At 48.3% G+C, this 111,114-nt stretch overlaps 4 long non-coding RNA genes across 4 annotated transcripts; 3 read left to right on the top strand and 1 right to left on the bottom strand.

The window, feature by feature from the left end:
• Positions 1 to 14,766: 14,766 nt before the first annotated feature.
• LOC144367546 (uncharacterized) lies at positions 14,767 to 24,774 on the top strand. Its single transcript, XR_013427038.1, has 3 exons — positions 14,767 to 15,893; positions 20,172 to 20,290; positions 21,399 to 24,774. It is a non-coding gene; the product is annotated as an uncharacterized LOC144367546 (long non-coding RNA).
• A 21,794-nt stretch (positions 24,775 to 46,568) lies between these two features.
• Positions 46,569 to 51,578, top strand: LOC144367545 (uncharacterized). The gene is made up of 4 exons (XR_013427037.1): positions 46,569 to 46,737; positions 50,312 to 50,374; positions 50,768 to 50,938; positions 51,314 to 51,578. It is a non-coding gene; the product is annotated as an uncharacterized LOC144367545 (long non-coding RNA).
• Positions 51,579 to 52,414: 836 nt separating this feature from the next.
• Positions 52,415 to 60,456, top strand: LOC120887479 (uncharacterized). Its single transcript, XR_005730744.2, has 3 exons — positions 52,415 to 54,283; positions 54,389 to 58,619; positions 59,138 to 60,456. It is a non-coding gene; the product is annotated as an uncharacterized LOC120887479 (long non-coding RNA).
• Positions 60,457 to 99,675: 39,219 nt separating this feature from the next.
• On the bottom strand, positions 99,676 to 102,962 carry LOC120887364 (uncharacterized). The gene is made up of 2 exons (XR_005730587.2): positions 102,272 to 102,962; positions 99,676 to 100,594 (listed from the first exon to the last, which is right to left on the bottom strand). It is a non-coding gene; the product is annotated as an uncharacterized LOC120887364 (long non-coding RNA).
• Positions 102,963 to 111,114: the final 8,152 nt, after the last annotated feature.

Here is a 111,114-nt window from a genome sequence, read left to right as displayed (position 1 = left end):
CATGGTCACCAACCAATTGATGCATGACCCTGTTTTATGTGTGTTTCTATTTTAAATCACCTTATATATATATATATATTTAATATATTTCATAGATACTAAAATATATTAAAATAGATGGATTAATACATACTAAAATATATTAGAATATAAAATATGTTTAATATGTAAGATATGTTAAAATATATTTAATATATACAAATAAGATGTTCAGATACTTAACTGTTAATGTGTTAGCGCATTAAATAAAGGTTGTACGTATGAATGTGTTATATATATGAGTTTGTGAGTGTGTGTGAATTTGATTCATGGGCACTGAACGCGGCACCGTGACACGGGCCTTTGTGAACGTACCCTGCAGGGTTGTCTCTCTGGGAGGCACATCTCGGCCTCTCTGTGCTTAGAAGCTCTAGTCAGCACTTTGGTCCCAGGGCACATTTTAGACAGTTAAATCACCATCAGAAAGCTCACAATGCAAAAAAAAGGGAAAAAAGTGTCACTCGATAGACTGAGAAGGTCTTAGGTGTCTACCTGGACTTATGGTGTGGGAAGTGAAACAAGAAGACACAGACACCCCCTTGTTTGACCTCAGCCTGCAACACACACATTGGGAGGCTCATTTTTTTGTGTGTGACTCTGTGTGTGCGCATGTCTGTCAAGGACTGTGAAACAACAGTGTTGACTTCAGGTTACAAATAAATTTGAGGTGGTAGGTGAATTTACAACTAGAGCATCCACAAATAACAAGGACCGGTCACGGTCCATGTTGCTTTTTCACAGTTGTGTGGTACTCCACAGTGTAGCCATTCCATACTTTATTCAGCTGGTCTATTGATGGACATTTGGGCTTTTTTTATTCTTTTACTGATACAGATGTTGCCACCATAAGTAGCCTTGTGCATGTGTGCATTCATATTTTTCACAACTTGTTGGAATAGAGTCCTTTAAGTAGGATTGCTGAGTAGGATAGATGCCTACATCTGCAGTTTGCAGTCCCACCAGAATGAATGAATCTGTTCACAGCCTCACCAACAGGGCATGTGCTCCATTTATGGCTATTGGCCAATCTAATAGATGCCGGTGTCATCCTTAACTGGCACCCTCTTGCTCTCCCTGGGCCCCACTGCTGCATATTGTCCTCCTTTTCTGTGAATGTTCCGTGTGCCAACCTTGTGAGGGGCAAGGGGCACTTTTTTTTTGATACTGGAGATTGAGCACCCCTGGGGGTGCTTAACCCCTGAGCCCCATCCCCAGCCCTTTTGATTTTTTATTTAGAGACAGGGTCTCACTAAGTTGCTTGGGGCCTCACCCAGTTGCTGAGGCTGGCTTTAAACTTGTGATCCTCCTGCCTCAGCCTCCTGAGCGCTGGGATTCCTGGTGTGGGCCACTGCACCCAGTGAGAGAGGCACTTCCCAACTGGCAGACAAGATAATGGGGAGGTAAAACACTGTCCGCGTGGGCTTTTCTGATAACTGGGCGGAGGAAGGCAGGACCTCCGTGGTGTTGGGGTGCCCAGGGCTGAGCAGGGGGCCCTCTCCAGGAGAGATCCTCCTCACACCCCGGGGCTGATTTCCTGTTGCAGGCAGGAGCGGCCGCAGGGCAGACAAAGACCCAGACCAGGGGCTCCCAGACAAGACCTAGAGCTCCGAGCTGATCTGCCGTCCTTGGGGTGCAGAGGCCAACCCGTGCCTTCCCCAGGGCTGCCTGGGTGGGGCGGGAGAGGCCGGGAGGAGAGGCCGGGAGGAGAGGCCGGGCTTGCTCTAATCAGACCGCGGCTGGTCCACGTGCCCCCAGGAGGAGCTCTGGGTGGATCAGCCTCCCCTGGTTCCGTCCACGGTTCTGGCGGTCACGATGTTCTTCCCCCACTTGCCTGAACTACAAGGGAAGCCACATAAGCAAAGTCCGAGTTGGTCCACGCTCAGATCCGTGGGCTCCTCTCCCAGATAGGTGCGTGACCTGAGCAGGGTCAGTGCCCAGTGAACGTCTTCTTGCTGAGACTTGGCGGGAGGGGGGGGGTGCATATTCTGTCACAGGGAATCAAGTTCTAAGGACACACCAGCTGAGCTTTGAACATGATGGAAGAAATTTTAAAAAGAAAGAAAGAAATTAAGCTAATGTGGTGATTTGCCTGTCAATCTAAAGGCAGGGGAATGAGATTTTGTTAACCTTAGCCCCCTGAGCAAGCCATGCCTGCAGTCCTTGAAGTTTTTAGTGTGGCGAATGGATAAATTCCCCTTGTGCTCCAGTTGTGTGGAAAGGGTCTCGTGTTACCCCGGGTGAATGTTGGTGGTCGGAATGGCCCAGGGCTGCCAGTCCACCTGACTTCTTATTTTCAAGCTCAGAGCCCCTCCCCTATGCCAGCCCACTGCCTGTCTCCAGAAAATCAGAGCATCTTCCAGGTTCCACGGGAATAGACCTTCAATCTCCCCAGACACCAGCAGGGCTGGGAAACAAGCCCAGGACGACTCTCGTGTAGTAGATTTTTATCCAATCAGTTCTGCTCCGAGAGGCAGCCGGGACAGCGTCTCATCACTCTGAGACCCTGTCCCCGTCCTCTGGCCCGGCTCTTGCCCACAGGCACGTGCGCGGCCTGTTGAGAGACAATTGTTAAAACAGAGTTTGTAGAGATTACCTTCAGGCCAACAAGAGGCTTCCCTAGTTATTTATTCACAGGGTCTAGTGTGGGACATCAATTTAGCCAGTTTGAAGAGCCCGCTCCCTGATCTTGTTAGAGAGCCAAAGGCTACTGTCCCTCCGTCACAGGGGCCAGCGCTCCTGCCGAGCGTCGCAGGGCCCATTGCAGGAGGATCCGGTCAGAATGCAGAGGGCCCTCCCGCTCCCTAAGCTGAGGGAGCCCGGGGACCTCGGGCAGCCAAGTGTCCCCCCAGAGCTTACAGCTCCCGGGGGACAATCAAAAGGAATGTCCACTTGGTCAGTCCCCGGGAAGAGATCCTCCCACCCCGCTCCCAGGGAATCTCTGGCCAGTTGCACATGGCAGACCCAGAACCGGAAGTCCACCTGCTGCGGAAGGTCCTGGGAGCTATCCAGAATCGGCCTCCAAGGGTGCATTCAAAACAGTGAGACCAAGAACCCTTTTAAGCCAGGATTTTAGCCCAAGCTACCATCCCGCGCAGGGCCCCGTGGGAATGTGTCGTTGCTGAGCGTGCGGCAGTTTCTGGATGGCAGAGCTGGGTTTTCATCATCCCAGCAACCCCAGCGCTTCTAAGCCATTTTATTTTATTCTTCTTTAAGATTTTATTTTGTTTTTTCCAGTGCAAGTCTTTGTGGGGGCATGTGATTTTATTTCTTTTTTACTGGTTCGTTATACTTGTCCCTGATGGGATTGGTTGTCGCGGTGTGGCGTGGGCTGAAATGGAACAATATAATTTGACCAGGTCGCTCCTCCATGCCCTCCCCCGGCCCCGGTTCCGTTCCTCTCCTCTCTAGCTTCTACAGGGGAGACAAAAAGACATATGATCCTTAACTTTCTGAATCTGGGTGATTTTGCTTTATAGGATGGTCTCTGGTTCCATCCATTTTCCTGCCAATGACATAGCTTCGTTCTTCTTCCTGGCTGAATAATACTCCACTGGGTGCACACCACAGTTTCTTCATCCATCCACCCACTGGTGGGCACCTGGGCTGGTTCCTCAGGGTGGCTGCTGTGAATCGTGCTGCTGTGACATGGTGTGCATGTGTCCCTGCCGGGCGCTGACTCTCATTCTTCAGGACACTTATCCGAGGAGTGGTGGAGCTGGGTCGCAGGGTGGTTCCAACCTAGTCTTCTGAGGCGCCTTTTACGGATTTCCGTGTTTGTGTTCTTGATGGCCGCCGTCCCAACCCGAGTGAGATGACATCTCAGGGTGGTTTTGATTTGCATTTCCCTAACTGCGAATGATGCTGAATTATTTTTTATATCTTAGTTGGTCATTCGTATTTCTTCTTTAGTGTCTATTTAGTTCACTTTCCCACTTATTAATTGCTAACCCATTTTCAAAATTATAGCTTAGGCTGGAGGTAATGGATAGCTTTTGTGTTCATTTTTATTTTAAAAACCAGGGAACATTAAAACGTATAAAGCAAAAATGATCATACCCCCGACAGAGAGTCAGTACTTACTTTGATTCTGTTTTCTTCCGGACAGATCCGCACACGGTCCTGTACTGGTGTATGTGACTTTTCTTGCTTACCAGAAAACGATGGGGAAGAAGGAGAGAAACCTAACTGTCCAACGGTAGGGGATTTAGGGAAAAGTGTATATGCAGTGTATTCTCATGATGGATAAAAAGGTTCTCAAGGATGTCTTGAAGTGACATCTCTGGGTCAGGGGCACGAGAGTTTGTAAGACATCTAATATGTGGTGCCAAGGGGGCCTTTAGGAACCCTTGCACTATTTCACACTCACAAACAGTAAATGAATAACAGTCTCCGTTTATACACATTCCTACCCAAGCTACAGACGGATGGATAGAGACACAGATAAACGCAGGCAGAGTTTTATGTGTTCATGCACACCTGTAGCTGTGCACGAAATCCTACATACATGATCTATCTATATAAACATATGTAAGTCATATATGTGGGTGTGTATATATATATATATATATATATTTCTTTCTCTTCTCCTCCACTCACTAGGCTTCCTTGAGTGCCTGGTTTTCATGTGCTGCTGTTCCTGGGAGCTACATGACTCACTCCTCTTTTATCCTTGGTAGAAGGACACTGTCATTGACATTGCTCTAAGATAATAGGACCTGGAGTTGTGACTTCTGAGATCAGCAGTGTTTGGCTTGTCCCCTGCTTCACAGTGGCACACTCATCCATTTATCTACCCCAGTGGCTTAAGACAATAGCCATTGTGTCCGTCCTGTGGTGCCCGGGTCCCTGGGCTCAGCCGGGCCGTCCTGTTGCACGGGTGTTGACTGAGGCGGCAGTAACCTGAGGGCTTGACTGGGCAGGAGGCACCCAGGTGCCCCTCGGGGTTTGGCAGTGGGTGTTGGCTACCAGCCAGGGGCTCGGCTGTGGCTGTGGACAAGGACATCTCAGGTCCCCGCTTGGTCTCTCCACGCCCCTTGGGTTTCTCCCAACAAGGCGTGTGAGTTCCACGAGGCAGGAACGAGAAGCCACCGGTTATTTTAAGGCTTGAGTTTAAAAGCCCAGAATGTCACTTCAGCTACATTCTCTTGGTCGAAGTTAGTCATGCAGCTCACCACGATTAAAAGGTTGGGGAAATATGTCCCCCCTCATCATGTGAAGAGTAAAATGTACGTGTGTGTGTGTGTGTGTGTGTGTGTGTGTGTGTATTGGAGGGGGATTATCAGGAGCCATTGTTGGATACTAGTTGAAAAGGCAGCTGGAAGAGAGAGAAGGAAAGAGATGGGCATATGCCTTGGCTGTGTGACTATGGGCATGTTAATTAACTTCTCTGAGTCTTAGTTTCCAAATCAAAGAAAGGAGATAATATCTATTGGAATCACAAATATGTATATGTGTGTGTATGCATGTCAGTCAATCTGTCTGTCTATCTATCTAAAATCTGTGTACAGCAGGCGCAGAGGTAGCAGAGTCAGTTCTCGGACTTGTCATTTTCCAGTTTCGGGTCCGGAGAAGTCATTTAGCCTCTACAGCTTTGTGAAATGGGGAGGAATACGACCTCGTAAACTCGCCACCTGATTCCTGAGCAGGCAGAGAGTCCTGGACAACTTCTGTCCCTCCAGGAACGCGACCCCGGGCACGAGCGTCTCAATGGGACTCTTTCAGGGGGCGTGTTCCGTGTCTCCTGGTGTCGTCCACAGGCAGAGCCCCCGAAGACCCCCGTTAAACACCGCAGACCGCACACATCCACCTACCTCCTCCTTCCCCAGAGGCGCCATGTGGACGGCCCTGGTGGGATCGAGTGGCACTGACAGAACGGGAAAGAGCGAGCGCCGTCGCTGGGAGGAGAGGGAGGCCATGACGGGTGCAGGCGTCCACTAGACTCCCGAGCCCCAGGACGCGGATCAGTGGGGGGAACTGGAGTCCCCGAGCCAAGGGACGCCCACGGGTCTGTCCGGGGAGAGCGAAGCAGTCATCAGGGGGACGTGGGTCCCAGGAGCTCAGAGCGTCTGCTCTGGGGGTTGGACAGGATGATCCAAGTGTTCTCCTAGGGGCTGGACGGACAGACGCCCGGCTTCCTCCTGTGAAGCCCAGTGGGGGGTGGCAGGTGGGTACTTAGAAAGACGGGACCAGAGTGGCTCTTTAGTCAGAAAGATCAAGCACAGCATGCCGTGGGCACACGAGGCACCAGAGAAGGAGTCAAGGCGAGCCGTGCCTCTGACGGGGGGACCACCCTTCCTCCTCCTGGGGCTCCCGGGATGCTGGGAGCCGGGCTGTGTCCTAGAGGGAGGAGCATCCGACGGATCCTCCTGAAAGAAGCAGAAAGCACCAGGAGAAACATAAACAGACCCACAGGCTCTGACACCGGGTGATTTCAGCAGGATGGCGGGTCCTCGAGGAGCTTGAGCCTCTGCTGGGGGTGAATGGCGTGTGACTCAGTCACTAACCCGCAGGAGAGTGTGCTCGGACCCGTGTTGGATCACGCTGTCCACACTGGTGAGGAAATGCACCCCAAAAGTGCACCTTGTAGAAATGGGTGCAGGAAGCCGAAGAAAACTTCCAACGCACCGTAATGACGTCCCCGGCGAGATCAGAGCTTTAATTTGGGTGTCAGGAGAGAGGTGCTCTGAGACGTGAACAGGAGGGAATAGAAATGACGCTGGGAAATTAAAAACGGGAAAGACAGCGTTCAAAGGCATCCTTGAAAGAGAAATTTCCGGGCATTTGCGAGAAGGTGGAAATAAAAGTCAGAGACATGCAAAATAGAGAAGATGGAGGAAAAGTAGGAGAAGGATTCTCAAGTTGCATTGGATCAACGACCAAAAATTAGAGAGAGAAGGAAGAGGAGGGTGAGGAGGTGGCGGTCAAGGAAGGCACGCCACGAGTCACCCAGAAGCGAAGGATGGGGAGACCATCGGGGCTCAGGACCAAGAAAATTAAATTTAAAAACTCCTAATATGGTGGATTATTCTTCAACCACTGAAGAAGCCGGGGACGCAGGGAAAAAATCCTTAAAGCTCCAGGGGACTAACAGGTCCCATAAAAAGGATTAAGAAGGAGAATTAACACGGGGTTTCTTCACAGAAATATCAGGAGCCAGAAGACAATTGATCCGTGCTTCTAAGACTAGAATCCAGAATCCTGCAGTCGAAGCGGTCATCCAGGGGGACGGGGTCATGAAAACTGTCTCCAGATGTGGAAGGACTCGAAATTGCACCCCCAAAGCATGAGGAGAAGGTGCCTCTTGAAAACCGAGGGAAGAAAATGTGGAATGAGGGAAATGGGGTTCAGTAGGGGTTAGAGGGGGTCCCACTGGGGTGGAAGGTGGTCAGGGGAGGTGGCAGGGGACCAGGCAGCAGGACGGGAGTGCTGGCCTCGGGGGAGCCTCTCCGGGAAGGGCTGGCAGCAGGCTCGTGTTCCATCACGGTTGGGGGCTGGAGTTCTGGTGAGGGTTCCTGGGAGGAGTTCATGTCAGGTGCACAGACAATAAGTCAAAGGTGCAGAAACTGCAGGACAACCCACGTCTGCATGAAGAGGACCCTTCAGCACTCTAGGTGGATCAGCCCCGTCGTGAGGCACGCACGGATCATTGACTTCCTAAAAACAAGAGTGTCATCGTCAAATGCAGGCAATGTGGGTGTACAAGGAGAGAGGGGCACCCCTTCAGTACCACTAACAGAAGGTCAAAATCGGTAAGAAACCACGGTAAGAAACCACAGTAAGAGAGGGTTATTCAGAAATGTGCAGGAAGCTACCAGAAGGAGTGGCTCAGGTTGGAAAGCTCAGAGGGACACGTTCATAGAAGGGGGGGGGCTGATAAAGGGACTGGACCATGAAGCACTTGATGCTTTACAAGCAACAGAACATTTAAAAGGGGTCTCTCAGAATTGTTTCTGGGGCTGTAATTTGAAGGGCACGTGTTTAATGTAATTTTTTTTATTTATCTATGACAGCAGAATGCATTACCATTCTTATAACTTACATGGAGCACATTTTTTCATCTCTCTGGTTGTATACAGAGTATATTCACACCAATTCGTCGTGTCCTCATACCTGTATTCTGGATAATAATGTTCATCATTAATCACCCCCTGCCCCTCCCTTCCCCTCCCACCCCTGTCTAGAGTCCGTCTGTTCCTCCCAGGCTCCCCCTCCCTACCCTACTATGAATCAGTCTCCTTATGTTAAAGAAAACATTCAGCATTTGGTTTTCTTGGGATTGGCCAACTTCACTTAGCATTATCTTCTCTAACTCCATCCATTGACCTGCAAATGCCCTGACTTTATTCTCTTTTATTGCTGAGTAATATTCCATTGTGTATAAGCCACATTTTTAATCCATTCATCTACTGAAGGGCATCTGGGTTGGTTCCTCCTCCTTCCCCACTTTTGCATTCATCACCACTGAGAATCCCGTGCCAGTTCACCTTCCTATCCACCCTGTGAAGTAGGCACTGTTGTCCCCGAGGCTCTGGGAAGTGAAGTCACCCTGTGAGCAAAGCTCTGCAGGACTCACACACCTTCGTGGGACCCCGAGGTCCGGCTCTTCCCATCAGCCCCTGCTCCCTTTTGTAGCCGTGTCTGTTTATGCTCAAAACTTGCCAGAGGACAGCAGTTCAGGCCTAGAAGGGGCTCCCACACGTCGTCCAGTTGAACACTTCCCATTTTGCACCTGGGAATCAGGGTCCCTTCGGTGGCTGAAGATGCGCAGTTATCAGCAGCTGCCCTGGCTCAGACCCACACCCCCTTTGCCCGTCACTGCTAGGCGTGCTGGGGAACCAAGAAACGAGGACTCGTCCAGGGAACAGGACCACGGTATTTATCCACCCCGGGAGTAACTGCCCCTGGCTGTCTCAAGAAGAGAGATAAGTGACATTCCAACCATGGACAGTCCCTGGGCCAGCTGTGGTCTAAATACAGTCTGTGAACAGTATTCAGTCCCCACCTACCATCCTAGAGACGTCCTGGTCATCTTTGCCACGTGACATGTGTGCTGACTCCCTGGGGACGAGGCTTTCAAGGGACAGTCACCTGCTGTTCCCATGAAGGTTTCCCCACCTGGATCAAAACATGAACTGCATCCTGTGACCCGAAGGCCCGGGCCACGCAGTGTTCGTCTGTGGAAACCTAATTTCCAATGCAACAGTCGTGAGAGGTGGCGTCTTAGGGAGCAGATCAGGAGACGGGGTGGGACATCTATGAGTCAGATGAATGTCCCCATCAAGCAGCTCCGAGGGACCATGTTCCCCCTCCTGCACTGCGGGGACACGGCGAGAAGTCTCTGTCTTTGAAGCAGCGATGGTGCCCTCCCCAGACCCCAAATGTACAGGTACTTTGACATCAGACTCCTCAGCCTCCAGAACTGTGCTTGTTTGCAAATCACCCAGTCTGTGGTCTTTTGTTATAGCCACTTCCACGGACGACGCGGTCAGGCATACCATACCACAGTGTCCTGGTGCAGGAAAGGCCCAAACTGAAGCCAGTTTTAAAGGTCTCTAACCTTTATTAAACACCTACTCCACGCCAGGAGTTGTGCTAGGGACTTTAGGATCATTGTTTCATGTTCGATTTGGACCAACTTTAACAGAAGTGTGGTTATAACTCCCACTGGGCAGATGAGAAAACTGAGGATCACTGAGATCGAACTTTAAAGGAAGATCAGGACCTGGGGGAAGCGGATTGTCTGACCAGGCGCGTACTCTTGCTGTGCCGTGTAGCCTGTTTCTTTTCCCGTCTGCCGCTCCACGTACCTCAGACAAAGGGACCGATGGGAAGCACACACCGGAGCCAGGTGACCTACACGGGCAGCGGGACTGTGCCATGCCGTGCCTCTTCCTGGAGCATCTCCCACCCTGGACACCCGACTTCCCGTGAGCCACTTGCTCCCTCGGGTGATTATTTTCTATGAAGCCCTTTGCCAATCACTGCAGATGACCTCTTCGCCAGAAGCCCCCTCCAACCCGCTGGCCTGGTTGGAGACACCACCTCTTGTCCCTGACTGTCATGATCCATCATCAATCCAGCACTATTTCCCACCAAATGAAAATCCCTCCCTGGGCCAGAGCAAAGCTTGCGGCATCTTTATAGCCCGGACGAGCTGAGCACGGTCTCCCTCCCCAGTGAGGTTTCACTGTGGCAGCTGACAGACGCTGGCTCCAGCACCTTCACCTTGAGTAGACCCAATCGAGTCACTCTGCGACCCGGGAAAACGCGTCTGCTCTCCCCGGGACTCGGTTCTCCCCCCTGTAGGAAGGCCAAAGGTCGTCCAGTCTCCTTCCTGCAGGGAAGCTCATGAAGACAGATGTTGCTGTGTAGCCAGAGTGCTCCTTGGAAGACCCGGCGCTAGGAGAAGACTGGGTAGCATTAATAATAAATATTTAAGAAATAAATCCGTGTTTTCAGAAACAAAACAAGGTGCCCAGAGTCACCTGCCACTTAGGGCGGGCTCTGCTCTGCCTGGACCTAAAACAGTCAGTGCTTTTAATAGCTTCACTTACTAATATTCGGTGACTTAAGAGATGCAGCACACAGCTTTTGGATTAAATATTAAAATATTAAATATTAAATTGGACAGCAGAAATCCATCACGTACTTGAACCCTCCTGGTTTGCTCAGGGCCTCCTAGGTACTCTAAGAAATGCAAGTACTGTTGTTGTTCATCGAGGTCATTTCTCTTTCTTTCTCTCTGTCTTTGGATGCCAGACACACAGGCACCATATTCATCTTTTTATTGATCAACCTGGAAGACTTGAATGAAATGGAGAACATCCTTGCATCTGTACCCGAAATAGCTCTAGCTTGATGAATCCAGAGGTTACAGTTAACGGACGTGGCTAATTATTCCAGATGAGGCAGGCTTGGTCTCCTTGGTCCAAGCCTAGCTCACCCTGATGCCTTATGGCAGCTGCTTTATGCAGCCCGGGTTGCAAACCTGGGACTAATATTTGTGTAAACATTGACTACAGCAGTGGGCTGATAATTGGGTGGATGTTATCATCATGCCAGCTCTGATACTCACATGAGACCCCGTGAAGTTCATTATTGGATGAATGAAATCGGGGGCTTCTCTACCCAAGGAAAATGTCTTTGAATTTTATCTTCACTCCATCTGCCTTCCCTGTCGGGGTCAAACCCTTGCTCAGAGACTCAAAGACTTCTGTCTTCCTAAACCCATTCTTGGGAAATGAGTGGGATGCTAGCCATTTAGAATTCGTGTTTTGGTAAGTCACATGATTTCATGAAAAAAACAGAAAGACTTCACTCCGCCGTTCAGCTGTGTGACCTGGAGCAAATGATTTCACTGTTTGGGATAATTTCCTCATCGGTTAGTGATAATGAGATGAACAAATGTGCTAATGATCACTCTGGTGGGATGTTACCGTGCCTGTTTGGAGGTAGGAATTCATTTACATTCCTTTTAGTGACCAGATTAACATCACCCTGTGCCCTAGTGGTGGCCCGGCAACAGCTCCTCAGAGTGTGTGTTGGAGGTATGGAGTGGGAAGGAGGAGAGAGAATGTGTATCTCTAATGTGATGCTCCAGGCTGTATCCTAGGCCTGAATTCTCAATTCCAGGTCTCCAACTTATATGCACAGCCAGGAACCCAAAAGGCAATGACAGTGTCCGAGTCCCCTGAAGTTCCCGGGCTTAGCCACAATCTGTGTGCAGAATCAGCTCCTGGAGCTGTTGAGGGGCTGGCAGTGGATCAGAGTAGCTGGTCCGGTTCCGTCCACTCCATGGTAAGTCACGGGAGGCCTTGAGGGTCTCTTCCTGTCCACCAGTCACCCAAGACCACGTTTGTCATCACGAAGTTCTGTCATCATTGAAAATGTAAGATGACGAGGGGTCAATTCTTCTGGTGGGAATTTTCCTAGGTCCTATTCAACGACTACTGAGTTCCATGTCCCAGGAAATCATAGAATGAGGCACCTCGTCCCTGATATCATGCATGAAACTGTAGCAGGTATCTGACTCCTTCCACTCTTCCCCTGGAGTGCGGAGAACTACCCTCTTCATTTATCCATTCCTCCAAAGTCTCCCTATGCTTCCAAGCCCAGAGAAGTGCCTCCTTGTCTGAAACACTTTTCCTGGCTCCTTCAGGCGATAGTTGTGTGTTTCCTCCAAATTCTTTTATTAGCCTACTCATCCATCCAATCTCTCCGAACACCTATCGTTGTATCTCTTTATTTTGTCTCATCCTGCTGGAGCTATGCATGCAGAAACAGTAACCGTGAATAAAAACAGCGATTTTTACCCGTTAGACTTTGAACGAAACCCTTTACATATGGCATTCAATCAGATAGTCATTGAGCGAATATACGGGCATCTGGCGCTGTCCTAGGTGCTGAATACGCAATTCTAAGACTTCCCTGGGTCCTGCATTCTTGGAGCATGTGGTCTTGATCAGCCATGGAAAATGATTGCCTGAGGCCTGCTTCTCTATGGCCCATGAGCCAGTGGTGTTGATTTTATTTTGATATTTTGTTTTTTTGTATCAGGGATTGAACTCAGGGGCTCTCGACCACTGAGCCACATCCCCCTATTTTGTATTTTATTTAGAGACTGGGTCTCAGTGAGTTGCTTAGCACCTTGCCGTTGCTGAGGCTGGTTTTGAACTTGAGATCCTCCTTCCTCAGCCTCCTGAGCTGCTGGAATTACAGGCATGTGCCACTGCACCCATCTGTTTTTGTTGTTTTTTTGTTTGTTTTTGCATTTTAAAAGTTTTTTTTTAAGAAAAAGAAAAAGGAGAGAATATGCAATGGGGAACTCATGTGTCCTGCAAGGCCTAAAGTATTTATTTACCTGGCCCCATATAGAAAAAGTCTACTGACTTCTTTTGATCTCACTTATCTCCCAACTGCCCTTCAGGACAGATTTTTCTTTACGTATATTTTACTGATGAGGATATTGAGGTCTCTAGAGGTGAATTGTCTCATTCAAAATGATTCAACTAATATTTTCTGAGGTGGAGATTTAGAGTGGAATATGGTTGGTCTGGGGCTGCTACAGGTGAGGTCATTCTTGACCTGGAGGGAGGAGATAGGTGTTCTAGTTAGTTCTGGCCCAAACTAACTCTGGAAACCACTTGTCCTCTGCCACCTTGTCGAAATACTGCTAATCTGCCATTTGGGAGCAGGGATATAGTACTTCCAAAAAGTCAGCTTGGGGTAGGATAGAAAGAGGGATAGTCTGAGGATTAGGAATCTCAGCTTCGGGTGTCAGATTCCACATACAGAAAATGTAGAAGTTGGATTGCTGAACTTAACAGCAACTTCCAGTGTGAAATTTGTCTCAGTGATTATTTTCTATACTTCAGTGAAGTCATGCACATTTTTTCCCCTTATTTTTACCGTGGCCATATCATAACCAGTAGCTGACTGAATAATAATTTCACATTTAATTGAAGTGCTCTGCATTGAAAAATTGTAAAATCCTATCCATACCTCTAAATGTCTGGCCTGTTCTGTTTGAAGGGCTGTTGGCATCATTTTGTGGTGTTCTGGTCAGCAGCGTGTGATGAGGAGGGCAAAGAGTTCCACACAACCAGGTAGGACAGATGCTTCTAATGGTGATCAATGAACCATCCCCCAGGACCTCCAAGCTGACAGCAGCTCAGCCTGCAGCCTTTATCCTGACCCCTGAACAAATTAACATTGGCTTCATGAATTTGCAGCGGATGACGTGCTCACCGAGGCATCTGACTTGTGTAGATGTGACTCAAATAACTTACCCAGAGATGTTTATCCATCCATATTTTGCAGCCCCTTCTCCAAACCTGGTCCTCATTATCATGCCTGTGTTCTGCTTGTCTATACCAGGTGGTTAGAGACCTATTTTTGGAAATGAGTGTTTGCTATTTAATGACAGCAGATGATTTGCCCTCTCAAACACACCGAGGACAGTAGCTCTGTGTGTTTGTATATTAGAATCATTTGAAGAGCTTCAAAAAATACCACGGCCTGGGTCTCACACTTTGAGATTCTAATTTAATTGAACTGGGTGGAAAAACATTTTCAAATCTCTGCTGGGCATTCTAATGCACGTATGAGTGAAGAACTACTGTTCTAGGAAAGGGGACATATAAATCAAATGGCCCGGTGGGTAAAGTATCTAATTCTGGATTAACAAATTTAAGATAGAATCACATTTCTCCACAAACCCCTATGCATTTTTATAAAAAAATAATATGCATATGAAGTTTCAGACTTTTGATAGTTTACATGTAAATATTAAAATTTGCAAATTTACCCAAAGAAAGCGCTACCGTGTGAAGCATGCTTAATTATTTTTATTAGTTCATTTTTAAGTACCCAGGCAAAATCCCGAGTAGGTGAACGTGAGCCAGCCTGCAGTGTTTGTTCTAATCATTCCCTGAGCTAACCCAGCTCCAGGCCTGTTCAGGCCTTTTGAAACCATACTTTAGCATAAACCCTCTGTTATTATTTTAAGATGTGGATTTTTGTTCTACATTAACCCTCTCGATTTTATTTTCTGAGTTTAAATTTCATTTTCTTTTTATCCAATTGCCTAAGGGTCAATTTGGTCAACTGCACAGCTACAGGAAAAAACAATCCCGTGCTTTTTCCATAAATGACGGCTTCACCATAAGAACCGTCTCACTTGTCACCAGCTTGGATGGGGGGTGAGGAAGTGTGGGGGGGCAGAACAAGGTCACTGTGTGGGGAAATGGATTCTGTCCTGAGGAGGAGGACACCCACACCACCTGTGACACTATTTGCATAATCAGTTTGGTGACATCACCCTTGCAATGAGAAGAAAACAGAGAAAGGAGGGGCCAGCCCATCTCATTGTAGGATTCCATTGGTCTAAAGAGGTGGGTCAAGGGCTGGTTCAATAACGAAATATGGCGGTCCCCCCACCCCCCGCACGAGTTTGCATTCTGAAGCCCCCACAGGGGCAGGCTGGTTCTGCAGAGGCAGCGATGTAATTAAGGGAATGGGCTTATTTTTAGAAAAGCCCCCAAAGTGGCTTGTGATTGGTGCAACCTGGAAACGCACTGCTCTAAGCCGATTGTGGAGTCCTGGTCTCCTGTGGTAAGAAGGGCTCGGAGCAAATCGATATGGACATGATTTTATTCTGCACATGACATTGTTCTTCATTTGATGCAACAAACATTTATTAGGCATTTACTCTGCCCTTAGCGCTGAGTTAGGAAGGGATCCAGGGACAAAAGCACAGACCTTGACTTCAGCTGGCTCACAGCCGGGTAAGGAAGACGCCCCAGAGGATAAATCCCAACTCCATGGGCTCAGGGGGCTCCCAGGGGGAGCTGAGGGGGGCCTCTGTTTTGGTGAGAAGGTGTGGTTGGTCAGGAGAGTCTGGTGCATGGGCCACGGACATACACCCAGACAGACAAATGAAAGAAAGGCTTCTCTCAGGACCCAGAGGGAAGCTGTGGAAATAAACGTAAGAGACAGGGGACCTTGAACTCCAGAGCGCCCACACCACGTCCCCGACTGCATCCTTACCTCCCTCCTCAGTCAGCTTCTCTGTCCCTCACCTGCTGATACGTAGGTCTCTAGAACTTTCCAGCTCAGCTTCTGTCTTCACGTGGTTCCTTTTCTCTAGCAGAGAGAGAAGGTGATCCACCCACTAGATTTGCATGTCCTCAGGGGTCCCCTTAGCTGAGGCCAGCCACCAGGGTGCTGAGGAAAGTACTTTGGACTTTAAAAGCAGATTGCTTTTAGAAAAGAGGAATAGGGGAGTGGTCACTAACTAGGTCTCGGTGACACTGGTTTCTAGCTCCAAATTGGCTCCTAAGCCATGAAGTATCCAGGTAAGATGTTTTGTTTTGGTTTTTTTTTCCTCCACCTCCATGTAAACATATACATTTAGAAATGACGAACGGTTCAGCAGCCTGGAGCGACTCCATTCTGGAGAGTCCAGGACCAAAGAACTCCCCCTGCACCAAAAAAAGAAAAAAAGTGGGGGGGCTGGTTCTCCAGTCGCATGAGAGAGATTAGACTCCGTCTGTCGCTCCCTCTTTTCACAGCCGGGTATATCATAGATTGCACGGGGCTACGTTGCTACCCTGAGCTGTTAGTTGAGCATCTCTTAGGCTCAAAATACTTTGAGAGACTGCAAGGTAAAATCACACGGAGATGATTATATTCTCTAAGAAGCTGTTATGAGCCTCCACTTGAACAGAGTCCAGTGATTGTTCAGGAAGCTCTGAGGAAGGACAGGGCAGGGGAGAAGGAGAGAGAGTGGTGAAGTGGAGGACTCTTTGGGAAGTTGGAGGCAGGGCGAAACCCGGTTGCTAGATTGTATGGGAAATCGAACTTTGGTGATAAGAAAGAAATTTTAGCTTGTCAACACTGGGGTGCAATATAGAATCTCATCTGTGCCATAAAACATCCAGTAAATTTTACATGATTCCCTGATGCACTTATGAGGATAAAAAGTCTTTGTAGGGGTCCTTTAAGAGGGCAGCTCATTGCTGAACTGGCCAAGTATTGAAAAAGGCACAGCCATCCTCAAGGCTCAATGTCTAGGTGAACCTCACCAGCCTGCGACTGGGGCTTTGGATTTTCCAATTATCTTTGGATCTTATCAGTTAACTAAGGAGCCAGCACAGGGGTGGAGGGCCCTGAGAGCAGCCTCAGCACACAAGAGCACTGACTGTGTACAATTTGACCTGTACACTGTTTTGGTGTTGAGGGACCCCGAGCCCCTGCTCCCTGGGGACTCACCAACAGACATTTATGCATGTAAAAAAAATACAGGGGCACAAAATGAATCCACTCCTTAAGCACAATTGAAATTTGGCAAAGAAAGACTCTTCCCCACACATCGACACATTCCAAGGGCAGCAGAAATTCTGAACCAATCCGAGAGCCCCTGATGTGCCGGATGGCTGGACATTTCTGACAGCCTCACTATTAGCTGTATTGATAACACTCGGGAAAGGTCAAGTTTTGCAAAGACTTTCTGCCCACCAAGAATAGCAAGGAATCGATTGATTCGAAGCAGATGAACAATGTCAGGACCCAGATGGAAGTGCAGTTCCTATTACAGGAAAGTCCTCCTGGCCTCAAATAAATGCCCTGGGAAGTCACACGCAATGCCCCATAGTTAGACTGTTGCATTCTTTGCATACGCTGAACCTCCAGGTTTTCAATGACCAGTTATTTTGTACCTTCAGCCTGAGCTGAGATGCTAATCATTGAGGAAGCTTCCACTGACCATTCATTTAAGGTGGCACCCTTCCCCCGTTATCATATTAATAGCACTCCAGCAGCCTCCTCTTTGCCCTGAGCATAATCTGAAGTCATCTTGAATATCTTTAGGTTGCTTGTCTGCCTTCTGGCCTCCTCCTCCTTTGAACTCAGGGGCACTCGACCACAGAGCCCCATCCCCAGCCCTATTTTGTATTTTATTTAGCAACAGGATCTCACTGAGTTGCTTAGTGCCTTGCTTTTGCTGAGGCTGGCTTTGAATTCGAGATCCTCCTGCCTCAGCCTCCCGAGCCACTGGGATGACAGGTGTGCACGGCCCCCACTCCTCCTTTGCTTCTAGAATAAAACCTTCACGAATGTGTGACTCATGACTGTCTCATACTCCGGGTGGAGGGGCTCGCCTAAACCACATCTGTGTGCCCCTTTGTGCAAGTTAAAGAAAATCGCTCCATCCAGACAGACGGTTTGGAAGAGGCCCAAACCGTCAGGGTGGGCACTGCTTTGGGGTTTGCAGTCAGGTGGGAAGATTTCAGTGCCCTCTCTTCCTGCTGCATCCAGTCCAAGAACCTCACAGACACCACGCAGGGCTGTCTTGCTGTTTGGGATGGCCAGGCCACATAGAGGAGTTCAGCGAGTATTTGGTGAGTGAATATTGCACCCAAGACCTACCAAACGCTCCATGTTATCCTGTGACATTATCCTAGCGGGAACACGCCGGCCCTCCAGCAGCACAGCGCCCAGCTGAGGAGGCTCTGACGACCTTTGCTATTTTATAAACGCACCAACCTCAGGGGCTCACTGTCAGCCTTGTCCTTGCCGCTGACTCTCCAGCCCCCGCCTGTGGCCCAGCTGGCCGGCTGAAGCCTTCCAACAGCATCCCTTGCTGGAGGTCCTGCGAGCACTGACAGAGCCCACGTCCAGCCTGGGAGGAATCGCAGAATCCATCAACCCTTGCTGGTGACTTTGGCAGGTGCATGGAGCCCTGCCAAGCCTCTGCCTGGGATGTAGAGGCAGAGGATCTTTTTGCAAAGGAAAGAAAAACCCACGTTGTTTCCCTAAATCAGAACTTCAAATAAGAACGGGGCTTTGGCGAGTCCTGCCCTGCAGAATCTACCTTTGTTTCTGGGCAGGCTGCTTCTAAGAATATGCATCCCGCCTAACAGGGAGTGGAGGGGGAGATGGGGGTCACTGTGCTCACCACCCAGGAGGCCTCCAGGCAGAAGTCCTGAGATGAAAAAGCAATTACCATAGACACAGATCTGAGCCCACCCCCCAAGCTCAGATGTACCTCCATGTCTAGAACTTTCTAGAACTTCCTCCTGGCAGGGAAAACACGTTCTGGGGCCCAGAAAGGGAATCTCAGAGCCTCTAATCCAGAATCTATTTTTCTTTGGGAGTCAATTTGGGACCGCTTCCCGGAAGCCTTCCTAGATTTAAAAAAGTGCTCTTGTTTGGAGTCTCCATAAATCTCATGAAATTTCTTATTATGGAATTCGACACATTGCATTATAGTCATTCACTCATTGTCAAGGACAGGGGTTGTTTTATTTGACTTTTAAAAAATCTTTGAAGTCCATCACCGAGCACATTGCCTGGAGATAAATGACATCTCAGTGAGTCCTTAATGAAATAGTCAATGGACCATCCCATCAGCAGTTGCTAATTGAACTCATGCTATCTCTATTGCTTGGCCCTCACCCTAAGACAGTGCCCAAGAAGCTAACGCATGGCGGTGACAGTGGGCTGCAGCAGTCAAGTGTCTGTTAGGCGCCAGGCACGCGGCTCCTTGCTCTGCAAGCGGTTTCCTCATTAATACCTGCAGGCAGCACGGGATGTGGAGAGATGAGCTCATGACCCCCAGAGTCACCCAGCAAGCCACAGAAGACCCAGGCTTTAAATCAGTCTCGGTTAAGTCAGTCTCCGACTCCATTCCCGGATGGGCTTCTCGGAGCTCAAGGGACGTGGTGGCATCCTGGGGGTGCAGTGGGCAGGATCAAGGGTACCTGCCTCTGAAGCCCTGGAAAGCTCTCCAAGGTCACGCTGTAGGGTGGTGGCTTCGTGGAAGAGCAGATATCCACGAAGCAGAGCTCCCTGGGGACAGACTAAGCAGGGAAAGACTTGTAGGGGGGGCAGGGCTCGGACCTGCCATCAGACTTGGAATTGAAATCAGCGGAGGAGGGGTGGTGGGGCGGGGAAATGTCTGTCCAAAGCGTAGAGCCGAGTGGTACTGGTAAAGCGCTTTAGGTCCAGAACCAGAGAGAACCCCGGACTGGGTTCCAGGTCTTCTACTTAACAGCTGTTAAGAAGTTTTGGAATCTTCCCAACCTTCTTCCCCAGCCCCATCTATGAAGCACAGACCAAGACCCTGGTATCAGTTAGGGATGCTTCTTATGCAAATAGCAGAAATATCTATGAAAAATGGCATCAAACCTAAAGACACACGTGAGTCTCAAGGTTTGCTCAGCAATTAGCTGTTACTTTCAAGAAGTCAAGCTCTGAAGGGCGTGGTGACAGTGACCCAGCATCGTGGGAGGGTGAGGCAGAAAGATGGCAAGTTCAAATGTAGCCTCAGCCATTTTGCTAGGCCCTAGGCAACTTAGTGATACCTTGTCTCATAATAAAAATATAAAAAGATAAAAAGGGCTGGGGATGAGGCTCAGTGGTTGAGACCCCTGGGTTGAATCTTCAGTACCAAAAAAATGAAAAGGACCCAAGCTCTTTTTGTGTACGTATTCTACCATGCCAGCGTCCCATCCTTACATGTGAAAGAAGGCTGCTGCAGCACCAGTCATCACATCCACATTTAAGAAGGGAGGAAGGAGAGGGCTAACTTCACTTGTCAGGCAAATCAAGCCTTCGTAAACACTCCTTTCTAGGAGGAGCGCTCTTCTCTCCCATCTCAGGAGCCAAAACAGAGAGTCACACTCTGCGCCAAAATACATGGAGAATGGGGAAGCCGCTGTCTGATTTCTTTTCATCTTCTCGATGGTGGGAGGTAAGTAGAGGGGAAAAAGGTTGCAAGTGGCTTTTGGGACAGCCAAACAAGAGCGCTGCCCACACCTGTTTTGGGGGTAGTTGAAGGATCAGGGGAAGGAACGCAAGTGAGAGTGTGGCAAAGCTCTCAGAGGCAGCTGTGAGGCTGCGGAAAGATATTATATTGGGGGGGGAGGGGGAGGAGGAGAGGGAAGGGGAGGGAGAGGGGGAAGGGAGGGGGGAAGAGGGGGAGGAGGAGGGGGAAGAGGGAGAAGGGGAGGGAGAGGGGGGAGAGGGGGAGGGGAGGGGGGAAGAGGGAGAGGGGGAGGCAGAGGGGGGAGAAGGGGAGGGGGAGCGGGGAAGAGGGAGAAAGGGAGGGAGAGGGGGGAGAGGGGGAGGGGGAAGAGGGAGAGGGGGAGGGGGAGGGGGGAGAGGGGGAGGGGGAGGGAGGGGGAAGAGGGGGAGGGGAGGGGGAAAAGGAGAGGCTGAAAGGAAGAGAGAGGGGGAGGGGAAGGGGGGTGAGGGGGAGGGGGAGGGGGAGAGGGAGAAGGGGGGGAGAGAGAAGGGGAGAGGGGGAGGGGGAGGGGGGAGAGGGAGAGGGGGAGAGGGGGAGGGGGAGGGGGGAGAGGGAGAGGGGGAGGGAGAGGGGGGAGAGGGGGAGAGGGAGAAGGGGGGAGAGGGAAGGGGAGAGGCAGAGGGAGTCTTGCATACTTTGCTTGCTCCCTGGGTGGAAGGCCAGGTAGAAGAACTTGGCCTTGCTGCCACACGATGTCAACAGAGCCCTGCAGGGCTGTGTGCCGGGCACTGTGCTGAGCTCCCCTCCACTGTCACTCCTGGGCACCGGGATCATCACTCCATCTCAGGACTTCCTCAGAGGAGGAAGCCGCTGTGAGGGCCTTGGGACATGCAGGTGGGGACAGCAGCTGAGCTGGCCTTGAGCCCAGGAGACCGACCAGGCCCTGCCAGGTCTCCCCCTGGAGCCGGGGCGTGGGACCCTGGGTGGGCTGTCCCTTCAGGCGCCCGGGGACGTGGACACGCAGAGGGGGGGAGGGAGGACCCGGAGCCCCCCACCTCCCGTCCTGCCCGAGAGCTCGTTCTGGGTGGCGGAAGTCCATCTTCCTTCTCCCCAGCGGTGGCTTGAAGGCCATCCGCCACCGAGCTGACGGAGGACACAGCGGCCCCTTCAGAAGGAAGACAGAAGACAGCGTCCACGGGGTGCTGAGGTTGGGTGTCGGGGCCAGCGGCAGGAAGCCGAGCGGACGCCGCATGTGGGAGAATGGGACACCTGTGGCAGCCCCTCGCCCGTCGGACTTGATGACCCTTTGTGGGGACCAGGGCTGTAGCTGGATTTCTGTCTTCCACATCCCCTGCCTGTCTCCCCACCCTTTTCTATTTTATAAGGAAATTTAAAAATAGAAACCTATGAGGACAGGGGTGGCAACTTAAATAAGAGGATCCTGGTGTGCACCAATGTGGTCAGCCACAGAGGTCTTCAGGGATTGAGTCTGGATGACCGTAGTGAGCCCAACTTGTTCCCAGCCTGTGGGCTGCACTCGGGACCCTGTCCCTGCTCTCCTATCTGCTTTTACGATGCCAAGCGAGAGGCGAGATGTGGAGTTGCTTCACATCAGTGTGCCCCAGCAAATTCCCCCCACTCTGTACAGCCAGGGGGGATTCTGTGTCTCAGGACCCTTGCACGTGCTCCTCACCTTCCTTGGGATGTCCTTCCCTCATATACATCATGCCTCACCTGTCATCCGGCATCTTCTTGGCCAAATCATTCCCTATTTTTCCAAATTATGTGCTCCCATAGAAATATTTTCTTTCTCCTTTGGAATCCTATAATTTTCCATAAAATTCTTATGACTTATAATCAAATATGTCAATCAAACTATTTTTAAAAATAGGTTGCTTTTTTTTTTTTGTACCTTCGCCCCCAACTAAAATGTAAACCACACGGAGACAGGACCATGCTGCCCCATGTGGCACTTGAACCCAGGATCTGGTGCACAGTGGGACCTCAATAAATATTTGTGGATGATTAGACAACCACATGGACAGGGGAGAAAATGAGTGGATGACCGAAGGGGTGATAAGGATCCTCCTCAAAGATGCGCTGGGCCAGCAGATAAAAAAGAGAAGACGTCGGTGCCGCTCTGCGACGTGAACTAGAGAAGACGTGGCTGGAAGCTGGGCTTCGCAAGAAGGAACCGTCTAAGCACAGAGCTGCCTTCGATTGAAGAATAAACTAGAATAATCTCTCCCGAGGTGCGCGAGCCCAGCCGGAAGGAGATCTTGCTCAACTGTCGAGGGACGTCCATGCTTCATGCACAGATTGAATGAGAGGCCACAGGCCACCCCTTAAAGTGCAACCTGTGGTTTGACGTCGGTGACCTCACGGGAGAACACATGGCGCTACGGAGACTGGTTCAAATCCCGGGGCTGCTTCCTCCCAGCCGGTGAGCTCCGCCAGTGATTTCATCCTGAGAACCTGGAGGGGTCTGCACTGTGGGAGGGAGAGAATGGTGCTCATTTTGTGGAGTTGACAGGAATCTGGATCCGTGTTATCATGGGGAACAGCAAGAGCCAACCACCTGCTTGGAGAGTCTCATACGCCTAGGCAAATGTCACCCGGAGGAGGTTTGGACGATCATTGCACTCGCCACACTACCTACTGCCACCACCATAAAGACAGTACAGTCAGTAGCATGCGCCCAAGAATGTCTAGGCAGCACCCGCCGTCTCAGGAGCTATCAGTTTTGTAACCATCACTAGTCTAAAGCCGCGTTCCCCCTGGGTGGATGACCGTGCTGAGAGCTGAGTTCTTTTTCTGATGGTCCTTCCCCAGCCCGGGAGCTGAGCAGCTTCTCCAGTTTCTGAACTTCTCCAAGTCTCAGTTCCTGCCTCTGGGAAATGGAGAAGTACCCCTCTTCACACGTGCACCTAGGGTAATGACCTCCATCTCATCCCACCTTCATTCCTGCCCTGTGCCACCTCCCTCCTCATTCTCCCCTCTGCCCAATCACAGTTCCTCCATTTTCCCATGCCCGCCGCCCCATTATGGATCAGCATCCACTTATCAGAGAACATTCAGCCTTTGGGTTTGGGGGATTGGCTTAATTTGCTTAGCAAGATATTCTCCAGCTCCATCCATTTACCTGCAAATACCATAATTTTATTCTCTTTTAATGCTCAGTAATATGCCGTTGTGTATATATACCACATTTTCTTTATCCATTCATCTATTGAAGGGCATCTAGATTGGTTCCACAGTTGAGCTATTGTGAGTTGAGCTGCTATAAACATTGATGTGGCTGTGTCCCTGTAATATGCTGCTTTTAAGTCCTTTGGGTATAAACTGGGGAGTGGGATAGCTGGGTCGAATGGTGGTTCCATTCCAAGTTTTCTAAAGAATCTCATACTGCTTTCCAGATTGGTTGCACCAATTTGCAGTCCCACCAGCCATGTATGAGTGTGCCTTTCCCTCACATCCTCGCCAACACTTATTGTTGTTTGTATTCTTGATAACTGCCATTCTGACTGGTGTGAGATGAAATCTTAGAGTAGTTTGATTTGCACTATGATTTGCAATCTCTAATTACTGGAGATGTTGAAGTTGTTTTCATATATTTTTTGATCGATTGTATATCTTCTTCTGAGAAGTGTCTGTTTAGCTCCTTAGCCCATTTATTGATTGGGTTGTTTGTTTTTTTGGTGTTAAGTTTTGGGTGTACTGCAGAAATTAACAGTTTTGCTGCTGTTGTGTACAATGAATCAAAATGCACTCTGCTGTCATATACCTAAGTAGAATAAATATATTAATTTAAAAAAAGAAGTACCCTTCTTATCAGTTTCCGTGAGGATTGAAGGCACTCGCCTGGGAGGAAGGCTAATGGAACTGTCTCACCCTCCAAAACACAGAGGTGACACCCGCCTGCCCGTTTCCAGGTGGGTAAGCCAGGCTTCAGGAGTTTTCTCAGTTAGGAGTCCCCCAAGTAGCACGACTGGGGTTCACACCTGCTGGTCTGTTGAAGTTGTGGGCCAGCTCCCAAGCTGTGACCCCTCTGACCGTTGGCACGGTGACACACTCTGCTCAGGGCACCGAGTGTCACTCCCGCGGGCCGGGCTGTCAGAGCAGCGCCTGGGAAGTCCCAGGTGGAGACCTTCGCTGGCACAGGCCCCTCCCAGCCAAGAGCAGAAGCCTGAACTGGAATCAGCCAGGCTCTAACTCCCCGCAGCTGCAGGTGGGTGTGGGCAGGGGAGGGCCAAGGGATCAATCAACGGCACTCGTGTCATTAGGCACCCTGCACGGGCCTGCCCCGCGGTGCCCCATGCACATTATTTCTAGCAAAATGGCGCTTAGTTCCCTAATGGGACCCGCCTTCCGTTCCTATCAGTAGCCTGTTAACAATTCCTCAACAACAATGATTAGAAGGAGGCGCCCGGGCAGGAGAGACGACTGGTGTTTTAATGTGTATTTTAATAAATAAACTAATGTTATCTGGCTCCAGCACACAGTGTCTCAACAGTGTTCGGGAAACCTATCAATCAGCTTTCTGTCGGCAGCTCCAGATCTTCAGAGGCCCCCCTGCAGGCCCGGGGTTGCCATAGCAACCCAAACCAGGAGTGGTAGCTGTAAACTTAAAAAATACGACTTTTTCCCAGCCGGCCTTGCTTCTCTATCAATACTGAAACCTTTGCCTGAATTCCAAGCAAGCAGAGGATTTTCACTCTCTCTCTCTCTCTCTCTCTCTCTCTCTCTCTCTCTCTCTCTCACTCTCTCTCTCTCTCTCTTTCTCTCTTTCTCTCCCCAGTCATAAGTCTGACTTGGAATCTATAGCAACCAAAATTAGACTATAAATCATCTTAATGGTGCTTTTCAGAGAATTCTTTACTGGATCAATTCAGATCATACAAGGTGGCAAGCCTCTGAGTCCAGTCACTAATAATGGTCGTGTCAGAGATGTATGGCAGGGAGGAAAGGGATGGGGGCAGGCGCTGTTGGAGTTAATCTCTTTGATGATCGGCCACCAAATTTCAGCTCTGTCTCTCTGGCGAGGCTCTGTCTGCCTTCTGGTTGCTGCTCTCTGGAAGGAAGGCCTCCAGCTCCCCAGAAACAGCAGACTCCCACAGTCTCAGGGATGTTGTGACCGCACAGCCTAGGAGTCAGGAATCCCACTGCAGTGCCCAGCTGTAGGTCCAGATCTAACACCGGATATCGAGGTACCTCCTTTAAGCCTCGGTTTCCCCATCGGTGAAACGAGGAGAATCCTAGTGCTTCTCTTCTGTGCTCCTTGTCAGGATGGATGAAATGATATTTGCCATGTACTTAGAAGGTGCATAGAGTGCATATTTGGGTACATAGTAAATGCCCCAAGAATGTTTGCTATAGTTTAAAATACAGATGGCAAACATTACCCTTGTCGGGGTCTGTTTTACTAGCCTTTTGACTTTTCTGCATGTTTGGAAATTTTTATAATAAAAATTGGATGGGAAGAAATATTGGGTCAAAATATCCATGGAGATTTTTTATACATTGTCAAGTGAAAATTGCATACATTTATAATTTATGATTTTTTTTTGGTACTGGGAATTGATCCCAGGGGCACTTTACCACTGAGCAGCATCCCTAGTCCTTTTTTTAAAAAAATTAATTTTGAAACAGGGTCTTGCTAAGTTGCTGAGGAACATGGATTCGATATATGTAACCACTGAAAAATGAATGGCTACAGCAAGGTCATTAGCATATGCATCATCTGACACAGGTCAAGCTCATTAGCATATGCATCATCTGACACAGGACAAGCTCATTAGCATATGCATCACCTGATACACATCAAGCGTATTAGCATATGCATCACGTGATACACATCAAGCTCATTAGCATGTGCATCACCTGACACAGGACAAGCTCATTAGCATATGCATCACCTGATACACATCAAGCGCATTAGCATGTGCATCACCTGACACGTTACCTGATACCCTCAGGTGTGGTGAGAACACTTGGTGGGCTCTTGGCGGTTCTCACGGCCTTGCTGTGACTGTAGTGCTCTGTTAGACAGTGGGTCTCCTGAACTCTTCCATCCTTTCTAACTGAAGTTCTATCCTTCGTCTGATGTCCCCGTCCCCACTCATCACCATTTGACTCCACACCTAAGAGCCATCGCCTGGCATTTGCCTCTCTCTGCCTGGCTTATTTCACTTAACGTAACGTCCTCTGGGTTCATCCGCGTGGGGGCAGATGACAGGCTTCCATTCTCGCCACATTTCCTGTATCTGCTTGTCCACTGATGGACCCTGCGGTTGGTTCTGCCTGGCGTGGGAGCGGCGTCAGTGGCCGAGGGCGCGTGGGTCTCTCTTCCACATGCGAATCCCGAATCCATGGCGTACATTCCCTGTGGAGCGTTGCTGAACTACTGTATCGACGTTTCCAGGGCCAAGGGCTCCGTTAGATGCTGAAATCACAGAGGGTCCCAGGCAGGCGAGATCCCTGCCCCGGTGAGGCCAGCAGCCGTCCACTGGGGGAGCAGAGAGGTCAATTTCAGGACCTGGCATCCCATGGGAGAGCCAGGCCCAGCGCCCCAGCGCAGGTACCCTACAGGCTCAGATGAGAGGTCACTGACTTGGCCTGGGGCCAGCTCTGTCCAACCTGAGCTTTGAGGACAGGATGTGCGTGGGCTGGGTGCCGTGGTGCGGAAGCTAGCTAAAATGGGGGCAGACGGAGGAGTGCGGCCGGTCTCCCGCATCAGGGTGGAGGAGGCCACCTGTGACCCATCTTCAATTTAATTCAGTTCTTCTTGATAAATAGTGACTCTCTGCTCCCTGGCAGGCTCTGTGCTGGGCAGAGGGGATTCAGAGCTGGATGGAGGGTGGGTCATATCTGGCCCGATGGATGTGGTTTGCTGACCCCAGCTTTAGAGGCTCTGCCGTACCTCTGGGGTGTCCCTGCAGAGGGCAGGAGGGTTGGCTTCTCGTCCCTCTGTATCCACCTGTCATTGGCTGGGGGCTGCTTCCGGGCAGGCGAGGGAGGGAGGATCATCTTGTGCGGGGTAGTCTGTCCCAGCTCTGGTACTTGTTGGCATCAGGAGGGCAGCTGTAGGCCACAGGCACCAGGAACAGTGATGGACAAGACCCACAAGTCCCTTGACCCCGTGGCCCGTTTACTCCTGGGTCTGTTGAGCCACCACGTCAGAGGGGAGTACGTGCAACCATGTGGCCCCTGAGTCCCCGATCTTTGCTCTCCAGCTGCCAAGTCCTGCCAGGAGCCCTCCTCCCTGGGAGAACCATGGAGACAGACTTGCCCGGGCTGCAGACTGGCTCGGTCTCTCTCCTGCCCTGCTCTGCTGTCTCCCTCCCGCAGAGGAGCTTCCCGACAATTTCCCCCTCAATCACCCCCTTCCCCACACCCTGCCTCAGCTCAGCTTCCAGGGAACCCGCCCTAAGAGGCAGCTGTGACTAACATGCAGGGAATGCACCTCCTCCTGTCCTGCCTGATGCAGAAGCAAAAGGGCAGGAGATGGAGGAGAGGCGAGGCAGGGCGTCGGGAAGGGTGGAGAAGGACCGGGAGCCTGGGGGGGAGGCCAGGAGGCCTTCACCCCCACACCCAGACCCAGCCGCAGCTGACACGCAAGATTACTGTCCTGACAAAGGACCCCAGAGACATCCCTGCCCCTTCCGTTATGTGAGGATATATCAAGAAAATGGCCTTCTCCGAGCCAGGAATCAGAACCCAATGTGGACTCTGTCAGCACTTTGATCTTGGATTTCCCAGCATCCAGAACCGTGAGAGATACATTTCTGTGGTTGATAAGACACCCAGCCTCTGGTAGTTTGTTATAGCAACCCACGTGAGCTCAGGCAGACCATCCTCAATGGAACGAGCCACTTGGCCACGTTTCATGTTTGCCTTAAAAACAGGGAGCCTCTATGTTGGTCTGTGTTGATGTCTGCAGGGAGGCAGGGCAGGACTTTTCCATTCACTTCCCCAAAGGAACCCCAAAGTTCTGATACCCACTTCAGAGCCTTCCCTGACCTCTCACACTACCCACCATTTGGAGACCTTCTAAAACACACCACAGCCCCTGGTCTTTCCTCAGTGCCTGCCCCTCCCCTGGGTGTGGTAATCACCTGACCCTCTACCACCTGGGTCTCTATCTCCACCTCCCCAGGGGAGGCAGGTAACTATCTCACCTCCATGTTACAGAGGGAGGCACTGACTGAGACTCAGGGAGATCGAGGACAAGCCCAAGTTCACACACTGGGGTTGAAATCCCAGCCTCCGCCCACTAGAGGGCGCCCTCACAATCCTGACCACCGTAATGGCTCCACGCCCTGCCGTCCCTGGGTCGGGATCACCTGGGGTTGAGAACCAGGGGTCAGACTGTGGGGCCCTGGGAGCATCCTTGCCCTGTCTCCCTCCTAGAGACCAGGTTTCTCATGTTCTGGGATTCTGCACCCCCTTCCTGGCCACGTCCCCTCTCCCAGGCAGGGTGACCCACGTGTGTTAGTGTTGATTTTTCCACACTGGAGAGACTGTCCCCGCTGCTCGGTCCTGCCTCTTGCCCGAGTGCCTGATGGCTCTTCTTTCTCAGGGATTCCCTCGCCCTGGACCGAGGCCTCCCTGGCTAACCTCACTCTCACCCCTGAGCCCACTCCGTTTTCCAACTCTCCCTCCTGTTCCCCCTGCAGTCTAGCTCAAGGCTGGATCATTGAGCTAGCCATGAAGTTTCAGCACGGTGACATCACATCCGGTCATCCCTCCACCTAGGACCCTCCAGCTGCCCTCCCTGTGCTCAGAATAAACCCCAAACTCCTGCTTGCTATGTGCAAGGCCCTGCTGGCCGAGCCCTGTCCCCCTCTCAGACCCAACTCCTCCCAGCCTGGCCTCGCTCCCTGCCTTGGGGTCTCGGGCACCTCTTGGTGTTCAGGAGACACACAGTCCTGTCCCCACTGCAGGGCTCTGCATTGGAGGGACCCTCCCAAGATCCTCCTCCCTCCCGATTCTCCTGCATTGGTCACTCTAGTTCAATGTCACCTGTGCGGTCAGGTCTCACCCCATCCCCAGGACAAAGGAGCCCCTTGGAGGTCTCTGCTGTGACACCTGCTGGCTTTCCCCTGGGAACCTGTCGGAGGCCCTGGTCCCCCACTGTCTGCTTGCGTATGTGTCCCCCTTACCCTGATGCTCAGCCTTGGCCGGGGAGGGCGCTCACCTGGCTGCTCACCCTTCCCTGGCCCAGCGCCTCCGGCTCAGCCGCATCCCACGGCTGGGAACTGTCCATTTAGCGCAGGTTTCATTAGGCCGAGGGACCTGAGAATCCCACCTGTTATGGGTAAATAAGGCCCAGAAGTGCAGTCTGGCTCTCCCTGTCTGGTGTCTTTCCAACTCATAAGAAGCAGCATGAATAATATATTCTGAGTTTTTTTGATTGAACTGTCAGCATGATTTATTTCACAGCATCTTCTTCCTTGTCCCCTCTGTAAATAATGGTGCGTCTGCAGAGATTTTTGCTAACATTTGTCTTACTAATTTGCCTGAGGGGGTGGGAGGACGGTGGCATTATTACTTTTTTAAACCCCTTTCTAATGGGTTTGGAGAAAAAAAAATTCTGCATGGCATTGGGACTTTTAAAAAAAAATCAAGGTTACACAGTGTGTTGACTCCTTGTTGCTTTACAAACTGGCTCCAACTCATTTCACAACTTACGAATAATTCAAATTGGAAACCACCTCCTTTAAAGCCATCAAATTAATGGAATTCCCATTACGCTCCGCGCCTGACCATGGGAACATGGAGCCCGGGTGGCGCTGCTACAGTTCTGCGTCTGAGTAAATGACGTCCTAACAAGACGGCAGGTCTGGCCCTGCCGAGGGATTGGAGGGGCCAGTCCTGGTTCACGGCCTGTCCCTCGGGATGCTGCAGGGCACTGGACCCCTGAGTGTTGAAGGGGGTGACTGTCACATTGCCCTCTGCTTTCCTGATGATCGTCCTGGGGAAGGGGGGACGTCAGTCATGGTGATGGGCTTGTTAGAATCCCTGGCAATAATATTGTGTGTGTGTGCACGTGCGTGTGTACACAAGCGCAAAGATTAAGGGATGGAGCCCTCATTCCCTCACACCCTTCTTCCCCTTCGTTCTCAGCTCCCACATTTCACCAATCATAATGCTGATTTTGGTTCTTCAGATGTTGTTGATTTAAATCTGCACACCCCCCCCACACCCAGTGTCCTTGTCCTCACCCCGAGTTCCCCACGGCTCTCCCTGCCTCTAAACCAACAGCCTGCTTCCTGGCCATGCGTCCTGTCTGCTGGCTCTCTGGCACACTCCAGTGCCCGCTGCCCCTCCAGAGCATCTGGGTCAGTGGGTCTGGGGGAGATCCTGCCACTGAAGCTTTTAAACGCTCCCTGGTGAGTCTAGTAGATCCAGGTTTGAGACCACCGCTTTGGCTCTGCCTGACTTTACTCCAGGAGCAGAAAAGTCTATGAGAAAGCCTGTCCAATGCTGTCGTTCGTCCCCTGCTTAGAACCCAAGGCTGCTTCCTGGTGCCTTCAGAGTGGAGCACAAGGTCTCCCCTGAGTGGCCTGGCACTGCCTGCCACTGGGTCTTCCTCTTCTCCTCCCTCTGACAGGCACAGTGCACCCAGCAGAACCCTGTCACCCTTCCACTTGTCTTTCTCAGGACAGCACGCCTGTTCACACCACAGTGCCTTTGCACATGCAGTTTTTGCATCTGAGATGCTTTAGATTTTTGCTTCAGGAAGTCCTTCTTGGGCTTCTACCTCTCCTCTGCCTTCTTGTATTTTTGTTGCATATTTGGACCCTGAGGGTCTTGAGGGTAAGGGCCACATCTTACGCAGCCCCAAGATGCCGACACTAGACACTATCCTGGGGCATACAGTACATGCTCATTAAGTGCACATGACTATGTTCCAAATGGCAGTCCTTGGGGATGTTCCACTCTGTCCTCAAGTAGAATCTCCTTTAGATGTTCTAAAATGCAGAGCCATATGGAGACACTAAGGACCTCCTAGCCTGTGCCACCCTGGGACCCCTCTTCCAGATGCCGTCCTTCACCTGTCTTTAAATGACACTCTTCCTGCTAGAATTGAAAAAAAATAAATGTCCTTGCAGCCACCCAGGACGCTGAATGCAACTCTGCGCAGCTCAGCTGGTCGCTGCATTTCCGAGGGGGGCACTGATGCGCTCCCGCTGACCCTGAGTCGCGCCACCTTATCAGAATTCTTTGTGACATCCTGCCAGGTTCGGGGAGGAGAAAAAGAGAAAGTGACAGCTCAGATTGAGACTCTCACCGCAGCCCACGAGGGGCCAAGACTCGGGGCAGAGACAGGGGGGACTTTCCTAGGGGCAGAGCCCGCGGGTCCTCAGAGCGGCAGCCGCGTCCGAAGGGTTGGAGGGGAGCCCAGAGGATGGGGATGGGCCCAGAACCCGATGCCAAGGGGGACTCTGGAGATGGGACAAAGGCACTGGTTGTCACCATTCAGCAGCCATCAGTCTTGCTGGAGCAATTCCACTGCAGTGTGGGAACAAAGTCCCGATTGAAGGATGGGGACAGGAGAGAGGGAACCAGAGATGGCGGGCGATGGTGGCTTTCAGGAAACAGGGACGCGGGCATGTGGGCTGGGAGAGGAAGCGAGGGCTTAATTAAATTGTTGATGGAGTGCCTTTCCTTTCCTCTCTCTTTGGCCTCACTTGTTTGGTTGTTAGTTACTTCCTGTCCGTGAGTTGGATTGCTACTGAGGGAACGGGAATGGGTTCTGTCATTGGCTATTTTAAGTGGCAATTTAGGAAGGTCGATCTACTGGAGAAAACCCAGATGTATCTCAGGTCCACCAGGGATTATTTTGAAGTCGCTCACTGTTTTGGATGATGCAGGCCACTGCTCTCAACCATTAGCACAGATAATTAAACGCTGGCGACCGAAGATCAGAATCCCCTTCTTCTGTGATTCATTGTTGCATCCTGGGTGCAGGCAGAGACTGTGACGGCTGACGGAGCCACATCCCACCCCTGCGACCTTGGCCAGGTCACCTAGCCTTCTCTGTGCCTCAGTGTACTCACCTGTTACCAGGGAGGGTAATAACAGAACCTGGATGCATTCACATGTATCAAAGGACTAGAAGATGCCTGGCATATAGTAGGTGCTCAATGAAAAGTCATTTTGCAACTGGTTCTTGAATGCCTAGTAGGTACCATGCAGAATGCAAGCGTGGACCAGGTAGATGTGACCCCTGCCTTCGTGGTGCTTAGAGATCTGTGACGTCACGGAGGAGTAAGCAATGAACTCTAATGTACTGTGGCATGTGCTAAGCCAGGGACAGCATGCGTGTCCCGTGTGGGGCACCATAATGCAGAGAAGACTTCATCAAGGGGGCAGCGTCCAAGGTGTGTGATGGCTTGAGAGCTGCTACTTTGAGCCAAGGAAGAGAGAAGGTGCTATGTTCATTTTCGTCCCTCGCCTGGGCTATTTCCAGCACCGGCCAAGGGATCATTTAAAAACAGCACGGGACCTGCTGGTAGTGCTGGAGTGGCTTCCTGTTGGTCTTGGGACAAAGGGGAACCATCCTGAACGTGGTCCTTAGGATCCTGCACCTGGCTTCTGTGTTCTCCTTGCAGCTGCTGCTCTGGGAAGTTCTGACCATTTTGATGGCCGGGAAGATTCATCTTCTCCCGTCCTTGGCTCAGGGAGTCTCTCTCATCCTCCGTAATCCAGAGCCCTGGTCCCCGTAGTGGTCCCTGCAGACGGGGAAGGTGCCTCTGTCACAGCTTCCGTGGGCTGCTCTGACCTGGTGTAGAGTTTATGTCCTTCCATGTCATCCTTCTGATGGCCAATGTCACCCCCGGTGGGTGTGATCTGCAGAGAGACACAGATCTGGGTCCCCTTGAACTCCAGGGCTTAGAACTCGCACCCAGCACAGGAAGGAGGCGGCTCCTTGAAGGCGAGTGTCATCCAGACCTGCAGGCGAATTGAGCCAAAGGCCCACCGAAGTCCCTGCTGCGTGAGCACGGAGCACGGGGGTCTGCCTGCGTTGTGCGCGTGGTCTGCCAGGAAGCCACCGCATGGCCATCCACTACGGCCTGGCCAGAGGCTGGCGAGTCTCTGGAAGGCCAAGTCCCAAGGCTTCAGTAAGGGCCCTGGGTGACATGCAGGATGGACCGGAGATGTCCTGGGCCGTTAAGTGCCCAATTTGAACAGCCAGGCCCTGGACATGGGCACTCCGCTGCAGGAACCTTGGCGAGAGGAACTGAGATGTCCAAAGGTTGCCATCTTCGCACCAGGAGAGCTTCAGGAATTCACTAGAACAGTCCAAACGACAGGTGAGCCTAGTAGGGGAGAGGACACCTACTAGGTCCATGTAGCTGGATATTGTTTGTTCAGAGTCAGACTTGGCAAGTTCCGTAGCTCCCTCTGTGGGCCTAGGTCATGCACGTGAAATATGCATGTCGTGACATTGGCTCACAAGGATGTCACCACGATTAGACATCCCGTGTCTACGGCAGGTGGCCAGGGGCAGGCACAAGAGCTGGTAGCAGGGATCCCTTCTTTCCATATCATTCATTTCCCTGGCTCCAGGAACTTGCCGGTATAAAAATGACATCTTGAAAAATACAAGTTGATAAAAATTATTGCAGAAACACGAAGTTGATAAAGAAAAATTATTCCACATCTATTTACATGATGGGCGCTATGCTAGGACCTTGGGGATTATAATGGTGAATAAGAAGGAAGGACTCTAGCCTCGTGGAGCTCAGAGTCGGCGATGTGGCGATGTTTCACTTATTTTTAAAGGATTTTTTTCCCCAGTTAAAAATAGCAGATGGAGAAAATTATCTATAGAAAATTTAAAAAGAAGAATTACTAGTGGATTCACTTCTTAAAACTGTCACTATAAAGATATCAGTGTATTTTATTGGTCCTTGGGTCTATGCTCATTATTTTCACTTAAATCCATGACAGGAGTATATCTTGTCTTGTTGATTGTGCTTTGTGAAAGCCATTTTTCATGGCTGTGTAATGTTCCATCCAATGAATGGATTTGCTGAACCAACCACCTATTATCATACATTTGCCCATAAAGATCCCTAACCTGTACTTCAGAATGTCTCACCTCAGAATGAGATGAAATTTCAGAATGGAACTGTCTGGATAAAGCTACCGGGAATCTTTGGAGGCTCTTAAAACATCCCACTCAACTGCTCTTAGCTGCATCTGAGCAAAATCCACTTATGTTATAGAAAATATTTCTCATGCTATTCCTTTAAAAGGAGACAGAAGATTGAAAATTCTACAAAGAAGATACAAAGTTAAAGCCAAATTAATCATCCCGGGTTTAGCTTGGAATGCTAAATATTAATGGTCCTCTTTAGCATGGGTGGCACATGATGTACAATTCATCTGAATATAAAGAGTCCGGATTGTGACATTGCATTATTCATGATGAATCAACTGTCCATGCTCTGTGTCGCACGCCACTCAAAAGTGCAGCCTTCTCTTTAATTAATGAGCAGGTAGAAAATAGCTTGTGCTCCTCAGGAAGGGGGCTGAGAGGGCATGATGTTTATTGAGCATTTACTATGTGCTGGGCATTTTATGTAAATTGCCTCACTTAATGAACAGCCCTTGAGGTTATAACTAATGTGCTGCAGACTCTCCTTCAACAGACTGCAAAATTCCTCTCTCCTCAACCTCTCTGCTCTCCTGGCTGGCTTCTTTGAGTGTGATACACTTAGCATCAAAGACCCCTTAGACTACACTGGAGAAGGACATATGAATTCTGCCTGGCCCACTTAATCCTGCTAAAACATTGAATTGAACCTACCTGGGGCTTTGACTATGTGGCAATCTTAGGTCACGAACACCAGCACCTGTTATCCTTAGTAAGGCATTTGGTAGTTTATAGATAATTAGCCCTCAGTCCTATGTGAACATGGGAAATTCTGTGAAATGCTCTGCCAAATTAAAAGAGAAGCTTTCTTGTATTTTTTAAACTATATATAAGGTTGCTGTTATTTTTTTTAGTCCAATGCATTTGGGGGAACTCTCAAATTAGGTTAGAGGACTTGGGTGTGGCAGCCTGCGATGCCCGGGAGGGTGGGAGGGACCCGGTCCCCTTTGTCATTGGTAACACTTGTCTGCAGTTCATCCACCCTCTCAGGGGACAATATTTTGGGCCTCATCCTGACATCCTGCCACCCACCCTTCAGTTATAAGAAGAGGCTGAAGAAGGGCTGAGTGTCTCCAAACCCCTTTGGGAACCTCATCTGCACACCTTGCATAAGGAGGGGCCAAACAGATGTCAGAAATAGGCGACAATAAAAAATCTGATCTCAGGACTTGGCTAAGAGCAGCAGCCTCAGGTCCTCCTTGCTGAGTGGCCTCCGCAGTCAGCCTCCGGGATGCGTTAGGAAGTCTGCGCATTTAGCTGATCCAGGTGAAATCTCCATGGTGTGGGTCACAGAGAGGAGCTGACAAAATGGCAGCAGAGCCCAGGTGGACTCTGGTTTCCAGAATCTTCCAGGAGAGGGAGCAGCTCAGCTTGGGAAGATGCTCATCCGCTGTGGGCAGGGGTGGGAGGCTGAATCACTGACCGGCAGGCGCAGAGCATCTTGCTCAGTAAAAGCTGTGACGTTTCAATCCAATGGTCTTGGGATTGCTGGCACTATTCCAGGAGAGGTAGGGAGGGGTCAAACGCCACCATCGAGTCAAACCTTTTTCCTTCTATTTTGTCATCAGCTAATGAAATAATGATGCCCACTGGGCCTGTCGAGGTGAGGTGTGGAAAAGTCAAACAGGGAGAGGGAGAGGTGTCAAAAGTCTTCCCCAGCCACATACTTGTGTGTAACCGGGGAGAGATTGTCACCACGTGCTTGATCATCTGGGTAAGAAACCGCTGCCACAGGTAATATGGAAACGAGAAATGTGTGCGCTGTAACCCCAAACCCTCATTCCTGACCCATGAATTTCTGTAAGAGAAACCAGTCACGAGCCAGTTGCAGCCCAAAACCAACCAAAGGACTGGCCGGTCATTTCAGGGTCGTCAAGTCCTGAATCAATATTCTGTGAGGTCGCCATGGAATTCTCCCACTTGTTTGTGGTAGACCTGGGGTGTCCCTTACTCACCGTCTCATGGGACACAAGCTTTTGGCTTATTGACAACCCGCCAATCTCCCTTCAGTTACCAGGCATAAGAGGAGGGGAAATCCAGGATGAGCACCCAGACCCATTTGGAACCCCACCTGCACATTCAGGAAAGTTTCAACTGAGGGTATATGTGGCCTTTAGAGAACATTCCAGGAGGTTTGTCCACAGGAAGGATGCTTTTTTGATCTGTTTTTTTTTTAATACACCAAGGGCACTATCCACCATTAACTAACATTTCTTGAATAAGGACAAGGCAGGTTCCCACCAAGTTGTGTGGAAAAAAAAAATGTCCAGACGTGTCTGTCTGAAAGCCAGTGCTGCGGAACGCCAGATGCTTCCCTTTGCTGCAGCTTCCAGGGGACAACGAACACAACCCTCAGCTGGGGCGATCCATTGGTGCCTGCTGATGGCTGATGTGCTTTTTTTGAAATATGTAAATAAAGTTTTATTGAAACACAGCCGTGCTCACTCTCATCATGTCCAGGGTTGAGTTTGCAATAAAATAAAGGCTACAACTGAAGGATGGCTGGCATTGGGCTTGTGGGCTACACGGGATGCCCTTTTCCATCGACCTCTGACTGATCTTGGTTCAGTTTGGTCTGTTCTGCACTGTGTTTGGGGGACCCCAGGAAATAACCAGCCTGCAGGAGCCCAGGCAGGCAATGCTTTAAAGAGGTCGAGGTGTTTCAGTTGATTATTAATTTATATCTAACTTCAAAAAGGCCCTTGGACTTGATGACTGTGCTCAACAGGGTCTAGAACAGTCATTTTCCCTCCCTCTAGAATTAAAGATTCTGGAATAAAAAGAACCTTCAAGATCATCTTCCCGAGCTCCTCCTTCACTGCATGTTGAAACTGTGCTGACTTCACACAGCACACACCGTGTTTGACACTGGCTTTGCCATAGAAAAGATGCATGATTTTAAGCACTTTAAGCAGTCTGTCGCTTTGTTTGCCCACCCGTAGGGCAGGGAGACCAACTCGTGAACCGTAAGCGGGTTACAAGGCCGACATTAACTCGTGACATCAGTCAGCGTGGTCATTAGCACTCAGGAGCAGCACAGAGCACGGAGTTGCCCTGTGTCTAGGTGAAGGAATGGCTAAGGCCACGGGCAAGTTTAGTAAGGACTCGGTGAGAGGATGCTGAACGAGCTTTTGGATTAAAATGTAAATATCTTCCGTGTCACTTACATCCACCTATCCCCAAATCATAACGAGTTCACGTGAGATTACGTTTCAGTCGTCTGATGGGACGGGATGCAGGGAACATCACGAGCTTCCAGAAGGCAGCGTGTGGGAATAGTGGGCCCTTTAAGTGGGGGCACACATTTGGGGAAACACCTAAAGGGGAAGACAGGGGAATATTGGTAATAAATTTCATCTGCCATATTTATTTGATTCAATGCTATATTTTCCAATACTTTATGATAATTTTCAGCAGACAGAAAGGTTGAATTTTAGAGTGGAACCGCATATGTCTACTGTACTTGCCTTATTGCATATTCAACCATCTGTCTGTTCATCCATCCATCCATCCGTCCATCCACCCACCCCTCCATCTGCTCATCCACTCACCCATCCATTCATCCACACACACACCCATCTGCTCACCTAGCTCTCCACCCACTGGTCCATCCATCTACCCACTATCCACTCACCCATCCGTCTGTCCACCCACTCACCCCCCATTCATCCATCCATTTATCCACCCATTCTTCCACCCACTCATCCACTTCTCCATCCATCCACCCATCTGTCCTTTACTCTCATCTATCCTGTTAGCTTATTTTATGATGCATTTCAAAGTTGTAGGCATCACTTTACACACACACACACACACACACTTTAGAGTTTAATATACAATGGATAGTTCTTGTTGTTGTAGATGAACACAAAACCTTCATTTTATTTGGTTTTATTTGTATGTGGGACTGAATCCAGTGCCTCACACATGCTAGGCAAGCGCTCTACCAATGAGCCACAACCCTGGCCCCAATAGCTCTTACACATGGCGCCTCATAAGTTTTCAAGATGGTGACATCTGCATCTCCTGAGCTCCTATGAAGTTACAGGGCTTGAAGGTCAAGTTTCAACTAAACCTTTCCCTGTCAGCCCCTGGCCCCAAACCTCCAGAGGCAGAGCTGATGGTTTTCCACCACAGATTATTTTTCCTGCTTGAGTTTAATATTAATGGAGTTGTAATATACTCTGTGATTCACATCTTTCACTTAGCATCATACGAAATTCATCTATATCATTGATGTCAGCAGTTTGGTTTTTATCCATTGAGAGAAGACACCAGATCTTATTCATTGAGTCCCCTGCCTCATAACTCTGCCAGGTTTTTGCTGTTATGAATAGAGTTGCCACAACATTATGCTATAAATCTTTTGTGGAGATATACTTTCATTTTTCTTGGATAATTACTAATGAAGAGACTGCTGGGTCCTGGCATAGTTGTGAATTTAGTTTTATAATAAATTATCAGAACTTTTTGGCCAACAATATCCATTGTGCCATTGTTTGAGGTGTATTTTAAATTTTAGCCGTACTATTGGGTGCATAGTGACATCTTGTATTTTAGAGATATATTTTTTCATATTTAATATTATTTAGGATGCATCTTACAATGTATATCAAAATTTTAAGTTGGTTTGCTACTTTTCATTCTTCTCCCTCTTCCTGGAAAGAAGAGAGTATTAAGTAAAATCTAGTCCTTACGACAGAGAACATCCTAGAATTGAGGAAGTATCACACCCAAATTCTGTTGTGACGAGACCCAACATCGAGAAGCATCTCTGGCTTTCGCTGCTGTGTGCCAAGGGTCTAGGGCAAGGCCCTGCCCAGAATAGCTCATGAACGATTGTGCCCTGCACAGGGCCACTCTGGGTCATCTGGGCTTTTGATGAGGCCTGAAGGTTGGTGCGTGGTCTCTGGTTTACCTGCCAGAACCCTCCTTTCTAATTACCACCTGCACCCAGACATACAAAGGAACCCGAGTGGTGAAGCCCAAGTCAAGCCCGTGGGAGGGTCAGAAGGCCCCGACTTGATGGGAAATGGAGCAAACTCGATGGAGACGTGGAAAGCCACGTCCAGGTCTTTGGGAGCCAGTCAGTCGGTTCTTGGAAATGCTCAAAAGACTAGGAAACTAATCACTTGGCTTTGATCCATTAGCTTGGTTGTAATGTGGCGGAGCTAATGTAGTCAGAGGCAGCTTCTCGGGCAGGAAAAAATAGAGAGCGCCTTTCATTTTTTGCAATGAAAATTAAATGTGGAAATAATCCCTTGCTCCTTTTCGGAATATTACTGTGCTATTAACTAGGCTAAGATCATTAAAAAGTAATGACGAGAGGCTGCATGCATCATTATTTTAAGAGAGATTGAATGAAAATATACTGTCGATCTTTTCTGCTTCCTGCCTGCTCCCTCGCTTAATAGGCATTGAGAAGGACCACTCTGAACATATATTTTAATATTAACATTATAGCTTTGGCCTTGAAGAAGGAAACCGACATCATTAGGAAATGGACTGACAGCCCTCACAGCTTCCTGATTTTTTTTATCAAGTTTTTATTCGTACAAAATTAAGAGTGACTCGGAAAATTGAGATGCTCAGCTCATGGTATAAAGTTGAGCACAGGTTTTGAGAGAAATAATTATGCTTTCCTTGTTGCTATTTCCAGAGGGGAAAAGTGTGTAGAGTAAATTAGTTGAATCTTGGTAGAAGCACCAGGGTCCCTTTATTCTTCTTTGACATTATGGTTCCTAGGGTCCCGGGGACATGTACATGGGGACAGTCTGTGCCATGAAACTTAGGAAATTTGGCTGGCCACATGGCATACTCTGTATCCAGAATGCTGGGTGGGAGGTAGGGAGGGGGCTTTGACTCTGAAGAATGTGTTTGTGAAGAAAGTGTGAGTGTTTCTGATTCTGTCATCCCAAAGGAAAGGAGCAGGGGACAGGGATCTTGCATCGTCTAATGACTTGAGGGTGCAGGAACAGAACTGGAGGACTCTACAAGTTCTTTCAAGTTCCTTGTCGATCTACAGAATTCCACTTCCATATACGTTTTAAGATTATAACCTAATGCATCACAGTGACTGAAACGTTTATTTCCATCTAAGATAAAGGCAAATGTGTTCACCCAGGAAAATCTGGGGGAAATCGACAACGTGTAAAATAAGAAAAATTTGCAGTCTCTGTTGGTTGGCCACCGTCGTTAGCATTACTGTTCATGTCCCCGGCCTCCCCAGTTTTAGATAATTTAAATAATGACAGACACTATGTATAGTTTCACATCATATGGTCTTTCTTCCTTAACGTCCTTGCTTAAGAATGCCGTTAGTTTGTCAGGAAATGTAAATGGTCTTTTGAAAGTTATGCTCTAATTAGGGAGTTTTGCATGTGATTGTCTTCACATGTGCAATTAAACATGGAGTCATTTGCTTAGGGTTTCAACTGCAGTTTTATGGGTGGTTCTTAGCACTCCCCCTATCACCATCCTGGCGTCCTTGATCATACATAAGAGAGTCCCCCCTTCGCTTGTCCCCAGAGATTGCCCCGTTGAAATCTCTGCTAGACCCTCAGGAGTTTCTTACCCAGACCAAACTAGACTCTCAAGTCAAGGAACAAGTTTGGACCAGGGGAGACGGAGCTCCTCTGGACCCACAGGCTGGCTCATCAGGACCCTGAGCAGAAGGTGGTGGCCTAGGGTGAGGACTGTCAATCCTGTGGCCTGGCACAAACAGAATCAGAGTCTCTGAGGAAGGGCTCTGCAGGACCGTTAGCAACTCTCTGGGCAACTGGTAGGAAAATCAGCGGGGTCTTTGAAACGACTGCTTCCATATCATGAGAACACGTCTGCCTTGGAGTCGGAGGGTGTGACCTCTGGAAGCTGTGTGTCTCTGGGCAAGTTGCTTATCATTGCTGAGATATTTTTTCTCATCAATAAAACAGGAAAGATAACTATACTTGCTTTGATGATTGTTGCAAGAATTAAATGAGATAATGCATGAAGACTCCTCCTATCCATCAATAAGTGGTGTCCGTTACTGTTGTTTAAAATTAGGATGATCATTATTTTTCTCAAATTCAAACAGGAATGGGCTGAGTGTCCAGGGTGAGCTGGTTAAACAAAAAAGCTTTGGAATCAGACTTGGGTTCAAATCTCGTTCCTGCAGGAGCTAACAGGTGCCCATGTGGGCTTGTTTCTTATCCTCTGGAACTCAGTTCACCTGTATCCAAAGTGTACATAACTCTGGGTGCCGTGGTGCATGCCTGTCACCCCAAAGGCTCAGGAGGCTGAGGCAGGAGGATCGCGAGTTCAAAGCCAGCCTCAGCAAAAGTGAGGCGCTAAGCAACTCAGTGAGACCCTGTCTCTAAATAAAATACAAAATAGGGCTGGGGATGTGGCTCAGGGGTCGAGTGCCCCTGAGTTCAATCCCGGGTACCCACCCCCCAAAGAAGGTGCATGTCATGACGAGTGTCTTGCTGTGAATTTGTGAGGATGGAGTGAGGTTATATTCTGAAGTAGAAGGAAGAGCCATGTTTAATTTAGGGTAACGCTCTGAAGGCACAGGGGTGGTCTCTGTGCCCAGGAAGGACACAGAAGCCAGTGGATCCAGCACATGGCCCTGGGCACTGGACAGCGTTTCCAGGGCTGGCAGCCTGCCGTGCCTGCCTCTGTGCATGTGTACAAATGTGCGGTTCTGAGGAGCTGCGGGCCTCCTGGAATCTGCACGTGACCTTCCACCCAGAGGGTGGGCGTATTTGGGGGGAGCATGTTCCTTACTCACAATTAGCACATGCTCGTGGGGGTCGGACAGGGGCAGGATTCGATACTGTAGACTTGGAGCTGGGCTCTTAGGTGTTCTGATTGGGATCTGAAATGTCACCCAGAAGCTCGTGTGTTGAGGACTGTGTCCCCCGTGCAGCAGCGTTCAGAGGTGGGGGTCTCAGGCAGGTGATTGGATCATGAGGGCTCTGACCTCATCTGTGGATTAATCCATCAATGGAGTCACAGCTGAATGGGCACTGGGGGGGCGGGGGGAACCTTAGAAAGGGGCATCTAGTTGAGGGAAGTCCATAACTGGGGACGTGAACTTGAGGACTACACTTTGTCTCCATCCCCTTTACCTTCCTCTTTCTCCCTCTCTCTGTGCTTCTGGCCTCCATATGGATGTGGGCAGCTTTGCTCCACCATGTGCCTCCCCCACAATGTTCAGCCTCACCTCGGGCCCAGAGTGATGAGGCCAAGTCACTATAGACTGAAGCCAGGAGCCAAAATAAACCTCTCCTGCTTTAACTTGATCTGTCTCGGGTGTTTTGTCATAGCAACAGAAAGCTGACTGACACATTAGAACTAGGTAGACTTTGTGGAGCAAGCAGTACCAATGCTAAAGAGAACCGACATTCCTCCCCATGGAGCTGTTCCCATCTCTGAGTGGTCATGGGGCCACCATCACTAATAAAACTCGAGTTTTCCTAGAGAGGGAGTAAATGTTAATTTGGCTTTCAGACTATTCTTTTCCAGAACTATATATCATCTCTGGACAAGAATCACTCTCTCAAGAACAAGATGAGGAAGAGAGAAGACTTGTCTAAAACCGGGGCTTAGCTGAAGAGCAATGGATGAATAATAAGATGGAATAAATATTCCAAATGAAATATTCATGGGCGCAGGAAATGGGGACTGTGCTTAATAATAAAACGAGAGTGCAGATTTCAGCCCCACCACCCCCGCCTCTCTGCAGATTATGCCCCATCCCCTCTCCCACATGAGCATTAAAATATATAATTAATACTCACTGTTAATAATACATTTCTAATTTCCAGTTGCAAAAATATAGCTTTTCCGTCTCTTGGAAGAACACCTATATTTGGCGTTAACATTAAGAGTCGAGAATGATTTACGTGGACAATAAATCGACAGGCAGGCTGCTGCTCTGGGCTTGGGCCTAACTCTGTGGGGAAGGGCTTCATTTGTCACCTGGGACTTCACAGAATCCCTCTGCCGGTTGATGTGCAAAGGCAGGAGAGGGCGAGAGAGTTGGCTGGTTCGGTCCAGGGAAGAGTCTTGGGGCCCCCGAGGATTAGTAATAACCACTCGGAGACCCTCTGTCAGAGTCAGGGCAGGGCAGCTGAGAGAGGGACGCTGTTTCTCACCATCAGTCCGGTTCCTGAGCACATCTGGCCCAGAAGGTCAGCTCCCCGTCACACGTCCCCATCCGGATACCTCCCCAGCCCAGGACAGGCAGCCCAGCCTCCCCTGAACGCTGTCTCCTCTAATGCAGTTTTCTTCCAGAATGTTCTCTTTCATCTGCCTCATTTCTCAAGCCAGAGACCTGGGTGTACCAGTGACCCACCCGTGGCCTTGCTGCTATGCCTACACAATCCCAATTGCTCTCACAGTTCCCCCTCTTCTGTCAGCTCCATAGTTTCCTGCTGAAGCCTTCAGACACAGGTGGGGAGGGATTTTTTTAACCTCCTTTTACAATATATTTTTACTTTACACATAATCCATGTATTTGTTTATAAATTACAACACGATGTTCTGATTCTGGGATACTCTGGATAACGATCAAATGCAGTACACAGACCCACAATGGAATACTATGCTGCCATTAAAGAGGATGCAATCCTGACATGGCTGGACCTGGTGGTGAAACAGGCCAGGCACAGAAAGACAAAGGCCACCTGAGCTCTTTCAAATGTGGAATCTAAAATCACTTAACTCATAGACACTGAGATTAAAACAGTGGCTCTCTCCCTTTGTGGATCTGGAATTGAGGACACCCATCCATAACCACCTTGGGTGTGGGAGTCAGGGGTGTTCCACCAATGGCCAGGCGTCCTTCTCAGGGCCCTGCCTTGGATCAGGAGCCTACCTCCTCCTTGACCCCTCAGGCCTGCTCCGCCTTCCGTGCTGTGGGGTTGTTCTTTGCCCCTGTCCCTGCCCCTCTGCCCTGCCCTGGGGGAAACACTGGGGCAGCATCCACTTACCTGGTTTCCATCCACCTCTGTATCCTGTGTCCTGTTCTCTAAGGATCTTTTTTGAATTGCCTAATGTGGTGACTTAATGAAGCCAGGGTGACAGTGACTTTGTGAACTATCACATCCTGCGTAACATTTTCATGAGGACTTCTGTTCACGCCTCAAACCTGGTGACACCAGGTGTCGAGGTGTCACCCTGCTCTGGGAGGAAGATGATCTTGAGAGCGTGGCCAGTGCAGAGCTGGGTTAGAGAATTAGAGTGACACCTCCCGCCTGTCAGGAGTGCCAGCCTCTTTCACTTTGACCTTCAGAGAGAAACGCCAAGAATCGACATTTCAGAAGTAATCAGGTCCCTTTGTGAAAACTGTCTACTCGGCCCAGGGGAGAATGGAGGTCAAACAATGACCTCAGGATGTTTCACTGGTGGGCCACATTCTTGAGCAATAAATATGATTTCATTTTGAGATTCACAGAAATAAGTTTTGTTGGACCTATTTTATGAATCAGATTCCAATCTGATTCAGAGACGTTAAGAAACTTGCTAAAGACACACAGCAAGTCCATGGCAGGGGATAGGGCAGAACCCAGTTCTTTACATGATAGTGAGTGACGCCAGGGATCAAAGGCTGAAGGACGTGGTGGTCATGTGTGGGTGGAGCTGGGCGGCGGCTCCTCCTTCTCCTCTCTCCTCTCTCCAGGCCTCACGCATGGTCATCTGTCCTGTCTCCATCCTGGGTGGGGAACGTGGTCCATCCAGGAACAAGAATGAAATGCACGACCAGTTCCCTTCAGCCTTGTCCCCCCTTTAGACTCATGTCCCAGGCTCAGAGTTTTTCTGCAGAGAACATGGACTCTCAGACCTGATGGAACTTCTCCCGGGGGCCTGAGGCCAGGCCTTGAGAGGACGGATGATGAGCTCCCAGGGACCAAGTCACCCCCTGGGCTGGCCTGGCTCTTGATTGCCTGAATGACCCCCGCCTCCCAGCCAGGCTCGGCCCCACAGTTCGGAGCTCCTGTTCCCTACGTGGACACAAATGGCCCCGAGTCCTCCTTCCCTGGAGGCCGATGAGCCGAGGGGGTCCAGGCCCAGCTGCCTGATGGAGTGATTAGAAACCAGAATGTCCAAGGGTCACCTTGGGGTGCAGTGTCCATCAGAATAATCTCTAGGAACGGCTCCCTGCGCTCCGGAGCCCGAGCCTCCCGACTCTGAGATGGTCTGACTCAGGACTTGTGGGTCTGAATTTGGGGGGCCCCTGAGCTCTGTGCTGAAATTCTGTCTCCAGAGGCAGAAGTTCCTTAGGTTGGGTGGAGGGGCCCCGTTTCCTGAGGACAGTGGCTTCTTCCAGAGTTGGCTGGAGGAGACTGTAGGAAGGAAACATGTTCCGTCTCCCTCCGTCCCTGAGCCCAAGCTCCTGCGTGCGGGTCCCTTCCTCTCTGCAGGCTCCGCGGAGCAGCTTCTATTTGGGGCTGTGCTATAAGCGGCCTGCGGCTCTGCTGTGTGGGCCCCCTCGGCTGCGTCTCTGCTGATGTCTGCTCTTTTCGGATTTATGCTGAAATTAACATGTTTGGGCTCAATCACGGCTGTTATTTCCAACTCAATTCCTGCGGAGGAAACAGGCCCTTGGATGTGTTCTACCAAATCCAAAGACCCGACTCCCTCCAGGCTGATGAAATGAGGAGTACAGCCAGGTGGGCCGGGTGGGGCCTGAGCATAGCAGGACTTCTCTGTTGACACTGGGGGGTCCTTGGGGATGAGCCCACATGGGAATTTGTCATGAAGATTCTCAAGGAAAGCAGGCTGCCTTTTTGCCCATGGTATTTATTAGATCTTTTTCTCTTTGCTAACGAGGGCCCCTAACATAAGCAGATATATAGGTCAAGGTCTGCTCTTTGTGCCCCCTAAAAATCTGAGCTTCTTAGAAACTTGTTGGGGGTGTTCCCGGGGCAGGGGAGGGGGTGCAGTGGGGGCTGCAGCTTGAATGCTAGATCGTCTCCCTTCTTCATCCTGAGAGACTATTTTGAAAATCTGTGTTAAATATGGAGCCTGCGTCGCTTATTTTGGAAGAATCTTAAGTGTTGAGCCACAGAAACAGACTAGCTTAGATGGGAGGAAAAGTGGGGGGTTAGGAAGGAGAAGAGGGAGGGCACAGAGCAGCCCAGGAGGCTGGGCACGCAGACTTCCGGACTCCAGGATCCGGGGAGAAGCAGAGTCATGGGCAGCTCCTCAGGTGGGGTCCCTGTGCGGGGTCTATGCAGCAATTCGTGTTTAAATCCCAGGGTGTGCGAGTCTGATGGGCTGGCCAGCGTGACCGGGTGGGGTAAGTAGCTCAAAGTGGCTTGTCTTTCTGTGGAGCTCACACATGGGCGTAGGGAAGAGACCGCCCTGCGAGCTGTGAAATAGGGCACCGCCCCTGCCCCCCGCAGGTGTCAGAGTCCAGCTAGGCCTCTCCGTGGTCGGGCAGTACCCACCTTTTGCCCAGGGAGGGGTGGAAATGGCGTGACTGGACACCCACCCAGTGTGGGAGGGGTCCTTGAAGCCTGAGTCCACATGGCCCAGGAGGCCATCGTGGGTGTCTAGTGAATGCTTCCAATGCGTGTCCTAAGGACCTGACGGGACAAGTCGGAGAAGAAAGTCTCTTTTGGCTCACAGTTTCAGGCTCAGTCCACAGTTGACCACTGCATTGTTCTGGGCCCAAAGTGAGGCCAAACATCATGGCGGGAGGGTGTGGGGGAGAAAGCAGCTCGAGTCGTGGCCACCAGGAAGCACAGAGAGAGCTCTGCCCCCCAGGGACAAACACAAACCCCAAAGGCTCACCCCAGTGACCTCCTTCCCACCTGCCTGTGGTCTCCACCCAGCTCGTCCCCGCCAGTGGGTCACGCCACAGATCAGGTGACACGCTCAGCTCATCCTCTGAGCACTCTCGCCCTGTCTCATACTTGAGCTTTTGGGACACCTCACATCTGAAGCGTAACAGTGGATGTCAGGTGCGGACACCCTCCTGTGCGATTAGGATGTCGTGTGTGCAGGAGGGTGTCCTCATGCGTAAGGCCACGGGTCCACGTGCTCAAGCTAGACACTCCAGGGCCTAGACGAGGGGCTCCTGAATGATGGCTCTTCTTTGATCGGTTCTTTTGAGTCTGACACGACAGTGGGGTCCACTGTGATGCAGTGACACAGACGTGGACCATGTCTTCCTCTAGGGAGGATCCCATACTCACGGAGGCCCACGGAGGTGGGATGCACTGTGTTCATTTATGTCCAGGAGAAATCACGTCAGGTCCATCCCACTGTCTTTCCTTTCAGGATCCTCCTCCCTCCCCTCTGTCCCCATTGTCCAATCTACTGAATATCGTTTCTTCCCTTCGCCACCCCACCGTGTGGTGAGGGCGCTTCCACATGTCAGAGAAGACATTGGACCTTGGGCTTTGGGGAACTGGCTTATTTCACTTGGCGTGATCACCTTCGGAGGGTCCGTGTGCTGGCGGATGTCATGAAGTCGTTATGTGATTATCAATAGTCAGTAAATGGGATGGCACCAAACTGAAAAGCGTCTTCACGGCAAAGGAAACCACCAGGAGAGAGCCTAGAGAACGGGAGGTCCTTTCCATCTGCACCTCAGATAGGGCGTTACAAAGACCTCAACACCACACACACACACACACACACACACACACACACACACACCCCGATCCATAAATGGGCAAGGATCTGAAGGATGCTCTTGACCAACCCCATCACCACCTGGGAACTCTTCAGAAATGCCAGCACTTGTGCCCAGCCCAGACCTTTTGAATCGGGAACTCGGGAAGTGGGCCCTGGCAATGCACTGTCCCTATGTGACTCTGATACACCCCAGTGTTTGAGAACCGTTGATCTAGTCCCTCTAAGGACCTCCTTTGTTCCTCCACCTCCAAACCTCTTCCCCTTGGCCACACCCCCTGGGAACCCCTGGAAACAGAGCTCCCCACCCCTCACACACGCTGATGGCACAAGCTCACTGCAAACTCACCCCGCGGGTCCCAGAAGTGTCCCATTACCTGGGACAAAGGGAAGAATAGCATATCCCCGTTTCCAACTGCCCGCTGGGGGACCACCTAGTGACCATCTCGGCCATCAGGTCCACTGCAGAGGACTGCTGTGCTCACGTCGGACAAGCCTTGTTTTAGTTAATGATGGCCCCGCGGTTAAGCTCCAGAGCTGTGTTGCTGGCCACTGGAATACGCCGAGGACACACCTGGGACCAGAGGTCGTGTGCACAGGAGATCATGGGTGCACACTCTGGATCTGCCTGTGGTTCCAGCACTCAGTGGGGGGCTTGAAGTGCAGCCTTGTGGGCACAGGGGGCTACTTACCTCCAGGCGACTGGGCTGAATGACTCGGGGATGCTGTGCTCTCCTTTGGGCCACACGTCTAAGGACCTTTAATACACTGGAGAGACCTGAGAGTCTCCGGGAAGGGATCATGGCCTGCAGTGCCCTCTAGACGGACCACGGACTTGGACTGAGCCCTAGACAGGAGCTGGGACCCTCCCTACACTTATTTCCTGTGTTGAAGGCACTGGGAAGTATTCTGAGGAGCTTAGGTTCTGAAACATTTAACAGTGTCCATGAAATTTGACAAAAGGGTACAAATTAACTTGCTTATCACCAATATTTAATTCTTCTTCTTCTTCTTCTTCTTAAATTGGAGATTTAACCCTCAGGTGCTTTCCCACTAAGCCACATCCCCAGCTCTTTTTATTCCTATTATTTTTTATTTTGAGACAGGTTTCGCTAAGTTGCTGAGGTTGGCCTCAAACTTGCGACCCTCCTGCCTCAGCCTCCCAGCCACACTCAGCTCAATGTTTGGTTCTTATCTTTCAATTAATGAATGAGTTCACTGGGCCGAGAATTGGGAAATCTGGGCTCAAGTTCCCGAGTTGTGCCTCGGCTTCAGCAGTCTGGTGTATCTGGAGATGAGGATGCTGGAGAACACCTCAAGGGCTCCGCACACTTCAAACCTGCCATGAACGTTAAAATCCCAGAAGAAGCTATCCTATTTTATGACATTTCAATTGCAGCAGTTTCTCCTTAATGTTTAGCTTCCCTTTTTACGACCGTTCATATTTGACATTTGGAATGCTTTAGAACCTTCCAACACCGTCTTAGCACCTTTTTACTTCAAAAGTAAATTCCACTGGACGTCTCTAATTACCTGTGTCTACTCAGAGCAAAGTAAAGTCAGGTTTAGACCAAAACCTCTCTGACCTTAAGAAGTGAGATCACCCAATCCTTTTCCCAATAATAAACTTCAGTGGCTCGCATCTTGCACCCTGGATGCCAGCTGGGAATCTGGTGGAGGTGCTATTGGAGCAAACACCTGGCCTAAGTGAGGTCCACGTTGGAAAGGACCTCACCCATAGGGACCGGCCACTTAGGTGCATCGGTGACGCCCCCTTGGAGTCCTCAGGGGTGACCCATGGCCATTTGCTTTAGGATACACCCTGGTGCTTCCTCGGGAGCTTGGGGCTTACAGAGTACCCTTGCGTAGGAGTCACAGCGGCACAGTTTGGTGCCTAATTACTGAGCGTTGACCACGCAGAGCTAAGAGTGTTTCAGTTCAAACTTTAGGGCCAGGCGTCCCTGGTTCAAATCCTGTCTCTGCCATTTAAAAGTGGAGGCTTTCTGATGATGTTAACATAGCTTTGTAAGTTTCACGGGGAGGAATCGAGTCATTTGGATCCTAGGACACCTAGGGTGGCTTTTTCTCCCCAGGGAAACCTAAGAGCTAATTCTGCTTCCATAACCGCAGGACCTCTCCTAAGGTCAGGGCCTTGCTGATACTGGACTTGGGTTTGAGAACAAGGAGAACCCATTGGGGCTTTTATTATTTTTAATTTTTTTTTTCTTAAGTGCAAAATTTGTTGGTGGAAGTCATTTCTTACATCCCTGGAAGGTGTGAAATCGAGGATGATGGTAAGTGTGTTCCTTTGCAAATCCAAGCTCTACCTCTGGATCTGCCTTATGTTCATTTAGAGTTAAATCAGTGCTCAGGGACGTCGCACAGGTGACATGCACACAGCGTGTCCACGTGTGTACGGCGTCACTCAGTCACTGGTCAGACGTTTTCAGTCGTGTGTGGAGGTCGGGCCGCACTAAGGCGCAAAGGCCGGGGGGAGAGGTCACGGGGCAGAGAGGGGACGAGGGGAGGGAGGAGGGGGGCGGAGGATGGTGCCGTGGTCCCGAGTTTTAGGCCCAGGTGTCACCTGGTCCCCGGGGGCTGCTTGAAGGTAGGGACCTTCAGGAGGTTGGCAGAAGGTGCCCTGGAGGGTGTGGGACCCGTTCCCCGCCCCTCCTTTTGGCTTCCAGGACGAGGACAGACCCGAGGCCACTCCACGCAGGCGCTGGGGCCTCCGCCACGGCGGGCCTCAACTCACCTTTCTTCACAAGCGGCTCTTTCTGGGGATGGTCACGGCCACGGAGAGGACACAGCCCGGTGCTCGAGCTCCGCAGTCCAGGGCAGAGACCCGGAGCCGCGGGGTAAGCTCCAGCGTGGGGCCCCCCAGGAGCCCAAGGTCTGGAAGTCACCAGGCTCGGGCGGAGCCCAGTCAGGAGCCCCGCGTCCTGCGGGGAGGCCCTTCCTCCCCAGGCCTCGGTGGGTTGGCTCACGCCCCCGATGGAGGGCGGGAGGGCGGTGTACGCACGTGGTCCACCGGGTTCAGTCTGAGTCCTCTCCACCCTGTGGCCTGGCCTCACCGAGAAGGGCTCTGACAAGCCGCCACAGCCGGGTCCCGCTGACGCAGGAGGTCAACACACGTGCAGTAAAGACTTCCTGAGTCACACCCAAATCCTTCCGGCTCACAGGCAGGGAGTGTGTGGCCCAGCATCACATCATAGCTCTTCCCCTTGTTGCAGTGACAGTCCCTGCAAGACCACTGAGAATGGAAGGTGATCCACGTGCTGAGCAGAGGGTGGGCCTCCAAGGAAAGCGGGAGTGCTGAGCCATCTCGCCGAGCTTTTCTGAGATTCACTGTGTGCACGGGCACAAAACTAAAACAAAAGCACAGTTGTTGGACCTCCAGGCCGCGCCCCTTCCGGCCGCGCCCCTTCCGGCCGCGCCCCTTCCGGCCGCGCCCCTTCCGGCCGCGCCCCTTCCGGCCGCGCCCCTTCCGGCCGCGCCCCTTCCGGCCGCGCCCCTTCCGGCCGCGCCCCTTCCGGCCGCGCCCCTTCCGGCCGCGCCCCTTCCGGCCGCGCCCCTTCCGGCCGCGCCCCTTCCCTTGTGAATGCCATCTCATCCTAGCTATGGTAGCCATTCCCGGGATGCACAGGAGGTAAGACCAAGCCTTTGCCCTGGGAGAACCTTTTCTCTGGTTAACAGGCAAATAAAACTATGTCACAATTGCTCATGAGAGACAGAGTCCCAGAGCACAGAGGATGGAGTGGTCAAATTCTACTCACGACAACAGAGACCTTGACCTGGGTTGTAAGGATGCCCTTGTGCTCACCACAGCAAGCTAAGAGAAGGAAAAACAGCAGATTTTTTTTTTTCCAATTGCGTGCTAGGCATTTCTGGGTTTCATATTCAGGCATGAATTTTCTTCATTTATGAATTTTTTTTCAATTATTTCTAACCAGAGTCACTAAGGGAAGAAGGTATTAGGATTCCCCCCCCCCCTTTTAAAGTTGGAGACATGAAGGCTCAGAGAGGTTTAGTGACCTACCTAAGTTTACACAGCAGGGAGGAGGTAAGGGGAGATTGGATCTAAGGTTTCTTTTGTTGTTATTATTCTGGGGAAGGACTGCCAGGCACAGAGATGTGAAAAATCTGGGACGTGCTCTGAGCAGGTTCTATGAGCGTGTGCCCATAGGCCACCCTGAGGCTTTGTGTTGTCTTTGGGGGTGTGACCCCTGAAGGTAGGATAGAGAAAGGAATCAGGAAGTTGTGCAATGGGGGGCAGAGATGAGGAGGGGGAGACTGTGGGGTGTGCCAAGGGGGCCCTAGGGCTGCGGGTCAGGCCTGTCATGATGTGCCATTAGCAGGAGGCGCTCAGGTGCACCTCTGTCATGACAGAGTAGGTACTTGGGCAAGTGACCGGATCTCTGAGCCTCAGTTTACCCAGCTGTAAAACGTGGATAATATCAGCATACGGCTCAGAGCAGGGCTGAGAGGAGAAATGAACCAATGTGAGGAAATTGCTCAGCAACGTGCCCAACAGACATTTTGTCAATACATGCAATTGTCATTGTCAACGCTGCTCATCTCCTTGGCAGTGCGTAGGCCCCTCTTCCTCGGGTGCCTAATTTGGGGAACTCCAGGGACAGTCCTGTCTGGCCCCCACATGGGCTTCCTCCATGCCTGTGTCGGGTGGCCACTTGCTGTAGATGCAGCTGTAGCTCTCAACTGCCCCGGGTGACGTATGCCAGGCCACTGGTCTCAGGGCTATTTGTGTTTGTCCCCAGGGAATGTCCTGCCTCTGCTGTGTGACCGCCACTGGGGCCGCTCTGCAGGCCGAGGACAGCAAACCTCTGTGCACCTCTGTGTCTGGAAGGCAGGGGGAGGTGGTGCCGTCCTTGTGATGTCACCCCGAGTTTGGTCTCAGGTGCTTGGCCGACATGGGTGGTGATGCGGTGTCGATCCCCTGGGGTGCGTCTTGTTAGGGTGCATTGCTTTCTACCCAGTTTTGGGCTCAGCTCCCTTCTGACATCAACCAGAGCAGCCGACCAAGGCTTTGCCGTTTTGGGGACAGGCCACTGACTTGGTCATGAGTTCTGCCAGCGCTGATCCCAGGATGTCAGTCAACAGAAAAACGAAACCTAAGCCTCGTGTCCAGTGGGCTGTGGCTGGCTCCTGGACTTGTGCTCACGTGCTTTGTGACAGTAGGCGACTGATCCTATCCCTCAGTCCTTGGCTTCCTCTGATGATGCTCAGGCGCTTCCTTTAAATTCTCTGAGTTCATTTTCCTCGCCTGTAAAGTAAGGATGCCACCAGGGAAGTTGAAACGCTATCTGAAATACCTGGAATCTCTTAGGGTTCCCATGGCGGGGGTTCCTACACTCACCCATCCACTAGACGGATGTTGAGTACTAAGGACAATGGTCTTGGTTATCACCGTGTCCAGCACTGACCGCCTCACAGGTAGTTGGCGTGCGTGTGAGTGTGTGTTTGTGTGTGTTGAATCAACTAGATAAAGCAGAAATTTATTTTTTTATCTTATAAACAAGAAAATGTTAATTCAAAGAGGTGACATGAATTGTCCAGTGTACAGGGCTGTCCAGTGGGGAGAGCTCTAGTGGACTCCAAAGGCAAGTCCTTTTTTTCTGAGTTCTGAGTGTTGGCGCTACTACATTCTGGTGAAAATCAGAGTTTAGTGCCCTGATCTCCTTTAAAAAAATCTCTGATTTCTCCAGGGGATGTTAATAAGATCCACATTTCCTAGATATTGAAATACTATTTAACTTGCAGAATCAGTCTTTGGAACAAGTGTCCATGTTCTTGGGCATCATTAGAGGAAGCCGAGGACTGAGGGGTGGGACCAGTTGCCTAATGTCACTAAGCAAGTGAGCACAAGTCCAGGAGCCCAGCCCCAGCCTGCTGTTCGTCAAGTGTATTTCCGTATCTTCCTTGTTCTCTTTGGCCAGCGTCCTGGGTTTAGCAAACTCCCGGGGATGAAGGGTTGCAGCAGACCTGCCACCAGACTCAGGCACCAAATCCTAGGAAGTCAGACGTGGAGTCGGAACCTCCCTCCCTGCAGGCTCAGCACGGGGAGGGTCTCCTTAAGATGGGACAGCGTCTTGGCCTCTGAGCCTCGAGGATTTGACTCATCTCCGTTTACCTGCTGGGTGATGGATCTGTCTTAGAGCCAAGTTATCTATTTAAACCATCAGGTACATAAATAAGATTCCAGTTACCAATAAAAATGCATTATCCCTCTGTTTCTGTAGAGAAATCAATGAGTGGAAATCTTGATTAACAATTCATGCATATTTCAGGTCTTCTCTGCCATTGTTTGGAAATGCAGGACGAGAAATCAGGGACGTTCCTTGATGGAAGAAACCTTTGGAGGTTGCGCCCAGGCACAGGAGTGGCTTGGAGAGAGCGTTAGTTCAGGGCACTCCACCCGCTTTGCGTGGAGAGTTCAGGAGGACGCGTGCCCGATACGGATTCACCTTCTTCCTCATTAAAAGAACTCAGCTTTGTTCTGGGTAGAATGTAGCCAACTATCGCTCCTGCTTTCCCAGATTCCCTGGAGGCCAGGTGCAGTCAGATGACATCAGATGGCCAAGCAGGTGACCGTTTTGCTGGGGGAAGCTTTGGCATGAGGGTCAGCTCTCTCCGTAGCAGGGGACAGATACACATGACCCAGCCCCTCCAGCCCGTCACTCCTGAGGACATCACACAGACAAGCCAGGTGTACCCGTGAGTTTCCCTGCTTTATGTTTCCTAGAGGGACGTCTGGGAAGTGGAGCCCACCTGGGGAAGAGCCAGATTGCGGAGATGGTGCCCGAGTCCGCCCTCGGGTTGGGAAGGGAGGGTTGGTTTGCAGCTGGCTCTTCTGTTACTTGCAGCCGAGAGCAGCCCAGATTGCATGAGCGACTTGCTGGGGCACTGTCTTACCGGGCTGCCACTCAAAGAGCATGTTCCAGATAGGTCACTAGGATGTGCCCCATAGCAGCCCATGGACGCACCAGCCTGGCCCCGGCCCCTGAGCTGGCCTGAGAGTTCTGTGTTTAGGGTCTTTTGATGAATCTCAAGAGAGACCCGGGACCCCTTCTTCCTGGCACTGGGTACGAGGGAGCTATGAGGTCAGGAGAACGTAGGCTGGGACCATGGAGAAGAAATCTGATGACGTCTCACTGGGGACAGAAACTTAGAGATGTTGGTGACGCTCTTAGGAGAGGGGGTTTCCCCAGGGAAAGGCAGCTGCTTTTTCTTTGAGCTACAAGGACAACGAGTCTGGGAGCCGGCAGTATGGCGAAGGCAGGCCTAGGGTGGGTCATCTTGGGGTGGATCCGACACCAGGACCCAGGAAGTCAGCTGGCTTCTAAGGCGGTGACCCTGGGCTCACAATCCTTTCTTAGTGTTGAAGTGGGGGTCTAGATGAGAACCACATGGTAATCAGAGAATTGCTTTAAAGAGCTAGGAACCGTGAAGTGTGCCTGGCTCTGCTATTGACTCTTCAGTAGATCCGGCACATCTGCACAGAGAGCCTCAGACCATGCAGAAGCCCTTTCAGGGTTGCCAAATATAGTTGTCTAGGTTGTACACTGCACAAAGCCAGGGGCCACCAACTGCATAAAATCACCATATATAATAGCCCCAGGAAAGGTGCCTGGCACCTGATGCTCATCCCAGGCTCCAGTGACAGGTACCCTTATTGACCTTGCTTTGTTTTCTTCCTGGTGCATCTGTTATTAGTTAATTCATCTTCTAATTAAAAATAGTATTTATTGAGCCCTCCTGTGTTCCAGGCACTTGGCCAGGGATTGGGAAAACGCTGGGGAAAAACAAGGGGCTGGTCCACTCTTATAAAGCTTATGGCCAATGGGGAACACAAATGGTAAGTTTAAAAAAAAAAACCCACAGGAATAAATGTCCATTTGTGACTGTGATTGGCCTGGGAAGGAGACAGCATTGGTGATAGGAAAACTGAAAATGTGGGGTTTTCAACTGGGCTGAAAAGTTCCACAAGGTTTGAGTTGGAGTCTAAAGGCCGAGTGGAAGTTCCTGGGCACAGAGAAGGAAGAACCCTTCATGATGAGGGACCGGCACGTTCAAAGTCCCACCATACGAGGAGACGTGGGTCTCCTAAGACCAAGCCTAGCCTCGAACTTGCCATCCTCCTGCCTCAGCCTCCCTGATCACTGGGATTACAGGTGGGACCTTGGCAGCTGTCCCTAGTTCTGAGTGCCTCTTGGGACCCAGCTCTTTGCCCCACACTGTTAAGCTGCCTCCTTTGTCCCACTGTCCTCTGAGACTCCTCACGTACCTCCACTGAGCCGCACCAGAGGGCAGGGCCCACCTGTCACCTGTCCTGAGACTCACAGGATGGGGATCTTGGCTGTAGCCCCACATCGCCCGCCCCACAGCAGCAGCAGAACCCCGGGCTCTACCCACAACGCTCTTCCACGGGCTGGGACCAGATGGGCTGTCCAAACTGTCCCCATCGCCACCTTGAGCAAAATACCAAGATGCTACCAAAGCAAGCCTGGCTTTCCACAGCTGCTGTCCTGTCAGCACATGGACGACGGCGGTTCCAGGCCAAGCCCTTCAGAAAAGGAACCATCTAGAAGCCCGGTGCAAAGGGAGGAGGGTCGGAGAAGCCATTCCACAGGCTCCGTCTCCCGCAGGCTCCGCAGGTGATCTGTGTGGTTCTGGCCGAGTGATGCCCGGGGCAGGTTGGTTTCTGCAGCTCTCGGGAAAGTGAGGCGATGCTGACGTTCAGGTCTCGTTTGAGGATCCAGTTGGACACAGAATCGGCGGCCGGGCAGCCTCCACCCACGGACACGAGAACAGGGCAGATGTTGGCTTGTCACGGAGGAACGTTGTTTTTTTGTTTTGCTTTGTTTTGTTTTTTAAAGTTGCTGGATCTGATGTCAGATGACAAAATAATCTTTTAAGACTGGAGTCCCCAGACGTCAGATTTGGGGCGGCAGGTCGCCCAGGCCCCGGGGTGCTCGGCTCCCCTAGTGATGGCCTTCAGGGCCAGCTGGGAGGGCCACTGCAGCACCTTCAGGGGCACAGGTCCTCCCGGTGACACTGCCATCCTACAGCTCGCTGTGCTCTGTGCCTTGGAGGTCGCTTGGTCTCACTCTTAAACCCAGAGGTTCCCAGGACGTGAGTCCTTGCAGTGATGGAAGCTCCCTGGGTTTCATGAGATGGAGGTCGTGGGAACCTTGTCTCCTGTTGATCTGAGCCAGCCCTCCCGTCCACCCCGCCCTCATCGTGTCACTGTGGGCAGCGTGAGCGCTCTGGGTAGACAGGTCTGAATGTGCATCCTTAGCTAGCTGTGTGGCCTTGACTAAGTTGCTTGCATCTCTGAGCCACAGTCTGTGGATCAAGAAATCCTATACCTGAGCTGTGTGGCTTGGGGAGTCAGCAATAATGTCTTCACAGCACCGAGCACAGTGCTAGGCACTGACTTGGGACACAGGGACTGGAAAATGGTCACAATTAGCTCAATAACATTAGAAGTTATTATTGTTGTTGTTGTTATTATTATTAGCATTTATTCAATCTATGCTTTTTAAGACTCTAAAGAGTTGTTCTGTTCGAAACAGGCTCATAGAAAGAGAAGGTCGTGCAGTCAGTTGGGGAGAGACCCCAGAGCGAGGAGAACACTTGATCTGTGGACGTTTGGGGCTGAGGATTTATATACTTATATATGTGTGATTGGCAGTCCTAAAGAGAGGTTCCAGGAGTGGCTGTCAGGGGAGACACTGATCACAAAGCCGAGTGTAAGCAAGAATCAGGCTTCCTTCTCTGCTACAGGAACACGCACCCTCTGGGGCCTGGTTTTCATTTGTAATCTTAGTAACTCGGCCGCTGCAGACAGCGAACCTTGTATTGATCTGGAGCCCTGCAGGGGAGCTCAGCCTCGGGAAGCTGGGGACTGTGATTTCGCCTATTAGTTAGTACTCTCCAGAGCACGTGTGTGCGTGTGCATCTGTGTGTGTGTGTGTGCGCGCGCATCTGCATCACCAAGCGAGGTTGATTCTGGGTCTTGCAGGGCCTGGTGGGGGTCCTCCACAGGGGGAAGGCTGTAGTTCTTCAGTGTCTGATGACTGAGAGGGTCAAGAGAGGCTCCTCCCATTTCCTTCCTTCCTCCCAGATCACAAGCTACTCCAGGCCATGGTTCCAGTGCATGCTGTTAAGACTGGGCGGGAAATGCGTATAACCATCCCTGCCCAGCGAAGTTGTCCTGTGCATTGATCTGAGCAGCCATCACACATGAATCAAAATGCTTTTCAAAAATGTTTAAGGAGATGGGAATGTTAGCTAGCCTGGTCTGGTCATTGCAACTGTATACATGGATTAAATCATCACACCATGCTCCATGCAACGTACCTCTGAAATAACAATTTTTGAAGGTTAGGGAGTTAATGACTCACCTTGAGGAGCAGCATTTCTGACCACCCTCTGCCTCCCGAGAAGCCCCAGGAACTCCAGGAATCTCCTAAAACTCTTGGAACTCTCAGGCCACAGATCCTTTCTTTCGGGCAGGTGAGGACTGTCTGAGGTGGTTCCCAGGGGCACGGTGCAGGAATCAGCATTACTGAGCCTTTAGATATACGCCAGGTGTTCAGCAAGGGCCTCCGTGTCCTTCACCTCAAGTGGGTCTTCCAAGAGAACCTGTGCCCATAGAGTCAGGGGGAAGCAGAGTCTCTTATCCTTTCTTAAACTGCACTGGAAAGGTAGAGCAAAAGAAGGGGGGCCGAGGGAAGGAAGAAGTACAAAGGCAGAAGGGTCAGTAGCATTGCAGAGAGACAGCTCCACCTGAACAGGTGAAGGTATAGGTATGTGGGGGGGGTACTGAGTCAGACCTGGACGTCGTCCACACAGCTGCTGGCTCTCCAGTTCCCCCTCAGCTGACAGCCAAACAACACCCTCTCCTCCACACAGAGGGACACAAGGGCCCATTTGGGACAGCAGAGAGCAGGAAAAGAAGTGGGTGAACTTTTGAGATTTCCAGTTCTCCCCTCTTCTCACTCAAATGCTTAAATATTTTTTTTTTAATCCAGAGAAACTGACAGTTCTGTAAGAAAAGAAAAACATCAAGATACTGAGACATGGTGGTTCCCAAATGAATAGGCTGATTCACTCCATCATCAGCCTAGAAGGAATCCTGTCGGTCTATACCCTGTCCTCATGTGCATGGGATTCACAAATGGCCTCTCAGAGCCACGCTGTGCAGGGTAGCTTCAGTGCAAGAGAGACAGACCCAGACCATCTGCTGCATTTAAATCTGTGGAATATTATAAAAATTGACTAACAGAGGTGAGAGTAGCTGCCTTGGGAACAGAACAGGGATGATAAAGGCTGAAACCACTAGTTTTCATTAAAAGATTTCAGCACTCTTTTTTTAAGATAGGTACCACGTGCATGTTTTACTTCATCCAATACAGAATTTACTTTTAAAACAATTTTCTTAGAACAAAAGGATGCTTCCCATTGAACCAGTGCATTAACTAAGGCTGAGAAAGGTTGGATGAGCTGCCCAACACCACACGGCAAGGACGTGGAAGAGCCAAGTTTAACTCCACAACTGTCTGTCTGAAAACCTCAGGATGGTGCCCTTCCCTGCTTGCTGAGTAAAATCCGTTCAAGAAAACCAGCCTCTGACAAAACACTCCTGCTGTTAAGAGACTCTTCAAGGCTCTTGTTAAGGCACTGGGGCCCTGAGGTGTGTCTGGCTGTTCATGAGTGATTCTAGGCAGGTGCTCGTCACTGTGACCAAGACTAGGAGTGCTGAAATTCAATATGGCGGCCCCCAAGGATTGCCAGGAGACAGCAAGAAATGAAAAACGTGCAGCCTTAAAATGCGTCATTGATGTCTGACTGCATGGGGAATTGGGGAGTTGGGAGGAATTCTTTTAGTGATTTTTTTGTGTGTGTGTGTCTAAAAAATCACCTTTGCTTGAAATAAATAAATAAATAAAATGAGCTCCATTCCGGAAGCCTCTGATGTCTTTGTAAATGCTGTTGTTTCAAGTGTTAGCAGGATTTTCCTAAATGCAGCTCCAAGAAATGCCCGCCTCTTTTCTGTGCCACCATTATAGGCAGCGGACAGGGCTGCTCTGGAGTTCTCCTGGATGCAGACAAACAGAGACTGATAGTTAGGGATGGCATCAAGCAAGAGACAGAAAAAATATTGAGGAAGACACAGAGTGTCCCACTTTGGAGCTAACAAATTAAATGCTTTGGGGGCTGAGATTGTCTCTTTTTGGTGGAAAACATCCTATGGGGCCCCATTTGGATCGGTACTCCTGTTCAGGGAAGGCTACTTCCTCTTGGGAAGTTCCTCTGACTGCCCACCTTCCCCGTCATGGAGTAGGTTAGGTGTCTGGGTTGGGGGTCCTGTGGAGTCCCCATGTATGTCCTGCACGTACTACACTTCGATGGAATATTTGTTTGTTTTCTCACATGTTCTGCTTGACTGTAAAGACTACAAGGTTAGGAACTGTGTGCCTGTTGCATAGTATGACATCTCATCCCTTGAGAAAGTACCTGGCACATAACAGCCCTAGTCAGTATTTCTCAACAGGTCAAAAGAACATAATGTCATGTTTCAACAGTGCAATCTCCTAGGAAGATGTTTCTTTGTTTTTCTGAATGTTGTGGTCCACCTTATAATCTACTTAGAGTATCTGAATATGTGACCTTTGTAATTACCTTTGTATGGAATCCTAGACAAGTTTGGATTGCACGTAAAATAGAGAGATGATGTATATGTTATGGCAACCAAGATGGCTTCACCCTGGAGAACAGTCAGTGTCCCACCACTGCTGCCGAAACCTTTTCCTTCAAGGACTTTGTATAGATATCACCATTTTAGCTTTTTTTTTTTCTTTTCCAAATCTTGGATTCCATCAGGAAATTTTTCTGAAACACTGAGGCAATTCCTTGTTACAACAGGATGTACCAGGATCTCCCTGTTGATGTCCCTTACCATTCCCCTTTTTGGGAAAGGACACACCGGATGGAGGGAAATGTCATACCTTTTATTGGCTGCCATCTTGTTTCTTATTGGATTCAAATTAAATTTAGCATTCTCCCATCTACACATCCACAAACCCAAGGGGATCCCTGAAAAAATGTAAGACTAGTCATAGAAGATAAAGAAGATTGACTTCACATCTCACTGGGGTATGAGAACGCTTACATGACAGTTACCTGGTTACCATTTTTAAGAGCAATTAATAAGCTTTCTATGTGATTTAATTTTGTCTGGTATTAAAGTTGAGTCAGGTATTTATTCAAAGGCATAACTTTTTGGTGAGGCTTACTGGTGGCCCATAGAGACCCACAGGTGTTGAGAAAACAAATCAGGAAAAAAAGACTCATTGATTTAATATTTTTCTGTGAAAGATTCAATCTGTCCCTCCCATGAATAGGAGATTATGAACAATTCAGTGACATTTTCTCTTCTTAGCACTGGAGGCTTGTGTGGAAGGACAATTCCTTGACCTCTCCTTCCTCCTACAATAACAAATACCTTCATTCTTTGCAGGCTCTGACCGTTAGAGCCAAAACACTGTTCTTTAGCGAGAGGAGAGCTTAAGATGATCTTATCCAATCTCCTCATCTCACAAGTAGGAATACCAAGGTTCTGTCAGACAAGGCGTTTTGCCCCTGTCCACAAAGAAAGTTGGTGACAGAAGCAAGGCTGGAACGCATGTGACTCAATCCTGACTCTCTCTGCTCATCTGTAATACATCTCCCAAGGTCACACCCAGAAGGAGAGCCATCTGGTCTACCTGATCCAAGTATTGGCCCGGGTGGAGACTTGGTGGTTTCTGGGTCTGATGACCTCTGAGACCCAGCTCCACACACTCTTTCCTTGAGCCATGGCACATCCACAACTTTATAACCCTGGAAGAAGAAGCAGTGTGGCCACCCAGGACTTGCAGAATTCGAAGAAAACACTGACAGGTGGATAGCAGGATTCGCAGTGTTCTCCGTCTTCTCCAACAGAATCCACAGGATGCCAAGAAGACAAATGCATTTTTCCCCTCCAAATTATTCCTCCCACAAATGCTAAGTGTCTCCATCTGGGAGACATTTCACATTTCAAGCAGCTATTGCTGATCTGTAGGAGGACTCGCCAAGTATCAACTGTCTCCCCAAAATAACTCCCCTTACTGCTGCAGAAGCCGCCAAGACCCAGCCCAGGCAGGAAGAGAAAAATAGTGTTTTGGTAGGAGCCCAAAAGCTAGAGGAGACCATGGCAGCCAGCCCCTGGTCTGGGTTCACCTACTGTCCCCCTTCAGGGATACATTGATGAGGACATTGATGAGAGAAGGCCACCGGGGTCCTCTCTGGGAAGGAAGTATTTCCAGAAAATGTTTCCTCAAAGATGTCTCCTCAGGTGACAGCCTCATGTTTCTTCTGACACTTGAAGTTCACTCGGATTCTTGGAGTAAACCACACACATTTCCTGCTAGGCCACGTTAGCAAAGGTCCCATAGAAGGTGGCAGTGCTGGGAGAGGTGGCTCTGAAGGAGAGCCCAGAGTCTGTCTCTACCACGTCCCCTTATGTTCAAATGTGCCAAATTAACCATGTGGCCATGGACACGGAGCCGCATCTCCAAGCCAGCAAGGCTGCCCATACCCATTGACTTGCCATTGATTGATTTGTTGTCTGTAGGGTGGGGGTCCCTGGGAGGAGAGCCGGGATGGAGAAGACACAGTCTTGGAAGGGGTGTACGAAACAGGACCACAGGCGCACTAAGTCTCATTAGGGTAGAGAGGTGTGGGGAGCCCTGGTGTAGGACTTCCAGGAACTGGAAGATGGAGAAGTCATTGCCAGCTGAGGGCCAGGGGGAGTTTGCATGAGGACATAGTGTTTGTCCTAGACCTGGAAGGAGGGGTTAGAATTCCAGGGGAGGACAGGCATCTCCGGTGTATGAACAGCAGGAGCTAAGGCAGTCTGAGGTGGTCAGGGTGTCCAGAGGGGAGTTTCATCCATTCATTGTTTCTTTTCTCCATTCATTGAAAGGGACAGCTGCGTACTGAGCACCAGGTATGTGCAGTTGCCCAGAACTAGGGCTGGGCATAGGACACACATAAACACGACCCTACAGAGCTTTTCTCTGGTGGATGAACAAGAAGTCGTGGGAGGAAAGTAGAATCCAGAGTGACAAGACACATGACCCAAGGTCCATGGGAGACTGTGGGCTATGGACATGGTGTGACCGAGTAGGGGATCCTGTGGGGGCAGAAAGCAGAATCAAAAGCCAAAGGTGTGGGATAAAGGCACTGGGGGGCTCAGCAGGTGTGCAGGCTCTGTGGTCACCCTGGAGGGCAGCGTGCCTGGTGGGAAGGTGCAGCTCTGAGCACCTGCAAAGCTACCGACTGCCACTGTCAAGGGCTTCCCATCCCGTCCTGTGCTGTTGGTTTTGTGTTCCCAATGTGTGGCTTAGGTCGCCAGGGACTTCAAGGTCAGGGACAAAGCCTTGGAGCAGTGAGCACAGGCCAACCCACATGGTAGATGCTCTGAGTGTATTTGGTGACTGGTGTGTGTGTGTGTGTGTTAGAAAGGGAGAGAGAGATTCCATGGAGCAAAGGTATGTCTTCATTTTTATATTTGAGAGATTAAAATATTTCTCCAGTGTCTATCATCATTGTTGATTCTTTGTGTGTTCCAGCCACTGATCTCCTCCCATATAATGACAGTTTATTGGCCAGGAAGGTAATATGTTAAAGGAAGATATTTCTGTGGAATTCATATGTTCATATATGGTCAGCAAAAATCAAGAAATATGTTTTAAGAATTTTTGAAATTGAGATTTTTGACACATCCCTGTGTATCCCATTTAAAGGATAAAAAACCTTCATTGATATTCTATGTTTAAAATCCTTACTGAGTATTAAAAACAAATTTCTTAAAAAATGTAAGAATCTAATATCACTGTTATTATGTGGACCAGTATCTTCCTATTTATCCATGTAAATGTATGCAGGCATGTGTATTTTTAAAAATGAGGGTGTGTGATTAAATGCTGATTTACATGATGCACTCAAAACAGTATTGTCATGTAGGCATTAAATTATTTTACATAAACATAATTTTTCCATGTGCATCATGTGCTTTGAGAACTTTTGCCCTGAGGGGACAACTGGCATTAATACAGTCCTGTTCAAATGCTGGAGTTTCTGCTCCTCTAAGTGCCATTGGGGAGACGCTGCAGTTAGAGGGACATGAAGCAGGGGTTGGCCTGGGAGTCAGGAAGAACTTCCACAAGGAGGGTCTGGTGGATCCGAGGTCTAGATAATCACTACAAATTGTAGCTGGGCAAGGGAGCATCCAAGGCAGGTGGGCAGGGCCTTCCAGGGAGACCACAGTGTGGCCATGCACCTGAACAGGTAGCACAGGGGGAACGTACCCCTGTGGCCCCTGGTTCTTTGTTACTTCTCATTTATCATTTGGCTCTTTTGCATTTTCTAGGTTTACATCCATATTGTTCTCAGGAAAGCCCGGCTCCCTCCCCAGTGCCTCCCAGCTGGTCAGCAAGTGAACCCTGGCTTTGTTCTGGTCTTCCTCAGTAACATCCACATGGGGGGAAAGCAGGGGCCCTTGCTTTGTCCAGGATTCTAAAGGGTTTCTGGTGTTTGGCACTTGGGTAGGGTGTTGGATGTCACTGTGTGGGCGCTAGTCTTTATCGTGTTAGCAGAGTGTTCCTCTGCACAATGAGTTCTGCATTAAAAAACAATAAGAGTTCAGAGATGGGTATTGAATTCTGTCAAAACCCTTTTGGTTTCTGGTGATGGTCCTTCTCCTCTGATCCTCTGATGTGATAAATTATGTTAATAGATTTCTGAATATTAAATGATTCTTAATATTCAATCTACCTTGACTTCCTGGAAGAAAATCCATTTGGTCATGGCAATTTATTTCTCTGAAGCAAAGCTGAATTAGGTTTTCTGGGATTTTATTCAGCGTGTTTATGTCTATATCGATAAATAATATTGGATTGCAACTTTCTCAGTCTTTAGCTATTGTTATGAGACCTTAGCAATAGACTCATGCTGATCTCACTAAGAAATCAGGATGCATGTTTTTCTTCTTTTTAAATTTCTTCCTCAATAGTTACATAGCAGGAGAGTTGCCTATTTTTTTTTTCAGAATGTTGAAATCACTCACATTTTATTTAGAATAATTGAGGCTTAGTTCTTTCTTCATATTATTTTATGCAGCTTATTCAATGTTTCCCAAAGGTATTAACATACTTGGATTCCCTTTGGGTCCATTTTTATAATTCATATTTGTCTAGACAGTCACTGATATCATGGATGTTTTAAAATTTCTTTAACTGTGATTATGCATTTATTATTCCATTGTCTTTTATTGGGGAGGGAGATGCTTAACCTCTGAGCCACTTCCTCAGCCCTTGTTTTATACTTTATTTAGAGACAGGGCCTCCCTAAGTGGCTGAGGCTGTGTTGAACCTGTGATCCTCCTGCCTCAGCCTCCAGAGCCACTGGGATGACAAGGCTGCACCACACCCAGCTATTGGTCTGTGACTTTTCACCTTCTCATCTGTTTCACATGGAGAAGCTGCAGGAAGCACGGGTTAGGGCTTGGGCTGGGAACTGGGACCGCCATACTGCCCTCCCACCTCTGCCACTTGCCACGCCGATGACCTTGGGCCACCAGTTCTGTTCCTTCTCCGTTTCTTCCTTTGCACGGTGGGGATGATAGTGACAACACATCCCTGTAGCATTGTCAATAACGTACCTATGGGTCAGATGCACGCTGAGTCCTCCACAGATGCTAGTCATATTCTAATCTCTTATTTTTAAATATTTATGTTTACAAAGAAACTAGCATTCAGATTTATATATGAGCTATAGAGGTTACTCGTGTGCTGTTTTCAATTATTGTTCTTTTTAAAAACCCGCCTTTCCTCTCTTCTTTAAGATTGTCTTAGTTTTTGTTTGCTGCCTTTGTAAACCTAACGGATTGATTGTTCCTTAATTTCCTTTTGCTCCTTCTTTTTACTCAAATTTAAGGCTCAAATCTTGGATCATCACATTTTTATCTGTTGGGTTTTCTCAGATCATTAACTTCTAAATAACCTATAGCCAATAATTTAGTTTTCTCTTTGATCAACGTCATATTTAGGAGAGAGATTTTCAGTGTGTAATGTCTTGGTGGGTTGTTTTTTAGTTTGCTTTTTTTTTCCTATTTGGAGTTTTTAATTTTGTTTACTTAGATTTTGAAGAGCAATTTTTTATTATATGAGCCCAGAGAATAATATTTTATTTATATTTTCTATATACTCTTCTAAATGAATATGTTTCTATATATTCCCAGAAAATGGTGACCTGTTTTACCACTTTTTTATTTGGACTTCATTGTTTTGAGTCTATGTAATATGAAGTTTGGAAACTATATTAATTAAACTCTTAAAAGAAGTCCGATTATATTCTTGATATAATGTTTTATAAGCTAATCCATTAAATTGATTATGTTATGCAGATCCCTATGTCTTTATCTTTGTTTACTTAATTTGTCTGAACCCCTGAGTGGTCCTCTCTCAGGCCAACCCTGTGTCCCTGTCACTGCTGACCTGCATTGCCGGGCACTTTAGTTTAGCTCTAGTGTTTAATGGTTTCATCGCGTGAACATTTATGGCTGTTTATTTGCCTCGTGAATTGCATACTAATGAGCATAAAATAACCCTGTCGTTCTATTTTAAGGTATTTTACTTGAAATGTATGGTGTTTGAGATTGAGTCACCACTTCAGGCTTGAGTTTTGCTTATAGCAGGCTGGCACCTGTGCCCACCCCTCTGCGAGTACCCAACCAGTGCAACAGCAGAAGACTGTGTTTTAATTTTTTCACCCAATCTCAGAGTCCCTCACCTTTAATTGGGGACTTAAAAGCTTAAAAGACTGCTGGGCTTGGTGGCGCACTCCTGTCATCCCAGTGGCTGGGGAGGCTGAGGCAGGAGGATCGCGAGTTCAAAGCCAGCCTCAGCAAAAGCAAGGCACTGAGCAGCTCAGTGAGACCCTGTCTCTGAATAAAATACAAAATCGAGCAGGAAATGTGGCTCAGTGGTCAAGTGCCCCTGAGTTCAATCCCTGGTACCCTAACACAAAAGGCTTAAAAAGCTTACATTCACTGTCACAAAATGTTTGTTGGGTTCACTTCCAGCACTTTGTTTTCCGGCTTCCTCAGTTTTATTGCCCACACCTCCAGGTCTCCTCTGGGTGGCACAGAAGGGACATAGCTAACAGTAAACCTGGTCCGCCTCTCATTCTCTCAGTAACTAACTGGGATGTTGGGCCCAGTAATCAGGGGGACATGTTAAGGTAGGCTGGGGTGTATCGAGTGTGGCCTTGGTGAAAGTTGCAGCATATTTTTGAGGATGAAAATTAAATGTAAAAACTAGAAAATTGGACAGGGGCAGGGGAGTCAAAGAGCTGTTTTCCGTACAGAACACACAGAAAAGGAGAAAAAGAGGAAGAGATGAGAGTGAAATTTTTAGAACTTTTGGACCAGAACTTTGAACAATATGTCAGTCTTAGGAATTCTAAACTTAGGGGAGAGGGGATCCAAAATTGGACTCCATTCCTCAAGACAGTTGTAAGTTCATAATCTGTAATAACGTCCAAAGGAAAAAAACAAAACAAAACTCGACAGCTACAGACCTTCCTGGGGCTGATTTATATCTTGAGTTGAGGCTTTAGCTTATAGATACCCCAAAACTTTCAGAATGATGGGGCCCGCGCTTAACTTGAAGAGTGGAGACATTGGCAAGATCCAGGTTTTTTCTAAATTTGTCTTCTTTTCAACTTCTTGTATGGGAATTCTGACCTAAGTTCTGCTGAAGAACTTTCAAACAAAAAATTCCACACCAAGCATCCCATCTGATGTGTGGTGTGTGTGTAGGGTACATAGAAATACCCAGACAGGTCCTCGTTCCCAGCTGAATGGCAGGATCAGCTGAAGCTTTGAGAAACTACCAATGGGAAAAGAGCTGGGGAGATTCAAGATGGCGGAGTGGAGCAAGGCTATGTCCCTAGCTGCTCTGTGGCTCGGGATTTCAGCAGAGGGACTGCTGCATCTCGGTGAGGTGGATGTAAGAGGGATTTTACTAAAATTCTGTTGAGAGCCACAGCCAAAGGGGCCCCAGCAAACTTCCAGCTGCCAGCAAGCTTCAGACTGCCAGCTGATGATTGGCTCACAGTGGCCCCAGCAACATCTAGCTGATTGGCTCCTCTGCAGTGATGTTCATTGGGCTGTTTCCCTGCCCTTCAGACTGCCAGCTGATGATTGGCTCACAGCTGCCCCAGCAACATCTAGCTGATTGGCTCCTCCACGGAGCTGCTCATTGGGGGACTTCTTTGGCTCCGCCCACGCGACCCAGCAAATCGGCCTCAAGAGCAGGAGGATTGTGGGAGGTTGAGAGGTTGGTGTGAGGAGAGGCTTGTGGAAGCCGGAGGTGGCAGTTGGGCTCTGAGGGTTTTTTCCCTGAGGAGCTGTTTTGTTTGGCGTTTGTAGTTCTAAAAATAAAGTTAGTTTCTTTTTGACAAGTGGCTCCTGAATTGTGCCCAGGCAGACTGCGGCATTTGGTGGCTCGCACGGGGAGCAACTGAGGGTAAGTAAACTGCTCGCCCCTGAGGGCAGGGCGAGAGGATGGGTAGCCATTTTAAGTTTCCTCTTTTGTTTTGCTTCATTTTTGTTTTAACTTTCCTGTCCCTGGAGATGAGTAAGAGGGAAGAAAAACCACTCACATCTGAGGAAAAACTATTTGCGTCTGAGGAACAGATAGGGAGAAAGGACAGATGCATATGTCAGGAGGATAGAAAGGCTGTTATAATGATTTTGTGTGGTTCCATTTTTATTGGATTCTGTCTCGGTTTGGTTTGGTGTTATCTTGTTGGGTTGTATTATAATAGAAATTCGGGATCAGCAATTAGTAAAAAACAAACCGAAAGACTGTTAAGTAAATTGTTAGAGGAAGGAGGCATCTCAGTAAAATCAAGAACAGTCAGGGCATACGTTGATACAATACAAAAATGTAGCCCATGGCTTCTTAAGGAGGAGTTGTTAAATATATCACAGTGGGACCATCATGGTGAAGATTTAAAAAGAATAGAAAAGAACAACCCAGGGACTCTGCCAGTTGGCACATTGACATTGTGGGCGTTGGTATCTGGTTTGCTTAGTCCAAAGCCTTCAGTTCAGACAAAGGTAGAGGAAGAAGAAGACATATTGATTCAAGTAGAAGAGGAAGTCTCTCAAGTTAGTCAGAAAGAGGAAAAGATTCAAGTAAAAGAGAAGGTCTTTCGAGATAGTGAGACAGAGGAAGGAAGTTTAGAGCAGAAAAATCTATCAGGGGAAAAGTTAAAACAGGAGACTGCTAATAAGACCTTTCTATCAGAGAGCATAAGTGTCCAACCAACAGCACCACCTCTACAGGAGACTGCTACTAACAGCATTCTATCACCAGAGGGCATAAGTGTTCAACCAACTGCGCCACCTCTACAGGAGACTGCTACTAACAGCACTCTATCACCAGAGGGCGTAAGTGTTCAACCAACAGCGCCACCTCTACAGGAGACTGCTACTAACAGCACTCTATCACCAGAGGGCATAAGTGTCCAATCAACAGCACCACCTCCATATGCTAGGAGACTCCCAACCCCCGCAGTTGATAGTTGGGATCCTGAGACAGGATCTCAAGTATGCCCTGTATTTGAGGTAGGAGGGCAGCGAACTTACCAGGGTTTAAATTTCAAATCAGTGAAGGAGCTAAAAGAGGCTGTAACAACCTATGGTCCTCAAGCACCCTTCACTGTAAGCTTGGTCGAATCCATTACCAACTTAAGCATGACGCCAGCAGATTGGGCTAGTATGTGTAAAGCTGTGCTAAATGGAGGACAATACCTGTTATGGAAGGTTGCCAATGAGGAATTTTGCAAGGAGACGGCTAGTCGAAATGCAGCAGCTGGTTATCCTCAGAGAAATCTAGATATGTTGTTAGGAAAGGGACCTTATGAGGATCGGCAGCAACAAAATGCATATGATCCTGGTGTATATTCACAAATTGCTGTAGATGCAGTTAAGGCATGGAAGACTTTACAAGGACATGGAGGTTTACAAGGTCAATTATCTAAGATAATACAAGGAGCTAATGAACCTTACGCTGAATTTGTAGATAGGCTTATTCAAACAGCTACCAGAGTTTTTGGGAATACAGAACAAGCAATGCCATTAATAAAACAACTGGCTTATGACCAAGCGAATCGTTGGTGTAGAGATATCATTAGACCATGGAAACAGGAAGATTTAAACACATATATTAAATTATGTAGAGACATTAATGAACAAGGGCAAATTGTGGCAGCTACAGTAAAACAGGCTTTAGATGCCAGAGACATTAATGAACAAGGGCAAATTGTGGCAGCTGCAGTAAAACAGGCTTTAGATGCCAGGCCAAGAACATGCTACAATTGTCAACAAACAGGACATTTTAAAAGGAATTGCCCCATAGGAGGAGGGTTTAACAAAACTAGGTATCAAACAAGTAGAATACCGGGTATTTGCCCACGATGCCGTAGAGGGAGACATTGGGCTAATGAATGCCGTTCTCAAACCACCATAGAGGGTACTCCATTACATTGGGCTAATGAATGCCGTTCTCAAACCACCATAGAGGGTACTCCATTATCAAAAAATGAACAAGGACAAGGTGTTTATCCACAATATCGTGGACAAAGGCATCGGGCTCCGTTGCCAAAAAATGGACAGGGGGCCCCAATGCTCCGGGGCCCCAAACCACAAATATACGGAGCACTGGAGGAACCCAGCAACCCCAGCAACCCCATCAGGGTAGTGCCCAGCACATCAGATCCCTCATCAGACAAACCAGAGGGAGCGCAGGGTTGGACATCTGCGCCTCCACCAAATCAGTACTAACTCCAGAGATGGGAGTTCAAATCATTCCCACAGGGGTAAAAGGACCTCTTCCCAAAGGAACAGTAGGCTTATTATTGGGACGCAGCTCTTCTACTCTAAAAGGACTTTTGATAAGTCCTGGGGTAATTGATTCCGATTATGAAGGTGAAATAAAAATTATAGCCAGTTCTCCAAAGGGTATATCAGTAATTTCACCAGGAGATAGAATAGCACAGTTACTAATAATACCAAGCCTACATGATAAATTTTCCAGTCATGCTGTAGAAAGAGGTTCCAAGGGATTAGGCTCCACAGGTGTAGATTGGGCTATGCTTTCTTTAAATTTAGATTCTCGCCCCATGCTAAAACTAAATATTCAAGGACATGAATTTAATGGGCTACTGGATACAGGTGCAGACCTTAGCATCATCTCTCGTCAAGAATGGCCAAAACATTGGCCATTACAACAAGCCACTCAATCGCTTCGAGGCCTAGGAGTGGCGACTAATCCTGATAGAAGTGCAATGGTATTAGATTGGAAGGATCCTGAAGGATGTGAAGGAACTATACAGCCATATGTATTGGATCATCTTCCCGTAAATTTATGGGGACGAGATGTCTTAGATCAATTAGGTTTGACATTAACAAATAATATCAATCAAAATGCACCCACTATTATGGCTAGACAAGGTTTTAGGAAAGGAAAAAGATTAGAAAAACAAGAACAATGTATAGCAGCACCAATACAAATAGATCAAGGAACAGACAGACATGGGTTGGATTTTCACAAAGGGCCACTGAGACAATAAAAATTACATGGAAATCAGAAAGACCAGTATGGGTTCCTCAGTGGCCCTTGACTAAAGAAAAGACACAAGTAGCCCATGATCTGGTCAAACAACAATTAGCGGAAGGACATATACAACCTTCTGTATCTCCCCATAATACTCCCATTTTTGTCATCAAAAAGAAATCTGGTAAATGGAGATTACTGCAAGATTTAAGAGCCATTAACAATGAAATGGTCATTATGGGACCTGCTCAATTGGGGATTCCTCAATTGTCTGCTTTGCCAAAAACTTGGTATGTTTTAGTTATAGATATTAAAGATTGTTTTTTTTTCAATTCCAATTCATCCTGAGGATAGTCCACGTTTTGCATTTACTATCCCTGCACTAAATCATGAAGGTCCTGATCAGAGATATGAATGGAAAGTACTCCCTCAAGGGATGGCTAACAGCCCAACTATGTGTCAAATTTATGTTAACAAAGTAATCCAGCCACTTAGAAATCAAAATCCTGAACTACAAATATTTCATTATATGGATGATGTATTATTAGCACACAAAGCTAAAAACACATTGCTAGAATGTTATGCCACACTTACAAACTTATTAAAAATTATAATCTAGAGATAGCAATAGATAAAGTACAATTAAATTTTCCAATTAATTATTTAGGAGTTCTATTATCCTCAACCATGGTCCGTCCACCAAAAATTCAAATATGAGTAGATCAACTCAAATCACTTAATGACTTTCAAAAGTTATTAGGAAATATAAATTGGATAAGGCCTTATCTAGGTATTCCAACAGGAGAATTGGGACCTTTATTTGATATCCTAAAAGGTCCATCAGATCCAAATTCACCCCGAATGTTAACGCCTGAAGCAAGAAAGGCATTAAAAATCATTGAAACATATATGGAAAATATGCATTTGGATAGAATTGATATAAGTTTGCCTTTATTATTTATTGTACTACCAACAAAAAATATTCCTACAGGAGTATTTTGGCAAGAAGGTCCATTATTATGGATACATTTATCTTATTCTCCTAACACTATTCTTACTAGGTATCCTGAGGCTGTAGGACAATTAATACTCAAAGGAATAAAAACAGCAAAGGCATTGTTTGGAATTTCTCCCCATAAAATTATTACTCCATATACTATGAATCAAATTGATGAATTAGCTAATGAGTTAAATACTTGGACAATAATAATGTGCAAATCTAATGTTTCATTTGATAACCACTTACCATCTAATCCTTTATTGTCTTTTTGGTCATTGCATCCTGTAATTTTTCCAAAAATGACAAGAAAAACACCTATCATTAATGCTCCAAATATATTCACTGATGGGTCAAATAATGGTACAGCAGCAATAGTTACACCTGATCAAACTTTTACATTTTTAGTACCCAAATAATCAGCTCAAAAGGTAGAGCTTAATGCAGTATTACAAACTTTTGTGATGTTTAAAGATTCTGTATTTAATTTATTTTCTGATAGCCAGTATAACTAAGGAACAAGCTAGACAAATAATAAAACAATGTCAAAATTGTGTGACCTTTTTACCACAAGTTAATCTTGGAGTCAATCCTAGAGGATTGATGCCTAACCATATTTGGCAGATGGACGTCACACACTTGCCAGAATTTGGAAAATTAAAATATTTGCATGTTACAGTTGATACTTCTTCTGGATTTTTGATGGGCTCCCTTCATGCCGGCGAAAAAACTAAAGATGTTATAGCTCATTGCTTACAAAATTTTGCCACTGTGGGCATTCCAAAACAGTTACAAACAGATAATGCCCCTGGTTATACGTCTACTTCTTTTAAACAATTTTGCTCATCATTTGGCATTACTCATATAACAGGAATCCCATACAATCCACAGGGACAAGGCATAGTTGAAAGAGCTCATCAAACTATTAAAATGTACTTATTAAAGCAAAAAGATGGAATTGGGAAGGGGTATATATTCCCCAAAGATAAACTTAAAATAACCCTTTTTACTCTAAACTTTTTAAATTTGGATTCATCAGGACTTAGTGCTGCAGAAAGGCATATGTGTCCAAAAAATGTACATAAGCCCAAGGTACTTTGGAAAGATATTCTAACAGGACAATGGAAAGGTCCTGACCCAGTAATTGTCTGGAGTTGGGGGTCTGTTTGTGTGTTTCCACAGGAAGAACAGCAGCCGATTTGGATTCCAGAGAGATTAACCAAGGTTCTGACCCAGTGATTGTCTGGAGTCGGGGGCCTGTTTGTGTGTTTCCACAGGAAGAACAGCAGCCGATTTGGATTCCAGAGAGATTAACCAAGGTTCTGACCCAGTGATTGTCTGGAGTCGGGGGCCTGTTTGTGTGTTTCCACAGGGAGAACAGCAGCTGATTTGGATTCCGGAGAGATTAACTAAAATCCTGACCCAGTGATTGCCTGGAGTCGGGGGTCTGTTTTTGTGTTTCCACAGGGAGAACAGTAGCCGATTTGGATTCCAGAGAGATTAACTAAAGCGATTTCTACAGACCAAAAAGAAGATGATTTAGCTCAAATCCATAATAGCTGATATCCAAAACTCCAATTTGGCTATCCTTACATCTGCGACAGAACCAGGATGCTTTTTTCAATATCTATTTTATTATTGCCCTTTCCCATATCATGAAGTTCTATTTTATTTTTTTGAGCTCATACAGACCTAGGTTAATGTTTTGCTAATCAGTTCTATTTTTTTTGACTATAGAGTTTTTAAACATTGCAATAGAGATTTTATCTGTAAAAAGTTATAAGGCCTTTACTATTATGTTATGTGTTGTATGTATTATATTATGTGTGCACACTTGTGTTTTGTGTTATATGTTTGAATGTACGTATGTCCAATGTACGTATTTCCATATATCATATATGATGAGCGCTCATGAAAAGATAGATCCAAATATTTTTTTTTATTATTCACGTGATTTAAATGGTTTAATTTAAATTGGGTAAATAACTGTTAAGAATTGTTTTAATATGTAAACAAAAAAGGAGGTTAACAGATCTGTTTGTTTAATCTCAACTTTCGTTTTCATTATATTTAATAATTCTCTTCAATATAATGTAAATTGTTAAGAAAATTGTTTTCTTTTAGTGCCTTCTGGAGCCATTATTGCCAGAATTCCTATCTTCATTATCAGTGCCGGTGAAGACAATATAAATTGTTAAGAAAATTGTTTTCTTTTAGTGCCTTCTGGAATGTTACACAATTTTTTCTTTAGCCATTATTGCCAGAATTTCTATCTTCATCCCAGTGCCGATGAAGATAATATAAATTGTTAAGAAAATTGTTTTCTTTTAGTGCCTTCTGGAATGTTACACAATTTTTTCTTTAGCCATTATTGCCAGAATTCCTATCTTCATCCCTGTGCCGGTGAAGACAAAGATAAAACTAATCTACAGTTTCTGCAATAGCCATCACTGAACTGCTTGCAGAACTTGCACTGAACTGCTTACAGAACTATGTGTCACTTGTATGCATTGTGAACTATCTGTTGGTGCAGCGACTTGTGGTAGTGTTGGGGTATTTTTGCTGATGATATCATTGGTGGTACAATTTTCCCAAAAGGAGCCGTCAATTGACTTGGTATATCTTCCTCCCTTCTGCTTGTCATGATCATTCAGCTAAAATTTGGGGACCAACAGACGTGAGGCAAAGAACCTCACCCCCCCCCCCCGCTGAGACCTCTCCACAGGTGTGGCTGTATACTGGACTGGTAGTCAATGACGGGTAAGATCCAATTACAATGGTACCAATCTAAGACAGGAGGCTGACGCCCTGAGGTCAGCTCATCCGAAGACGGGTAAGGACCATATGTAGTATTGGACAACCTAAGGCAGGCACGGTCCCTAAGCCACATGCTTGTTGTTTAAACAGAGAGGGGGAGATGTTGAGAGCCACAGCCAAAGGGGCCCCAGCAAACTTCCAGCTGCCAGCAAGCTTCAGACTGCCAGCTGATGATTGGCTCACAGTGGCCCCAGCAACATCTAGCTGATTGGCTCCTCTGCGGTGATGTTCATTGGGCTGTTTCCCTGCCCTTCAGACTGCCAGCTGATGATTGGCTCACAGCTGCCCCAGCAACATCTAGCTGATTGGCTCCTCCACGGAGCTGCTCATTGGGGGACTTCTTTGGCTCCGCCCATGCGACCCAGCCAGTCGGCCTCAAGAGCAGGAGGATTGTGGGAGGTTGAGAGGTTGGTGTGAGCAGAGGCTTGTGGAAGCCGGAGGTGGCAGTTGGGCTCTGAGGGTTTTTTCCCTGAGGAGCTGTTTTGTTTGGCGTTTGTAGTTCTAAAAATAAAGTTAGTTTCTTTTTGACAAGTGGCTCCTGAATTGTGCCCAGGCAGACTGCGGCAAAATTCAATATTGGACTTTCAAAGTGACTTAAAGACTCAGAAATTTGAGTATAACAAACAAAGAAGAAAGAGTCCATTGGAGCAGGCTGGCAGTGGTGCTGGCAGTGGTAGCTGCTCTGTTCACCACAGACAGAGGGAAGGGGAATACAGAGAAACACAGATATGGTCAGAAAACCTGAGGTCAGAAACACAGCCTGAGCCTAGCTGATCCAGAGGCTGCCCTTGCTCTGTTTCTCAATGGGCCACAGAATGCTGAGGTGGAGCCATCTTGAAGCACTCACAATGTGGATGCCATAGTGGATCCGGGAGCAAGGCGGTCCTGGCAAGGGCCTGCCATCGGGTCAAAGGGCACCTAGCAGATTGGGAGTGAAACAGGCCCAGAGAAGATTGTACACAGGGGACTCAAACTGGGAAAGGGAAGGGGAGCCACACTGGCTTATCCTTTGAGTGGCAGATCACATGACCAGCTGAAGCAGGTTGGGAATCTGAGCAGGCGGGTGTAGACACACTCACAGGCTAAGTCTGAGAAGGCTGTGTCCTGGGAAGTAGAGTGTGTGGAGGATTGCCCCCCCACCCACCCAGAGTGGACTTCTTGGGAAGCTCCTGAGATCCAGGCTCCTGACTGATCATCAGCTGCCAGGTCCTAGGGATGTGTTGATCTAATCTCTCCAGAGTAGTCACCACCCAGAAAAGCTCCTGAGACCCGATTAGACCCAAGCCACAGCCTCTGGAGCTCCCCTCATAAAACTCTGCAGCAGCCCCACCCTGGGAGTGCATCCACATGGTCCATGCAGACAGGACTCCTACTGACAGCACTTCCCACCCCATGCCACCTCACAGGGAGAGAGGAGAACCTGAGAGTTACTTCGGCTAGCTTTGACCTGAGGCCACTCAACTGGCAGGCTAGAAGGCAGCATGAAAAGAGGAAGAGGTTGACCACCCCCAGCCCTTGTACGAGCTCCCGCACTCTAGCTCCCACTCATTCCCTCTTTCTCAGTACATGGCCCAAGAAGAAATGGAAGGACAATCAGGCATAGATAGTGACCATCCACTCTTATTGAATATATTGACCACCTCAGTGGAGATGATGCCTTCACTTTTTTTATTAAGAATCTTTTTCTCTTTCTTTTTTTTCTTTCGTGTGTGTGTGTGTGTGTGTTTGCACGCGCGCGTGTGCGCGCTTGCTTGAGTTCTCGCTGGGTCCATAGGTTCATGGGCACAATGGACATATATTCATATACATATTCATTTCTTTTTACTCTCATTTTGGAAATGTAGTTATTCTTCCTTGCCTTGTCTTTTGAGGGTTAGTTTTTTTGGTTTGCATATTTTAGTTCTGTTTTTATTTGTTTATTTCTCTTGTTTCTCTTTCTTTTCTTCTCCTGCTGACAGCCAAATTCTCTTGTTCTCTCTTTCTTTCTTCCTGAACTTTGTTTCTCCTGTATTTTTGTCCTCTTTTCTATAACCATCACCTGCTACATCTCTTCTGCATTCTCTCTGCTCACTTTTTAAAATTGCAAACTCTTTTCTATCTTCCTATCATATTCTTTTCTATCTTCCTTCATATTCTTTTCTTTTAATTAACTATATTTTTACCATTTTTAGAACTAATTGGTTTGTATAACTCCTATACTACAATTCATGCTGTAGTAATTATTACCACTGTGGAGGACCTAGTAGATAACCTGTTGTTTCTTTTAATGTCAGATCTAGTTTATGGTTACTTATTGTTTTTGCTTTGAGAATTGCTGACCTTATCATTTCTATTTTTGTGGTAATTAACATTGTAGATATCACTGTAGTAAATAGGTATTTATTTTAATTCTGTATATTGTTTGCAGTGGTTGTTACTATTAAACAATATTAACACCTATTCTGTGAGGTGCAAGGAACCCACAAGGACACTACAGATTCACAGGGTAAAGACTCTACTGCTGAACTAAACTCAGCCACAAACCAGCCTCTCCAGGTATGCTTTGACACAAAGAATAGAAAACAAAAACTCTAACCAAAACAGGCCTCAAGTAGAAATGGCCAGGGATGGGCCCATTCCTAGACATCCACTGCTGTAGCAAAACCAGAATTAACACAAAAGTGTCTACCCTAACCCTAAAAGGATCTTAATCTAGATCACTCTAGCATACTTTGTCAAGTAAAGACTGGGCCTTGAAAAGATTCACACTTAAAAATGGAAGAGAAATTCTTCCTAACAGATGCATAAAACCCAACACAAGAATACAAGAAATATGAAGAAATAAAAGCACATGACACCTCCTAAAGTTCTCTAGAAACCGAACCCCAGGATATAGAGGTAGATGAAATATCAGATAATGAATTCAAAAGAATGGTCATAAAAGTGATCCATGAATTTTAAGAGAACACAGAAAAACAACTGAAATTATTAAGGAAGTCCATACAGGATACAAATGAGAAATTCATTAAGGAGATCGCAGTATTTACAAAGAACCAAACACAAATCAGTGAATGAAAGACACAATAAGTCAAATAAAATGTTCAATTGAAAGTCTCTCTAACAGAATAGACCATGCTGAAGACAGAATCTCAGAGCTGGAAGATGAAGCGGCCCCCAGTCTTGAACATTCAGTCAGACAGCATCAAAGAGAAGAAGTAAATAAGAGCAGACTATAAATAACTCTGGGACAACATTGAGACCAAATTGAAGAATCACTGGACTTGAGGTGGGCTGTGAGATGTGGACTAATGGGATGGATAAGCTCTTCATGGAACTAAGAAAAATTTCTAAACTTTCAGAATGAGATGGACCTCCAGATACAGGAGTTATTCAGAACCCTAAATATACAAGATAGAAAAGCACCTCCCATGGCACATTATAATCAAAATACCTAACATACAGAAAAAGGACAGCATTTTAAATGCCTCAGGAGAAAAACATCTGGTCACCTTTAGAAGCCAGTCAATCAGAATCACTTCTTATTTCTCAGAACAAATTCTTTTTTAAAAAAAATCTATTTATTTATTTTAGTTGTTGATGGACCTTTATTTTTTATTTGTATGCAGTGCTGAGGATCGAACCCAGTGCCACACACATTCAAGGCAAGCACTGTACTACTGAGCTACAACCTCAGCCCACCCAGCGCAAATTCTAAAAGCCAGAAGTTCTTGGAATGATGTTCTTGTTCTATGTCCTGAAAGAAATAACTGTCAGCAACAGCTGCCATATCCAGCAAAGTTATCCTTCAAAATCATAAAGAAAACAAACTTTCCAAGGTAAGTAGAAACTAAAAGAATTCATGACTACTAAATTGGTACTTCAGAACTTAAAGAAATATTCCATACAGAAGAAATAGAAAACAAACTGCAGAACTCACCAACAAACAAATCTCACTTGAAGAGTAACTAAGCAAATGAGAAACAAGAGCAAATTAAACATTATAAATACATCAAAATGGCAGAAATTAATAAATATTTCTCTGTAATAACATTGAATGTAAAAGTTCTTAACTCTCCAATTAAAAGACATGAATTTAAAAAACAAGATGCAACTATACATTGTTTATAAGAAATGCACCTTAAAGGCAAAGGGTCATGGACTGAAAATGAGAGAATGGAAATTGATGTATTATGCAAATGAAGCCTGAAAACAAGCAGGAGCAGCTACTCTTACATCTGGCAAACTTCAAACCAAAATTAATCAGAAAAGACAAAGTGGGTCACTTCATACTGGCAAAGGGAAAATCCAACAACACAATGTAACAATTTATGCCCCAAATGTGGGTGCAACTTTTGACATAAAAGAGACTACTCAAATTGAAGGCTCAGATAGACATCAGTACAATCACTGGGTGATTTCAACACACCTTTCTCACCATTATGTAGGTCATCCAGAAATAATCTTGGTAAAGACTCTTTGGACCTGAAAAATAGTATAAATCAAATGAACTTAACAGACAGCTATAGAATATTTCATCTGATAGCTGACTACATTTTATTCTCAGTGGCTCATGGAACCTTCTTTAAAAGAGATGATAGTATAGGCCACAAAGCAATTCTTAGCAAATGCAAACAAAATTGATATAATTCCTTGCATCTTATCAGATCATGATGGAATGAAATTAGAAATCAATGCAATAAAAGCATACAGAAACTATTTAAACACATAGAGATTAAACAATACATTTTTGAATGATGAATGTTGATAAAAGAAATCAAGGGATAAATTAAAAAATTCTTAGAATCAAATGACAATAGTGATAAAACATATCAGAACCTAGAACCTCTTGAACACCATGAAGGTAGTTCTAAGAGGAATGTTTATAGCTATCAGTGCCTACATAAGAAAATCAGAAAGAGCCCAAATAAACAACCTAGTGATCATCTCAAGGCCTTTGAAAAACAAGAAGAAACCAATTCTAAAACCAGTGGTAGGGAGGAAATAATTAAGGTTAGAGCTGAAATCAATGAACTTGAGAATAAAATAAATACAAAGGATCAATGAAACAAAAGGTGAGTTCTATGAAAAGATAAATAAGATCAATAAGTTCTTAGCTAAACTACCCAAAATAAAAAAGACCCAAATTAATAAAATTAGTGATGATGAAAAAAGAGAAATCACCCCAGACATCATAGAAATCCAGCACAACATTAGGGACTATTTTCACCACTTATACTCCAATAAATTGGAAAACCTAGAGGAAATGGGTAACCTAGAGGAAATTGGAAAACCTAGAGGAAATAAATTTCTGGACAAATATAATCTTCCAAAACCAAATCACTATTCTCATTTGAGCCTAAGCATTTTTAGGACTTAGAAAACCTATACAGATCAAAAACTTGTAATGAGATAGAAGTAGTAATAAATGCTGTTGAGAGCCGCAGCCTAAGCGGCCCCAGCACCAGCTGATTGACTCCTCTGTGGTGATGCTCATTGGGCTGTTTCCCAGCCCTTTCAGACCACGGAGCTGCTCATTGGGGGACTCTTTTGGCTCCACCCACGCGACCCAGCCAATCTGCCTCAAGAGTGGTTGAGGTGCTCGCGAGAAGAGCCGGGGTGGCAGTTGGGCTCTGAGGGAATTCCTGAAGAGCTTGCGTGGTGCAGCGTGTGCGTTCAAAAAATAAAGTTCGTTCCTGCTTAATAAGTGGCTCGTGAATTGTGCCCAGCCAGACTGTGGCATTTGGTGGCCCGGAAGGGGAATGACTGAGGGTAAGTGATAAGGTAAACTGCTTGCCCCTGAGGGCAGGGCAAGAGGATGGGTAGCCATTTTAAGATTCTTCTTTTGTTTTGTTTTGCTTTTATTTCAAGTTGCCTGTCTCTAGAACTTTCTCAGGCAAACTGGGGAAAATGGTTGGCTCAAGGTTTGAAGTTGTTTGGCCCTGAGGAAGAGATAGAGATAGACCATGAAAATACATTTCAAGAAAATAGGAAAATTGATACAATGATTTTTTGTTCTGTATTTGTTTCATTCTGTTTCAGTTTTGTTTTTTGTTTTCTTGTTGGGTTGCATCAACTTTATAGTAGATTAGAAATTAGTAAAAAACAAACCGAAAGAGTGTTAAGTAAATTGTTAGAGGTTCAGACTATGGTAGAAAACATGTTAGATCAAGCAAAAGAGAAGATCTCTCGAGCTAGTCAGTCAGGAAGAAAATTTAAAGGAGGAAGGACTATAAGGGATAAAGTTACAACAGGAGGCTGCTACTAACACCTTTCTATCAGCAGAGGGCAAAGTGTCCAACCAACAGCTCCACCTATAGAGACAACATATGCTGGGGGACCCCCAACCCCCATAGTTGATAAATGGGATCCTGAGACAGGACCTCAAAGATTGGCATGCCCTGATCTTGAGCAGGCAAGAGGGCAGTGAATTCACCATGCTTTAGATTTCAAAACAGTGAAGCAGTTAAAGGAGGCTGTAACAACCTATGGTCCCCAAGTACACTTCACTGTAAGCATGGTCGAATCCATTACCAACTTGGACATGACTCCAGCAGATTGGGCTAGTATGTGAAAAGGTGTGCTAAATGGAGGACAATAATTGTTATGGAAGGTTGCCAATGAGGAGTTTTGCAAGGATACGGCTAGGCGAAATGCAGCAGCTGGTAATCCTCAAAGAAATCTAGATATGTTGTTAGGAAAGGGACCTTATGAGGGTCAGCAGCAACAAATTGCATACGATCCTGCTGTATACTCACAAATTGCTGCAGATGCGATTAGGGCATAGAAGACTTTACAAGGACATGAGATTTATAAGGTCAGTTATCTAAGGTAATACAAGGAGCTAGTGAAACTTATGCTGAATTTTTAGATAGGCTTATTCAAACAGCTATCAGAGTTTTTGGGAATACAGAACAAGCAATGCCATTAATAAAACAACTGGCTTATGAGCAAGCAAATTGTTGGTGCAGAGAGGTCATTAGACCATGGAAACATGAAGATTTAAACACATATATTAAATTATGTAGAGACATTAATGAACATGGGCAAGTCTTGGCATTGCAGTACAACAGGCTTTAGATGCCAGGCCAAAAACATGCTACAATTGTCAACAAACAGGACATTTTAAAAGAAATTGCCCCATAGGAGGAGAGTTTAACAAAACTAGGTATCAAAGGGGTAGCCTTTACTATTGTGTTATGTATTGTATGTATTATATGTTTGTATGTGCGTATATCCGTATATCGTATATGACGAGCGCTCATGAAAAAATGGATCCAAATATTTTTTTCCTTATTCACATGATTTGAATGGTTTAATTTAAATTGGGTAAACAGCTGTTGAGGATTGTTTTAATATGTGTACAAAAAAGGAAGTTAACAGATCTGTTTATTTACTTTCACCTTTCCTTTTCATTTGTTTATTTTTTACTTTTCCTTTTCATTATATTTAATATTTCTGTTCAGGATAATGTAAATTGTTTAGAATTTTCTTTTAGTGCCTGCTGAAATGTTACATAATTTTTTCTTTAGCCATCATTGCCAGAATTTCTATCATCATCCCAGTGCCAGTGAAGACAAAAGATAAAACCAAACTACAGCTTCTACAATAGCTATCACTGAACTGCTTGCAGAACTTGCCTGGACTTGTATGTATCACTTATATGCATTGTGAACTTTCTGTTGGTGCAGCGACTTGTGGTAGTGCCGGGGTATTTTTGCTGATGATGTCATCGGTGGAACAATTATTCCAAAATGAGCCGTCAATTGGTTTGGTGTATCCTCCTCCCTTCTGCTTGTGATGGTCTTTCAGCTAAAATTTGGGGGCCAACAGAGGTGAGGCAAAGAACCTCACCCCCCCCACTGGTATCCACAGGTGTGGCTGTATGCTGGACCGGTAGTCAATGATGGGAAAGATCCAATTGCAATGGTACCAACCTAAGACAGGAGGCTGATGCCTTGAAGTCAGCTCATCCGAAGACGGGTAAGGACCATATATAGAATTGGACAACCTAAGACAGGCATGGTCCCTAAGCCACATGCTTGTTGTTTAATTAAACAGAGAGGGGGAGATGTTGAGAGCCGCAGCCAAAGCGGCCCCAGCAACCAGCTGATTGGCTCCTCGGAGGTGATGCTCATTGGGCTGTTTCCCCGCCCTTTCAGACCACAGAGCTGTTCATTGGGGTTTCTTTTGGCTCCACCCACGTGACCCAGCCAATCGGCCTCAAGAGCGGTTGAGGTACTGGCCAGAAGAGCCGGTGGTGGCAGTTGGGCTCTGAGGGAATTCCTGAAGAGCTCCCGTGGTTCGGCATGTGCGTTCAAGAAATAATGTTCGTTCCTGCTTAATAAGTGGCTGGTGAATTGTGCCCAGCCAGACTTCGGCAAAAAGCCTTCCAACAAAGAAAACCCTAAGATCAGATGGATCCTCAGCTGAATCTACCAGACCTTTAATGAAGAAATAATGCCAACACTCCTCAAATTATTCCATGTAATAGAAATGGATGGAACACTTTCAAATTCATCTACGAAGCCAGTATCACACTCATACCAAAACCAGATAAGGACACTCCAAGGAAAGAAAACTACAGACCAACGTCCCTCATAAACTCAGGTGCAAAAATACTTAGTAAAATATTGACAAATCACATTTAACAACACTTTGAGAAGATTGTACATCATGAACAAATTGGTTTTATTCCAGAGATGGAAGGGTGGTTTAACCTATGCAAATCAATAAATGTAATTCATCACATAAACAGAAGTAAGTACTGAAATTGCTTAGTCTTTCCAATAGATGCAAAGAAGGCCTTCAACAAAATTCAGCACCCATTCATGATAAAACCACTGAAGAACTAGAGATAGAAGAAACTAACTCAACATCATAAAGTTTATCAAGTCAACATCAAAGTGAGTGGGGAGAATTGAAAGCATTTCCTTTAAAATTTGAAAGACAAGGATGTGCACTCTCACCTTTCCCATTTAATGTAGTTCTAGGAATTCTAGCCAGAGCAGTTGGGCAACAGAAGGAAATAAAAGGGATAAAAACAGGAAAAGAAGAATTCAAATTGTCACCATTTGCAGATGATATGATTCTATACCCAGAAGATCCACAAACTCCACCAAAAGATCACTAGAGCCAATAAACAAATTTGGCAAAGTAGCAGGTTGCAAAAATCAATATACAAAAACTAATAGTTTTCCTCTATACCAACAGTGGTTCTGCCGAGAAAGAGATCAGGAAAGCAGTTCCATTCACAGTAGCCTAAAATCAATCAATCAATCAATCAATCAGTTAATCCAAGAAGGTAAAAGACCTCTATAATAAAAACCAAAGAACATGCAAGAAAAAAGTGGAAGAAGACGTCAGAAGATGGGAAGCCCTCCCATGTTCATGGAGAGGCAGAATTTATACTGTTAAAATGGCCACACTACCAAAAGCAATGCCCAGAGTCACTGCAGTCCCCCTCAAAACACCAATGACGTTCTTCACAGAACTATTTTAAAAAGGTCCTAAAATTCATTTGGAGGAATGAAAGACCCAGAATAGCTAAGAAATTCTAAGCCCCCAAAAGCAATGCTGGAGGCATCAGGATATTACACAACAGAGCTGTAGTGACAGAAACTGCCTGTCACTGGCATAAGAGCAGACTCACAGATCAAGGGGACAGAGGAGAAGACACAGACAAACCCACACAGGACACAGTCATCTGCTCCTTGACAAAAAGTGACAAAAGGAAAAGGCAGCCTTTTAAACAAATGGTGCTGTGAAAACCAGTTACCCATCTGTAGAAGAATGGAACTAGTCCCTTAGCTCTAACCCTGCACCCCCCCAAAAAAAAATTCAAAATGAATCAAAGACCTAGGAACTATGCACCTCCCAGAGGAAATTGTAGGGTCACCGTTCCAGCATGCAGACACAGGCAGTGACTTTCCCAGAAGGACCCCTAAAGCTCAGGAAATGATGCCCACAGTTAATAAATGAGATGGCATCTAATTAAAAAGCTTCTGCACAGCAAAGGAAGCAATGAGGAATGGGACAAGAACCTACAGAATGGGAGAAAATCTTTGCTTGCTGCTTTTCTGTCAGAGGATTAATATCTAGAATATACAAAGAACTCAAACTTTACACTAGAAAATCGAATAACCCAATTAATAAATGGGCAAATGAATTAAAGATACTTCTCAAAGGAAGAAATACAAATGGCCAACAAGTAAATGAAAAAAATAGTTTAATATCATTAATGATTAGGGAAATACAAATCAAAACTAGAGTAAGATTTCATCTCCCACCAGTCAGAATGGCAGTCACCAAGAACACAAATAATAGTAAATGCTGGAGAGGATGTGGAGAAGGAGCACTTTCACACTGTGGGTGGGATTGTGAATTAGTTCAACCGTGATAGAAATCAGCCTGGAGGGTCCTCAGAAGTCTAGGCGTGGGACCACCATGTGACCCAGCTGTACCACTCCTCGTATTGACCCTGAAGAATTGAAGTCATCGTACTACAGTGCTACTCCTACTCCATGTTCACAGCAGCAGAATTCTCAACAGCCAACCATGGAACCAGACTCGGGTGCATCAGTGGATGAGAGGGTAAAGACAATGTGGGATATACACGGTTTATTTTTATTCAGCCACAAAGAAGAACGAAGCTATGTCATTTGCCTGGAAATGAATGGAACTAAGACCAGGTAAGTACTAAGCAGACTAAGCCCACCTCAAAGGTCAAGGGTCATGTTGTCTCTCATGCAGAAGCCAGAGGGGAACAAGGGAAAGAAACATGGGACGGTCTCCTGGAATCAAAGGGAGGTCAGTAGAGGAGGGGGACCCGGGAAGGAGGCTGGGAGGGAAGGAGGAAGTGCTGGGAGTGAGACTGGCCAGACTGTACATCATGTGCACGTCTGAATGTGTCAAACAGGTCCCGCCATTATGAGTAACAATAATGCACCAATTAGAAATGTCGGGGGAAAGGGGTCTAAATTTCCAGGGAACACCACTGCCCGTCCTTCTACCCTGATCCAGTGTTTGTTTTTATTAGTCCATTGGTTGGTACTGGGTCTAAACCCCAGGGTGCTTCTACCTGAGCCACATCCCCAGCCCTTTTTACTTTTTATTTTGAGACAGGGTTTCACCTTGTTGCCCTCAACCTTGCAATCCTCCTGCCTCTGCCTCCGGGTCTCTGGGATCACAGCTGGGCGGCGCCATACCCGGCTTGTTTTGTCTTGTTTTTTGGATAGTTTGCAGGACTCCTTTGTATAATCTAGATTTTAAGTCCCCTGTTAACTTTAGACATTGCAAATACCTGTCACTTCTCTATTAACTTTGTCCTTGGTGTCCTTCATTTAGGAAAACTTCTTTCTTTAAAAAAAAAAAAAAGCAACGCCCATCTCTTGGCTTTCATTGAGCCCTCCTGGGGCTGGAGCCCAGCCAGGCTTCTTCCTAAGCTCCCCAGGGGGTTTCCATCTCAGCCAGGGTTAAGAGCCAGGCTTAAGAGCCAGGCAGGTGCAGCTGCCCTTGGCCTCCTGGTGGGCACATCTGGTAAACCATTATGCTTCACCTCTCATCTCTCGTCTTCCGGCCACAGCCTCCCTTCCACTTTCTAGCAATTTTGGAGGGGTTGCTGCTGTGCTTCAGGTGAAAGAGGGCTCTTGGGGTCCAAGGTGCACCCACGTTCCCCAGGACAACCAGAACATCTCAGGATTCCTCATCTGGACCTAACTGCGGAAGGCTGGAGAAGCTGGGGACACCCAGGACCCTGTGGAGGCTCGCACAGCATGGGGTGCCGCGGGAAGACCTAGAGTGCATGCTCACGTCCCGTGACATCATAATCTCCATTCTACAGGAGAGAAGACTGAGGCTCGGTGCCCCAAATCCCCCAGCCCATCTGGGGAAGGTCATTCTCTGCCACACCGTCCTCCTCTGAGGTAGCTCACTCTCTGTTGGTGGGAATAATTGTTTAAAAATGACTGGTGTGAGTTTGAGCCTCTCAAGGAGATTTCATGATCTTTGGCCAATGTTTTGTGTTCTGTGTGAACAGTGATGGAGACTGGACCTCCCGTGGGCGGGGGGGGGGGGGAGAGTCCTAACTATTATAGAAACGTTAATTCCATGTCCCTCCACTCGGCCTCCCTGGAGCTTTTCTTTGGGTGCATTCTTGCTTTTGGGGTATATTTGGGTGTATTCTTGCTAATTTCCAAAATGTGAGCGCACAGTATTCAGCAGGGAAGGGACGGATGCTGTGGGAACACGGGGCGGGGTGTGAGGCCAGGAAGGAATCCAGTGTGGACTGTGGGCTTTCTAGGACTGCATTTCTAGCCTGAGAGGAGGGTTCCCTGAGGCTTCCCCACAGAGTCTCAAAACAACCCGCCATCTGCAGGTCGGGCGGGGGACCAGGACGCAGCACCCGCGTGTCTTGCGCCCTGGCTGTGCAGGCTGCTCTGCTCTGCCAATGAGCAGCTCATTAGGAATGTTAAGGCTATCCGTTATCTGGAAGGTTATCAAGTAGGGTTTTCTATTCTGTGGTGATGTTTATCAGCCTAACCTTGAAAGCTCCTGAGAAACAGAAGGCAGAGTTTGTTCTCCGGGTCCAACAGCTTTGCGTCTAGCCTGGGCAATTTCTTCCAACTGAAGAAAAAAAAAAAAAGCTAAGTCCTACTGTGAGAGTTCCCAAGCTTTCCGAGGCTCAGGGTGCCTAATTCCAGATACAGAAGGGTCTGTCCTCATTCTGCCCCGACAAGCCCTTTGTTGGTTCATCCTCTGCTCCTTGGAGATGGCATCAAACTGTGGTGATCCTGAGCCTGGTCCCCTTCCAAGCAGTTGTTACTAAAAGCCCAAGAGGCGGGTGGAGCAGACCCACGTGGTACTGCACGTTGACCTGAACAGAGCGGGGACTCCACCCCTGTGGCTGGTCAGTGTGACTGCAGGGTGCCACATTAACCAAGGACAAGGGCACGTTGAAGCAGGACCCTGGAGGCCGAATCTCAGCTCCCAGCAGTGAGACTACCCACCTTTTCAGGTCTAATTGAAGCTATCAGTTTAATCCTTAAAGAATTATGTGCAACTGGTTTCTGTCTGTCTGCATTTATAAATGTCTCTCTGCCTGGCATGTGCTGTAAAGATTAGCTGCGCTTCATCGTTTGGTTAGCATGAATCAATAATGCGGGATCCTTGGCTTGCTGAATTTTTAAAGTCACCGGTGAATCAATGTCGGCAATTTGTGCAGGGCCCCTTCGAACATGCTAATTCGATATCGTTGGATAAAATGCCTAGTTTGGGAAGAACGTTATTGAAAATGTTTAGATGAGCTGAGAGGTTTGATGAGGCTTTAGAAGAGAGAGGTGATGCTAATTTGTTGGTAGGGATACACACCCAGATTTCAATCCAAGGGAGGGATGAAATTAAATTACCAAAATGAACGGTGGATTCAATGTAGAAGGATGGTCAGAACGATGCAGAGCAAAATCCTGTGTAGGCAGCCTTGTGATGGAACCTCAAAATAGCCATCAGCAAGTTAAAAACACCTTGCTCTTGAAAGATCCGGGAATGAGGCTGGGAATTACATCCTACGTGGAAAATAAGAGGAGTGTGAGGCAGGTCCTGAAACTGCATAGTGAGGGGCTTCATCCTCCCCCACAGTAGTGGGAAAGAAAGCCGTACTTACAGAGTAATCTCCCAGCTTGCTTATCATATATTTTCCACTGCAGAAAATTCACAGAGTACGTGAAGGGCTGATCTTTCCTGTAGCCAGATTCTTCCTAAGCTGGTGGAAATGGACATGGGTATAATGCTGTTGTTGTTAATCAAAGAGGACCTGTTAAAACACTCTATTTTAATAGTTTCAAAAAGCCAACATTTTAGAAAAGATGACACAAATGTACTAATTCATTTTAATCAATCAAGTTAGTAAATACTGAAAAAAAATCAAAGCAGATAAAGATTGATCTGCTAGAAGGTGTATAAATTATTTCCATCTTTCTGATAAGATTTCCTAGAAGTAATCTGGTGCCTTAAAACAATCTTGCCCTTTTAACCCAGTCAATCCAGTTTTAGGAAACCTTCAAAGTTATGGATCAATAGTTTGCTTACGTGTGTTTTGCTGTATTCATGAGAATAACAAAAAAAATGTGGAAGTAATAAATATTCTGCAAAATGCATGATTAAAATAGTCATAATCTCTATGATAGACGGTTCTAAGTTCACAAAAAGGGACTTTTCAAAGAAGCTTTAATTTCCTGGAGAAGTGCTTCCATAGCAATGCAAGATAACCTCACAGAGACAGAGTTCCCTGTGGTCACTTGCTACTTAACCGTGGGGACATGTCTGGTGGTTTTGTTGCCATGTGAACATCAGAACACAAACACACACCAAGATGGTTACAGCAGGCTACGGGCCCTTGTTGATCAAAACCTTATGATCTGACACAGTCTGTATGTGACATCGGCTCACCTACGGAGAAATGTGGAAGAGGCTGACATTAACACACCAGGATGTTGACGGTCATTCACTACTGGTGTGGGGGACTGTTTTTTATTCTTTGATCTAGGTTCCTTTTTAAAGTATTGTTTTTAATTGATACATAATTATGCATATTTACATGGAGTGAGATGTTTTAATACAAGTGTATGTTGTGCGGTCATCAAAATGTAGCAAGCGTATCCACCCCAAATATTCACCATTTCATTGTGGCTAGAACATTCAAAATCCCCTCCTCCAGCTCTCCTGAAATATATAACATACCATCACCAGTTGCAGTTGCCCTTCTGTGTAGTGAGAGCCTCAGTCCTCCAATGTAACTTTGTACCCATCCACCACACCCGCTCTGTTTTCCTCTCCCCTTGCTCAGTAGCCAATTCTCATCTGTATTTCTATGAGATCAGCTTTTTAAAATTCCACACATGAGTGAGATCATGCCTTGTTGGTCATTGTGTGCCAGGCGTATTTCACTTAACACGATGTCCCATCCAAGTTCATCTGTGTTACTTCAAATGGCAAGATCTCATTCTCTTCAAGGCTGTATAGTATTCTGGTGTGTGTGCGTCCATCCCTTCAGTGATGGACACCCAGAATCCATATCTTAGCTGTTATCGATACTATTGCAATGACCATGGGCTGCAGATGTCTCTTCTGCGTGCTGATTTCGTTTTCCCTGGATGGATACCAGTAGTGAGGTTGCTGGGTCATGTGGCAGTTCTATTTCCAACTTGGGAGGAACTTCCATACTTTTTCCAAGATACTGGACTAATTTACTTTCCCACTGGTGGTGATAAAGGTTCCCATTTCTCCATATCCTCACCGGCATTTGTTAATTGTTTTTTCTTTTTGGTAATGTAGCTGTGGCTTCCTTAAGTACTGTTCTAGAACCAGGGGATAGAAAAAGGAAGAATTCTGGAGCAAATAAGCCTGTGATACACTGGGATGGCCCAGAGCGGAGGCCCTGCTGAGAGGAAGTTCAGGCTGATCTGAAGCAGGGAGTAGAGCAGTGTGTTTGTGGGGGGCTGGTCCAAGAGGTGCTGGGAAGAAAGATGGGGCCCCGCCAAGCAAGGAGAGTTGGACAGTCCTAGGAGTATGAAGAATGCTGGGACCTGCTGATTAGGGGCAGAATCGGCAGAGTCCACGGCAGCGGGCCATGGAGATGGGGGCCACTCAGATGTCGCTCACGTGTGTGCCCCTGTGGGCTCTGAGCTCACGGTGACCCAAGACGCTTTGCCTGTAGATGCCCTTGGAAATGTGACTTAGAGGTCGAGAGAGAACGGGAAGAGCGGTCAAGTGGTTTTGCACGTTTGCTGGGATTCTGCAGTCCCACTTTGGGTGATTTAGAACATGGAGAGAATGGCCAGTGTGAGAATACCCCGCACACTCACTGCAGCATCCTGCAGGACGCGGAGACTGGAGGCAACCCAGCGTCAGAGGGCAGATCTGGTTCAGTCAGCTGGGCCTCGGCCCTGTGATGGGAGGCTGAGCAGGTGAGGAGGACGTCCTCCCTCGGGTCTGTAGGGAAGGTCTCCATGGGGCACTGCAAAGCAAGGGGAGGGGAACAGAGGGCTCCCCACGCCCCCATTCCTACAGAAACCAAGGGACGGACATGTGAAGCTTGCAAAGAACTGTGGAGGACCCCATGGGACCTCAGATTCAGTCCTGTGAAAGGTGAGAAGAGACGGCGCCGAGGGAGGGCGGGATGTGTGTGTCTTGGTGTGGACGGATGTGGAACGCACCTGCCATCTATTCAACACTTGCCATTAAAAGTGTTTTACAGCCATCGGTGGGAGAGAAGCAGAGGTCCCAGGGTTCCGGCACTGGACTCGCAGAGAAGCAGATAGAGCAGGGGTTGGTGGTCTTGAGGGCGGAGTTGGTTGTGAGGCAGAGGGGAAGGCAGAAATGATTCCCAGGAGCTTGACTTGGGGACTGTGTGGTTGTGCCATTTCCTGAGGCAAGGACGGAAGTGGGAGGTGGTTTGGGGAGAGAAAAATGAGAAGTCCTTCCCCAGCAGCGTGGTAGGGAGCCCCACGCCCCCAGTGCCTCAGAGAAGATGTAGGCGTCTGGAGATCAGGTAGACATGGGAACGGAAGGCATCCATACACGATGGTGTCTCACCCCCGGACAGAGCCCCGGCCACCCCAGCTCACACTGCACTGAAATGCAAGACGTGGTTGTCACAGGCAGGTCGGGCTGAAGGGCTCACTATGCCCCAGTTTTTAAACACCCGAAAAATGGTGGTGCAATCGCAGCAGTTAGGGAGGCTGAGGCGGGAGGATCGTGAGTTCAAAGCCAGCCTCCGCAACTTAGGGAGGCCCTAAGCAACTCAGAGAAACTCTGTCTCTAAATAAAAGTATAAAAAAGGTCTGGGGGTGTGACTCAGTGGTTAAACACCCCTGGGTTCAATCCCTGGAACAAAAGGTGGGGGGTATGGGCGGTACATTCCCCATAAGATACGGCGTCAGTAACAATGCTTGAGAAGTAGCAGCCGTCACTGTCGCTTTTCCCCAATGGTCTACATTAGCATTTGCTAAAATAGACGTTAATGTCCTGTCTCCTGCTCCCTGGCTGGTGTGAGCATCGGGAAACAGAAGGGACTGCGAAACCAGATCAGCTTGAGACTGTTTGGGAGAACAGCAAAACTTCCTAATAAGGAACACACGTGGGCTTCCAGCCTGGAATTGCCTGGGGCCAGCCGCTCTCCGCTCTCCCTATCTGTAAAGGGACGAAGGTGCCAGCCTCAGAAGGGACCCTGCGGGCAACTGCACTTCCCATTTGCAAAGAGCGAGATTCAGTCCTCTCTGCAGTGCCTGCCTCTTGCATGGGGCATTGGACCTACGAGGCGGTCATCCTGGTCTCCGGGAGCCAGGGTGCTTGTGCAGGCCTTGGGGAAGCCCGACAGGCAGCGAGGTCAGGATGTGGTGTCAGGCGGCGCGAAGTCCTGCTGCAGGCCGGGAGAAAGGCGTGGTGCACTGGGGTGCGAAGTGGACCTGAGATGTGCACGTGTTGGCTTCATCTTTTAATAATGCATTTCATTAGGCGCAGGGCTGTCAATGTCCTCGACAAAGAGAATGTGTCTGCTTTGCTCTGCAGTCATCTCTTAAGCACAGGCAGGAGGAGAACCCTCGACAGCGTTTGTTTGTTTCCCTTATTAAAAATCGCCCACCTGTGACGCTGGGCCAGGGGGTCAGTGTGGGGAGAGTAGAAGGGAACCGAGTCTCCCCAGTTCCTGTTCTGAGACGGGCACTTCACATAGCTTAGCTCATTGAATCCTCTCAGCCACTTTTTTTTTAAAGGAGAGAAGAGAGAAGAGAGAGAGAGAGAGAGAATATTTTAATATTTATTTTTTAGTTCTCGGCGGACACAACATCTTTGTTTGTATGTGGCGCTGAGGATCGAACCCGGCCGCACCCATGCCAGGCGAGCGCGCTACCGCTGGAGCCACATCCCCAGCCCTCCTCTCAGCCACTCTTAAGGTAAGCCTCAGCCCTATGAGGACCTGAAGAAGCTCTGAGAGGTTGCACAGCGCCTAAGGAACCAGTTGACATCCAGGCGCGAGGCTTCCTGCCTGTGCTTAGCTCAGGCTCCTTCCTGGCAGGGTTTCTTGGGCTTGGAGCTATTGGTATTTGGGGTTGGGTGGTGATTGTGTGTTTGGGGAGGGGCTGCTGCCCTGTGCATTCTGAAGTTAGCATTGTTTCAGGGGTAATGACGTCACCCTCTGTCCCTAGCTGTTATAACTAAAAATATCTTCAGACTGTGCCCAGTGTCCCCTGGGGGCCAAACCTCCCTGGGTCGAGAAGCCCGGGTCTAGCTCACGTTGCCTAAGGATGGCGCGCACAGCTCACAGCCCATGACAGCTTCCAGGATGCGGTCTTGCACTGTGTCCTGTGCCGGGCCCTTCATTCTGTCACCACCCCTTGTCCCTTGGAGAATCACTGGTGTCCACTGTATACCAGCTGCTCTGCTAGGTAGTGGGGAAAGCAGATGGAGGATGTACAGTTCCCACTGTTGGGGCACACGGTCCAGAGGGGCAGACAGACACACAGACACAGGAGCATCATGGTGGGGAGCCCCACGCCCCCAGTGCCTCGAGAAGAGAATCCGTCCCAGCCTGGGAACCGGGGCTTGGCAGAGGAGCATCCACAGGTTGACCTGAAAGAGAACCCTCTCTGGTGGTGTCCACTGGAGGATTATTCTGAGATCCCCATGAAGGAACCCTTCCTGCTCCAGCCGGCAGGGCTTGCTTCTTGATTTCTGTTGGGACACACACGAAAACAAAGCCACATTGCTTAGATGTGAGGCTTAGTGACTTTACAGCATCACGCCCTAGACCCGCCCACTCAAGGCCAAGCTCAGGCACCTTCTCATCAGTGGGTGGAAACCCTTGGAAACAGCAAGTGGTCGCCTTCAGTGTATAGATATGGCCTGCCTCCTGGCGGAACCTGACATACAAATGTCCTCAACTTACCACGGGGTTCTCACCTTGTGACCCTTGGTCAATCGAAAATAAATGACGCTAAGTTGAGCACGCACTTGACGCACGTGACCAGGTGGGCAGCACAGCCCCCTCGTGTTGGCTGTGACCATGGGTGTGGCTGACTCGCCTCCACAGCCCACTGCCTCTACCAGCACATGTCACCAGCCCAGCAAAGGGACAAAACTCAGAATTCCCATGACTTTCCCCCGCCGGGAATTCGACAGCCCCAACTCTAGCCATCTGAAGTTGGAAGCCGTCTGAAAACAGAGCCACTGGGTGTTTCCTTTGTCTCCTGCTCTGTCCTCGTGGCGTGTGCCAGGGCCACCTGACCACTGCAGGTGGCACAACTATTCCTCCAAGAGATTAGTCCGTCTCGGAGTTGGCGGTGTCCAGGTGGATGAGCATTCAGTGGCACTTTCTCCCGTTCTTAGTGAAGCGGTCGCCAACCTTTCTGTGGCCGCCTTTGGATGGACGCCGCCTCTCCTTTCTTTCTCCTTTCTCCCTGGCGTATGCCCAAGAGAGGGGTGGCGAGGCCATGGGTCAGCATGGGTCTAGCCGTGGGAAATACCGCCGGGGTATTCTGTCCAGAGGCGGCACAGTTCACCCCCCACAGTCCAGAGGTCACTCCCGAGTCTCCTGAAGCCCCACAGGTGTCACCAGGCACAAGAGAGGCTGACACTGGAACCCCAGGGCTGCAGGCGGTGGGCAGGGGGCTGGGAAACAGGCCACCATCACGTTAGTCCCTGTGGCCTGGTCTCTGTCACGGTCCCCACAACAGGCCACCCGGGCTCTTGGAGGGTTAGTGGGACAGCCCCACCGTCAAGACCTGGGTGGCCTGCCTCGCTGCCCAGGGGAGCTGATGAAGGATGGCCAGCGATGGGGTCAGAGGCAGAGAGCGGGCGAGCACGTCCCGCAGTGCAGGTTCTTTCCTGCCTGTGAGAGACGGATCTGAAGCCGGCTCAGGTGGCAAAAACACAAAGCTTCTGGTGGCACCGTGGTGTCATGCAGAGGGCTCCTTGGGACCTGTTTCGGCTCTGGTAGGACCACAGACAAACAACTGTCTGCCTTGCTCTCCTCCTAGAGCCCTTGACTGTTCAAATGGTGCTGTGCTGTCACGATTTGGATCTGAGGGTCCCCTAGGAGCCCCTGTGAACGGGCAATGTTCAGAGTTGAAATGATCAGATAACGAGAGCCGTAACCTGACCAGTCATCAACCCAGGGGAAAGGACACTGTGCTGGGAGGTACGTCTCGGTGACTGAGTGTGGCTGGAAGAAGTGGGTCACCGGAGGCCCCCCAGGATGGGCACCTCTTCTCTGCTTCCTGGCCCCCAGTGGAGTAGGTTCTCCACCACACCCTTCCGCCATGATGTTCTGCCTCACTTTGGCCCCAGAGAATGGAGTCGGCCAGCCACGGACTGAACCTCTAAAATTGTGAGCCCCCAAATTTTGGTCACAGTGTTGCAATGACGATGAACGCGTTTGCCATAAAGAAGAGTGTGTGGTGAAGAGACGGGTGTTTCTCCAAGGTTGTCCCTGGGTGCCCTGTTGTTGGTCATAAGGGATGGGGTCAGGGAAAGCACGTGAGCTAGGAGTCAGAACCACCTCAGTCCCCTGCCACAGCGTGGTCTGGGTCACCCGATTCAGCTCTGTCTTCAGTGTCCCCATGTGTGAAATCGTGTCTCGGAGCAGCTCATCGGATGGCATTCCACTGAGCTAGCCTGTGTGCGAGTGGCATGTGACCTCCCATCGTCCCCACTCGTTCTGAGATGCTTTCAGAGATGACCATGTCAACTGACTTATGGAGGGCCAGGAACTGTCTAAGCCCTCCACCTGTATTCTATCTCACGAGGACACACCGTTGTGATTCCCACTCGACTGGAGAAGTTAAATAGTAATGGAGGCGAACCCTGCCCGGGCAGACGATTTCCCAGCCAGGTTGTGAAGGCTGCCGTGGGAGGTCTGACTCAGTGCCTGCACCGTATGGAAGGAAGGGACAGACCTCCTCGTCATTGATCAGCCGTGTGTCCCCAGGTGGGGGTCTGCCAGGTCTCTGCTTCTCCAACATTATCGTGGGGATAGAATTTTCTGGCGTGCAGGGATAACATGTAGGACTAACCTGGTGGCCAGGCTGCCCCTCGGTACCTGCAAGTTCCGCTGTGTCCATTGCGATGTGCGTCACGCAAAAAAGAAGACTTGGGAATGACCCAGCCTCCCACCTGCCTGGGCAAGAGACCGTCCTTGGAGTCGAGCGGAGCAGGGGCTGAGGCACAGGGTCAGAGGACCAGTGTCAGACGACCACGCGGAAAGAAAGCGAGAGCGCTGGACTTTCACTTTTTATTAAATGCCCACACCTTCCCTCCCCATCATAAAAGTAATAACTGCTCATCTTAGGAAATTGGAAAATATAGATTAAAAAAAAAGAGAGAGAGACACCAAAGGACCGGACAGTCTTGACCTTCGGATACAACGGCTGTTGGTGTTTTGTCGTATTTCCTTCCAGCAGGCTGGATTTGTTTTTTTAAGTAGATGAGCTCATCTAGATTGTAAAGTTTTATATTTTGCCTTTTCTTACTAAAATAATATGACACAGCATTTCCCGGGATAATGGCCGTCCTTGGTAATCATCATTACGTGCCTCGTAATGTTTCATTATATCTCTGATGATTGACTTACGCCCATAACGCTTCTAAATGTCTCCCTCTTCTAAAAACGCTAAGACGGCCGCAATTTTATGCATAAAAACTTCTCGGAGTTTCTAGCCATTACTCTGAGGCACGGACGATCTTAAAGGCTCCTGACGTCCAGTGGCCAGCTTGCTTTCCAGAGCCGTTCACCCACGCTGTCCTCGCACACAGGATGGGCTCTTTGCAGGACACCACGGCTCACGATGAGGATTATGAGCTTTCACGTCCTCGTTAATGGCCACCGGATTATTTAAATGTATGGTCCTGTACCCAAAATGTTGTTGAATATTTATATCATCTCATGGTTTGAATTTTTCCGTTTTTTAAAAAATTTCTCAGTTGCATTGTGACATATATCAAAAGTGTCAAAAGTGTGTCTCTGTGCCATTTACATAATAATACAGTAAACACTGACTTCACCACCACTCAGCGTATGAAGTGGAACTTTTCATGCCTGTGGAGTCTCCTGGATGTGACTTCTGTCTATTCCCCTCTCCCCTCCTGTGGCTGCCATGATTCTCATGGTTTGGGTCCTTATTTCTTTGATTCTCCTTATAGTTCTACCACACACTCATGTGTTCCTTTTTGGGGGGGAAGGGGGTACTGGGGATGTAATTCAGGGACACTCGACCACAAAGGTACATCCCCAGACTATTTTGTATTTTATTTAGAGACAGGGACTCACTGAGTTGCTTAGGCCTCTCTGTTGCTGAGGCTGGCTTTGAACTTGCAATCCTCCTGCCTCAGCCTCCAGAGCCACTGGGATGACAGGCGTGCGCCACCGTGCCCAGCTCGTGTATTCCTAAGTAACGGAGTTTGCCTTGCCTGTCTTTGACCTTGATATAAACAGAATAGCATTAGAAATATTCTTCTGTTGCTTACCTCCCCCAAATTATGGTTGAGGAGCGTCCATGTCAGTGTGTGCTCGAAATCCCCCATTTTCCTCTGGAAGAGCCTCTGGTTGTGTGCATGTGCTGAGGGTGTGGTGAGCTCCCGCTTTCCTCCATAATCTGTTCTGCTTTAAGCTCATTTTAATGAGTATTATAAATACAGCTTCCAGATTATGTTGGTTCCTCATCATCTCTTCAGCCATTAGGAATTATTTTTATTCCAATATGTGAATGAATTTTTTCTTTCGTAACTCTCTTCGTCTATTTCTAAAAAATTCTGTCACCCTTAAATAATAACTTTTCACATGTTCTTCTGTTTTGTCATTTCCGTGTTCTGCCTTAGAATATATGTAAGTATGTGCGTGTTTAATCCTACACAACCTGGGGTTTGTTTCATAAAGTGCAGTGAAAACGTTTGGTTTTGCTCAATTGCTAACCAATTGCTTCGTGTGTCATCAGTGAATACACCCCCTTTGCCATGCATCATCAGGCCCTGCATCTGTCCTCAGACCTGGATCTCAGCCCCATACCTGTGCTGAAGGCAGCAGCCTGAAAACTACATTTCCCAGAGCTCCCTGGGAGTTGGATTCAGCCAATGGAGGAAGGCTCATGGGGTTCCCAGATGGGAAAAGTATGGAAGCTGCTTTTCTGTCCCTTCAAAGGCTCAGGAGGAAGACAGACTCCTGGACTCTGGACAATATCACGTCCTTGTTGTGATTCCTCCGCTCTGGAGGACGTGGTGGCTCTCTACAGGTGTGACCCCTGGGCAACACAGCTCTCTCCCTGCTCCTCTGGTGTGTCTGTGCATTACAGTCAGTCCCCTGGATTGAAGTCCCTCTGTTGAAACCCCTGATGTGGTTCCTGTTTCCAGTGTAGACAGTGATTGATGGGCCTTCCTCTCCTACCGATCTGTGGTGCCAAGCCTACTGTGTACAGCAGGAAAGGCAGAGGGGGAGAGAGACGATGTGGTGTGTCCTTGGCTTTAGAGCTGTCTGTTTTGATTGACTGACCTTTTGACCCATCCTCACATATAATCATCATTGTGATTATTGAGGCTGAGCCTGCAGCAGTATCTGACGGTGCAGCTCTTCCCTCATTCCTCTTTTCTCCTATGGTCTTTGCTGTTACCATCCACTTATCATGCTGGTATTTTGAGGGAGAAAAAGTCTTTAGAGGGAGAATGGGTTGGTCTCTGTCTTACAAGCTTTTAAATTGTTTAAAAATATTCATGTTACAGTTAATACATAATAGTGGGGTTCATTTTCGCATAGTCATGCATGTATATAATTTGCTCCATGTCAATCCCCAGTACCCCCACCTCCCCTATGTTCCCTCTCCCAGCCCCTCTACTGCTTTATACACGTGCAGAGCATAATCTGGTCGATTTTATTCCACAGGATCCTCCTTTCCCCATCCCTCTCCCTCCCCATCCGTCCTTTTTCCTCTGCTCCACTGTTTTCTCTCTATTTTCATGGAATCACCTTTTTTCTTTAATTCCTTATTTCTCTTTAGCTCCTGCATATGTAAGGGAAAAAATCCTGCCCTCCACATCCCGAGCCTGGTTTATTTCACTTAGCGTGAGGTTCTCCCTTCCGTCCATTCACCAGCACATGACAGAATTTCCTTCTTCATGGCTGAGCAAGACCCCGTCATTGTATACATCACATTTTCTGTATCCATTCAGCTGTTGATGGGCACCTGGGCTGGTTCCGTAACTTGGCTATAGTGGATTGTGGTGCTGTAAACATTGGTATTCGTGTACCCAATCAGTAAATGGATTAAACAGACGTTTCTCAAAGGAAGAAATACAAATGTTCAACAAATAGATGAAAAAAAAATGTTCAACATCCTTAGCCATCCGGGAAATGCAAATCAAAACTATGTGAGATTTCATCTCACTCCAGTTAAAATGTCAAGAATACAAATAATAATTGCTGGCGAGGGTGTGGGAAAAGGTACCCTCAGACATTGTTGGCTGCACTGTCAATCACAACAACCTCTCTGGAAATCAGTATGGAGGCTCCTCAAAAGACTGGGCAGGGAACCCCGTCTGACCGACCAGCCTGCTCCTGGTATTTATCCCAGAGAACTGAGGGCAGCCTCCTGTCATCGTGCAAGCTTTTATGTGCATCTTGCAGCCGAGTCCTGCTCGGGAGAAATTGGTATTGCTTCCCTGGGGAGACTCACGGAAACGGTCACCCACCACGCCTGCCACTCACATGGGCATAGCCGGCAGTTGTGTCTGGGTGCACAGGTGACAAATTATGGTCCATTCAGACTGCTCTCCCACCCTGGAGTCGCCCTGTTTGGAGCAGAGGCTGCAGAACTGGAATCTCTCCCAGTGAAAGGGGATCTCGTTTCTTTCAAGTCCGCACCACTAACCATGCCCAAGGTCAGATGAGCCTTTCCAGCAACACCTTGCAATTTCTCCATAATCCAATTTGGGCTCATCGGCTGAAATAGCTGTGGGGAAATGATCAGATCATTATTTTAAACACCGGGGCCATCATGTCAGGAGGACTTCTGAAACACACACCGTCTCTGCTTTGGTAACTACAGAAAGGGGGAGAATTGGAGAATTGGGGAAGGCACCTCGTGATTCTTTATATACTTGGTTTTTTTTTTTTTTGTAAGAAAAGAGTCTCCTAATGTCTGAAAACGCCCCTGTGCTCCCTGCACGGCGCTCTGCCTGCCCTGTGTGCAGCCTGCTGCGGAGGACAGAGGCCGCCTCGGTTTGGAAGTCCAGCCCTGGGGGAGCCTCTGGCCCTTTCCCGTGCACTTGGCTTTGTGTGTCCAACCGTTTGGGAACATGAAAGCTCTCTCCTGACCTCGGGCTCGGTGCCCTGGGGAGTCGGGCACATGAGCGTCAGTAGCAGGGAGGCTATTTTCGAGGGAAGGGGGGACGGCGCCGGGTTTGCCTGGCAGGGAAAGCCGAGCCAAGGGCAGTGTGACTTTGAACGGGCTCAGAGGCGAAGGGTGGTCACCCAGCAGACTCCCAGCCCCGAGCTTTAGGATCAGACATCCCGGGTCTGCATGCTGACGTCTCTGCCCTCAGGTAGCCGGGTGCTTTCTGTGCCTGGGATCCCTCCTCTGTACGAAGTTAAAAAATAACAATGACTAGGGCAAAGGTTGAATAGGATTGAGTGAGGCGACTCATTGAAGGGCTTAAAATAAACAGTGCCCACAGTCCCACTTCCCCACTTACCACCTTCATTCATTGTGAATTATCTAAACTTGGGAGCCAGACTGCCCATCTCATACCCTCATTCTGCCAGTTTCCAGCTGTGTGACTTTCAGTGAGTTGACTAACCTCTCTGAGCCTCACTTTGCTCATCAGTAATACAGATTTAACAGCAGTACCTTCTCATAGCATTGCTGTGAGGATTGAATCAACCCACACGGACATTTAGACCAATGATTCTTCACGGGGTGGGGGGGAAGGTTGCCTTCTAGGGGGCTTTTGGTGATGTCTACAGACATTCTGGTTGTCACAGTGGTGAGTGTGCTAGCTGCATACGGGTAGCGGCCAAGAATGCTGCTAGACATTGTCCACCGCACAGGATGCCCCATCAGCCATGATCTATCCCCTCCGAAATGTCCAGAGTGCCAAGAAACCCTGAGGGACCACTCCTCGGTGACGTTAGCTGTTTGTGTGGGAGCTAAGCCATGAACACGGGCGCTGATGGGGAGCTGGCCCTTGGGAGGGGAGGAGGCATCCGGGCAGGCCCTGCCTTCTGGCGGCTCTCAGACCATCTGGGGGCTCCGGGAAGACGGTGGGGAGGCAGCACTGGGTAGAGGTGGGAGCAGCAGCCAGGCCAGAGAAGTCGGTGCCGTGGTGAAGTGGGTGGATGTCCTTGGGAAGGTGAGGGTCACCCTGCCAGCCACCAGGGACGGCGCAGGGATCTTCTGGGAGGCCGAGGCCCGCCCGAGGCCCGTGATACCTGCTTGGGATAATCAGGCTGTTTTCTGGGCAGCGCAGTCCACCGGGAGCTGCTCCCACCACCCGTTGCAAACCCTCGTACCCTCTGCTGCCAGAGGCCTCCGTTCTGCGCCCCTTGGACCCCACCAGGGTCAAGTTGAGTCCCCAGCTCCTGTCTCCGGGCCACGACTTTGCACACGTCCCTCTGACCCCTGGCTCACCTGCTCCCAGCTCCCAGATTCCACAAGGCCCCCAGAGTGCGTCCAGGAGCCCGCGGTGACGGTGACTCGGGTGCCCAGTGCTCGCTCTGCCGGGCTCCGTGCTGGGCACATCACGCGGATCCGTCCCTGCTAAGGCTCAAAGGCTCCCTGGAGAGAAGCGCTGTCTCCACTTGAGGAAGCCGAGGCCCAGAGAGCCTAGCATCATGCCCAGGGTCACACAGCTTGTATGTGACGGACAGACCCAGTCTGCCCGCCTGCAGGGCCACCTCGATGGCTCTGTGACCATGAGTGTCACATCCCAGGGGGCTCCTGCCCAAGAAGGAGGACGCACGCGCTCCCCGCTGGGTTCTCACAGGCTCAGCTGATGTGCCTGAGGGGCGGGGAGACCTGGAGGGGTCGGAGGGGCCGCTGGGTTCTTTCCAGCAAGGTCACAGCTGCAGTGTCGCAGAAGGGCTGAGGGCTGACGAGAGCCTTGAGCTGGGAATCTGGGGATCGTTTCTGGGGCCGCCTCGGGCACAGCCGACCCCTGTCGAGGGTCAGGGAGAAGCAGGCTTCAGCCGCGGCTCGGGCGCCTCCAACAACAAGACGGAAAACACGGACCGACACGTTCCCCTTCCCACTCAGGGTTGCCTAGCAACCACAAGTGACAAGCTGCCAGCTCGGTGATACGATCGCAGCAGGGAGATCAGAGTGAGCCAATTAAAACTTTTTTTATTTTTTTTGCATTTTCCTGTTTTTGTTCCCATAATTTCATTTAGTCCTGACTGCCCTCCAGCACGGATGCAGGAGCCTGCCAGGCACAGCGGAACCGCGCCACCCGGCCCCTCTCCCCCTAGATGCTCAGACAGCGCGCCCACCCGAGTGGAAGGGAATCGTGTTAAAACGTGGTCTGTGACTTGTCACGTCAGCTCTGCTGGGAAACTTAGAATTTTCCCTCGAGTTTGGGCCCCTCTGAGTTTTCTCTGTGCGGTGCAGAGCCCAGGACGGTGCCTGGCACACAGTAGGTGTTCAGTTAACCACTGACTGAATGAACAACTGAATGAATGAAGAAGACACACCCTGGGGAGATCCTGAAGCTGGCGGCCACAGCAGCGAGTCGGATGTCACCGAGTGGCCAGGGGACACACAGAGCTCGGGCTGTCATTCAGCAGACCGACTTTTTTTTCTTTTTTGTGATTTCCACCTTCACAATGGAGTCTGGGCGGGGAGCTGGGCAGACGCCTGCTTCCTGAGCCTCATCGATGGCTCCTCCACGTTCCACTTCCCAGCACGCTGGGGCCTGACGTTATAGCCTCTCTTTGCTGGGACTCCTCCACCTGTTCCTTGTCACACAACCGAGGTGGCAGGACATGTGTGCCTTCCTGAGGATGCCCAGGGTGTGTGCTGAGACCTCACGGGCCATTCACTCATCTCCAACGCGCGGCCTCTGCAGGGAACGTGGGGCCCTGGGCTCCGCTCACAGATAAGCTCGTTTTTTGCTAACAAATGAGTGGCACATACAGAAGAGCCCGGGCATGGGCACAAACTCCCTGTGTGACCTCTGGGCCGTTCTGTACCTCAGGGGGCTTCAGCGCCCACCTGGGGCAGTAGGAGGGTGTGTGCCCTCCAGGGCTGAGACACTGAGGGTCCAGGATGGCGCTGCACCTCGTGTCACCACGTGACTGCTCCCTCCCTGCGGAGCTGCTGGAGATGGTCACTCTTGATTGTCCCCCGGAAGTTCCCACAGCACAGATTGCTGTCTGTGACTGTGTCGCCTGTGCGCCTGTGATTTACGTGCATGAGATCCTCTTGCACCCCACCCAGGAACCAACCTTCACCCCCTCCAGGCAAGATGGCCTCCTGGAGAATGTGCATCCAAGAGCGAAGGCCCCTGAACTTCCCTCCGACTTCCAGAAGCCGGGTGTGCTTTAAAAGACAGTCCCCGCTGGGGCCAGCGAGCACAGCAGCCAGCCTCCCTCTGTCTCTCGGTGCCCTGCGCCCAGGTGCCTTCCTCTGATCCTCCTGGCCAGCATCGCCTTCTCTGCCCTCGGCTGAGCACCAGGCCTGGAGCCCGTGTGGTGTGCATCCAGAGACTGAGGACAGCGAGGAGGTTCGCCTTGTGTCCCCTCCCCTGGGTCGTGGGTCCCCGGTATTGAACCCTGCTCTGGGTGTGAATGTTTCGGGATGAGATGGAGTAAATCAGGTGCCTTCCCCAAGGTGGGTGAGCCCCCGCACCCCTGCCCCTGCACCCCCACCCTCCGTCGAGCCCCGCCCAAGAGCTGAGGTCAGAAGAGGAGGGAACCCGGAGCAGGAGCAGCTCTCCGCCTGCTGGTTTTGAGCAGGGACCCTGCCCTGTGCTCTGGGCTGTAGCGCACCACACACCGGCACCCAACTGCAGACCGCAGACCGCAGAACTGGCAACCTCCATGACCATCCAAGCCTTCTCTCTGACTAACATGGGGCTGGGGGGACTCAGGGTGGGGCCGCGGGCAGGAGGGCCATCCGCAGTGCCTTTGCACGTCCCTGCAGCAGCAGATCCTGTTTTCCCCTTCTGGCTCCCCACTGGTGCCTTTCAGTAGTTCTGTGCATGCGTCCCCCAGCTTCTTTGTGCCCTGCTGCTAGTGGCTGCCACTGTTGGCTCTTAGACCACTGGAGCCACCTCACCTCTACTCTCGCTGGAAACTTCTGCTGGCAGCGCTGGGCACAGCCCAATGGCACCCTCCCCTGCCACCTTCCCCTCCTGGGATGGGTGGAAAGACCCCCTGAGTCTTCCACCTCCGGGGGCCAATTGTGTCTTCATATTCTTTGGTTCCTGTGAATTTCTGACCCTCCCTGGACAGCTCCTTCCTACTCCTCCGACTAACTCACTTCGTTATTCTGGCAGATAGTCACTGACATCCGACCGAGCCCCTGTCGGTCTCGTCTTGACTTCTGCGAGCCCCACACTGGTCACTGTGGGACCTCTCTCCCGGGACCTGGGCCCACGCCTGGTTCTTTATGTTTCTTGGATGACTTTGGTCTTCAGAATTTCTAGGCACAAAAGTCCCGTGTGAAACCACCTTGACAGGAGGATTCCGTCCCCTACCTTCCACCCCTGGGAAAGGGACCCCATCTCACTTTCTCACCATCCCAGGGAAGGTACAGATACATAACACCAGGCACATAATCAATGCCAGAGGGACTTTTCTGTGGCTGTCACTGAAGGGGAGCCAAGCCACAAGCTGTGCAAATATCCATCAGGATGCTCCATTTACACTTGTTTCGTTCCACCCAACAAATACCATCTCCACCTAAAAACTGTTTTGTGAACACAGTGATTTTCCTGCTGTTTTTCTTATGGTCATCAAAGGCGTGAATGGAAACCCGGTCATTTCTAACCACCCCACACTTCTTTGGCTACAGTTTCCCACGACAAAGAACGTCTTAAAAGTTTCCCTTTTTCTTGAGGTGAACTTACCTGTCACCTCTCCTCAGCGTCCTGAAGTGGCTCCACGGGGCTCACGATGGACACGCCCCCTCGACCCTTGGAGCTCCCCCAGTGCAAGGTGACTCAGGAATGTGCCACCCAACTGGTCCTCCTAGCTTTCCAGAGAAGGGTAGAGCCTTCAGATGACGGATGACAAATATCTATTGAGACCATGAGGACGGTGAGGTCTCCTTATTATTATTATTATTATTATTCATCTCCCAAGTCTTGGGGGGCAATCTTTCCTTCAAGGAGACCAACCTCTCCTTCCTCCCCTTGCTCTACCTGAGACAACATGGATGATTTGTGAAGATGGTTCCAGACCCCACACCTCCTGTGAGTTTGTGACATCCGCCACCTGAGGAAGGAGGGTTCTGGCTGAGGCCACATTTCTGGTCCCCAGCGGTCACTTTTTTAATACTGAAAAATGGGGCGTGCCTACAAACAAGGTGTTCTCCCCCAGAAAATACGGTGATCTCCAGTTCATCAAGCGTGGATTCCTCCCTCTCCACAGTTGTTGGCCCAGGTCACGTTTGTCCAGCTGTGGAATATACGTAACATTGTCGCCTGTCTGATGGGAATGAGTTATTGTTAGTTACATGTATATTTAAAGATACAAGTAGAATCCTAATTTAGGAATGAGGTTTTTTTCCCCCACATTTTGAGACATCATTTCATTTAGACCTTTCACGTGCGTTTTTGTGTGATTTGCCTGACCTGCTTTTGGATCGTTCTCTAGTTTCGGGAGCACAGCCGTCCCCTCCATCTAAGGTGGTTGAGACCCATCAGTTTTGCGGTCAAGCAGCAGGTTACAACCCGACATCCTGTTCCCAGCCACCACTGGGACTCTGCACAGTTTTTTGTGTAACCCTTCTTTATTGTGTGTTATTTAGCTTTTTGTTGCCGTGACCAAAATACTTGACAAGAACAACTTAGAGGAGGAGGAGCTTGTTTTGGCTCATGGCTCCAGAGGTTCAGTCCCTGTGACCGACTCCAACGCTCTGGGCCGGAGTTGAGGCAGAGCATCCTGGCGGGAGGGTGTGGTGGAGAAAAGCAGCTCAGGACGTGGCCACCGGACAGCAGAGACGGTGCCACTCACCAGGGACAAAATATAATCCAAAAGGTATGCCCTCGGTGAACTACTTCCTTCAGATACATCCCACCTGCTTACAGTTACCACCCAATTTATCCACAAGTGGATTAATCCACTGATTAGGTCACACCTCCTGGAATCTATTCATTTCACCTCTGAACAGTCTTGCGTTGCTCACACATGGGCTTTGGGGGGACACACAACTAAACCATAGCAACAGCAGAGTGCAGAGACACGGATGGCACGGTGACAAAGCCAACCCTCTTGTCGGATCCACCCACCAACCAACCCCACAGACAGGATGCTCCAGGTCTTCCCGGGAACTGAACTCTCCTCTCCTCACCGCAGCTGACCCCATCCCAACTTGTGTGACGAGGAGGGGCCTCCGCAGCTGTGTCTCTTCACATCTGTTCCAGCCTCTGGTGGTGGACTGTGCCCCGCCAGCCCGTGGCTTCATTACCAAGCTGCTTTATAGGTGGCAGGACGGCCGTCCTCCCAGGAATGATTACCGAATGTGTGTTAGGTTTCCCGCTTCCTTGTTTGCTGATTCTGTCGGGGGACCTCCACAGACACCCGCAGCTAGCACTGACAGGTCGTTTCAGGATACTGTGTTTTCTCCCAGAAGCACCTCGTTCTGCCAAGGGAAGTAACTATCAAATGTGTCCCAGAATTCAAGGGATTATATGTACAAGGTGACTCACATTTTTCAAGGTACAGGTGTGAATTTATATCTTCCATTGTGTGCAGGCCTATGTGATTTTTTTTTTTAAATTTGAGTTTTCTTTTGTAGTAAAATATTTCAAATATGAGAAGTGAAAAGAACAGGGCACATCCCTATGTGCTCAGCCATGCTCCAGTGTCACTCACGATGTTCTATGATCAATTTGTGGAACCCACCATTAAAAAGTAGTGCTCAGCCTCCTGACATTTTTGCATTAGCTTAAATCGCTTCACATCATTATTCTGAAATTTCCTTTTTCATTATTCAATATGCTTTTTGATGTGTATCCGTATGATCCCATGTAGGTTTAATTTCTTCATTCTAAATGTTTATAGAGTAGCCAGACCTGGTGGCGCATTCCTATAATTCTAGGGGCTTGGGAGGCTGAGGCAGGAGGATTGAAAGTTCAAAGCCAGCCTCAGCAGCTAAGTGAGCCCCTAAGCAACTCCATGAGATCTTGTCTCAAGATGAAAAATAAAAAATAAAAATGCTGGGAATGTGGCTCCGTGCTTGAGTGCCCTGGGTTCAATCCCTAGTACAAAAGTCAATAAGTGCCACAGAATAATCCATTATAGAAATACACTGTAGTCTACTTCCCCATGTCCCTGTTGGTGGACATGGAGGTGGATTTTGTTTCGACATGATGTTGATGAAAATTTGCAAACAGATGTAAAAGGTGTGCGTTAGATGACTGTGAGCCCTCCACCTGAAGGCCATGGTGACATTGTCTGTGTTTATCATTGCCTCCTTCATTCCTTCTATTTCCTGAGACCTCCTGCAGTTGCTGTGTTTCGCTCTTGAATATGAAGTTAGGGAGGGAGAACGGGCAGTGGTTTTCCAGAGGTCGGGGGTTGGAGTTGGAGTGCTGAGACTGCGAGGTGTCTTGAGGGGAATCTTTGTGGTCCTCTGTCTTGATTTTAAATGGCAGTCGTGGTTTCACAGATCTATACTGTGGCACCGTGACACAGACACACACCCAGTACCAGTGTTGGTCTCCCGGTTTGATGTGGCATTGTGGTTGCAGAAGGTGTAACCATTGAGAGAAGCTGGTGACGGGTACACAGACCTCTTGGTACCGTCATTGCAACTTCTGGTGGGACAAATTATGACATAGTAAAAAGCCAAAATAAAAAAAAAAAACAGGAATAAAGACTTCATTGATGCTCATGGGTGTTGTTAAAGTAGAAAGGCTTTGTCAGAAAGTGAGCAAGGAGAAGCCAAAATCCAACTGCGGCAACAGAAATGGAAGGAATTTGGGTTGTGAGGCCATTTTTGGCCCCAGATTTCAACAGTCTTCTTCCTAGGGAAGGTACTAATCTTCTCTGATTTCAAGAGTCCTCTCATTGATATACGCATTGAATAAAACAGTTCTTCCAGCTTCTTAGAACAATTCTTTAAACCAGAGAGGCAGATGTCATGGGTTACAACATCTTACATGTCTTTTGGGGTAGGTCTAAGCTTGTCCAGAGAGGTGTCCAGGAATCCATTGGCTAGCTCAGTGAGGGTGAACTTCGTCAACTTTAGCACATACTTCATTAAAACTAAGAAGGCATCTAATGTGAGTTGCACCCAAAGGCTTTCACTTAACATCTCAAGAAACCAACATTCATCGGCCGGATCTGGATTCAGAATAGTAAAAGGTAGCGGTGGAGAGAACAGAATGGGGCGAAGGGGAATCATTAAAATCAGTGCAGCACAGCAGATTCCTTCATATTCCCCACCCAGGGTATGAAAATTCAAATTTTCCACGTCCTCACAAAACCTTGATAATGTAACTCTGAGATGATAAAAAATATTGGGCAGTTCCTGAACACCTCTCCCAAGTGTTCATGGCTGATGCATTTTCTTTCTAGTGTGCTTTGCTGTTCATAACCTGCGCCTGATTTTCCACTCACTTTTGTCTTATTGACTTTAGGAGTTCTTTATATGTGTTAGCTCTGCTCATTGCAAATAGCATCTGTGATATTGTGGATTGTTTTGGTGCCTTCTTTTTTTTTACTCTTCCAATTGTCTGAGCACCACATCTGCACACTTTTATTGACTGATGTTTTATTATTTGAGTCTTAATGTCTTACAGGTGTTGCATTCTTGTTCTTATTTGAAATTGTCTTGACTACTTTCAACTTCAACATTTCTTTGTCAAGATAGATGGGGAAGAAATCTACGTTCTCAAGGAAGTTACATCGGTCGTATACATGAAGCTGGAACATCTTCATCTTTATGACAACGCATAATATATCAGCCATGCCCCTGATATATCTCTCTGAATGATTTCTATTTCCTTCAATAAATGTTATGTTCTGTCCCCATAAAGGCTTTGCAAAACCTTTCCTTTTATCCACTATATGGAACCTCATTTTTTTTGTTTGCTTTTATGAATAAGACACTAAAAATTAAGTTCTCTAACATCATTCATGATACTTAAATACGCTCATTTAGTTTAACTTTGTATCCATGATTTTTTTTTAAAAAAAAATCATAGTTGCCCTATACAGGCTCTTAATTTTATTATGTAGACAAAAAGAAGAAGAATTTTTGTAGTGTTAGAATTTCCCCCTGTTCTCATTCTGCTAACATTTTTACCCTGTGAATCGATGTGGAAATTTACTGAAGCTTTTTCTGCTTCCATGGAGTTGGTCCTGACTCTTCCTCCTCTAGTAGATTTCCTGGAGTCACACCATCCTTGCATTCCTAGGAAATAGTGCCCAGTTATGGCTGTGTGCTCATTTCTTTTTATAATGCTACTTATTATTTGATGGGATTTTGTGAGACTTGTACATCTAAACTATTCAATGAGATTGGTTTATGCTTTTCTTTGCCTGATCCTGATATAAAGTGCTGCCCTCATCTTATAAAATGAACTCTGCCATTTCTACTTCCATAAATGCTGCAGGAGAGAGGCCCTGTTTATTGGAGGTTTGCAGATCTTGCCTAACATAAGCCACCTGGGTCTGATCCTTGCTTGTTCTTTCCTCGTTCCTTGTATGTATGTTTCATTATGTTCGGCTCATTTATAAACCTCCTTTCTCCTCTCTTTGGACTTGCTCTATATTTTCTAATAGCTGAAAGTCAATGTTTAGCTCATATTCTGTCTCTCCTCCTTTGTTACATATGTTCTTAAGGGTGTACATCTCCCTTCAAGGACTTCATAAATAGAATCTCACAAATGTTGGCATTTATTCATTCCGCCTGCCCCTACACAAACAAAGGTTCTATGCTTTTTGCTGGGGGTGGCCTAGTGCACATCGTTCCTTGACCTCATGGTGCTCACACTCACATGAGGAAAGACAGAAAAAACATGCACACATATGTTAGGTCAGGGTAGTGTCTGAGTTATTCAGGTTCATGTGGTTTTTTTAATATCTTTTTTTAGTTGTAGTTGGACACAATACCTTTATTTTATTTATTTTTATGTGGTGCTGAGGATCGAACCCAGGGCCTCAGGCTAGGTGAGCGCTCTACCACTGAGCCACAACCCTAGCCCCAGAGGTACACTTTAAAAGTTGCAAACATATGGTGAATTTTCATGTGACTACCAATTTGGGAACAGTCTTGGTCCATTTTCTGTAGCTATAACAGAATAC

The sequence above is a fragment of the Ictidomys tridecemlineatus genome, chromosome 10, assembly GCF_052094955.1.
Source record: "Ictidomys tridecemlineatus isolate mIctTri1 chromosome 10, mIctTri1.hap1, whole genome shotgun sequence".
Taxonomy (NCBI): domain Eukaryota; kingdom Metazoa; phylum Chordata; class Mammalia; order Rodentia; family Sciuridae; genus Ictidomys; species Ictidomys tridecemlineatus.
Note: the sequence above shows the minus strand (reverse complement) of the source record. Positions and strands in the feature narration are given on the sequence as shown.